The 121,896-nt window shown below is 39.3% G+C and overlaps 2 protein-coding genes across 6 annotated transcripts; both read left to right on the top strand.

Moving 5' to 3' along the window:
* The first annotated feature begins 20,964 nt into the window (after positions 1-20,964).
* ABCA5 (ATP binding cassette subfamily A member 5) lies at positions 20,965-85,201 on the top strand. 5 transcript variants are annotated; one of them, XM_036836936.1, is made up of 39 exons: positions 20,965-21,081; positions 32,151-32,270; positions 33,347-33,551; positions 35,344-35,505; positions 37,194-37,282; positions 38,818-39,047; positions 40,937-41,078; positions 42,412-42,600; positions 44,031-44,178; positions 46,195-46,363; positions 47,499-47,557; positions 48,764-48,874; positions 50,101-50,276; positions 50,794-50,913; positions 51,970-52,108; positions 53,302-53,392; positions 53,579-53,718; positions 54,679-54,798; positions 57,548-57,749; positions 59,916-60,085; positions 62,408-62,535; positions 62,929-63,066; positions 65,234-65,347; positions 66,699-66,869; positions 67,839-67,952; positions 68,343-68,477; positions 69,968-70,042; positions 71,138-71,229; positions 76,530-76,656; positions 76,959-77,076; positions 77,178-77,269; positions 78,056-78,231; positions 78,608-78,683; positions 79,283-79,377; positions 80,100-80,219; positions 81,315-81,464; positions 81,846-81,925; positions 83,211-83,266; positions 83,787-85,201. In XM_036836936.1, the coding sequence occupies exons 2-39, from the start codon at positions 32,169-32,171 to the stop codon at positions 83,892-83,894; spliced, it is 4,929 nt and encodes a 1,642-aa protein (XP_036692831.1). In that variant the 5' UTR covers positions 20,965-21,081; positions 32,151-32,168; the 3' UTR covers positions 83,895-85,201. The 5 variants fall into 5 exon arrangements, with proteins under 5 accessions (XP_036692831.1, XP_036692834.1, XP_036692833.1 ...); XM_036836937.1 differs by lacking the exon at positions 20,965-21,081 and adding an exon at positions 21,284-21,695; XM_036836939.1 differs by lacking the exon at positions 35,344-35,505.
* Positions 85,202-113,157: 27,956 nt separating this feature from the next.
* LOC118886251 (ATP-binding cassette sub-family A member 10-like) lies at positions 113,158-120,324 on the top strand. The gene is made up of 6 exons (XM_036835691.1): positions 113,158-113,496; positions 115,203-115,294; positions 116,001-116,118; positions 116,777-116,894; positions 118,959-119,075; positions 120,190-120,324. The coding sequence occupies exons 2-5, from the start codon at positions 115,251-115,253 to the stop codon at positions 119,072-119,074; spliced, it is 396 nt and encodes a 131-aa protein (XP_036691586.1). The 5' UTR covers positions 113,158-113,496; positions 115,203-115,250; the 3' UTR covers position 119,075; positions 120,190-120,324.
* Positions 120,325-121,896: the final 1,572 nt, after the last annotated feature.

The following is a 121,896-nucleotide window of genomic DNA, read 5'->3' as shown; positions in this document are numbered from 1 at the left end:
AGGAAATTGGGGGACTTGATTAAGATAGGATAATGGGTGCCTGAGAAACTATTTAACCAAAGTGACAGTATAACACTTAAAAATAAGCATAGATGGGAATTCCCTGCCAGTCCAGTGGTTAGGACTTGGCACTTCCACTGCAGGGGGCATGGGTTTAATCCCTGGTTGGGGAACTAAAATCCCACATGCCACACGGTGTGGCTGAACAAAAACAAAAATAAAAATAAAAATAAGCATAGAAAATAAATGTCCATCTATGAACCAGGAAGTGGTCCCTCACCAAACCCAGAATCTGCCAGCACTCTGAACATGGGCTTCAGATCCAAGTCCCCAGAACTGTGAGAAATGTGGTTTATTAAATAATTAAATTTTTTAAAAGCATAGAAATAGCATTATTGTACAGAACTTAGCTCTTTCATAAGCGAGGATCTTTGCTTTTCTTTTTCTTGAATAATCGAGTTCATAATAAAGTCAATATAAAATGAAGAAAATTATTTGTGACACGGACCCTCTGCTTTGTAGGCAGATTATACATCAGGTAAACAATAAACTTTGATATCATAGGTGAAGGCAATAATTGGTAAACCAAGGAAGACAGCCCATCAGAATTGAGAAAATTTTGTTATAATTTTTAACATTTCATAGCTTTTATTGAGACTCAGGTATAATAAATCAAAGCAGATAAATTCAGTTTCAGAGTTTTGTGCTTAATTATGCTCTTTCATATTCTGGAACAAACTGACATTTTAGGACAGTAGTTTCTTAGCGTATGATGTCAAAATAATACTAATATTAATACTAGGATGACATTAACGTAAATATGCAGTGTGTTCATTATTCTTATCTTCAGACCAATCAAATAACTTTTCAGTTTTTCAATTTCCAAAACATTAAGTCTTGATATTTATAACTCACATAGACAAAAGTTCTTTTGGATACTCAACAGGTCCTAAAAGTATAAAGTAACTCAGAGACTAAAAAGTCTAAAGATTGTTGCTTCAGAACAAAACTAGTGTTCCTTGAAAAGTGAAAGAACAGTGGTATTTCTCTGTCACTCTTTTTCTTGGTATAGTTTCAACCTCTTGTTTATAACATTTAATGAAAGTGATGAGCTTCTATCTCACAGAGAAAAGCAGGGAGTGGACAGTTGAGAACTATCAGACACAAGCCTTTTTTAGCAGACTAGCAGCACCCATGAATACACATAACTTTCTGCAGCTGTATTATTATGGACTGAATAGTTGTGTCCTGCCACCCCAATCCACATATTGAAATCCTAACCCCCAATGTGATGATATTAGGAGATGGTACCTTTGGGAGGTGATTAGGTCATGAGGGTGGAGCCCTCATGAATGGGATTAGTGCCCTTATAAAAGAGCTCCCAGAGAGCTGTCTCACCCCATCACCCATGTGAGGACATGTCACTCATGTGAGGACACAGAGAGAAAATGCCCATCTATGAGCCAGGAAGCAGGCTCTCTCCAGACACCAACTCTGCCAGCACCTTGATCCTAGGATTCCTAGTCTCCAAAACTGTGAGAAATAAATGTTGTGTAACCCATCGAGTCCATGGTATTTTTGTTATATCAGCCTGAACAGGCTAAGACACACATACATCTCTTACATGGTCTTAAAATGGCAAAAAAAAAGAATACATTGATTAATATGACCCAAAGCTATAGCTTCTCTGTAGCACAGAAAAATAAAAAGCCAAAGTATATAATGATCATCTGTTGTTTAACTCAATTTAATGTCAACCCAAGGCTGGATGGGAAATGTGAGCTGGAGGAAGACGGGTGGATAAGACATAACAATCAAAGACAGCTTGGAGGTTCTGAATTTGGGTGGCTCCAGGGGCAGGAATGCGATGAAGAGAGATAAAGATCTCAGGATGGTAAGCACCTTTCTCTGAAAGAGACGATTTCTGTTTGAGATGAAATGAGTTTGAGATGCCACAACAATCAGAGGGAAATGAGCATCAAGCATTTGGCCATTCATCACTAGATTCGCAAGATGTGTCAGGGCATTCGTTTGCGCTGGGTCTTCAGGGTAACAGATTTGTGAATTGTCTTCATTGAGGTCATGCAAATAGACGAAATAGCCAAAGAGAAATTTGTTTCAGAATTTAATTGTTACTCTGTGCCTAAGTATTACTTGTTTTGTTCCTGAAATAGTGTTGCTTATAACTGTTTTGAAAGTGCAAAAGCCAAAAGAGGTTACACCATAGCACGTTCAGGCTTGAGGTCACCAACACAATTAAAAAAAAAAAAGTTTTGATGAACACTTCAAGGAGACTCAGAGAATTATGCCAGTTTCACCTTCCTTTTCCCTACTTGGAACTTCCTTCTGCGTTGGTTTCCCTTTAATTTGTGACTTACTTGAATTTTTAGCTCATTAATTTCTTGTTGTGCCTGACTTGAATTTTGCAACACTGTTCTGGTTTACCTTGATGCCAACCTGGAAATCTAATGGGATTCTGCTTTTGCAACTAGCTCATGGTTTTTATTCAGGAGATGATACGCCCACCTTGCCTAGGTGCCCAGAGCACAAGTGCCTGGTTTTCAACTCATGGTAAATCTAGTACAGCTTGTGGCTCGGTCACCACTATCTTTTCAAAATGTTTCAGGAAATTTATAAACATTACAAAATTATGTTATGAAAACCAATTGTATTTCTACCTTTTGCAATGTACACATCAGTATTTAGGACAGTGCGTGGCACACAATAGGTGCTCAATAAATAAATGTTGAATAAATGGGTGGGGGTCTTGGATAGGTAGTTAGGTAAGTTTGAGTTATTTACTGAGGTGGTTCTCATCCCCTGTAAGTTGCACTGTGAAATTTGAACTACTTATTATGCTGGGGGTAGAGATGGAACCATAAAATGCGTGGCATTTGACCTTCGAAGATAAGCCCTTGAAACGCACATGAGAAAACATTCTTGGAACTCTAGACTTTTCATCTTCAGAGCTGGGTTTTGGAAAGACGATAGTGTTTTGAGTTTCAAACATATGGAGATTTAAAATTTAAGAATAATAAATGGGAGAGGGAGAGAATAGATAAAGAGCCAAGGTATGCTTGTCCCCATCTTCAACTTGACCACGTTTGCCCAAACTGTGGAAGGAGTCTCTTTGGGTTGGGGGAGGAGGAGGGTCTGGTTTGAGTGAACTCTAAGGTCCTTTACCCTGTCTCCTCGTAATTGGTCTCGGAGTAGGTTATGAATGGTGCAGTTCTGGGCTTGAACATCTGGGAGTAGAAAGGACCTATGTGTCCTGCTTCCCAAGAAAGCCCAAGGTTGTGGCAAGTCCATGAAAGAAGAATCTCCACCCAGCAAAGTTCAGTGGCAGTCAAGGAGGAGTGGTGTCGTGGCATCTCTGGATAGAGAAGGTCCAAGGTGGCTGCCTAAGTCTTACTTGACTCTGACATAGCCCAGGGGGCGTAGACTAAAACTTTCCATTCTCACTGAAGGTCATCAAAATGGCAAAGGGAAGAAAGGTCGTGGAGCTGTTTGGGATGAAGATAACATGGGATGAACTTCATGAACTTGAAGTCCGTAAGTGATGGGCCAGACTGTGTGATGAGGTGATAGCAGGGGTGCAGCCCAAATCGATGACCTGGACTGACAAATTGCCTCTCTGTAGAGGCCAGTGGAAGAGAGAGGGTGAGAGCAGACCCGAACTCTTCCCCTGCTGTAGGATCCCCGCTAGCCTGCCACGTCATTATACCCTGGGCCCTGAATCTGTGCTGGCGGTAAGATGTCACATCCTGAAGGGGCTGACGGTGTTAAACCTGAATGCAGGAATAAACGACTGAAGTCTTTGACTTTATTTAGCAGGTATTAGATTGCCTTCTCAGCCAGCAGACAAAATGGGGACTCTATAGGGATTAAGTATTCAGAAAAATAAATTATCATTACAAACACCTGCGTTTGGGGCTCTCTCCTCTGTGCTCTTCCTAATATGTGTATTTCTTTAAGAGTGAGCCCATGTACCTACTTGGTTACCAGACGACTTACAACTAAGTAACAAAGTAGCAAGACTTCTTAAATCTTATAAGGGTAAAACATAAAATGGTTTTGAGGTATGTGCATTTATCACTTAGAGATGCAAATACTTATAAATTTTTTTTTAAATTATTTTATTTATTTACTTTTGGCTGCGTTGGGTCTTCGTTGCTGCGCACGGGCTTTCTCTAGTTGTGGTGAGTGGGGGCCACTCTTCCTTGTGGTGCGCGGGCTTCTCATTGCGGTGGCTTCTCTTTGTTGCATGGTGCGTGGGCTTTAGTAGTTGTGGCACGTGGGCTTAGTAGTTGTGGCTCGCAGGCTCTAGAGCACAGGCTCAGCAGCTGCAGGCACGGGCTTAGTTGCTCCGCGGCATGTGGGATCCTCCCGGACCAGGGCTCGAACCCATGGACCCCTGAATTGGCAGGCGGATTCCCAACCACTATGCCACCAGGGAAGCCCTATAAATTGTTTTTGAATGTGCTCCTCTAGAAAGACTCGAGGAGGTTAAGGGCAAAGGCAACCAATCCACAAGAGCAAGAGTTGTATTTTCAGTGTCCGGCTGAAGTGTTTGTAATACTAATGAAAGTTTAATTTCGGAAGGGACCACATCCAACTGAAGGATAGGGAGCAGGAAAGAGCTTTCTTCAGTAGCGTAAGGTCAGACGCGTTTTTATTTCCACTGAAGCTTGAAATTCAACTGTGTTTAGAAAATTTCAGCATCCCAATGTTGGAAATAAGGCAAAGCATAAAGTGTTAGATGCAAAACAAAAAAATAAATGTTTGTGTGTTCCACTCAGCAGCCCCATCTGAGAGGAACATAAATTGGATTTACATACTGGAATTTAAATAGTCCAATATGAGGGAATACATCAGATAGAGAAGCAGTTCTCCGTTGTTTTCCTATCTGCAACATGTATACATGGGCAAAATGAGGAAGAAAATGCCCCTTTTGGGCTTACAAAAAAGGATAGACCAAAGAATAATAATACCCCAAGTTATTTACATAAGATTTCATTATAAAATTCTTTAATTACTCTTATTAAGATAGTTGGTGGGCTTCCTAGATAATACACATTTAGCTCTCCTGTCTTTGCTTTACCCTACATTTACATATCTGTTGACTTTGAAAGAAGATTGTTATATTATCAGCAGTAATATATGCTTATTGTAGAAAATTTGAAAAGAATAGGCATAATCTTGCTACCCAGACATAATAACTTTTAATGTTTTGTTATATATTCCTTAAGGATTTTCTCTATGCATCTATACATTTATTTCGTAGTTGATATCATAGTACCTAAATAATCTTTCATCCTGTACTTTGTAAATAGTATTTCCATGGTTAGGAAAAAACTTTAACCCTTCATTGATTGATTAATTTTCTGTCTTATGTTGTATCACAACATACTCAACTATTAATATTTTTTGAACAGTGTGTTTGTTTTCCTAGTCTAACATTATAAACAATACAAGGACTCTTTTTAAGTTTTCATATAGGGCTACATTCCAGTTACCGTTCCCTGATCCGCACCCTCACCTCACACGCAGGATAGGGTCCTGGAGTAAGTCTAACCCCACTGGACTATGGCTTTATAAGAAAAGAAAGTGAGAGAAATCTTTCTCTCTCTCCATCACGTGTGCACATAGGGAGAGAGGGCAGCTGTCTGTAGGCCAGGAAGAGAGCTCTTACCAGAAATGACCTGCTGTACCTTGATCTTGGACTTGTAATCTCTGGACTGTGAAATATAAGTTTCTGTTATTTAAGTCACCCGGACTATGGTATTTTGTTATGGCAGGCTGAGCAGACTAACACATTTTAAAAGTTATTGATACATACTGATAAATTACTTTCCAGAAAGTTGTTACCAATATACATTTCTCCAGCAGTATGTAAGGAGTCCTATTGCCCTGTACTCTCACTAGCACATTCAAAACATTTTTTAATTTTATTCTTTCAAGATGTATCTATGTATCAGTCATCTATCTCTCTTATCTATTCTTTTAAAGATTTTTTTTTTTTTTTTGGCCACGCCTCGGGGCTTGAGGGATCTTATTTTCCCAACCAGGGATCGTACCCGTGCCCTTGGCAGTGAAAGAGCGGAGTCCTAACCACTGGACCTCCAGGGAATTCCCTCTTGAAGTTTTTTGAAGCTTGTTCTTTTAAAGGTTTATTTCATCCAAATAGACTTAGCTTCTATGGCATTGCCCCATGGATGTACCACTATATTTTGAAGTTCTCAGTGTTAGTAGTATTTCATAGAGGTAAAAATGGCCACTCAGGAATCCTAAAGCAAACACATAAGAAAAAAAAAAAAAAACTTTTTTAAAATTTCCATTATTTCCTCATCTCCATTTTATATTCATGGAAAGGAAAAGCTAAGAACTAGGAACCTGAGATGGTTTCAAGGCAATTTGTTAATAGGATTGATAATCAAAGACCTGTGATATAGGCTTTCTTCAATATGAAGCCCTCATCTATTTTGCAATGAAAGATGTCATTTTTTTTTTCTTTTTGGCCGCGCCGTGGGGCATGTGCGATCTTAGTTCCCCGGCCAAGAGATCAAACCCTTGCCCCTGCAGTGGAAGCACAGAGTCCTAACCACTGGACCACCAGGGAAGTCCCCAAAGACGTCATTTTTGTTAGAAAACAGTAATGTAGAAAAATTGTCACATGCACAGAAACCATACTCTCCCTCAGTAGCTTTTTATCATGCTCTTAAATAAAGCCCTGGCTAGCAGAGCATTCTCCTTTCCTCACTATGCACCCTAGACTGTTTATGTTTCCTGAACGATAATTTTCTTTCCTTCGGCTTGCAATAGAAATCAGTAACTTAAGAGACAGCTTGGATCTGAGAACTAAATTCCACTTTTCGTCTCCTTTTATACTAAGAACATCGTACCGTGCTCTGTGCAGAATGCAGATGTTCATAGCATAAATTAGTTTACTATTAAACAGTAACAGAAATTTGCCAGTGATTGCCACTGACAGTTTATCCTGAGGATAAATTCACAATGGTGTGACTTGTGTCTGACTCACTTTTCCATTCTCCATTCTTAACTCACCTGTTCCATACAGTATTACTTTACAGTACACTGTGCACTGTTTTCCTAACTTTGCCCTGAGCTGGCACCAAGTGAGTGGAGATGAAAATATCTTTCACGTCAGTCTGTCTTGCCTCATAACATTCTCAAGCTGTTTTCCCCATTGTAGCGTTTCAAGGGCAGTTCTGCCCTACTGGGTCCTCTTACAGCAGTTTGGATTTCCATGGAAGGGCTGCCTGCAGAGTTGATAATGGCACAGAGAAGAGAGAAAATTAAATTCTCCTGGGTTGACCAAGTGGGCAAAAGAGAGCAATCCAAGGTCAAACAAAGGATATTTCAAGAGTCAATCTTAAGGGACTTTCATTTTATGGAAAACCCAGCCAGAAATGCCCTCAGCTCAGAAAGTTTTTCTTATGAGGTTTGAGTTTGCATCTTAATGTTATTTTTATAGCATCAGTACTGGTTTTCATCTACCATAAATAGAAACAACAACAACAATAACAACAAACCACTGAGTTGAGGAATTGAAATGATAATTTGCGCAGAGTGATGAATGGGTAGGGTATGGAGTAAAAATGCCAGTTCTTCATATAGAAAAATGTTCTATTTCAGGAAAAAAAAAAAAACTTGTGGTTCTTTAAAAAAGCCATTTCAGTGACGCTTGTTTTCTTCAATTTAGAAGTGCAGGTATAGCAATTCTAATTTCTTAAATGTCAAATGCTCTTTAAATTGAACAGAAAAGATGTAATTAAGTGTGTAATGTACTTGGAATGAAATTAGGCTCAAATTTATTTCTTCTTCTGTGCCCACTGTAGTGTGGAGAGTGCCAGTTTTTTAAACAGTCATATAGAAAAAGATGACTTTTTGTATTAGGATCTAATATAATTGAATGCATGCTGGAGAATACACTCACAATAGTTTCAATGGAGACTTTAGAAAAGACTTGGTGTCTAATTCAAAGAACATTTTGATTTTTGCAGAAGATCAGGTGGTGTTTCTCCTCTTTCTGTTGACCTGCATGCCTCTGAGAGGTGGGTGACCAGGAGAGCTCAGCAATCCCACATCACTACAGTTCAGTTAAGATCCAGAGTTTTAAGTGTATGGGTATTCCCCCAGAAAAGGGAACTTTCTCTCATAATATTCAAACGTGCCATAAAATAGTAACTCACGGCTTTATCAAGACTGCCCCAAAATGGTTATGTGGTCCTAGACAAATTTTAGACAAATTAGAAGTTATCAAGCCCTGATCTCAAAGAAAAAGAATAACAGTGTAGTGTGATTACTCTGTATGCTAAGTGTGTCACTTGTATTATATCATGTAATTCTCGTAACAGCCCTCTGAAATAGTTACTATTATTATTTCCAAGTAACAGATGAAGAAACTGAGACTGAGACATGTCAAACTTATTCCCCCAAGATCCCACAGACAGTACGTGCTGGACCTGTGATCAGAATCTACATTTTGAAAGTCACTTTACTCTGTTGCTCCTGATCCTACACAAAGTCTTTCTTTTAATTAATTAATTAATTAATTAAGTAATTAATTAATTTTTGGCTGCGTTGGGTCTTCGTTGCTGCACGCGGGCTTTCTCTAGTTGTGGCGAGCGCGGGCTACTCTTTGTTGCGGTGCATGGGCTTCTCACCGCGGTGGCTTCTCTTGTTGCGGAGCACGGGCTCTAGGCACACGGGCTTCAGTAGTTGCAGCACGTGGCTTCAGTAGTTGTGGCTCACGGGCTCTAGAGCACAGGCTCAGTAGTTGTGGCTCACAGGCTTAGCTGCTCCGTGGCATGTGGGATCTTCCTGGACCAGCGCTCGAACCCGTGTCCCCTGCATTGGCAGGCGGATTCTTAACCACTGCGCCACCAGGGAAGCCCCTGATCCTACATAAAGTCTTGTAGGCTACAGGCGGTATGCTTGGGATGGAGGATTTGGAATAAAATGTTTCTGCAACTACCATATTCTTAAAATGTTATGATAGTTTAAGAAGAAACTGGCTACAAATAAATTTTTAGCATTGCCTGTAAAGCAGCACAAAGTACACATTTGATATTTTGAAACCAGTACATGCTTAAGATTTTGCAATACTTGATTTTTTTAACTGGTAAGTGGTCTCATTTTCCCAAATGTAGCCCTGAATGGAAGGGCCCAGGGTCTCTCGTTGTCTTTGAGCTAGTTTACAACTCAAAGTTGGAGTAATGCAGATGAATTTTGTGCAGAGGAATACGAAGGATCATTGCCCTGTAGATACCGCCCAATTTTGTATCCATGAGTAAATTTACTTCAGCATTCCTAATTGTGTGTGTGACTCTGTGTGTGTGTTTGAATTCTTCCTTGAACCAGTTGTAACGTCTGACTGACTTCCCCCATAATTTAATGAGTTAAATAAAATCTTTGATGTATGTTCACGTCGTATTTGTATATGACTCATGACTTCACCGTTAAATTTTTTTTCTTTAACGCTTTATTTCTTCCTTCTATTTGAGCATCTATTACTGGGGCCAAATCTAACCCCAATCCTGTTTTTTTGTATAGCCTACTAGCCAAGAATGATGTTCATATTTTTAGCAATTTAAAAAAGAAAAAAGAAAAGTAATATTTCGGGGCATGGGAAGATTGTACACAGTTCAAATTTTAGCGTCCATAAATAAAGTTTGATTGGAGCACAGCCACGCTCATTAGTTTATATATTGTCTATGGTTGCCTCCCTGCTACAGCAGTTGCTCAGTTGCTACAGAGACATGATCTAACCTTCTTGCCCTCTACCACCTTCCTTCTCGTTGCTGTAGCTCATCACGGCATGTTCCTGGCCGCCACCCCCGCCCCTCCCCAACCAGACTCCCAGTGGCTGGAAGGATTCCGACGTCACCTTAGTTCTCTTAGTTCCGACGTCACCTTAGTTCTCTGAGTACCGTGGAACCCTTGAGAGCCCCTTTCAGGCTGCGGGTGTAGACGAGGCTCCCAGCGTCCGCTGCTGTCTGTTGCGTTCCCTTGCTCTCTCCTCCCCCAAAGAACTGTCTCTGCTTCACTGATCCTCTGCTGGCCAAACCTTTGCTGCCTACCCGCTGCTGCCTCCTAATCCAGCCTGTGGTATTACTAAAACATTGTGTTCAATTAGTATTCTTATATTTTGAATTCCATCAATTAAAAAATTGTGAAAATTTGTTTTCTCCCTGTTATAGAAGAGTCTATATAATATCCTAGATTTTGCCTCTTGGCCTGCAAAGCCTAAAATACATACCTCTAGCCCTTTAAAGAAGAAGTTTGCCTATCCCTGTTCTTTAATTGACAGGTACTATTCTAGCCCCTGGGGATATTGCGGGGACCAAGAAAGAAGTAGTTCGTGCCCCTGTGGGGCTCATATTCTTAGAAGAAAGACTGAAAGTCAGCAAATTAATATGTATGTATGTACAGGACACTGTCCTTGTTCCTAGGTAACACACACCATATTTAGGGGTAAAGGGGTTTGATGTATGCAACTTACTCTCAGATGGTTCGGATAATAACAACGATGTGTGTATCTACAGAGTTTTGAGGGGGAAAGAGTGCTACCCAAGAATTCTGTGCCCAGCTAAATTGTGATTCATGTGTTAAGGCAACAATATTGCATTGTAAGCATCAAACTTGCTAAGAGACTAGATCTTAATTATTCCCACCAGAAAAAAAGAAATGATAATTATGGGATGGGAGGCGAAGTGAAAGAGGTGCTAGCTAATGCTGCAATGGCAATTATACTGCAATATATAAATGTACCAAATCAACATGCTATGCACCTTAAACTTACACAGTATGTTAAATATATTTCGATTTAAAAAACAGGTTTTTGGATGACCATGATGCCAAGTTAGATTTAGTATCTACTGACATCATACTCTGTTTTTTGGGGTTTTAAAAGTTAATTAATTAATTTATTTATTTATGACTGTGTTGGGTCTTCATTTCTGTGTGAGGGCTTTCTCTAGTTGCGGCAAGTGGGGGCCACTCTTCATCGCGGTACGCGGGCCTCTCACTATCGCGGCCTCTCTTGTTGCGGAGCACAGGCTCCAGACGCACAGGCTCAGTAGTTGTGGCGCACGGGCCCAGTTGCTCCGCGGCATGTGGGATCTTCCCAGACCAGGGCTTGAGCCCGTGTCCCCTGCATTGGCAGGCAGATTCTCAACCACTGCGCCACCAGGGAAGCCCTCATACTCTGTTTTACAGTTGGTTCTGTGCATGGATTTCTCCTTCACTATAATTAAGCTTCTTGAGGGCAGGAACTATGCTTTGCTATAGTAGAGTGCCTTGCACATGTCAGAGTAAGAACTCAATGACCATTTGTAGAATTAAATCGAATAATGGCTGAAATCTCTTGCCAGGTATAAGCATATCATTGTACCTTCTTTCCTATGCTGTAGCACTATACATACATACATGTATATGTGTTACCTTATGATTTTGATGAGGTTGTGGATATTATAAATATTCATATTTAAGTTAATGGTATATAATTTCACTTTTCTCCTAGATAGGTACAAGAATTGAGTGTAAGAGCACCACCTGAAAAAAAAAACAACACTAAAAGAAAATATAATTGAGTTGTTGAAAGCCCTAGGAACTGGTGGTGATATTTTTAAGCTTCAAAAACCTGTACCAGGAAAGGCAAATATGTGCTCGTCATATTATTTCTTCTCGTTTCCAGTGCCTTTTAGCAGACTGCTAACAGATGAGGGTACTCTTTCTTCACTAAGAGGATTGGTTTTAGACTCCTTCTTAACCTGGTGTCCTCTTCAGCCACTACTGAGCCATGTGAGTCAGCATGTGATGAAAAACTGGTTGTCCATTCTTGAAATAGAGGAGAAGGTAATCAAATCTAATTTTATAAATATCATTTCTTAATTCCCTTTAGTCCTTTCTTGCCTTCTGTTTGAGTGATTTTTTTTCTTTCCCTTTTCCTCCCTTCTTTATTTATGAGTTATATGTTTATCTCTACTTCTTAGTGGTATGTCAGTGGGGAATTATTGTGATGCAATGGTAGCTTCCAAGGCCACTACCAAGGGGTTAACTTGGTAAGGCTCACAGAACAAATTAAGATGCTGAAATCACACGGTTTGTTGACAAGAGGCAAGGGAAAAGAGAGGGAGTAAGGTTAATCGTGTTCTTAGGAAAGGCTGCAGTTGAGATGGAAGGACCGAGTTACCTGAAGCCTGTAGAGGGAGATGTTCGTGTGTCCCGACCCCCATGTTTCTGCACCAGCCTTCCCCTCTGATGTTGTGGCTGTGAGGACCAGCATTGAGGGTGAACAGATGGAAGGTGTCTGGAGCCAGTTCATACTTTCTCTACCAGACTCAGGGACTGGGATGCCTGGCTAGAGCTGTAACTCCACCCTGGTAACTTGCTGAGCATCCGTGGATTTTATCTAACTGGCTTGAGCAGAGGGCACATGGGGCCAAAGTAAATCCTCATGAAGTTTTGGTGTCTTGTATGTCTCATGAATGTGCTAACCTGGTCCTCCCATCCCTTTCTGTCTGTATGTTCAGTATCCATATAGTCTACTTTCTTTATCTATAGCAACATATCTGTGTATCTGTTCATTGTTTCTTTCTTTCGTTTTCTATTACAGAATTGAATGTTCTTAAATGTTGCAGCAAACACACATGACAGGTGATTACAAATTTTTAACATGCATACTTGATTTTACGATGTCCGAAATTAATCAATGATTGATTGTAGCCTCCTCTCAGAAAAACCATAATTTAGGAACACAAAATGTTTCAACTGTAACCTCTCCTTCTTTCATGTTACGATGTTTTAATTTTCTTGGTTAGAATGCATTATTATTCCAACCAATACTCATTTAGTTTCCCCCAACATGTAAAATTGCACTCTCACAGACTAGGACTTTGAATTTCCATGGGAACCATTACCTTCCCTACTCAGCTGAGACTGCTGAGCAGAGGATAAGCTTGGCAACTTCCTGAGCCTTCAGAAAGTGAAAATCTCTTCAGGGTCCTAATTTACACAGGTATTTCAGTTCAGCTTCTCATTAAGTGGCTCTAGGGCCACATCTTCACTGGGTTAAAACCTCAATTCCTGGATCTTAGTACTGTGATTTTGAATTTCACCTTTATTTCTGCCATCTGAAGCTTTTGCTTTCTCTATTTTGAGATCAGTTTTATATTTTAAAATAGTTACACTGTACCTGTCATTTCTATAAATTTGGAGTCTCATGCCACGACCGTCATTTCTAGGTAGAAAGACGATTTGGTTCCACAGGTCTTGCTAAACAAACTTCATCCAATTTATTCAAGAGGCTATCACGAAGAATCATCATCTCACTTCTGATTCTCAGAGTTTTTGGCAACAACGTATGGATATTATTCAAATCAACTCAATAAATAATATTGTGCTAAATATTTCAGGAAACATAAAGATGACTAAGATAGTCTCTGCACTCAAGAGGCAAACATTATACAGTACAGAGATGAAGAAATGTTCATAAATAATCATAAGGCAGAAAATCTTTACGTGCTAGAGAGATGCATATCGCTTTGCAATAATGCATGCTACATTTATTATTAAACAAAATAGTAAGCTCGTTAAAAGAAGGAAAAGGGAATGGAAAGAAAGCATTTTCTTGCAGTAGTAACAGGAAGAGTTTCATGGGGGAGGTGCTAGTTGAAATGTGTCTTGAATAATGAGTGGGATTTCTAAAAGTATCAATAATAATGGAGGGGGAAGTATTGGAAGAGAGGAAGTGAGTCTTCCAGGTTGAGAGAAAAGCATCCGTTTAGATAAGGAGATGGGAGAGTGGAGGGCATAAATAAGGAACAGCAACTAGTGCAATTTGCCAGGTTAGGATGTTAGAAGACAGTATTATTAGAATGTCAAAATAAAAGAAATGGAAATAAAGCTTGGGTCAGGATGAGGTGGTACAAGATGGGCACTAATTATTTAATTTAAAGTTTCTTACTGTCCTATTTATCTAAAAGGAAAGGAAGATGTTGGTTTTACCTTTTAAGGATAAACTTAAGAACCAGGATCACTTAAAATTTCGTTTGAGTGGTTTCCTCTTCTCAATGTCCTGATAGCTTAGTTTCACTAGTTTCCGAGGTAAACTGAATCAGCATTTTGGTCTCTCAGGCATACAAGCTCCATCTAGTGGCCAAAGAAGGTAAGCACTGGAATGAAAATCGATATAGAAAACATTTATTTTTCACCTGTTTATATAATGATTAGCTAATAAAAGTGGGCCATACTCTAACTGGACAGGGAAATCAAGTAGTCTCAAACAACTTTTATCATTGATTTAAGAAAATATTGGATCAGATAAAAATGGATTATAGACCGAGGACTTCTTAAACATGAAACCTTTGAAAATTTCACATCAGGGACTTAACATCAAATTGTATTTTGGAATGAACCTTAAAGCAGGATCTAGTTGAGTTTCTAGAGAGAGTCAAGAAAAGGCAAGTCCACGTAAATGAGGAAGAGGCTGAAATACTGGAGTTAACGGTATTCGACCAGAATATTCTCTTCTCCCCCGTGCCTAACTCCTGCTTGCCTTCAGATTCTTAATTCAGATGTGACTGTCCTCTGGACGGTGTTCCTTGACTTCTCAGGTCTGGACTAGATGAATCACTTAATGTCCTCCTAGCGACCGCCATCTCCACGATGCCGTTACCACACTGCACTGTCACTTTCCCGTTTTTGGTCTGTAGACCTCATTACAGTTTAAACTCCTCAACAGCTGGTACCATGCTATTGGTGTTGACTTTTCTATATCCGTAATGCTTAGGGTATTACCTGTCATCTAACAGGCACCCCACATGCATTATTACAAAATTAAGGGACAGATAAATGAAGAGAATACTGTGATAGAATGTCCAAGGAACACATACTGAAAGTTAATATCAGTAAAGCTTAAACGAAAAAAGAAAATATTTTCAGGAAAATTACTAGTAGAAGAAAAACTTTTTTTCTTCATTGTATGTTGATTCTGCACATGAAGTCCATTTACTTGTCATCTCTGGTGCTTTATCATTTTCAGAGTCCTTAGCTACTCTCTACCTTGGTGGGGGAAAAATAGTTTTTAAGATACTACTTGAAATAGTAAATACTTAAGTATTTTAAAAATAATTAAGCACTAAATAGTTTTAAATAGAGGAAAATAGCTCCTGGTGTTACTGTAGAGATTAAATAAAAGGCTGCATATAAAGCCTGTGGACCAGTGTGTAGCACATCATGTGTGTTCTTTCACCACCTCATCTCATAAACTCCTTGAAGCCACCCAGAGAGTCAAAGGAGGCAGATATTTCAAAAGTCTTTTTTACAAATGAGAAAACTCATGATTATAGAGGCTAGCCATATTACAGAGTTACATCAGTTACTACGTTTTTGAATCCGCACTAAGTAATATTCATCGTCCCTTCGTTGTCACCATGTTGCTTACCTAGAGGGAGAGAAGAAAATAAAGGACGTTTGGATGCTACATAATCACAGGGCCACCTTGCAGAGGATGAAACTATAAGGGGTGTATTATTTTTTTATTGCTGCTCTAACAAATTGCACAAACTTAGTGACTTAGAACAACACAAATGTATTACGTTATAGTCCTTGTAGGTCAGCAGTCCAACACAAAGTTCACTCTGGGATAAAACCACGGTGTTGGCAAGGCTGCGATCCCTTCCGGAGGCTCTGGGGGAGAATCAGCGTCCTGACCTTTTCCATTCCTTCCTGCCGCTTCACAGCCAGCAGCGGTGGGCAGACCTCAGGGCACAACCTGCTGACGACCTCTTCGCCCTCCTCTTCTACTTTTAAGGGTCCTTGGGATTACTCTGGGCCCACCCGGATGATCCAGGAGAATCTCCCTGTCTTAAGGCCAGCTGAATAGCAAATGTAATCCTCTTTTTCCATGTAAAGTAACATATTCACAGGTTCCGGGGATCAGCTCGTGGATATCTTTGGGTGCACGGTGGCATTATTCTGCCTATTCCAGAGGAACAGTGAATTCTAAGGGGAATCCTGGCAAAGGGATCCCCAAAGGAAAGCAAGGGGTAGGTGCTTGTGGGCATAGTGTTTTCAAATGGAAGTGTTAGAGGTATGACCATCAACTACCTGAGTGGGCTAGTAACTCCTGTTGATCTGGGCAGACACTAAAACCTCTGGACGCTGTTTCCGTGGCTACCACCAGGACCTAGCCTATTCTGTATTTCTGCAGTTTTCTTTCCAACTTGAACACATGTAGGGGTTGTTATATATTTCTGTTAAATTGTATCTTTTAGGTCTTAGCTCAGAGTTCAAATTGTTAAAATGAATTTTGTTTCCTGGTTCTGTCTTCAGTCATATCTTCTATGCTATATAGGTTTTGTTTCATACTCTGATTTGACCAGAAAATGATTTCTATATCCTAACCTATGTAAGTTATGAAAGATTATCAACAAAAATTTGGCTACAGTTACCCAGCTTTGAGTTTACCTAATTATTATTATGTCAAGCCCTTATTTTAGAGTCTCATCCACAAACATCATGAAGGGCCAGATTAAATGCTTTGCTGAAATTAATTTCTATCATGACTATATAATTCCCATTTTTAATTCAAAGATTAAAAAAGAAGTATAGTATATAGCATGACATCCTTAGTTTAGTGATTCTGGTTCTTAGTGACCACCGACCTCTCTTCTAAACGTTCATAAAATATATGGAATGATGGACTCTGGAGTTTTACTTTTCTGTTCTAAAGTTTTCAGTGTCTTTTAACCATTTTTTTTAAAAAACAGGTGATCTATTATCTTTTTCATTTTTTACAGTTTCTCTGAACTTACCAGCAATGCAGTAGGTCTTAGGTTACCTGTAAACAGCTGTGGGATGTAATTTGTGCCCAGAAACATGAACTTATTTGAAATAGATAGGTGTTTGCGTACCGTCTTCTCAGCCATCTCGAGTTTCAGCTCTCTTCCTATGTTGTTTTGCCTTTACCACTTTCAAGTTCGTGTTCCTTAGTGAAGAAGGAAAGAACACACAGATTAAGTCGTCTCTTTTTTCAGCCTGTCTATTATTCTCTTAGGCAAATTGATAATCCTGTGTTTATAAAAACCCATGCAGGCTTATTTCTCTGTGCTCTCTGATACATTCTCCACTCTGGTTAAAGCACCCTCCCTGTCTTTCCCTCCTGAAGGTACCTGGTAACTCTAGACCTCAATGAATTCTCTGTGGTACTTTATAGTTTGCAGCGCATAGTTTAACAGTGGAACAGGTATTATCTTCCATTAGATGCTCTTTAATTATTATTATTATTTTGTGGTCTTAGAATAATTGTTGATTTCTTGACCTTTTTTTGGTTCCCCTGCACAGTGGGTCTTCTTGCTAAGCAAGACTACTAGGAACTCCATAGACATTTGTTGGTTGGTTGAGTTTTTAAATATCAAATTTGGCTAGACCTTCTTCAAATATTAATCTCCTTGAGTAATTTTTCCATTTGGGGAAACACAAAGAAAGAATATAATACTTGAAATTCTTTTTAGGGTAATGAAAACAGTAGTAATAATTAGTAGTAGTAGCAGCGTTAAACGCCAAACAAACTAAAAGTACCTTTGGAAGTCATTCCCTTCTCCAACCTTCCACCAATTATTAATCATTTCCCTAAGCCATGTATTAACAATCTCAGCCACATTTGAGGTGGTAGCTTGGAAATCTATCGTTAAAGACATGAGATTCTCTTTCAGCTTTGCCAGTCGAGGCTGCGTTGCTTGATTTGTCTTGCCTTATCCTGGAACAAGGTGCCAGTTGAGCTTCTTTGAAGTTACACCTCATTTAAACACTAAATTTAGGGACCACATCACTGTCTTGGCACATGTTTTCAGCTTGTAGAAATGGTAAATGCTGAAAAACAAATAATAATAAATAGTGTTTAATAGTTACAGATTTAAAAAGTGGTTTATGTAATTTTCAGTGTATTGATAATCATGCAAAATAATGTACTGATTGGCTGCAGAAAAACCATGCCCTAACAACTTAGCAATTTGCTCTTAATGTTGGATAAATAGCATCAGAAAGCCATGAAGTAAGGCTTTGGTCTCTAGGAAGTAAAAAAGCAACACAAATAGAATCCATTGTTGGCCAGCAGGAGGTTAGGATGTAGGTTGGCATTTAGAGTAGCAAGCAAGACAAATTCTCTTTCTCTACGTTAAATACTGTGAAAATTCTGGTGCGTCCTCGTTTATTTTGTTCGACTAGGCAACTTGTTACATCTCGATCTACGACTTCTATGGTCTGTGTGTTCCCATGTGATTTATTTGTCTAGAAATGTATTAATTGGATATGGGGATTTGGGTTGCCACCATGACAACCAAGCAGTATAGCTTGTTTACTTTTTCCTAGACACAGAAGCTTGGAAAGGAACATCTTTCCTGCAGCTGCTTATTTAGTACCGGGACCTGGTAACTATGGAAATTTAGATCGAGATTATGTGGCTAAATTGTTCACAAGGTACATGCAGTCTGCTAAGTAGCTGGCTCAAAGATACAGTAAAACAGTAAAACATGTCATGGCCAGTTCATCACTTTGCAGCAGTCTTTTTTATTAAAAAAGGTCTTATTACTTTCTGAATAATTATTTTTAGTGTTTGTGATGTGAATAATAAAGGCTCTCCTCAATTAAAATATTTAAAAAAAAGGTCTTATTTAGTATTCTCTCTGTTAATATGATTCCACAAACCATATTTTCATAACTTTGTCATCCATCCATAAGAAGAATTTAATATCTTCTTTTATTAGGTAGATTTTGTTCAGTGCATGGTGACCTTTGGGGGGATATATTGACAGTGTTTTGCATACTGCTGTACATGTGTTTTCTCATCAGCAGTGTTACCCACAGCATTTACTGTACACCATTATGATGCACAAGACCTGGAAATTTAAATTGGTATAAGAAAAAGCTCTTAATCTCAGACTACTTACAATATGATTGAAGAGAGTATATAAGTAAAATGACGTGAACAAGATGGTAGCATGTGTGCAGTTGAGAGGAAAGTGAGATCATTTTGTCTGGGGTGATGAGTTTTTTTTTGGTTTTGGTCATGTTATCCTGAAGCAAGAGCAGAAGTATAGGCAGACTGAATGACAGAGAACATTGCAAGGATAAGAAACTCAGGAAACAAATGTCTAGAATAGTGGTAGAAATGATGCATAGACTTCTGAAGTTAAAGCGGTTGAGGCAACTAGTGAGAAGTACAATCGGAGAATTGGGGTGAATGTATATTTCAGTAACACATTTTCACAAGTAGATTTATTTCTGACCTCCATTTATTTACGTGCCCACAAATCCTAGGCCATTAAGAATGCATTCTTCTGAACTTGTAACTAAAATGTCTTAGATATTCCAAAAGAGAAAAAAATACATCATGTATAGTTTTCACTACTTGCCTTCTTCAGTTTTCTGATGTAATTCCTAGAACATTGTCTCCCTTCCCCTGACTCTCACTGCCAGATTTTTTTTTTTTAATTTCTATTTATTTATTTATTTATGGCTGTGTTGGGTCTTCGTTTCTGAGCGAGGGCTTTCTCCAGTTGCGGCGAGCGGGGGCCGCTCTTCATCGCGGTGCGTGGGCCTCTCACTATCGCGGCCTCTCTTGTTGCGGAGCACAGGCTCCAGACGCGCAGGCTCAGTCATTGTGGCTCACGGGCCCAGTTGCTCCGCGGCATGTGGGATCTTCCCAGACCAGGGCTCGAACCCGTGTCCCATGCATTGGCAGGCAGATTCTCAACCACTGCGCCACCAGGGAAGCCCTCACTGCCAGATTTTTAATCATGGATTCCGCTAAAGCTCTTTGAATTTCCTGTTTAATCCATATTCAGTAGGAGAAATAACACGTTTCCTTGTTTTTTCTTTTTTTTGGTAGAACTTAGAGTGACTGTTGGAGAGATTTGGTTTAAATTTAAGAAGCAGAAAAACTAAGATAAGTGAAAAAAAATAAAAATACACAATGTATACAGGATCAACGGAATTTTTAAGGTCTTAAAATAGTTAAATTCCCCAAAAGTAAAAAAACTGTGCAAAGAAATGTGACCATACAGAAATCTGGAGAGTAAAAATCTGTTGTGAGCTTTTCTTCCTTTGCAATAACTCTGACCACCATTTAGGTCACTTTGGGCAGTAAAACTCAGAACACCAGTTTACATTTTTAGCAAAAATAAGTGCGGTATAGAATCTCCCACAGATGCGGTATGTCTCAGGCCATTTGGAAGATTCAGGAGCTGCCACATCCCAGACTCTCGGGAGGACATTTCGGAATCTAAAGCATCCTTCATGTCCACATGTCCTAGGTCAGGGTCTGATGGCACGAGGACACTGCACCCCACACGGGGCGGCGGGAAGGAGAAGGGGCTGCGGAATGCAGACCTGGGAGGGCACCGCTCAAAAGCCAAGAGGCAGAGAAGAAAGGATTCTTAGTGGGTATGACGCAGGAGGCAGATAAGGATGGGGCGGCGGACCAAGGTCACACGCCAGGATACTGCAGAGTTTGGACTCAAACCGGAGTCCCTGACTTCAAGCCCGTTGTTTCTGCCTGTGTCCCGGGGGGAGAAGGGCGAGGTCCCCACGAAGCAGGCAGATCCGAGGCGCCGGGTGCCCTGGGGCTGAGCCACGAGGCCGCGCTGCAGAGACCGGCGGCCAGGAGGACCCAGGGATCCCGCCCCTCGCAGCCCCGCCCCTCGCAGCCCCGCCCCCTCGCAGCCCCGCCCCCTCGCAGCCCCGCCCCCAGGGTCGCTCGCCGCGCCTGCGCCGGGATGCGCGGGGCCGAGCGGCGGGAGCGCGCCCGTCCGCGGACTGCGTCCTCGGGGAGCCCCGCCCTCAGGTGCGTCCTGCGCGGGGCGGAGCGCGGCTTCCGGCGCCGCGCCCTCCCCTCTCCGCCCCTCCCCTCTCCGCCCCTCCCCTCTCCGCCCCTCCCCTCGCGGTCCTGCGGCGTCGGGGGCGCGCGCGCGGCCGCCCTCTCGGATACTGTTCCGAGCTGTGGTCCCCGCAGACTCCGCGCGTCCCGGCCTGTCGGCGCTGCGGCCCGGCCCTGAGGTGACGCGGTCGCCCAGGGCTGCGGGGTGTGAGGCCCGCCGGGGTGGCTGTCACCCCTGGGAGGGGGTGAGGGGTCGAGGAGGGGCGGCCGGCGGGGGAGGGGCGGTGGGTGCGGCCGGGGGGTCTGGGGCGCGGAGTGCAGCGGGGCTCGGAGGGGGCCGAGCCGGCGGCTGGGGGGCAGGAGGGTCCCCGAGGTTGCGGCGCGTCCTGTGGAGGAGGATGCTGTTCGCCCCCGGGGTGTCGGGGTGCGGGTGCCGGGGTCGCCGCGGGACCCCCGCCTTGGGTTGGCCGGGGTGGTCTCCATGCTCAGGGCGCCGTTGCGGAGGGCGGAGATGCTGGGAAGGAAATTCCCTCTGAACTCCTGGCCCCGAGCGCGGGCTGCCTTGGGGGCTTCGGGCTGCCCCTCACTCTGCGCGTTAGGAGGAGTTCGGGAGAGATGCGCAGAGCTCGGGGCACGGTTTGGGGGGAGATGCCCTGATTCCTGAAACGCAAGGCTCCAGGCGTGGAAGTATTGATACTACAGCAGACGCGAAAGCTCGGGAGGCTGCCGGCGCTAATAGCCGCAGGAGGGTTGCTCCTGGGCTCCCAAGGCTTGGACAGACGTTTCTAAATTAGTAAGTCTGAAAGAATAAAGGCAATCACGTTTACTTTCCATCGAGGACGTTGTGCAGGAACAGAAGGGGAGAAAAGGAGCGTATGTTGGACTCCGAACCGTGAGCCAGGTTCAGTATTACCTCATTCAGTCTTGCCAGCATCCTTTGGAGGTCGGAGGGGTCTTATTCTATTGGGCAGATGTGGAAAACGCTTCCCAAGAAAGTTAAGTCACTTATTGCGGTCCCAACTAGCCAAAAGGGCTGAGATTCCAACCCACGGATGCCAGACTCGTCCTTGATGCACGATATTTTGCTTCCATCCAGAGAGCGATGTTACATATTTTTAGGGAAGACTCCGTGCAAGAGAACATTATTAGGGCAGTTAGGGCTCTTGGGGGTATTTGGGTTAAAAGCTAACTAGTAAGGCATTAATCCTGGAATATGTGCTGTTTAAGTGTACTTTCCTTCAAACAGGATTCAGTATAGGGAAATCTTGCATTCAGGGTCAAAGCAAGTTTATTAATACGTTACAGGTTTATCTGAGTGTCTTTTATATTCTAGATGCTAAGCTATGTGCCAAGAATGCCAAGATGAATACGATTTGTAATCTCTGCCCTTGAGCTTGAGAAGATGATTGCATAAAAGAATTTCGTAGTATTCTCATAAACTGGAATCTTTGCTAGTGTGTGAATTAATCGGACTAGAATAGTTTTAAGCACAAGTTTTTAGGAACCTGTTATATATAAGAAAAGGTATTGGATAACTTGTCATGTGGGTACCGTTGCATTATTTTCCCATTCAGCAAGAAATACTGTCATAAAATTTAGGTTAAATCATATTGACAGTTATTATTTTCTTTTATTATTATACTACCTTCAGTAAATTTTAAAACACTAGAGAAGAAGAGAACATTTATAATTTATCCCCTGTTAAGTTAAAAGGCTTGATTTCTTTTTTTGACTGTGCTGCACTGCTTGTGAGATCTTAGTTCCCCGACCAGGGATTGAACCTGGCCCTCAGCAGTGAGAGTGCTGAGTCCTAACCACTGGACCACCATGGAATTCCTGTAAAAGGCTTGATTTTAATAGTGCCTTTTTTTTTTTTAATTTATTTCTGGTTGTGCTGGGTCTTAGTTGAGGTAGGCAGGCTCCTTAGTTGCAGCTCACTAGCTCCTTTAGTTGTGGCACACATGCTCCTTAGTTGTGACATGCGAACTCTTAGTTGTGGCATGCATGTTGGATCTAGTTCCCTGACCAGGGATTGAACCCGCATCAGCTGTATTGGGAGGTGGATTCTTAACCACTGTGCCACCAGAGAAGTCCCAATAGTGCTTTTGTTTTATTAGTTGAGAAGCCAGTGATGTGTGTAGCTGGGCAGGAACTTCTTTCAAGTCATCTGCCAAAATGTTCTTAACCTCTTCTTCTAAAAAATAAATCTTAAAGGTATCGTTGATACCAGATTCCATTTAGCTTTTATCGCTCAGAGTTCTAGTGGAAACAAAATCTTCGGTTTAGGCCGAAATGGCACCTTGTTGAAATGTATAACATTACCTCTGATGCGGCTGTAGGTAGGTGGATAGAAGGGGTAGTGGAACGTTTTGGGAATTTCTCCTGATGGCTTCAGTTTCTCAGTGAAGTGGGGGTCAAGGTCATCATTTGAGGGTGATGCTGTGGGTGGAAGCTTTGGGGGTTTGGGGATTAGGAGAGTGAAAGGACTAGTGAAATACGGGATTGCCAGGCATTTAAACAATTATTCTTAGGTATGAAAAGTGCAGTCAAGGAAGTATGGGTACACAAAATAAAGATGTCTAGTCTAACTTTGCATACAAGGTATTTGACAACCTGTTTCCAGGGCCTGTCCTAACAGTGTCATCTAGAGGGTACACCTGCCCTTTTTGCCCCAGTTCACTTTGCCCGAGCCTCTGCCTCATTGCAGGTTTCCCTGTTCTTTACACAAGTCAAGCCCCTTTGGGGAGTCTAGTTCTTCCATTCTTTTTCCCTGTCTGGAATTTGCATTCCACTCTTTCCCAGACTCTTTCCCCCAGTTGCACTTATCACATTATATTAAATTTTATCTATCTGCAAAGTCAGTGACAGTGTCTAACTCCATTTTGTTTTTTTTAAAAAAAAGTTTGGTGCATAAATCCCTCAGTAAATGTTTAATGACTATGCCGCTTTTCTTCTTTCTTCCTCCTTTTGTCTGTAACGGTGGTCAGCAAGCTTTTCCTGTGAAGAGCCAGATAGTAAATGTTTTAGATTTTGTGGACCACATGGTCTCTGTCTTGATTACTGAACTCTGCCGTTGTAGCACAAAGCAGTCACAGGCAGCACAGAAACAACTGAGCATGGCTCTGCTCCAAGAACACTTTACTTCTGGTCTCGAGATTTGAGCTTCCTATAATTTTTACATGTCACAAAATATTGTTATTCTTTGAGTTTTTCCCCCCCATTTAAAAATGTGAAAAACATTCCTAACTACTGGGCTGTACAAAACAGGCTGTGGGCTGGATTTAAGCCCCTCGGCCTCCGTTACAGAACTTTGATCTATAAAGACACTCAGCAAATCTGGATAAAGGAACTTGCGGTAAGATGATACTGGTTTTAGTATTACCATGGGTGGTAGAGAAGCAAAGATAAAGAAGGCAGTCTTTTTTGTCACGGATTTCATGGTCAAGTTCAAGATGAAGATGTAAACAAATCGTGATGGCACAGTATGGTAACTGCAATTACAGTTTATTTATTGGAACAAAGGAGTAATAATCAGCTCTGCTTGAGTGGATCAGAGGTCACCTCTAATAGTCCTCTGTTGGGGACACTTTCAGCTAAGATCCTTTCCAAGAATCTTTTCGAACTTGCTAAGGTGGCTGACCACATCTTTTGCCAGGATGGCTGTGAACATTCAGATGGCTCAATTCCTTTGTTTTACAGGATATAATCTTAATCTGTTCCTCTCAGAACTAAAATTAATACATTCTAGATAATTTTTTCTGACAGTTATTTCTAAAGGTCATACACATTTTTACTGCTTTGAGAAAGGTGAAATATATTTCGTAGCACATATAATATAGTAATCAATGTTTCTTTAATACAGTAGTGAATTTCTGATACTGAATTTTGGGTTATGTAAATTTAGTCTTTAAGTCAACTATTAATGCATTAGAAAAGGAAGATGGGCTTTAGTGGGCTTTCCGTTTTCTTGCAATTTATTAGACTTAATGTGAATTATTTTTATCTAGGAAGAGTATGGATATATGGCTGTTAGCATCACTGACGCCAACTTGGGCTCTTAGAGTTTATCCTGTCCTTTCACCCACCCTACCCAGGACTGAACTGTGCAGTAAGTCACTTCTCTGTTGTCAAGGCTTTGCAGTTAATAGAAACTGTTTTAATAATCATTAGGATCAGGTGGCCTCTATGCTCCGTTAGTCCCCAAACAATGATGATGTATATTCCCGGCGCCCACGAGACTCGTGACCCATTCATGAATTTTGACTTAGGAGTGCACGTCCCGTTTCCAAGCACCTGCCTGCATACTCTAGGTTAGCTATAAAGTCGTCCCAGTGGCCCCCGCCGGTGTGGGGTGCAGCTGCTGACGCGTGCAGGTCGTTGTCGCCGATCCCGAGCCCACCCTGTGAGTTACCCTGTGATAAACTGATCCATTGACTACGTGGGGCTGCCTGCCTCGATTTGTTTTTCGGTCGCAAGGTGCTTTCTCAGTTCAGTGAGCGCTTTTCGTTCCCTCCTTCCTCCAACAGAAAGTTAAATATTTAATTAAACCTTCAGTGATACTAGGTGTATAAAACTAATTATTATTTAAAGCTCTATAACAAACTTAACGCATTCCCCAGATATGCTGTGGAGCAATGGAAAGAAACTTTAAAGATTCTTAAAAATAACTTTGTACCCTTATTTCTATGTCTTTGTCATAGTTCTTGAGCAGTTAAGAATTGGCTTTGTTAATGAGTTTTAAAGGTACTGCCTTGGTGAGACTTTGGAACTGTATCAAGTATTATAAGTTTTCCAAAAAGTACGATTTGTTAAAAATATGCCATTAGAAGTTTTATTGTACTTAAGTTGTTAACTTGTGCTTTCAAGGGTCAGTCTTCTAATATACATTGCAAAAGAGAAGGTCGTACATGTGTTGTCTGCTCAAAAAGCTGCTTTGTTACGGTTGTCTGGTCGTCTCTATTTACAACGCCCTGGGCTTGTGTGAACTCTGTTACTTGTGAGTAAACTCCCCCTGGATGTTGACTGTATGATTCTCTTCCCACTTGCAGACAATGTTAAATGCGGGGCAGGCCAAGCATCCTTTACTGCCTTTTCCTTTTGTCCTTTTGAATCTCGCCACATAAGGCTATAACGTTTGGGATAATTAAGGGGAATTATAGTGTAGAAGGAGGAAATTTAGAGCTTTATGCTAAATATGGGTTTTCTTTTGGTCCAGGAAAAGGCACAGGACAAGTTAAACTTTTTACAGATGTCCCCTTGCTGGCCATGCCTCGTTTCTAACTTTTCAGCCCTGTTTTCAGCTGTGCACTTGAGTCAGAAGAGCCACTTTCATGTCACCTCTGCGGGGTGGATTTCCACCTTTCTTTCAGGAAACCTCACTGCCCCGCCCATAGGGCTTGGTTTCAGCTCAGACACCGTCTCTTTATCTTCGGCAGAGGTCTTCAGTATAGAAAGCACTGCCTTCCCATATCCTTCCTCCATCCCAAATCCCCCCTCCCTACCCTGCAAAGCAGTGTGGGGCGGGGGGAGCAGAGGGGACTTTATGATCACCCCACCAGTGGGAGGTGTAGGCTCCCCTCTTTTCTTTTTCCTTCTGTCTTCTCCCAAAGGACAACCATTAATTCTCAGAGACACTGTGGTCTCAACACTTGAAGAAGCAGCACAATATTTCCCTCAGCACCTGTGGTTTGCAAGGAGCCTTTTACAGTAGTTAGTGCTTCACATCATGATGCACAGCCCTCCTCGCCTGATTTATTCCCCACGGCCCTTTTCAAATTGCACCTGCTTAGACTCCGTGGGTTGTGGGTGCCCAGGTGGGCAAATAGGTTCATTGTTGTCAGTTTATAAAAACCTGTCTACAGCTTTGAAGTTACTGGTTAGACGAACATTAAACTAAAAGTTAATGAAGAATCGATGTTAAGAATGTTTCATTTTAGTTTTCAAACACCCAAACCAGGTGTTTACTTTCTTGAAGAAAACAAGCAATTGATTTTTCTTCTTTAAGATGTTTTGTTTTAATAATTTGAGTAGATAGAAGTTCAAGGTTATTGTAATTTAACATTTTTCACATGATTAGACTGGAGCTTATGAATATAAGAAACATCAGTTTGTTCAGGTGACTCATAGCACTGATTCATCTATATACTTCACAACAGAGTTCATACTTTCTGGTCATCATTTTCTTCCGTTTGTCCTTTGGCCATCCATTCTGGGGGAATTTCCTTGACTCAGTCTTCATTCTAACTCACCGATTTGGCATTCACCCCAGCTAGCAAGAATTTTATTTCTATCTGTCTGTTCCATTTCCAAATTCTCTAGCAGCTTTCTCTTAATTGCTTTGTCCTTGTTTCATGAGTATGATATCCCTTGAGGATATTAGTTATACTACTTTTATAGACAGTAGTGATCAACATGTGTAATTACTTGCCATGTTCCAGGCACCATTTTCAGCTTTACGTGTATTTATTCTTTTGGTCATTCTGACAGGGACAGAGTAGGGAGACAAAGTAGGTAATTAAATAGTTAATCCCACTAGGGGATCATAAATAAAGAAAAAGTATGGGAGACCCTGTAAGTTAACAATCACTCAAGAGAGCAGGTTTGCTTAACAACAGAACCAAGCAGCAGAAGCACGAGACATGCCCCCAAACAATAAAACAATGGTGGCATGAGACCCACATCCTGCCCAGTGAAGTCGGCAAGTTAATGATCCTCGAGAAGGGGCTTACACGTCTGCATGCACTAAGAGCAGAGATATCGGGGAAAGGTGACATTATACCAAAACCTGAAATAATTTACAGTATCATAGTATGTGTAACAGTACCGCCGTTTTGCTCATTTCCATAGCGCCGTGACAATCCTGGTTGGGCCATATGGGGTCAAAAACTCCCCCGCCACCATGTAGGAGGAGTTAATAGTGGAAGACTTGAAGAATGAAAAAGAAGGTGGTCTTTTACCCCCTCCCCACTTTTCCTTTGCTTATAAAAATGTAGCCTGCTGAGTTCTCGGGGCGGCACTCCCTTGCCTGTGGGCTTGTATCTCTCACAAGCGTCCTGTACTGACAAACTCTTCCTTCCCTCTCTCTCTGCCTCTCCCTGAATTCTTTTTGCGCTGAGACAGAAGACATTCTGGCTGAGGAAAAATGATGAGGAAGAAAAATCTACCTAGAATAGAGCTCAGGGGCAAAAGGAAAACAGCATGAAAACTCCTTTTGCTTCAGAAGGGATTTTGTGCTTTGGAAGAAAGGACAAAACTGAGGCTGAATGGACACTGAAGTGACTCCTTTGATTAGTCATTGTATGTCATCTTCTGCAGAGACATTTCCCTGTTAATATGACTTTAAAGCTACTTTAAAAACTACATCAGTGGTTCTCCACTTTTTATCGGGCCCTGCACGCTCACTCCCATTAGCGTCAGTGGAATTGTACACTTAGTAGGCAGGGAGGCATGTGGGTCTTTAACATATCCCTTTGTTCCTGACACACTTCACTTTGAAAACCGCTGTTATCCTTCGGAGTTTTCTAACCATGGAGTTAAGAACACATTATACTGTTACACTGGTTGAGTCCTTTGATGTGAGAAATAGAAACTGATCTAGCCAGCTTAAGTGAAAATAAAATATACTGGGTAGATAATAGGGCATTTCACATAGTCCAAGGAAGAAGAATCAGGTTTTGGGCACAGTAGGTATCAAACCTTAGGGGAAAGCCTAGTACGGAGAATGTATGAACTTTCTTAAATGTTTCTATTAATCTGTTTCCATGACTCCCAGTCTCTGGGTCTCTTAGTTAAAAATTCCACTCTGCCCGGAGAAAACTTAAGTGCTACCACTCAGAAGTAGTCGTGGTGATGGTAGTCGTGGTGTGTCTGTTGGGATGGCGGGGTGGGTGCACAGGTTCATGGGCTTCAGGCAAGGCCGTTAAAGACTCAACCCTGAGTTCAGGGAGCAGTTCTCAAAAGAAGGAAGAATACTGTGAGTCCATCAGCTGCTTTAGGAGGGGCCTTTTTTCTAAAAATGAAGCATCAAGCGTGCAGTGTTCAATCTGAATGAATAATTCAGTGGCTCCCGGTAAATCAATGTGTTTTGGCAGATAACTTGAGAATGTTCTTGCTGTTAAATTGGTTAGTGTTTCTCTGTTTCGTAGTAAATCATCCTCGAATGAGAGTGATCCGTCTGCGTCTCTCCCTTCCACCCTCCCTCCTTCCTTCCTTCCTTTCTTCCTTTCTTTCATCGGCCTAGAGATGATCACCTACTCATTGCAGGATCTGATATAACAGGAATGAGGCTGTTGGAAGAATTTATTTTGAGTGTATCCTCCTTTCTTGGCTGCTGCAATTTTGCTCTTTTTAATTTACTCATCTAATATTTTTACAGTATGTCTAATTGTGCAATTACTTTTTTCCCCACCATATAAGGAACACATATTGATGGGAAAATTGAGAAAATAGAAAAAAGCGCAAAGGGAATGGAAGTTGTCTAAATCTCATCATTAAATTTAAGAAAAAGCTCTCTTCTGTACATATAGAGAGGATGTTTATTTGATCCAAACTTTAATTATGTATATTGCCTTTTGGGGGGTAAGACAAGCTGCCTCTAAAAAGTTGCCTGCTTTTTCATCCAGGTGGAGACGGTCAGCCAGCTTGGAACAGACTGTTCTTGTTGTAGAGGGGGCCACACCAGTGGCTGCCACCAAATAGGTTTATATAAAACAAGGAACAAATACCTCTCTGAAGAAGGCTTAGCGGGACTTTTTCGGCGTCCCCTCCAAGCTGCCCTCTCGATACCTTTTCAGGTGACGGGGCCGAGCCGGTTGGAGCAGGGACCACGGAGGGTGCACTCGGGAGCCCGGCCAGGCTGGCTTCTGCTTGCATGTCACCTCCTTGAAGAACTGAGACGTGGCTCCAGCAGAGGTCCACTCGCAGAAGGGGCCCCAGGCGCCTCCAGAGGGTCAGCTTAGCCTGGAAGAGAGCTACTGGGCCTGAGATGCAGTGATTTAGGTCGTACAGCTCAAAAAGTATACTGAGGTGAAATTTGTTTCCGTCACTCCAAAGTGAGACCCTGTCCTCGTTAAGCACTTTCTCCCCTTCTCCTCCGGCAGCTACCAGTCTGCATTCCACTTCTGTGGATTTGTGTGTTCTGGAAATTTCATATAAATGGAACCCTATTTGACCCTTTGCGTCTGGCGTCTTCCACGTGACGTGATGCTTTGGAGGTTCATCCACGTTGTGGCGTGCGTCAGTACTGCGTTCCTCTTTACGGTAAATAGTCAGTCATTGGGCGTATACACCGCAATTTGTCTTTCCCTTCGTCTGTTGGTAGACATTTGGGCTGTTTCTGCGTCTTGGCAGTTGTGACCCTGCGTGAACGTGCACTTGTTTGAGTCCCCATGGAATAGTGGGATCATGTGGGAACTCTTTAACTTTTGGGGAACTGCCAAACTGTTTTCCTCAGCAGCTAAACCACTTTGCAGTCCCGCCAGCCGTGTATGAGTACCCAGGTTAGCCACGGAGTTTCTTATGAGAAATTTGCTCTCATTCAAAGCAGTATTCCTGTAGGTGATGCAGTGGTTATTCTCTGGCTGCTTTCAAGATTTTTCACTGTCTTTAATTTTTAGCAGTTTAATCACGATGTGTTTGAGTGTGGCTTTCCTTCGATTTATCCTGTTTGGGTTTCATCAAGCTTCTTGAAACTCTTAGGTGTTTCATCTCTGGCCAAATCTGGGAAGTTTTCAGCCGGTAATTCTGTAAATATGTTTTGCAGCACTAACACACTTCTGTCTTCCTGGGTCTCTGATTGTTTGGATGTTAGACCGTTTGTTACCGTCTCACAGTTCTCTGAGGTACTGTTAATTGTTAACAACAACAACAATAAAACCTTTTTTCTCTCTTTTGTTCAGATTGAGTAGCTTCTCTTGATCTATCAAGTTTACTGACTGTTTTTCTGTTGTCTCCATTCTGTTTTTGAACCCATTCTATGGATTTTGTTTATTTGTTGCTGTGTTTTTCTGTTCTAAAATTACTGTTTGGTGCTGCTTGATGTCTTGTTTCTTTGCTGACACTTTCATTGTTTTCAAGAATGAAATGAATGTTTTCTTGCCATTGTTTGCTGGAGCACTTTTTAAATAGCTGCTTTAAAGTTTTCGTCAGATAATTTCAAAATCTGTGTCCTCTTGGCAGTGGCACCTGTGGGTAGAGTTGACATTTTTCACATGCTTCGTTACCGGAGTCATTTTGGGTTGTGTGAGACTGCGGGTTTTGTTTCCATCCCGTAGAGAGTACTGATGTCTTCTTTTAGCGTGCTGTCCACCTGGTTAGGTTCAGGTCTTCAGTTTCTGCCCACATTCTCTGAACTGTGGTTCTAATTTCGGTTTAGTTTTCGGAAGCCTTTGCAGTGCAGATTGGATCTGTCCGTGTGTACCGCCCAGTGACCCATCTGGATCTGGGCAGTGGTCCGTCTGTGAATTCAGTTCCTCAAGTGTTTGGTGCACAGAGCAGGATTAGATCCACGTTTACCCAGAGTGGGGGTTAGTCCGGGAGCTCATAAACAACTTCACTGCGTTGCTCCCCTGAGCTCCTCTTTTCATTTGCTCTCCCTGCTGCTTTTGGATTCCCTGTGGCTCCTCTTGTCCATCTTCCAGCCGCCAAGCTAGGGTTTTCCTGCCCCACTGGGCCACGCACTTCGGCGACTGCATGTGCCGCATGCAGGGCCCCGTGGCTGGAAGGCGACAGAGTGGAAAGCGGCGGGGTTTGTCCCCCGACCCTTGTGGAAGAAGCTCCACTCAGAGGAGAGAGTTTGGCTGGGTTCACCTTTTCATCACTGCAGTCTGACACTGCTGTAAACGGGGTTGCTTGGGGACAAGGGCACAGGAGAATGTAGAAAAGGATAAAAGACTGGGTGTTTCCCCGTTCTCCGTGAGCAGAAGACTTCCGTTTCCTATCGAGCCAGAACTAGAGAGCTTTCTCCGGAGCTTTCTGTGTGTCCCAGTGCCCGCTTCCAGTGCGTCCAGTTTAGAGGACACTGGAAGAGAAAAAGTGGAATTCCGGTTCCCCCTTGTTTCACATGCTACTGTTTACTTTTCAGAATCTTCACATTGCTGTTCCATGCGTTCCGTCCGGGTAGGAGAGACAGTGTGGGGTATGCTTAACTGTCTAGCCTGGGGCTGAAACATCTGTCTGTCTCTGACATTAGAAATGGCATATACTTGACTGTGTGGTTCCAATTTCTTTTTTTCCAATCTCCTTTCTTTAGTAAACTAATCCAGAAAACATGGCTACTGCAATTAGGGAAGTTGGAGTTTGGAGACAGACCAGAACACTCCTACTGAAGAATTACCTAGTTAAATGCAGGACTAAAAAAAGTAGCGTTCAGGTAAGTTATATGACCATTATGTCTTATTGCAGTTTATTTTGCATTAATATGTTCCATCTTTAAAAGATGATTTGTTTTGCTGGATACCTTTTTATTATAATTTTATATTCTTAGGTCCCTTTAATTTGCTTGTAAAAACTTGTTGTGTTGGCCTCAGAAAAATACCTAAATTATCCCATGTTTTCTGAATGTCAAAAATTTTAATAACGGTGTCTAAATTTAGTTAATTTCTAATATCAGTGCTTGATTTTGAACCTTGAGGCATGCATTTCCCGTTTCATGGAATGAAAAATAAATTCTGCAGATAACTTCATGGAACATTATTCCACAGTTTATTCCTTATGGCTGCCCATCTTTTGGACTCTGGATTGAACTGCCCATAATTACTAAAACTATGTCACATATTTGTTCCCACAAGCATACATTACTTTATTATTTATTTATTTAGCATACATTACTTTAAAAGGTGGAAGAAAGTAAGAACTCTGGCTAACCAGTTAATAGTGATTTTAAAGGATGGAATGGTATTGTTGATCTTCTCCCGAAGCCAGCAGAACAATTAAACAGCAAGATGAAACAATAAAGAGTTCATCCCTATTAAAGTTGACTATTATTGAATACAATTGAGTATAGTTTTAGTAGTAGAAACTTAGCTGTAATTAAAGCATGAGTTTTAATTCAGACTTGAATAAAGACATTTTTATGGTGATCCCTATTACAGATGTTTGGTAAGTTACTTTAAATAAAGTCATGTATGAGTAAATTTATTATTATATTTTATATTAGTAATCTAAGATGTTTAAATGTTAGCTTTTATGTCATTCAAATGTATTATGGTGACGAATTTTAAAATATTTTAGTAAAATTGAATGTAAAGGAAAAATTCATATGCTGTTGTGTTAGGTTCAGCACAGTATTTCTTTTAGGATAGAATTGCTTTTAGTTTTTGTACTTAAGAAAGGAGACCCAAGTTCCTCATGTTTTTTGTTAGTATTAGTTATATTCATAGAAATCTTGATGATTTTTGCTGCCACTGTTATATTTTGTAATCATTTTGTTTGTTTCCTTTATTATAGGAAATTCTTTTTCCACTATTTTTTTTATTTTGGTTAATATTAATTAGCATGATGCATCCAAATAAGAAATATGAAGAAGTGCCTGACATGGAACTTAACCCCATGGACAAATCTATCCTCTCTAACTTAATTCTTGGATTTACACCAGTGACTAATATTACAAGAGACGTCATGCAGAAGGTTTCTACTGATCACCTTCCTAACGGTATTGTGAGCTTACATGTGTATTCTGTCTCTTACAGAAAGCGTCTTCAGTATTTTGCTGTTTGCTTTATTGAGTAAATGCCATTCCTAACATTTAGATATATGTCCTTTCACCAAAACATAGTTTTATAGAAATCCTAACATCATTTAATTCTGCTGCCTTATGATTCTTGTGAAACTTTAATTTGTAGTCTTGGTAATAGGAAGCATATTTTATGTTTTAATATTTTATATTTAATTCATAGACCATTTATAAAATAAACATATTTGTATAGTATAAAAGATTTGAAGGAATATTTCATTTTGATTCTGACTCACGTAACTATTAAGAAACTAGAAATACATGGTAAAGACAGTAATGCTGATGCCAGGATGATTGATTTAATGAAATGCTGAATTGTAGAAAATAACCTGTTATCTTCCATCATATAGGATTGTTAGTTGTAATTGACTTCTAGTGTGTGTCACACATTATTGGATAATGTGTCACTGAATAGAAGATGTTTATACAACCATGAGCCAAATAGCTTTTTCCCCAGTGATTTCTTTCTGGCGTATTACTATTTAATATTTTTATCTTACTAGTATAGAATATATTTGTTGGTTTATCATATTAAGCATAAGCAGCATGATAGCCATAAGAATTTAGCATGTCAGCTAAGAAGAACTCATCAGAAATGTTGAGAATGAAATTCATTGGTAATTCTGAGTAGGACAAAAGTATATACGCTAAAGAAATCCAAGTCAGTGTGTATTAACTTAGATGCCAGAATAATAGAAATGTATGTAGATTTTTTTTTTTAAAGTTCTCTCTTTTTAATGGCAGAACTCTGAACGTGAGATTGTACATACATACATGGTAACTTAACTGGTAGGATGTTGAATTAACACCCTCTTTCTTCAGATCAATCCTGGAGCTCCATGTACACCTTCAAGGTCTGGAAAATCATGAGAATTCACATTTAAGTAATACTGTATAATTTACAAAGCATTTTCATGTCTGTAACTACATTTGGTCTTAACAGCCCCTTGGGATCAGCTAGGTATTGTGGGTGAGGATACTAAAGTTCCGGGAGTTAAATTGCTTACCTGTTCTCACACAGCTAATAAGTAGTAAAGTTAAGTACTGAGCCTACGGTTTTTTTCCCATTTCATGACATGTTCTGAACCTCCTGTAGTGAAGACTGCTTGCTTGTAAATAAAACTTCAAGAAAATGTTTAAAAATTAAGATTATTGATGTGAAAAGAGCTGAATGATGATTACAGCATTTTTTCATGTATCTTCTAAGAAAGGAAGAAGCAGTATTGGGTTTAAATGGCAATTTTTATTCAAAGAAGAATGTGTCATAGTTACTAAAATACATATTTAGTTTCTGAGGAAGGATTATGGAATTTTCTTCATAAGAAGGAATATTTGAAAATAAAATACCCACTCATTTATCAAGGAGTTATTTGTATGGTTTTACTTTGAGATAGATAAGTGAACTACATATATTGCATATAAAGTATATGATCCATTTTATTATGTTAATAACTTATGTGTTACATGACACATACATAATTTATGTAATCAAATGACAGCTAAGGAATAGTGTCTGTAAAATTGCACTATTTTAATATTCATTATTTAGGTTTTTTTTAGAAGAGCTGTATTCATTTTCTAAGAAGTTAGAGCATCAAACAAGTGCTTATAAAATATTACATTCATCAAATATAATGTTAAATTTGGTGTATTGTATTACAATAAACTATTCAAATTTGTGAGCTAACTAAATTGTTATAATATTTTATAGTCATAATTACCGAAGAATATACAAGTGAAAAAGAATTGCTAGCATCCAGTCTTTCTAAGTCCAGCAACTTTGTAGGTGTGGTTTTCAAAGACTTCATGTCCTATGAACTCCGTTTTTTTCCTGATATGATTCCAGTATCTTCTGTTTATATGGATTCAAGAGGTAAATGGCCCTAAATAATCAATGAAAATGAATTAAATTCCCATTTTTGCTGCTCTTAGTTCATATGCAAAATTTGATGGTGTCCACCATTGGCATTTTAAATAATAGTTATTCAGATAAGAAGACTGTCAACTGTAGCATAAAAATATGTGTATATTTATCTATCTACTTCTATATATATAATATGAAGTATAATTTATGTAACATCCACTTTAATTTTAATACATTTATATTGTTTACAGTAACAAAACAAAATTTTATCTTGAATTATATGACATTCTAAGTCTGTTCTTTTCTCCATGTAATTGTTTTCATATGTGGTATGGCACACACCTTTAAAATCTCAAGGTCTTCCACCTAAACTTTATTAGTTTTATGTTGGAAACATGGAAAACAGCCTTCAATGCCTAAACCTCTGAAAAGATAATTATCAACCACAAACATTTATTGACTAATGTTAAAGTCACTGTTAAGTACTGTATTTGTGACTTGATTCTGCAAAGCCCTTATAGAATTTTTCTTTTTTTCTGTGCTGTTCACCTGGACTTGCCCTTGCATCTGGAAGGTCTTTAAAGCTGATAAGTCATTGTACAATGGCTTGCCTTAAAACAGAAAACTGATTTATTTTATTTTATTTTATTTTATTTTTTTTTTTCTATAGCTATAATTTTTTTTTTTTTTTTTTTTTTATACACACACACACTGTATTTTATTTTTACAAGACATAAATAGACTGACACCAAGCATTGTACATGGATGACCACAACAAAAGCAACAATGATTGCAATTACCAAACATGAAACACACTCATACTATGTCATAATATTGACATTCAGTCCAGTAATCCTCCACTGTAACAGCTCCTTTACTTTGCAGTGAAAATTGATTTGTATATTCTTTGCCTCTGAGTCCTTGTGGGATTTTTTTTTTTTTTTTAAATTCAGACAGAAAGTCACAAAAATTATACTCATCCTCATCAGTTCACTCAGTCCCATGTAATTAATTTTTTTTTCATCTTGATCTTTTGTTAGCACTTTTATGAGTTCATCAGTTTTTCATTAGAGTTCTGAAAATGCTTATTCATTCAGTTCAGCAGTACAGTCAGTTACCAGAAACCTGTACTTGTCAGAGTCTTTTCCATGAATTTCTTGAAGATGAAACCCTTTTATAGGAACATATTTGCAAAATCATCAGAGTACACCCAGGACTGTCTGTAAATGACAAAAGACTTAAAAATGACCACGGTTAAAGATTTGATGAAAGTTCATAATAATGCAGTTGACAAGAAAATTAGTTATTTCTGAGATATACATTTTAAAGTAATAACTAGGATTATTACTTATAACATTATACCAGAACATATAAGATTTTTAGAAATTTCATGTAATGTCTGAAACATTTATATTAACATATTTTAAATAACTATGTTTGCCATTAATTTCTTTCTTTCCATTTGTATTCATTTACGATTCAGTGTCCTAACACATGTAACTCTTTAATTTCAGAAATTTGAAGTAAACAATAAGGAACGTGATAGATTTTGTTTGCCTTTGGAGGGCCATTGCTTATTTTCTTTGGTCCTGTAGAGATTGATTAATTATATTACTTTGGTAACCCCATATGTGCTGACTTTAAAGAAGACACTTGTATATTGCAGAATCTTATGTCTCACATTTTTTTCTCCATAGCTGGCTGTTCAAAATCATGTGAGGCTGTTCAGTACTGGTCCTCAGGGTTCACGGTTTTACAGGCCTCGATAGATGCTGCCATTATACAGGTAAATATGAAAAAGGAAGAAAAATAGAGTCAAACTGTATTTTACCAATCATCCCCTAAGTCTTTACCACAGGATTTCATTTGACTGCTGTCAAATGTACAAAATACATAACTTAATACAACTCCTTTATGGAAAAAGATAAGGGAGAAGTCATATTTTCTGACTTAATTTTTTTGAAACCCACCTTATTTGATGGTTTCTAAGCATGTGATTCAGCATTCTGTATACCAGTATTATCATATCTGTGTTGACTGTAAATAATATTTATGAAGGGTCTACATTTGCAGACTTTTTCCCTTGAATAAGAATAACTTAGTTTAAAGAAGGTGAGTATCTTTATCTTAATCACAGTGGTAGATTTTATTTCTTATTTAACAAACATTTATCACTTGTTTGCCAAACATTATTTCTAAGTTATGTACTAAGATCAACCCATTTAATCTTTAACACCCCTATGTTAAAGGGTGCTGTTACTGTCTGCATTTTATATGTGCACCTGAAGCACAGGAAGGTTATAAGTGACTTTCCAAAACTCAGTTAATTAGTGGCAAAGCTAATTCAGACTATCGCTTTTGGGCTCCCAGTTCTGTATTTTAATACTGTACTGCCACTAAGATTGTGTATAAATGTTGCATTTACGTTCTAAAGACATGCTTAGACCTGATCCAGTGTTTCACATTTTAGCAGTAATGAACAGGAGACCTTGAATAGGAGACCTGTCTCTGTTAGTTGTTAGACTGCTATGTAGTAAAATGACTACAAAAATAATGCTTTACTTGACTGCGTTGTTGTTAGAACCATATGAGATGATATATAGAGAATTGTCATATAAACTTTCACAACATGGTATAAATGTATTGTAGGTGCAGTATTCAGTAACACAGAAGATTAAGGTAATGACAGTGAAATATAGGGCATATCACACTGACAGTGTTAAAGTACTTATTTGTGTTTTGGCCAAAGACCTTAGCCGTCCACAACCTAGACCGTACTGGATGAACAGGTAGAGCAGATCTCATTTTAGCCATTCATTTGAAGGTTAAGTAGAAGTATATCGTATGGCATAACTAGTTTTATTATTCTGTCTATATGCGTGCTGCATATATAGATTTTAAAACAATAGAAGGACTTACTATGTAAAAGAACATTTTAAAAAGTCATTCTTTCATAGTACTAGTAATCATTCCTTAATTCTTCAATTTTATAAATGCATGGTTTTATTAAGATGCATATAGTTGTCAGCTAAAGATGATAATTGTGCAGTTTTATTTTCTTTGACAAATTATTTAATAAAAATTTATATACTTCCCAACTTCAGACTTCAAACTTTATGACTTGCTTCCAGAATGAGTAAAAGCAGGTTTCTATACGTATCGTGATGCTGGGGTCAATCACTTTATTTCTGGTGTGTAGCTTTTTGAGGATGGTATTTGTACGAGGTTATTGATTAAATTTGGGGGTATAACTGTCACATTATTTTAGGGGCTACTATCAGAACTAAATTAATTGAATGTATTTACATTTTCTAATTACAGTTGAAGACCAATGTTTCTTTTTGGAAGGAGCTGGAGCCAACTAAGGCTGTCCTTATGGGAGAAACTGCTGTTGTGGAAATAGATACCTTTCCCCGAGGAGTAATTTTAATATACCTAGTTATAGCATTTTCACCTTTCGGATACTTTTTGGCAATTCATATCGTAGCAGAAAAAGAGAAGAAGTTAAAAGAGTTTTTAAAGATAATGGGACTGCATGACACTGCCTTTTGGTGTGTTATTAAAACTTTGTTATTCAGTGTAATTAATAATCGTATAAGTATACAAATCTTCAGAATTGTAATTTCGTTATTCACCTGACTTGATGAGGTCTGATCCTGTTTCCTCACAGTTATTGCCTTTGTCTTGGAGTTTGAGACCAATCAAAATGCTTCAGCAATTGATTGGCTTGTTTTAACATAAGGGAGGTGAGCTTTGGAAAGCTCATGTGGATATTATATACTTAAATTTTATTTCATATTTTGTTTGAACTGATGAGGCGTGCTCCATGTATTTCAGTGTCTATTTCAGTGTATAGAAAATAGGAGATTTTGGAAAGTTAGAAATTAATTGCCTGTTTCACTCCTCCTCAGGTATCATAGCATATACATGTTATTAAAATGTAATCAAAATGACAGAAGTTTGTGTATGTAGTATATGGGCTTTCTTTCCCCTGGAAAAAGTTATTTTTGTGAATTTTTTAAGATAATATGCAAATAATTTCTAGAGAAACAAATGAAAAAAGTTCACAAATGAGCACATTAGCATTTTTATACAATGATAATTTTATAGAGGCATGCATTTTTTTTTAAGTTTGTTTATTTATTTATTTTTGGCTGTGTTGGGTCTTCGTTTCCGTGCGAGGGCTTTCTCTAGCTGTGGCAAGCGGGGGCCACTCTTCATCGCGATGCGCGGGCCTCTCACTATTGCGGCCTCTCTTGTTGCGGAGCACAGGCTCCAGACGTGCAGGCTCAGTAGTTGTGGTTCACGGGCCCACCTGCTCCGTGGCATGTGGGATCCTCCCAGACCAGGGCTCGAACCCGTGTCGCCTGCATTGGCAAGCAGACTCTCAACCACTGCGCCACCAGGGAAGCCCGAGGCATGCATTTTTATAAATAATTCTAAGTGTATTTTTCTTACTTTTTCCACCATGTAATACCAACATTATTTTGACCTCATTCTGGGGGGGAAAGTTAATACTGTTGCATGTGAGTTGTTATTGTAGACCATTTTATTCCATTTAGCTCAATGCAACAGTTAAAACACTTTACATAATGGGGTCATTCTGTATGACATAGCATCTTTGCTCATTTTTTTTTCTCCTGTCCTTTTACTAGTGATTGGCTTTTGAGATGCATTGGTTATTAAAGTATTTTGTGAGGAAACAGTAGCTGGGAGAATGTAGGCAAATCAGTTTCTCAGTGCCTCAGTTTTGCCTCTGTAAAATAATGGTTTTAGTTTTGGTAGTTCAGATATCTTTTAGCCCTATTTTGGTGATTTTATGATAGCATACATTAAATTATCTGCTAACTTGAAAAATGGAAATAATACTAAATACTGTGGTGATTTCACTGAGCTCTGATTTTGAGGAGAAATTTTGAGTCCTGTAGTGAATCCATTGTTGATCTTCCTGATCTCACATTGTGTTCCTGTAGTAATTATGTTGTCGATTAGCAAGGTAACCTCTACTGTCTAAAGTACCAAAAGCCATCAGTTTGTCGCATGTACCATAAAGAAAATTGTCAGTCATTAAACTCTTTCGTATTTTAAGAAAATCAGAAGTATTGTGCATTGTTGAACTTTTGAGAGTTTTAGATTTAAATTAATCATGAATTGATATAAATCTGTACAGTTTTTTTTTTGACTCTTGGAAAGATAGTCACCATTTTATCTCTGTGTCAGATGATACTTTTACCGACAACTTTAACAATACTGTATTTTTAATTACGTATAAGAGCTTTAATTTTCAATAGATGAGCATACAAAGAAATGAAGAGATTGGCTTAATTTTAAGAATAAAATGGCTAAAATAAAGCTGAAGTTTTGTTTCAAATGTTTTTTTTTTGTTTAATTGTTAAAGCCTATGTCTTTAGCCATAAATGTATCTGTGTTCCCATTGCAGGCTCTCCTGGGTCCTTCTGTATACAAGTTTGATTTTTCTCATGTCCCTTCTCATGGCAGTCATTGCAACAGCTTCTTCCTTATTCCCTCAAAGTAGCTGCTTTGTGATATTTCTACTTTTTTTCCTGTATGGCGTATCATCTGTAAGTACTTTCATTTGAAATGGGAATAAAGAACTGTCAAAATATTTGATTAATGAAGTCTTGCTGTTTGGTTTACTTACAGTCGATTTCCCATGAAAGACAAGATTGTTACTAGGCTACTGATACATGAGTTGTATTATTGTGCCTCCATATTTTTAGAAAAGTTACAGAATATTCTCAAGTTTAAATTTAACTTGTTTTCATATGATGTATTCCACATACAGTTCCTCTGTGTCTGTCTTTCACTATCTTCATTTAATTGTGCTTATTATACACCATTAAGATTGTCTGGTACTAGACTTTTTATTCCTTTGTTTTTATGAGATCCTGACTGTTTCAAGTTAATTTATGTTACAGGATGATGTCGTGTGAAGATATATGTTTGTAAGTGTAGCTCTTTGACAGTGTTGATTTCCATTCGGTAGTTTGGTTGAATGTTGGATGTTCGTGACAAGCTTTTGTTTTAAGTGGTCCCAGTTTCCATTCTGATTGGCGTATGTGCCCATGCTGTATCCGTTGTTAAATATTTTGACTATCACCCCTGCTCTTTTTTTTTAACATTTATTTATTTATTTATTTTTGGCTGCATTGGGTCTTCGTTGCTGTGTGCGGGCTTTCTGTAGTTGCGGCGAGCGGGGGCTACTCTTCCTTGCTGTGCGCTGGCTTCTCATTGTGGTTGCTTCTCTTGTTGCAGAGCACGGGCTCTAGGTGTACGGGCTTCAGTAGCTGTGGTGTGTGGGCTCTGGAGCACAGGCTCAGTAGTTGTGGCGCACGGGCTTAGCTGTTCTGTGGCATGTGGGAACTTCCTGGACCAGGGCTCGAACCCATGTCCCCTGCATTGGCAGGTGGATTCTTAACCACTGTGCCACCAGGGAAGTCCCATTCCTGCTCTTTAACATGATAACTTACAAATAACTGATATGCTGCTCTGTATAATTGCCTGGTTTTTAACTGGCTCTGTTTCTTGTCAACACGTGAAGTTGAAAAGATGGGCTCTGTGTAAAACCTTGTTGACATACAGTTTTGATCATATTTGTCCATATCTAACTGCAGAAACACACGGTGATTTATGGTTTCTACAGTGCTGAGGTGATCATGTTTGCCTATTACATAGATAAAATGCAGTTTTTAATATTTGTCGGTTTAAATTTTTAATGTAGAGCACTATTTGTATGAAATTTAAATATCTCACCATGGCCTTTAGAAATTAATTGTATTTTAATGAATGTATTTTCTAATGAAAATAACTTGTTCTTTCACAAGGAAAATTTAATTTTGTTTTCATACCAGTGTATATGAACAATGCTTTAACCTTAATATTTATATCTTACAGGTATTTTTTGCTTTAATGCTGACGCCTCTTTTTAAAAAATCAAAACATGTGGGAATAGTTGAATTTTTAGTTACTGTGGCTTTTGGATTTGTTGGCCTTTTGATAGTCCTCATGGAAAGTTTTCCCAAATCTTTAGTGTGGCTTTTAAGTCCCTTCTGTCAGTGTACTTTTTTGATTGGTATTGCACAGGTAGGTAATATACATATCTTGCTTTCACTAAATATTTTCTTTTCTCTCCACTTCCATGCAGCATATTATACTACCATGAATACTGCCCTTAGTTTGCAAAAAAAATTATTTAAAATTTTCAACGTGAAAAAGGAATGATATTTGAATATTGGAGTACATTTTATATTAGTTTCATTTATATTTTCTCCATTTTTAAAGTTTTTTTATTTATATAACCTGTTTATAAATAAGTTCTCCACTTTTCACTTTAGTGTATCTCAATAATCTGTTTCACTGCAGTAACTCAGTTTGTTAGAAGTCATTGGTTTATGCGTCAGGTAATCTAGATTGCTCTGTGGCCTGGTTTTATTGCTCCCTATTGTAAATTTATCTCACATGTGCGCCTGGGAGAAAATTGTGTGTGAAGCAGAACAAATTTTTCTTGACTGTAGTAGTGAAAGTAGTACCTTGTGGATTTTATAGGTCCAGCATTCATGAGATTATCTTTACCTAAATAGTATTTAGATTTATAAATTTGATTTTTATTAGTCTTTATGGGGCACCCAGGTTCTAAGGGGAAAATTCTTATAAGAAGCTGCTTTATGTATTAGAACACAAAATTGGTTAATGGGTAAAGAAAAAATGTAATTACTTAATACAAGAGATTATTCATGTTGGCTGGATAGACTTCTGATTTGTGAGACTTTGCTTGTTTATGAATATTGAGTTAAATGAATTTTAATTATTTGAGACCCAAGAGCTGTTATTACATGTTTTGAGAGTCCACTGAGTCTCCTTAGGAAGGGAGAATTATAGATTCATAGTTTTTTGTTTTGGGAGGGACTTTGAATGTCATTTAATTCACCTTCATTTCACAGATGAGGAGACTGAAATCCAGAATAGCATAATTAAAGTTTATTTACTTAATGGCAGGGCTGAGACCTAAACGAGGCCTCCATCTCTATTGCTTTCCGTCTGCTCTGTCACATATATCTACTATGAATAATTTAATAGCTGTGTTAATTAATTATAGTACCTTCTCCCTTTTCAGTGTTGAAAGGTGCTGACCATAAGTTTATCCTCTAATACTTAATTTGTCTGACTTCTCTGTGGACCATAACCCTTTTGTTTGCATTAGTTTTTATTTCATTTGATAATCATAGCATTAGAATTATTGTACATGCCCCAAGAATAGATGTATACTAGTTTTAGAAGCACAGCATTGAAAACATGGTTGAAAGGGGTTGCTGTAATAAACTCATGGTTTGGTCAAGTTTATTGTTTTCTTTATAAATTCATGTTACTAATTTGGTAGACTGTTTAATCTGTTAAAAGGCCCAGTTTACTGACTCTGGATATTATGAGAAACTCTAAATAGTGTTAGCTATTTTATAAAATGATAAAATATTTTATCATTTTTATATAATAAAGTTGGTGTTTCTGTTTTTCAGGTCATGCATTTAGAAGATTTTAATGAAGGTGCTTTATTTTCCAATTTGACTGAAGGGCCATATCCTCTAATTATTACTATTATCATGCTGGCCCTTAACAGCATATTCTATGTCCTTCTGGCTGTCTATCTTGATCAAGTCATTCCAGGTATGCAGGTACTTATTGGATTTTACGGTAAAGATATTTAGTTTTCTTTGCCCACATAAGGTTAACTTAATTAAAAATTTTTTTTCTAACTAAGTCGTTTTCACTGTTACAGCTTTTAATTTAATTTTAAATAAGTATATTTTGTACCTTATGCATTCACTGCTAGTGAATGTAAGGAGATTGTGGGTGAAAAGAGATCAGTTTGCTTTGAAAGCCTTAAGTCCCTAATTGAACTTAACTCAGTCCTTCCCCACGTCCATCTTTTTGGCTAAAGTGTTTTGTTATTTTACCGTATAAGGTCCGACACCATGGAGTAATCTGGTAACTCCTCCCATTCCCCGCATCCCTTATGCTGCACCTATAGCAAACTTGTGCAGATTCAAAATATTACTAAATAACCAACACCCCCTTTCCTTTTTCCCCTGAGTTCCTCATTCATTTTGTCTGTGTGCTAGACCTGCAGTCTTATATGGAAAGACGCGTGTGGCTTTTAAAACTTGGATTACTTAGAGCTAAATAAACTAACAGTTCCTTCTCAGTAGCGCAGGCCACATGCCAAGGGCTCGGTAGCCGCGCCTGGCTGTTAGTCAGCACGCTGCGGGGCACAGGTGGGGACGTTTCTGTCGTTGCAGGAAGGCACGGTGGGCTCTGCTAGGCTAGACCGTGTGGCAGCTTCCCTCTAGCTGCCCCCCTCGCGGCTGTCTAAGAACCTCGCCGTTCCCTCTAGTCAGGCTAGCCACCTGCTCAGACACCTTGCCGGCTGGGCACAGCCTGGTGAACCGAGGAGAGGCGTGTTATATGTTGATTTCCTCCACACCTGCTTTCATGTATGCAGTCGCTTCTTAACCACTGTCCCCCTCTGTACTGTATTTTATGTCCATCCACACGGTCCTATTTATCTATTTAAACACATCTGCAGTGTATCCGTTACATTATTTTTAGCTACCCATAACAGAGAACCTCTTTAATTGTCTTAAACAAGAAGGAAATCAAGCGTTTTATTTAAAGTCCAAAGACAGGATGGACTCCAGGTCAGCTGGACTTGCTCAGCTGTGTCATTAGGGCCCACTTCCTCCGTGTTCTTGCCTCTTTGTCTCAATCTGGCAGGTTGGCTCTCCTCATGGCTGCACGGGGTTGTGCTTCTTTGTTCCTGTCCAGAGGGAGAGGGGGAGGGAGAGGGAGAGGGGGAGGGGGAGGGGAGGGGGAGGGGAGGGGAGGGGCTGGGGAGGGGGAGGGGAGGGGCAGGGGAGGGGGGAGGGGGGAGGGGGAGGGGGAGGGAGCCTTTCCCCCAGTAAACCCTTTGCTCCTGTCTGGTTGGCACCTGCTTGTGGCTGGAGTGGTAGCAGTCACCAGAGCCTGCCAGGGGCTCATTAGGTCCACTGAGATCTCTCTGTAGTTGGGATCAGATCCCTTTGAAACATGCGGTCATCTGGAGGAGGAGTGGATGTTAGAAAGGACGGGGAGTGTCGGTTCCTTGCGGAGAAAGGGAGAAAATACATGCATGCTGTGTGGGCAGTCAGATCTAAGTCTCCTATGTCGGTCCTGGTGGCTGTGTTATTCTCCTAGTTCTAAAAAGTCTTCTTTATGAACAATATCAACTTTTCTGAATACTGTCTGTTTTCAAAGACTAAGATGATACTCATTCAAGCCTTCAGACTATCCAGATGTAAACTTTTCCTCTTCTGAACTCTCATTAGCACTGTGCGTGGCATGCCTCATGCTGTACGTTGTTTTAGCCGTTTAGTATGTACATGTACTCATAATGATGTAAGTTTCTGTAGGGCAGAAAATGTACTCTGCTTATATTTACGTTCCCTAGACTCTCAGCAACTCTGAAACTATTTATGGACAAGAGTTATTTGTCAGTAAAACTTATTTTTCACACACTATTGATTTAGTATTTTATGTCTAAACTTTAGATCTAGATTGTCTTAGGTTTCACAGACTGCCTTTATGATTTAATAACTAGTTTTCAGAAATAATTTGTTAGGATAACTCAGTTTTTTTTTTTTTCAGGAGAATTTGGTTTACGGAGATCATCGTTTTATTTTTTGAAGCCATCATATTGGTCAAAGAGCAAAAGAAATTATAAGGAGTTATCAGAGGGCAGTGTTAGTGGGAATATTAGTTTTAGTGAAATTGTTGAACCTGTTTCTTCAGAATTTATAGGAAAAGAAGCCATAAGGTATGATTTAATCTTTGGCAGTTTAGGTCTAAGAACTGCTCATGGGACATGCCACATTTAAATCCTATCTTTTAAATAATGCATGTAAGTATGGTATCTTTGGAGATTTGGTGCACATTTCATGATTTTTTAAAAAACAGTATTAAGGGCTAATTCTCTTTTAAGTTTTTATTTTCTTTGCAGCCATTTAGAATAAGGTTGCTGCTAGGTTTGAAATTTTATGTTTGAATAGAAATTTTTGAAAGTAATAAAACCTAGTATTTATAAAATTAAGCTATTTTAAAGTTTCCTCATTATGTAGATTAAAACAGAATAAACATTAACTTTCTATTTTTATTCAGGCTACATTGTCTGAGATATACAGCACACTAAATTGTGCTCTGTTAATTTCATAGACCCTTAGAAATTATGACATAATTAACTTGTCACATCAACTTAATTTCTGAGAATGCAAGAAATTCATTACTGTTCCTTGCTAGTTCAGTCAAAACCAAATTAAAAAAATAATGAGACCGAGAAAAGAAATAAAAGTGAAAGAAAAAGTGGAGGATAATTTGTGTTTTTTAAATTTAAGAAAAATGTATAAAAGCAAGGGAGGGTTAGATATTTAAGATGCAGTCAGTGGGCTGGCGGTCTGCCTTCTTAAGAGTAAAATTTAAACTGGTGAACAAGACCATTCATTCCTTCAAAAATTATGTAAAACATTTAAAGTGGAAGGAGAGAATCACTTCACATTTATAGACAAGTGCTGATGTGAAATAGCACTTGGTTTTTAATCTCCCTTAACTGATAAACAAGTATTGATTAATTACCAACAGAAAAGAATCAAATGTGAAATAAGAAATATATAAATTGCTTGAGTCAAATGTTTCCGTTTCTTTTTAGAAGTTGGCTTATCATGAAAAATGAATGAATAACACTTAAAATGGAGAGGAATACTTTACTTTTCTCTTGTAGTTTCTTTAAAATACTTTTATTATTATTGTCAGATTTCCTTGGTTTATTGTTTTAGTAGGAAGATACTTTATGATTATTCCCATTAAATATGACAGCTTTGATTAAAAATATTATACATGGAAACACGTACTTATAGATTGCTTTAAATACTTATAAAGTAGAAAATGGTGTTTTTCAGAATCAGTGCTATTCAGAAGACATACAGAAAGAAAGGTGAAAATGTGGAGGCTTTGAGAAGTAAGTAGCTTTCCTAGTGTTCAGTCCATAGTATTAAAGTACAAATGGAAAAACAACGTACGTAGTTTGTGGGAAATTTAAATTCTTTACCACGATTTTCTCTCTTTCCTTTAGGGATACTTCCATTTATTTATGTGATTAATGGTCATAATAAAACTAACATCAAAGTAGTAAAAGAAAAAAGTAATATCTATCAAAATGAAAAATAGTCAACTCTTTGAACAAATCTGTGTCCTTTTTCATTTTATTATTAGCATGTGTATACATGTTAGTTCCTTTTTTTTTTTTTTTTTTTCCTTTTGCCCTAACACAGGGTTTCTTAGCCTTGGCACTATTGACATTTTGGGCCTGATAGTTCTTTGTCGTGGGGAGCTGTCCTGACAGTTGTGGCATGTTTAGCAGTGTGTCCGTCAGGTTTCTTCAGAATCGTTAGAATATATATACACACATATACACAGAGAGTGAGAACACTGAGGGGAGGGGCGGGCGGGAAGGGGGGAGATTATTTTTGAGGAATTGGTTCACACGACTGTGGGGCTTGACAAGTCTGAAATCTGTAGGGCGGGCTGGCAGGCTGGACGCTCAGGCAGGAGTTGAAGCTGCGTCTGGCCTGCAGGTCTTGGGATGCTATCAGCCGGAGATCACCTTCATCAGATCAGGGGTTAGAGTTCTTTGAAGCTGGGTTTTCAGCCCCCTTTCTGCTGTCTCCTTTCAAACACTGACACATCCATCCGGTGATATTCATTCTACTTTACTCCTGTTTAAATTGAACTTTTAAAGCATTTAGCCTTTTCCAAGCTATTGGTTAATTTCTAGTTTTTTGCCAGTAGATTTAACATGCCTCTAAATACCCTTGGGAACAAATTTTTGTTTGTCCTTTTGTTTTAATTCCCTTGGAAGTTCCCCAAAGGGGGTACACAGAAATCCCCCCCGCCATGTTTTGTGCCCCCTCTAAATCTGTTAGTGTATTAAAAAAAGAAAAAGCTTATTTTGTATCATTTTTCTTATTGTTCATACCATTGACTATAACAGAATTATTATTGTGTTATAATATTAAATATTATGTTATTAAATATGCTGGTAACTTTAAATCTGTCTTTAAATTTGTTGACTTCTTTCTAGGTTGCTCAAGTATTGTGTATTATCTTACATGGCTCAACAGAAATAAAAATCACATTTGAGACTTCTCCTTTTTCCCTGAACTAGGTTTATCCTTTGACATATATGAGGGTCAGATTACTGCGTTACTTGGCCACAGTGGAACAGGAAAGAGTACCTTGATGAATATTCTTTGTGGACTGTGCCCACCTTCGGATGGTGAGTTTTTTGACTTAAAGAGAAAAATCCCTCACTTTGTTTTATTAGGGTTATTAAAACTAAGGTACCATGGTAATTATTTATCCTTGTGATATGTACCGATTGATTTTTGTCACTGATTTGGGATCAACTTCTGTGTCTGTAAAGATATTTTTCTTTTTTTTTTTGATTACACACATTTGTTTTTTCTTCAATAGAAAATAAAAGTGATTCAGTCATATTTAATAAAGAGGATCTAATTTGGTACCTATTTTATCAGATATTTTACTTGTGTTTTTGTTTACTGTTCATTTTCAAGGAAGGATAAATCAGTAATTAATTGGAAATTAAATGAGGCCCATAGACATTTTGGTTGAGAAAATAAAGACTTCTAAGTATCCAACAGTAGTTCAAAAGGAAAGAATGACGAGTGTCAGTACAATCTTCTAAAATAGATTTGTAAGAGCAATACCTCAAACGTATAATTGTTACATGTGACTGCCCTGTAGGTGAGAATTCAGTACAGCAGCTCCATTTATCCACAGTAACCAAATAGAGTGGCAGAACAATAAATATTTTAATTTAAGAAAGGGCCAAACTTCCGTGTATTGATTCTGCATCTTTTTAGATGTAGTTTAACTTCTAAAATTAGTTTGATTTTGTTGCTTATCTCTGTGTCACTCTTTGATGGTAATTATAATAACTTTCATTCATATAAGGATTTATTATTTTTGTTACGATTCTCCATACATTAGCACATTGGTTTAATAGTTCTTAAGTAGAGGGGGATATATTAGTATTCAGTTTATAGTAGAGAAAAGCTTAAATTTAGATTAAGTGATTTTCTCAAGGCCACACAGCTGGTTAGGGGTAAATTTTAAGTTCTTTGTTCTCTGTACTGTTGCATAATGCCTGGAAATGAGGGAAAATTGTTCCTGGAATATTAGTTAATGCACCAATAGATAATTTTGTTTAGTATTAAACTTATGGTTCTTTGCTCTTTCCACTCTGTAATATGCCCTGAAAATGAAGGAAAATGAGATTGGAATATACGTGGCAGCAAATCACCAGTATGATGGTGATTTCCACCAGTATGGAAATAAGGGTGCGTTGTGTCCTCCAAATCTATATTGACTCTTCTTTTATGTCTATTACATACAAATAACTAAATTATTAGTATATACTAAAACATATATACTTTTTGATACTTAATATATTTAATGTAAATACATATATTTTGCTTTTAGGGTTTGCATCTGTATATGGACACAGAGTCTCAGAAATAGATGAAATGTTTGAAGCAAGAAAAATGATTGGCATTTGTCCACAGTTAGATATACACTTTGATGTTTTGACAGTAGAAGAAAATTTATCCATTTTGGCTTCAATCAAAGGAATACCAGCCAATAACGTAATACAAGAAGTATGTTATTAAATAGAAATCTTTACTTTTATTTGCTGTAAATTAGTAACCTTGTGCAATAACTTCTGTAATAAAAATATGCTTGAAAATCTAAATATAAAACCTGTTCTGAGCCAGTAAACAGAAAGTCATTATAAAGAATTAGAACTTGGAGCAAAAGTTTTAGCACATAGAAAATAGTCCTTGTTTCATCTGGAGGATTCTGGTCTCTCAATACAGATGTTTCTTTCTTTTCTTTTCGCCTCCACCCCCTTCCCCTGCCACACAGACACACACGGAGCCTTTGCACTGATCCCTTCCCACCACCCAGGGGTCACAAAAGTACAGTAGACCTTCCCATCAGGAATCCTTTTAGCTGTTATTTCAAAATTATACATGGATATATGTCAAAATTAAGTTCTGGACTAAAAGAACATTTTAAAAGTTGATATTAAAATTGGAACACTTAAAAACTAATATTGATAATTATGTAAATGATGTGATTTAAGAAACGTTTATTGACACTTTACTTCCATAGGTGCAGAAGGTTTTACTGGATTTAGACATGCAGGCTATCAAAGATAATCAGGCTAAAAAGTTAAGTGGTGGTCAGAAAAGAAAACTGTCTGTAGGAATCGCTGTTCTTGGGAATCCAAAGGTAAGCAGATATTAGTGTCATTGATGAGATAATTTTAAATTATGTTGAATAAAAAAGTGGTTGTAGAAAGATATACATACACACGTATAAATTTTAAACATACATAAAATACTGTACGTTATTATGGTTGTAATTATAGTAATAAGGTTTTAAAACTGAAGTCAGAAAGATATACAGCATCTTTAATTTAGTGGTCATCTCTCAGAAGGGGAATGGATAGGACTGACTTTCTTTATATCTGCAGTGTTTTATTTCTTTGAAAGAAGATCTGAAGTAAAATAACATTTGTTAAAGTTCAGTGGTGGCTATAAAAGTATTGTTATATTTATTATTCTCTTCAGTTTTCTATACATTTGTAATGGTTATAATAAAAATTTCAAAATAAGAACAAAATCAAACGAATAGTTCCGTTTTTCACTGTTCTGCTGATTTGATTTTTTTGTCTGTTTTGTGCTCTTCTCTGTCCGGCAGAAACAGAGAACCAGCTGGTCACTGCTTTGCACAGTGTTAGAAAGCTGCCAGGTGCACACCTGCAGCCAGGAGCCCCCTGGGTCCCCACCATCCTGCCACACGCCCTGCTGCTGTAGCTTGGGGAGGACTGTGGTTCAGGCTTTGTGTTAATTTATCTTCCTCCCAATCCCCACCACCATACTTTCAAAATTAAAAATAGTCTTAAAACAAATTTCTTTGCCTGAGCTAATACAGAACATAATTCTCTAACAAGCAGTTGTTACATCTACAAAATTTAATTGTTCAGGTAAAAGCAAAATACTCAGTGTTTTGTTTTTTAGTTAGTCTATCTGATTGTTATTATACTTATGTCTTATACATTACAGACATTAGTATTTTAAAATTAAACCAAAGAAGGTATTCATATGCCAAACCGATAGTTTTTTAAATTTATGCTAACTCACGTATGAGTGGAAAACTCAGACCTAATACATTTCTGATTGGATAGGGTAACTTTAAGTGGGGAAGGTTTGCAGGGTCTGCATGAATTTTATATATTTTAGTTTTCCTGAGGATTCCCTGCCTTGCCCACCCCTTTGCACACAGGTACTGTTGCTGGACGAACCGACAGCTGGAATGGACCCTTGTTCTCGTCATATTGTTTGGAATCTTCTTAAATACAGAAAAGCTAATCGGGTGACAGTGTTTAGTACTCATTTCATGGATGAAGCTGACATTCTTGCTGGTGAGATTTTTACTTTATTTTTAAAGGTTAAGGTCATGGGGCCAAGTGGAAGATTAGACATAGAAATGCTAAATTCTGAGGAATAAATAAGGAAGCTGTGCGTTCTTCACAGAAAAAGGTATTAGAGTTTTTTAAACTTACATGTTTTTGTGTTGTGTTGGGCGGTCCCCCTGACCACCCCAGGTCCAATGATCTGCCACGAAAGCTCACAGGACTCCGCACAGCCACACCCCTGGGTGTGAGTTATGACAGTGAAACGGAAGGGGTTCAGGGCAGAGTCAGCAAAGGGCAAAGGCACATGGGACGAAGTCTGGGAGAAACAGGCAAGCTTCCAAGAGTCCCATCCGCACAGAGTCAGCCAGGGTGCGCTCCGTCTATCCAGCAGCGAGTTGTCCTCTCGCCCAGGGTTGTCTTTTTTGTTCTTGGGGCTGGCCGTGTGGTACCCTCTGCCTCACACGGGCCACCTGCCGGCTGCCCAGCAGGAAGCAGGTGTCAGCCATGACCTGCGTTGCCAGTGCAGCGCAGGTGCGGGGGGCCAGCCTTACCTGCTCAAAGCCGGGTCTCCAGACACGGGTCAGGAGCCAGCCTCGTACGAGGCCTTCCTAAGCTTAATGGCCTCAGGCCAGTGCTAAACACATTCACACACAGAAGAATCCAGGTTGAAACCAGCACATGACTTGAGTAGCTGTGACAAGGTCCAAGGCTCTGAGGTTCCCGAGCAACCTCTTTCTGTTCATAATACAATCTAATAAATTGGGCATGTCATTCATTTTTGCAGTAGTATCTTTGTTTAAAAAAAACCTAACGTTTTGTTTCTGTTGCTTTTTTGTCGTTTTTACATTTGGCTATTAAGGAAGTTGTGAAAGCGCTTCTGTTAGTAACCTTATAGGGAGAGTCCGAGACATTTGGAGCATATTAGGAAAGTAGACTGTAGACTTACACTGCCTGGGTGGAACCCCTGGCTTTGTCACTTAATAGCCACGTGAAACGTGGGCAAACTGTACACGTTCTTATTGCCTTCCTGTTCTCATCGAAAAAGCAGGTGATGATAATCTATACCTTCCTCATAAGGCTGTTGTGATAATTTAATGAGCTCATACACTGGTGTCTCATAGGATAATCCAGAAAATATAAATGCCAATTATTAATGCTGTTACTAACTCTGAAATTGAAATGCATATCTCTTTTTGCAGATAGGAAAGCTGTCATATCACAAGGAATGTTAAAATGTGTTGGTTCTTCAATTTTTCTCAAAAGTAAATGGGGGATTGGCTACCGCCTGAGGTATCACTCGTTCTTTATTGACTTGTTCCTTATTATATTCTTGACCTATTGTTACTATGTTTAAGGTTTGCCATGATGTGCTTTGGCCATTTTTTTATGGCACTAACTTTAACTTAAAGCATTAGAATTTACTTTTGGATGTTGACTGAGTAATCATAAAAAATTATGGTTTTTGGTTTTCTCTAGCATGTACATTGACAGATGCTGTGCCACGGAATCTCTTTCTTCTCTGGTTAAACAACATATACCTGCAGCTACTTTATTACAACAGAATGACCAGCAGCTTGTGTATAGCTTGCCTTTCAAGGACATGGACAAATTTTCAGGTATTCCTTACTTTCCGTTTCTTGACTGCTGAACCAGGTTCTTGCATTGGGGACGAGTTTTCTTAATTTACTTGGTTTATTTTTCTATATAATATTTACGTGCTTGCAGGTCGCCAGAGTTAATATTCCGCTTCTGCTTTATTTTGCTTTTGAAAATCAGAAATGCTGTAAGCTAACATTTCTTTTTTTTATAAACGGCATGCAAGAAACTCCAACTAGTGTGTTAACTTACGTAAATAATTGTTTGTTTTATTGTCAAGAAAGAAAGAAATGGTTCCCTTTTTTTGTTCTGGGAATAAGAATATAAATATACATATACACAACATATATACATATGTACACACACAAATGTGTATACACACACACACAGTTGTTTGTATAAGTCCTAAGCTCTTTTCCAGTTTCATGATTTCATAATGAATTACATTTTTATACGGTAAACCCTTGAATTATTTTATTTGTGACTTTAGTTTTCTGCTTTTTGATGAGGAACTCAAACTCAGTGTCCTTTATCTGTTGACGGATGACTTAATAAACAAAAGGATATTTCTTACTGTTGAAGATATGTTATGCAGAATTCCCATAGCATTCCTATAATTAGATAGAAATTTTCTATGCGGTTTTCTGTGGTTTCCTTTTGAGAATAAGGAATCATTTATTAACTGAATTGAAGTACATGTGTCAACATAATGTACTCTGCCCATCATTCTGTCTATAAAATATTTCTTAGTTTTAATTTATATTATGATGCATGTCTAATAGATATATATCTCTCTAAACAAACATTCCTTGGGGTCCTTAGCAATTTCTAAGAATGTTGAAGGGGTCCTGAGACCAAACAGTTTGAGAACACTGTGCCAGCACAGTAAATTCAGTCATATACTATTTTAAAAGGACATTTTAGAATAATTCATGATAGTGTGCTTAATGACACAACGCTCTTTCATTTTTCTCCTTTAGGTTTATTTGCTGCTCTAGACACTCATTCAGGTTTGGGTGTTATTTCTTATGGTGTTTCCATGACGACTTTGGAAGATGTATTCTTAAAGCTAGAAGTTGAAGCGGAAATTGACCAAGCAGGTAAAAACAAAACTAACGGCACATTTTAGGCAATGAGCCAGACAGATAGTGATCAAGACAAATAATTGTAGAAGCATAAGTGGAATTTATATTTTGGGAAAGAAAGGGTAGAAATAAACAGGTAAATAGATATTTACAGAGAGTGATAGGAGTTATGAAGGAATTAGTGGGGCAGTCTCAGGAGGCAGATAGCTTAGATGGCATCTCGGGGGGACTGGGTTGGGATGATATTTAAAGTGAGGCCTGAATGGCAAGAAAAGTGAGATTTCATTGCAGAGCCTTCCAGATAAAGGGACTCGCTACTGCAGAGGTGTTGGTTGAGGGATGGGTTGGATGTTTCTGATGACAAAGAAAGGCCACCGTGGAGAGCCAAGGAGAGGATAGCACGTAGTGAGCTCAGAGCTGGAGGCTAGGGGCCACATCATATTTAGTCTTTGAATGTGTTTAGTCTGGAAAAACATTTTGTTTGTTTTCTTAGTGTGATATGAAGCTACCAGAGAGTTTGAAAGCAAAGGGGTAACGTGATCTGATTTGCATTTTTAAAAACTGCATTCTGGTTGTTGAATGACGAGTGGATTTAAGGGAAGTTTGGAAGCAGGAAGAGCAGTTAGGAAGCTATTGCAGTTCATCTTAGTTTGAACTAGGATGGCTGTGCAAATAGGGAAACATGAAGAGCTCGGGGTTCTCCTAGAGGCGCTGGTGGTGACTTGCTGATGGGCTAGCGTTAGGGGTTGAGGAAAGGGAGGGGTCAAGAATAGCGTCTTAAGCTTTTGGCCTGAGAACTGGAAATGGAATTGCCCTTTCCTGAGAAAGGGGGAGCAGCAGGTTTGTGGAAAGAAGGGCTCCAGGTGTGAATTTTGGTTACGCTGTTGAGAGGTTTAGTAGACATCCCAGTGGAGATGTTGCCTCTGGGCTGTTTGATTCACACACTTGGAGCTAAAGGAGGGCGTTGGGCTCAAGATACAAACGCTGGATCCGCCTGTGTTCCGATGGCCCCGTGGGACTGGATGAGGTGCTTCGGTGGCGAGCGCAGACGCAGTGGAGGGAAGCCCCGAGGGTGAGCAGTGAAGGGCCAGGGAGGGCTGACCGGGAAGGCACCAGTAGCGCTCCTTCTGTCTTCACGAAAGGAGATGCGGGAGCTGGGGCAGCGTGGTGTTTGAGGGCAGTTCTCTGCTGACTGCTGTGAAGAGGAAGATGGCGGCAGAAAAGGGGGGTTTGGTAGCTTAGAAGACAGGGAATGTGGAAGGGTGGGAGCCAGTCATGACCTTGACACGAGTGATTTCAGTGGTGCAGTCGAGATCCGTGTGGTTTAAGCTGAGAATAGGTTGAAGGGTAGCGAGACTGGTGTGGTGCTGGGTCCTGAGATTGAAGGAAAAGGGACGTTTCTCTCAAACGTGGAGGAAGAAAGGCGAGTTTACGATGAGGACGTAGGGGGCGGATTGCAGCTAGAGAAGGAAAGTTCACGTGAAAATGTTGGATCAGTTGGAGCGATAGCAAGATCTTAAATTTGGGCATCCGTCAGTTTGATGAAACTGAGTAGAGACAAAGGTATGGGAATGGAAGAAGTAAAGGGAGCTAGAGGTCAGGATGTAGAATGCGTTAACAGTGAGTATGTCTGTCATACTGAGGATGGCGGAGAGAAGTGGGCGGAGAAGACGCTTGTGTGCATGGTGCTCAGTACTTTCAGGCATACGAAGTAGTTTCTAGAAACGTCTGGGAAGTGGGAATAAGAGCGAGAAGGGCGAGCTCTGTTCAGGTATTATTCACTTTTCTCTACAGTACCTTTAAGCCCATTATGCAAAATAAATTTACCTCTAACATCAGCTTGCTTTCAGTTTGGTCGATTTTAATTGTTTTATTTTTTAAAGATTAGTATATATCAGATTCTGTAGAAGGCCAGTTGGAGCTCACTGAGTACTATGATTGTGATATGCAGTATTTCAGGACCTGCTTTTAGTTTGATTAGTCGCTGTGTCAGGGGAAGACAGGGACTGGACTTGACCATCTACTGAGTCATCCGTTCAGACTGTTGAGCTGGTAAGATGCCAAGACAGCCAGGTTGACCTTAAATATTATTTCATACATTATTCTGCTCCACTCTTAAAATTTTTAATGTTTACTCATTTCTTAAACTTAGCCTAAGTCCTTCTTCATACCGAAACCAGTTTTCGTCTCTTTTTATTATTTTTCATCTCTTTTAAGTTGAATCACTGTTGTGAAAATAACATATCTTGATTTCTATCCCCATCCAGTAGTTTTGTCAGGTTTTGGTCTAATGGAATCAATCATATAGCATGTCTCTTTTGCTTATGTTTATTCTGGTTTCTTTTACTTAATGTAATGTTTGTAAGATCAAGCTACTATGGTTATACAATAGTTTGTTCACGTTCATTGTTTTACACTATTCTATTATAGGAATATTTCATGACTTATTTATTCTTTCACCTGTTGATAGACATTGGGTTCTTTCCAGCATGTGGCTATTGGATAGGGTACTAGCTAAGGATATTCTTGTACATGTGTGAACCTCTGTACATAATTCTGTTGGATTTATACTTGAGAGAGAATGTCCTGGGTCATAAGCTGTGCACATGTTCAGTTTTAATAATATTGCCAAAGTATATGACTGTCCCCTTTGTCCTGTATCACTGCCAGGTGTGTGCTGCTTTGAAATTTACATGCTTCAGAAAGGTTTTCATCTTTTTAAGGAATATAACGTAAGTTTCTATCGTTTTGTTTTGGCAAATAGATTATAGTGTATTTACTCAGCAGCCACCAGAGGAAGAATTGTATTCAAAACCCTTTGATGAAATGGAGCAGAGCTTGCTTATTCTTTCTGAAACCAAGGCTTCTCTGGTGAGCACCATGAGTGTTTGGAAACAGCAGGTGTTTAAAATCGCAAAGTTTCACTTCCTTACCTTGAAACGTGAAAGCAAATCAGTGAGATCAGTGTAAGTATAATCGCTCTTCCGTCTATGAGTTGTTTTTTTAAGGATACAAACTGGATTTACCATCTTAGTCTTTAAAATGTAGACATATGTAAATAATATGTGTAGTTTTGAAAGATTAAAACGGTAATTTCACAATGTTGGAGAAAGAAATTATACCTCTAGTAATTTCATTGACTATCATGAGAGCCTTAACTCTTTTTTAAAACCAGCATTTTTTTTGTCTCATCTATAAAATGAGGGAGTGACAAATAATTTTCTCTAATTGTGTAATTTTTGAATTACTGTCATTGTATTTAAATTTTATTTTGCATTTACATTTTTCACAATTGTTTTGCCTCTATTACTAATATTTATGACCATTTTTTTGGTAAACAGCAGGAAGAATAAGTTTTATCCTTATTTATCAGGTGAAGAAACGGAAATATAAAAAAGGGCTTATAGCTGGTAGAACTGGGATCAAAATGACGTCTTTTCCACTTAGCCGTGTCTCTGTCACTTAGGTTCCCACGGGCTGCTAGACGTTGAATTACTTAGAAGTAATGTTAAGTACTTTTATACACCACGCTGTCTTGTTGGATCCAAAATGGCGGTAGAAATAAAACTTAATAATCAAGAATAATAGTTTTGTTATATGTTTGAAATATGCTGAATTCATTTGCTTTTTGCCCAGACTTATTCAATATCAAAGAAATGTCAATCACATATCTGATTTATTCCTGTGTCAGCATTAGTGAGAGAAAAACCTTTGTTTAAATCAGCATGTGTCCGTTTATTTAATTGAATATTACTCTCATAAAATACTCCCTGAAAAACAGTAAAAGAATCTCGGCTCCGGCTGCCATAACAAAGTGACAAAGACTGGGTGGCTTGAACGGCAGAAGTTTATTTTCCCACAGTTCTCGAGACTGGGAGTGAGGTCAGGGTCCACATGGTCGGGTTCTGTTGAGGACTTTTCCTGGCTTGCAGCTGGGCACCCCCCTCGCTGTGTGTGCACACAGGGAAAGAGCCAGAGAGCAAGCTCTCTGGTGCCTCTTCTTCTAAGGGCACCAATCCCGGCATGAGGCCATGCCCTCGTGACCCCGTCTGACCCTGATGACCTCCCGGAGGACTCATCTTCAGATGCCATCGCCTTGGGGGTTAGGGCTTCTGCGTATAAATTTGGGAGGAGGGTGACAGACATTCAGCCTACTACAAGAAGTGTTCCGTGGTCAAATCTGTATTGACCATGCATGTAGAAAATATTGTAACTTACATTTCCTCTCTTAAAGATTTGTCCATTAGCATATAAAAACACATGAGCCGCTCTATGGTAAAGAAATTATTTCAACTTTGTTTAACTTGGAGTTTCCAAATATTTTTTAATCATGAATTTTGTTTTTAACCTAAAACACCCATTAACTTATCATGGAACTAGAGTTCAGTGCAGTATAGGTCTGCTTACAATTTAAGAATGACTTAAAATTATAGGGTTTCTGAAAATTATAAAATGCTGATGTGTGATAACCTAAGCTCTCTCTACCCACTGTTGTGACACCTGTCACACACACTGTAGAGATATTTTGCAGGCTGAGACGAAAAGTTACCTGTCTCTCAGGTGGAAGGGCATTTTGAGTGGGTAGTAGAATTATGTGCTGGGCCAGCGGCACACGATGGTCCTTATCACTCACTGTAGAGGAGAAATGGAAATTGATGTGGTTAGGATGACATTTCAAAGATACGAGTCATCCTCAGTTTTCACTGTATTTTTATTTTCTTCACTGCATCTAAAATATTTTTGTATCAGATATTTTCTAAAATATTTGGAGAGTACATAGGATAGAGGTAGGGCAGGGAATAGTTCCTTCAGGAGAATAGAGATATAAATGTGACACAATGTCTATTTTGTTTTTAAGTTACAGCTACAGGTTTACATGCCCTATAACAATTTCAGGGTGGCTCTGATCTAAAACATACTTTTATAACTTTTAATTTTATCATTGGATATTGGCTTTCTTTCCAATATTGTCATGAGACCATTTTGGAGAGTAGAATTTCTATCCCAAGTGCGAATTTTTCAAGCTTTTTTTTTTTTTTAAATGAGTACCTTTTAACTGTCATGTGAAGGAAGATTGTTTTGTAGATTTACATATTAATGTGCCTTGAACTGTGTATTTTTTTTCCTTTCAGGTTGCTTCTGCTTTTAATTTTTTTCTCAGTTCAGATTTTTATGTTTTTGGTGCATCACTCTTTTAAAAATGCTGTTGTTCCTATCAAACTTGCTCCAGACTTATACTTCCTAAAACCTGGAGATAAACCTGATAAATACAGAACAAGTCTGCTTCTTCAAAATTCTACCGGTGAGAGTATGTGCAGGTTTGTGAATGTGTGTTGCTGGGGCCTGGGGTGAGGGGTAGATATAGGTCAGAGATTTGGATTTTAGAAATATATATATGGGAAAGGCGTGGTCTGCGTGCATGAACCTAAATTAAGTAAAACTCCTCACTGATGCTGAGTAATATATTACAGAAATGAAATTTTGGTTTAAGTGTAGATGACAGTTTTAAAAATGTTCTGATTTATACTGTTTATAATCATAAAATTTCCTTTTTTAAGAGTAGCGACATTATTCTCAGAGCAGCATGTTTCATCTCAAAGTTTATGATGTGCAAAATAAACTTCAGAAGTTGAAAAACCCTCTTTAGAAAGAGTTACGGCATGTAATATTTATGCAGTTATATATCTAAATAGAAGTGTTTAAACAATTTTTAAGGACTATCTGAAAAACTAGAACTAAGGACGATTGTCTTAGAAATCTCTATGATCACATACATTAAATTTGTAATGGATATTTTTGGACTTGCTATTGATTCTTTTTATTACATAATTACATCAAATATGAAAGAAATTTTAAGACCTACGGCTTTGCGCAAACCTCAGAATAAATTTTTAAAAACCTGATATAGGACTTTGATTTTCAAAATATTAAAACCTAATTCAGAATTTGACGTGAATTAGATGTTTCTACACCATCTCCCATCTGTGTGGATAGTTTATAGTCCCAAGGTTCTTGAAGAGGAAAGTGAGCTAACTCTGTAGTTTACAGTAAAACAGAAGCAGCTTCATTTGCTTATCTTGCTGAAATATGTTGGAAAGTTGCATTTCGTTTACCCTTTCTACACGCACAAATTCTTTGGAGTTTAACATTTCCCAGCACTTCACCTGTATTCTAGTATCTTTCCTTTTTGATTCACTATTAACTGAAAAGCTTTGCCCGGTGTTAAAATAATAGTCATAGTTAGGGACAGTTACAGATGGCCGTTACAATCATCACTCTTCAATTCTAGCTCTCTGTTTGTGATGTAACCTTTATTCTTTTGGAGGAAGAAGGTATTTAGTGATAGAAAGCACTCTTGAATAGAAAATGTTATGTTTCTCAATTTATTGCTCCCATTAGAATTCTTATTTTGGTTTTAATATACATTTCACATTGCTGAAAGACAGTACTACGTGGAGCCTTACACTCTGATATTGTGACTTTTTTTGTGTGTTTGGGGAATTGTACATTATCTCAAGTATTTCTGCTTGGCGTTCACTCTCACCGATCTGCAGAAATTATAGTATTTTCAAAGTTTTGTCCCATCTGTTAATTTTAAGTGTTTCTAGAGTTGCTTACATCCGTCTGTCTTTCTATCTATCTATCTCACATTTTCCTAGACCTTGTTGTTGGTCCTAAAGGCACATTTCCTTTAGGGTTCACTGGTCTCTGTGTGTATATATTGGTTGGTGTCTTATCCTCCTGGCAAAGCTTTCTGTTATCACAGGTGATACAGTTCCTTCAGTTATAATAGAGCCCTCTTCTCGAGAGGACAGAGCCTCTCTGGCATCTGGAAGTGAGAGATCAGTTAAGGCACTAGGTTGGGAGTAGATGTCTTATCACTAAAAGCACCGTTCTCTCTGACATTCACGTTTGTTGCTGAGTCTGAGCCACCGGCCATGCTACTCAGTTACTGCCAGTGTTTTCCTTTGTTTGGTTTTGATTTCTCTCAAAGCCACCCTTGTCCGTCCTTGAATCCTGGCTTTTGTGATGACGGACCGAGAACTGTTTCCACTCATCAGGCACGTTGGTATAGATTTAGACCTCGGACAGGATTCAGAATCTCTCCCTTGGCTCCAGGCTATTTAGAGATTATAGATGGAGACCTGGTTATGGGTTTTACTATTTTAAAGTAGTAACGCAGTTGACATTTATGCAATTTGTCTGTTCAGAGCATGCAGCAGTCCTCCAGGGAGTGATGCCACCTAACTCCACACCTTGGCTCCTCCCTCTCTGAGCGTGGCAGGTTACCTTGTTGCATAAAACTGCCAGGTAGGTTTTTACTCTCACCGTTGAACCAGATTGCACATATTATAGGTAAACTCTGAATGTGGGTAGTATCAGTAGCAGCAGCGGCAGCTGAAATGGCGCAGTTGCTGTGTGTCAGGCTCTGTTCTGAGGTCTGCGCGTCTGGACCTGGATTTGAATCCGTGCTGACTGGTCCCAGAGCCAATGTTCTTAATCATGTCTTAGCTAATGGAGAGAAAATACTTCTTCAAAAACAGAGCTCTAAGTGTTACTAAAAGCCTGTGTCTGTTTCTCATTTAAACTGATTCTTTGTTATTTGCTTATCTTCTAATACCAGACTCAGATATCAGTGATCTTCTTAGCTTTTTCACCAACCAGAACATAATGGTGACAATGTTTAATGACAGTGACTACGTGTCTGCCGCTCCGCACAGCGCAGCTTTAAATGTGATGCAGTCAGAAAAGGTAAGAGTAGTGTGTGGGATTAAGATATTTCCTCTAAAATCAGTCGTTTGCTGATTTGACCTTATTAGTTGGAAATTAAAATTTACGTTTGGAAATAGCTGGCTGTGTTTACTTAGGATATATTTTATGCCCTGATGGAGGACCAGTAAATAAAGCTCTGAAGAATTTAATTATTTTTATGTTATTTTTTTGTTTAAAATATCAAAATATCTAGATTCTAAACCAGGTTATTTTTATCTATCATTGAGTATTGTTTCTATGATTTGTTGAACCAGTTTTCAGTACAGTTAGTGAGAGTTAACTTAGCTGGTGAGAAAAGCTTGGTATGTAGCAATCATATATTCATTTATATTTATGTATACTATATAATAACTCTATTTTTTTGAATTGTAGGACTATGTTTTTACTGCTGTTTTCAACAGTACTATGGTTTATTCTTTACCTGTATTGATGAATATCATTAGTAACTACTATCTTTATCATTCAAATGTGACTGAAAGCATCCAGGTCTGGAATACCCCATTCGTTCAAGTAAGCAAACTTAAAAATATTTATGCTTGTGTGCGTGTGTACATAAAATAACTATTAAAAGCCAAGTGATAATAACAGATGAAATCTGTAGAAGTTCATCTTGTGACATCTCCTAGTCTTAAAACTTGACCTGGGGATGGTTCACATCCTGGGTTTAGTAGTCTCTAGTATGAGTTTGCTTCATGGTTAAGGAGGTTCTGTCTTGGTACTGATATTTTTGTAAAGCATGAGTAGTTTTTATATTAGTCAGAGAAGAAAAATTCAGATAATTAAAAATGAATATTGTTCATCTGAAATCTAGATGCTGGGTATTGAACCTTGAGAAGTCACCCAGTCATTTTTCCTCTAGGCCAGACAGTTGGATTATAGATATGAAAAGCCACTTAAGTCTCCAGGAAAATAGTCAACATTTTTCTCTGAATACTAGTATTGTTTTTCATATGTTGAAAAATAAATGGACAAATATCTTTCTGTAATAGCATTTTCTGCTTTCTGTTGCCATACTGTTTTTCAAAAGCTTTATTGAGATGTACTTCAAACACCATCTGATTCACCCATATGAATGTACAATTCAGTGGTTTTTATTATGTTCATAGAGTTTTGCAACCTTATGTTAAAAAACATGACATACTCTATCACTCTTGCTTTTGTGAGGCATTGTATTTCTTACATTTTGGGGGTAAAGCGGTACATAGTAGTAGTATCATTCACCAATTTTGAGAATATAGGCAGAAGAGAGATTTTGGCTTTGTTTTGGTGGAATGGAGATACTGATTTCAGCTTTGAGCCTGTGGAGGGATTGGTTATCCTGGTGGCATTTGAAGGTATGAATCTGGAGAGATTTCTGGGCAGGAAATAAATATTTGTGAGTCAGCAGTGCATAGGTGATATAGAAATCATCATCGAAGTTATAGATCATCCCTGTGATTTTTGTTGCTGTTGTTGTGGAATATTTCAATCCTACAGAAAATAAACAACTGTGTATCTAGTAGCCACATATTTCAAATGTTAGTATCTTATTTTTTCTTATTTATTAAAACGTTAAAGACACAGGTGAAACCTCCAGTGCGTCCCTCCCCAGTCTTGTCTTCTTTCCTCCTTCTTTCCTCCACAGTTCAAAATGTTTAATTCCCGTACACGTCCTTATGATGTTACCACATTTGGGTGTATCTGTAACTATTAGAAAAGATCTTGCTTCTTAACATTTTCCATCAAACACTGACATACAACCATACCATTGTTTAAAACCAGAGGGAAAGAGTGAGACTTTTTAAAGTTCCCTATTCACAGATATAATCTTGTTCACGTTCCACATTTTTTCCCCTTCGATGATGAGATTCTGTGTAATTGAGTCCAACTGTCATCTCATTAATCTCCACTTCTTGTGCTACTCAGCTTACACATTGGTTGGTTCTGTCTGGGTCTTCCCCTGTAAGGTACCGGAGTTTGGGACAAATTCTGCAACGTCACGTGGCATGAATTAAGGAACTGGCTTTATTGCTAGAAACTCGGGAGGCCGGGGCCGACAGGACGCAGCCTCTCTCCACATCATCCCGTGGCACTGAGCGTGGTTCTGGGTAGCTTGCATCTGGGGCACCAGCGGTTTACGAGGTTGTCTGGAGACGTTTGCTGTGTCCGCACCTGGAGCCACAGGCTATCGGAGTCACAGTTCTCCCTGCGGGGAGTAAGAAGCTCCTGGTTCCATAGGAAGCTGAGCTGGGGTGTGACTTCTCCCAGGGGAGGAAAGGAGGGTTCCCGGGCCCCAGCTGGCTCATAGCGCAGTCCAGGCACCGGGGACGGCATCACGGTCATCCTGAGGGGGTCACGTTCGTTGCGTAGAACCGCTGGTAGACAGGTTAACTGCGCTTCACTACAGTATTGTTTTTAACTAAATGGTGAACCTTAATTACTGTGCTGTATTGTTCTGTGTACTTCCGTACGAAAATGGAAGGACAATAATTTGCTCAGGATCCTATAGCTGTTTAATGTGTCAAATTGGTACTATAGCCCGCTGTGTTAACTCTGCCGCCTGTTGCTTCATGTAGACTGTTGTCTAGGGTAGGTATCCTAACATGTTTCTTCGGAGGTTTTGATAGTCTTTTAGAAAGTAGTAACGTGATATAAAGCGATTCTCAGTTCTATTTCTTATTCTGTGGTTGTCTTTCAGGAAATTACAGACATAGTTTTTAAAATTGAGCTGTATTTTCAAGCAGCTTTACTTGGGGTTATTGTTACCGCGATGCCACCTTACTTTGCCATGGAGAATGCAGAGAATCATAAGGTAATGAATGACTCAGTTAAAAAATTACAGGTGCAGTTGACTAATAAGAAATCTTAGACAAAAAATTAACCTACCTTGTGTGAGTGCAAGACTTCTGTGCAATTATTATTTCAAGAATAAGTAAATGGAGTATAAATACATTTATTACGGTAAGAGTAATAACCCTCACTTATTATTTGAGTGCTCGTCATGTGCTTTAAAAGTTTTATTGCTGGGTCGTATTCCATGGTGTGGAGCTGGATTGTTTCCAGTTTTAACTATTATGAATTAAGATGCTATTCACATTTTGTGTGAATGTAAGTTTTCATTTCTCTGGGATAAATGCCCGAGAGTATACTTGCTGTGTCGTATGGTGATCGCATGTTTAGTTTTATAAGAAATTGTTGATCTGTTTTTCAGGGTGGGTAAACCATTTTGCTTTCCTACCAGCAATGTGTGAATGACAAAAGCATGGATTATCCAAAATCATTTCATTTGACATGGTCTATGTTTTTATACTTATATTGAAATTTATATTTTCCTTCTTCTAATTCATTGAACACGAAAGTTGTCCATTTTTTAAATCATTTCTCTTCTTTGTCTTAACTAATATTTATAGCCCACTCTTCTCTTACCTTCTCTATGGCTAGCTCTTTCTTATAACACATTCAATTATTATGAACAGATGTTTCATAGATGACAAAAATCAACTGAATAAGATTGTTAGGTATTTGGATTTATGAAAGATTCTTAAAATTTCAAATTAAATAACGAGAGGGTTAGGAAAACAATGATCATTTAAGTTTACTGTTTGTACACTTGCAAATGCTATTCCCTTGTGGTAATAAGAAACAGCTAACATTTTTTATACACAGGAGTGTGTAAAAGGCTTTCAAATGCATCACCAGTGCTTAAGCTGAAAGCCCTGTGTAAATCAGCGGGTACTTGGCCATTTATTAGTGTTTTCATGAAAGGTCAGTATTTAAAAGTGAGAATCCTTTTTCTTAAACCTGTTTTTCTGTCTATTTCCACAGAATTTCAAAAGCAGTTATGTTTTGGCTGCTTACTGTTTGCACAGCTAGCTATAACCCCCATGACACCTTTTACTTTATTTTAGTTTTGTGTTTCTTAGCTGCACTGCTGTATCCTGATGCTGAAAAATTTTGTTGAAATGTTTACACCTCAGAAATAATGAGCCAGATTACAGGCTAGATGGAATTTATATTTAGCTATAGGAGGGCTTTTATTACCTATTGACAGAATGTGACCTTTTTCGTTGATGTAAAATTAAGAGTTCTACAACCATTTGCTAGAGTTTTTCGTTTGCAAGATGTTTAAAATTACAATCGATTTTTGCTTTTTTTTTTTTTAGATCAAAGCTTACACTCAACTTAAACTTTCGGGTCTTCTGCCTTCTGCCTACTGGATTGGACAGGCTCTTGTTGACGTCCCCTTATTCTCTGTGGTTCTTACTTTGATGTTAGGCAGTTTATTTTCATTTCATTATGGATTATATTTTTATGCTGTCAAGTTCCTTTCTGTGGTAAGTTGACATCAGTTGTATTCATGCTATTTATAAATAAAATGTTATTTTAAAAAGCTAGATCTTTATAAATGTGGTAATTGTCTGATTGAGTAATTGTGATGTTCCAGAAAACAGAACCGACATCTATCTAATTTTTGTATACGATACCTATAATCAATGCAGTTTATATTGCCCTAAGTGATTTTTAAAAACAATAACTTTACCATTACGAAATAATTCCTTGAAACTGAGGTGGTCTTTCATGTAGACTGCCTACTTGTATGTAATCAGGAATACTTAAACAGTCCTTCCTTTAAATGTCTTCTTTGTCTCTGTGCCTGAAAATAATTTCACAAAGAAGAAGCTCTTTTATTCCATAATTTAAAGTATGGCTTAAAATACTAAGGAAGAGTGTGATTTGCATTCATATTCGTATGTCGATGACTGACACTAGATCCTTTCCTATGAATTATATTAGAAAAAAGCGAAAACAGAGCTTGGTAGGTTGGGGTTGCTGAAAGTCAGCTTAGGAGCTTTGCCAGAGGCCATCCTGACCTTACAGATTAATTTCCACCTTATAACTTAATAAATGTTTTTCTTAAAAATTTACAAAGTACATTAAGTGCTGTACAGTAAAATAGAAGCTAATAGTTGATGGAGATTGATAAAGCCGTAACCAGCTATGCTTGCTTTTCATAATAAAATGGTAAGAGACAGTATTTTACTTGGCATAAAAAAAGAGCTTCAAATAGTATTTAGTTTAAATGGCTTATTCAAGATTGTGTTAGCAGTTAAAAACATGAGTTTTATTGATTTAGGAGTAACTCCTCAAGGAACTACAGTTTCCGTGTTTTTGGAGCGATCTGTTGAGCAATAAAACTTGAAGAATAATTATTCCCTAATGATTTAGTGTGACTGGTATTTTACATCATATGGACGGTTAGCTACTCATATTTTTACATAAAAACACACATTTCTGTCTTGCAGGTTTTTTGCCTTATTGGATATGTTCCATCAGTTATTCTGTTTACCTATATTACTTCTTTCACTTTTAAAAAAATTGTAAATACCAAAGAATTTTGGTCATTTATCTATTCTGTGGTAAGTCACATTTTATATCATTTCGTCTCAGCTTTTCCTAGCCCGTTATTTGCAAGTCATGGACTCTTTTCATGATTATACTGAAAGGGTTGCTGTGTCGTTTCCGAGTGCAGAGCTTAGCTGGCTAGCAGCATCTCTTAGCGTGTGTGCGCGTCTTCAGCCCCGCCCACTCCACGAAGGGATGATACTTTGTTGCATTTAACAACTAGCATGACAAGGATGCCAGCTACGAAAAACTGGTGTCGGCGCTCTGACACTTTCTGACTAAGTATCTGCTGTGGTTCCAGGTTTTATTAGAAGATTAAAGACATAGTTAATGCTGAGGCACCCAGTAAGTTTGTATGAAATTGCTAAACATCTTTTCACTTGTTTTCTCATTTTTTTCTTTAGACAGCATTGGCTTGCATTGCAGTCACCGAAATAACTTATTTTATGGGGTATACAGTTACAGTTATTCTTCATTATGCCTTGTGCATAGCCATTCCAATCTATCCGCTTCTGGGTTGCCTGATTTGTTTCATAAAGGTAGGTCTGTTAGGTGTTCTGATATTTTTTAAAAAGGGTAAATAATGACTGCCTAATCTTTGGGATCTTAGCTCTTGTACTGAAGTAGTAAAAAAAAAAAAAAAACTCAGGTTGGCTGCTAGTACTTGATTTAAATACTATTAATGTAGCAGTAAATGTAAAATTACTGTGGAATCTTTTCAAGCATGTTTCTAAACTGCAGATTCTCAAAGGAGAAGGACTGTGTTCATTACATGGTCTTTCATGCCCAAAACAATGTACACAAATTAGAAGTATGATCTGACTGCAGTCCATATGTGTTGGACTGGGGAGTTTTGGGGGAGTTTTTCAAGTGTATTGTACTATACAGGGATGAGGAAAAAATAAAGTTTGAGCGATTTTTTTTCAAGAAAAAAATAGAGGAACAAATTAATTTTATTAAGCCTGGTTAATTGAAAACAATTTCTGTGGTTAGAAAAAAAATTAAGTGATGAATTATTAATTTAGGACGATTTCTGATTAATTCTACTGACACACCTCCTTACCTCTCTCCCCTCCCTTTTTTTGGCTTAAGTTTATAATTTAATTTATACCTGCTCTGATAGGCATATTTTGGTGTGAGGAAGATTTTAATCTAACTACAAAACATGGCTATAAATATGAACAGCTAGCTAATTTGTAGAGAAGACGTGTTTGCTGTTAAATGCATTTTTTTCATTTTAATCTGAACGTTTCTACATGTTGCAGCTAAAAGAAAATTGGTTCCTCTGCGCACAGCGCTTCCGACACCGAACGTGTGGGTTTTCCCTGACATTCAGCAGTTCTGACACTGACCAGAGTTAGTGCAGACCCCATGGGTTCAGGGGTCAGTCCCGCAGGCGGCCCCCCGCTTCAGATTCCAGTCACAGGTCGTGGGTCCCCAGGCCACCCTCGTTCTGTCTGACTTGGACCCCTTCTCGGGGGTCAGTACTTTGCTCTAGAACTGGCTCCCAGAACTCGGGGAAGCACTTGGTTTACTCTTCCCGGCGTATTGTGACGGATGCACAAATAAACAGCCAGGTGGAGAGGGCCGCAGGGCAGGGTCCAGAAGGGTCCCAAGGGCAGAGCTCCTGAAGGAAGTGAGCCGTCCTCCTGCGTGAGCATGCTCTCTGAGCCCCGTGTTAGAGGCTTTGTGGAGGTCCCATGACTTGGGCAAGATGAGCTAACCAGTCTCCGCGCTCTTCTCCCCTCCCTGGTGGTGGCACCTGGGGCGGGAAGTTCCAGCTCTCTAGTCCAGCTGGTCCTCTGTCAGTCAGCCTCCATCCTCCCCTGAGAGTCCCCTCGTTAGCGTAGACTCAGCTGAGGTTGAGAGGGGCTTGTTTTATACAGCGCGAGACACTCCTATCCCCTCTGTCACTCAGGAAATTCCAAGGGTTTTAGAAGTTCTGGGCCAGGAACTGTGGTCAAAGACCACATTTCATTATATCACAGTATCACAGCCACATATAAATTTTCAAAAATTTTTGCCTTAGATTTCTTGGAAGAATATTCAAAAAGAAGAGGACACCTACAACCCGTGGGATAGTCTTTTGGTGGCCGTTATATCGGTAAGAAATAACTGTGTTAGCATGTGACCTTATGAGTGCTTTGGTCATGTGATTTTAACTCTCTTTTTAGTTTTTATCCCGTTGCATAAAAATGAAGGTGCATAAGAAGTCAAGTGTGTTAGTCAGTGCTAGCTAATGTGTATTTCACTTACTGAATACATCCACTTTAATGTACTTGTTTTTTTCATGTCATTAATACTATTTAATGATAATTCTGGCTTCCATAGAAACAAAAACAAAGCTGTTTTAAAATTATAATATATGGGGCTTCCTTGGTGGCGCAGTGGTTGAGAATCTGCCTGCTAATGCAGGGGGCACGGGTTCGAGCCCTGGTCTGGGAAGATCCCACATGCCACGGAGCGGCTGGGCCCGTGAGCCACAACTGCTGAGCCTGCGCGTCTGGAGCCTGTGCTCCGCAGCGGGAGGGGCCGCGATAGTGAGAGGCCCGCGCACCGCGATGAAGAGTGGCCCCCGCTTGCCGCAACTGGAGAGGGCCCTAGCACAGAAACGAAGACCCAACATAGCAATCAATCAGCTAATCAATAAATAAATCTTTAAAAAAAAAAAAAAAAATTATAATATATGAAGCTGACAACAGATGAACTTTACAGAGGTAGAAAAGTATGTGAAGGATCATTTTACTAAAAATCTACCTTGGTTTGTATTAACATTTATTCTTTTTTTTTTTTTCAACATCTTTATTGGAGTATAATTGCTTTACAATGTCTAGTTAGTTTCTGCTGTATAACAGAATGAATCAGCTATATGTATACATATATCCCCATATCTCCTCCCTCTTGCGTCTCCCTCCCACCCTCCCTATCCCACCCCTCTAGGTGGTCACAAAGCACCGAGCTGATCTCCCTGTGCTATGCGGCTGCTTCCCACTAGCTATCTATTTTACATTTGGTAGTGTATATATGTCCATTAACATTTATTCTTAACTCATTGTATGACATGCAAAAAAAAATTGTGATGAATTTTTTCGGTGATGGTAAGGAACCTGATGTATGTGGTTTTGGTTCTGTTGGTACACGGGGAAAAAAAAAAACCCCAAATGATTCAGTCACGAGCTGTAACCTGTTTTTCTTTTAGCCTTACCTGCAGTGTGTGCTGTGGATTTTCCTCTTACAGTACTATGAGAAAAAATATGGAGGCAGATCATTAAGAAAGGATCCCTTTTTCAGGTCAGTTTTTTAATTTCAGGTTTAATTTTTTAAAATTTTAATGTTTTTTTTTTTAATATATTGACAGAGTTGTGCAGCCATCACCATAATCTGATTGTAGGTCATTTCCATCACCCCCAAAAAGAAACGTTGTGTCCGCTGGTCACATCCTTCCCGCCTCAGCTGGCCCCCAGCCCTATGTAACCACTAATCTACCTTCTGTCTCCATAGATCTGCATATTTTACACATTCATTTAAATGGAATTATGCAAGATGGGGTCTTTTCTTGTCTGGCTTCTTTTACTTGGGCATAATGTTCTGGAAGTTCATCCACGTTGTAACATGTAGCAGTACCTCATTACCTTTTTGTTTGTTTGTTTTTGCAGAGTAATATTACATGGTATGGATATACCACACTTGATCTATTTATCGGTTGATTGGCATTTGAGCTGTTGCCACTTTTTGGCTATTGTGAGTCATGCTACGATGCACATTTGAGTGCAAGTATTTGTGTGGACGTACATTTTCATTTCTCTTGGGAGGATACCTAGGAGTGGAATTGATGAGTCATTGTGGTAGCTTTATGTTTAACCTTTTCAAGAACTGCCAGACTGTTTTCCACAGTGACTGCACCATTTTACTCCTGGGAGTGGATGAGGGTTCTGTTGTTTCCCATATGTGTTATTGTCTTTTTGATTTTAGCTATTCTCGTGGGTGCACGTTAGTGTCTCATTGTGGTTCTTATTTGCACTTCCCTGATGATTCATGATGTGGAGTGTCTTTTCATGTGCTTATTGTTCATTTTTATATCTACTTTGGAGACATGTCAGTCTGAATCCTTTGCCCATTTAAAAAATTGGGTTGTCTTTATATTATTGAATTTTGAGTTTTTTTAATATATTCTGGATACAAATCTCTTATCAGATATATTTTAAAATATTTTCTCCAAGTCTGTGCATTTTTTTTCAAAGGATGTTTTAAATTTGAAGAAGAGTTATTTCTTGATATATGGCCATTGGTACTAAATTGGTTCTGAATTTCTTTTTTATATTTCTCACATATTTGTTTATTTGCTGAATATTCACATTCTGGAGAAAACTGGAAAGTATTGGTAAATGTGTAGTGGTTATTCACTAGCCACTGGACCCATCTCTCATCCATTGAGGCAGAGTTTCTGGCTCTCCTTCTGCGTCTTTGCCTTTATTCCTGCTCTCGTTTTGGGGGAGATACCAGCATCCACACGGATAACCCTTCCAACACCATAACCCCTCAGCTTCTGATTTTCTCCAAGCCAGTGACTTTCGTCTCTGTTCCACTTCACGCTCTGTTTGCATCAGAGCCACTGATGATGCCACATACTCATCCCGTAGACACTCAGCTCTGTTGTAACGCTGTTTGGCAACCCTACGCCTTTACCTACTCAGCACCTTCCTATCTTTTTCGTTTCCGTAGTTCTCGCAGGCCTTCTTTCTATCCCTCAGATTCTCAGAGTCACCTCAGCTCACCTCACTTCTTACTTCTCAGTGGATGATCTTGCCATCTGTCTCAGGAAACAGAAGCACCTGATTATAAATTATAAAATGTGTACACACTTGTCCACATCTTTCGTCACTCTTGCTTTTTCCCAGCCCCAGAGGAAGGTGTCCGCCTTGTTATCCAAGTCTTCCTGTGTTCTGTCTGCTTAAAGATGTTGCTCAGTCAGCTCTCTTTTTCTGTGTCTTTCCCTTTTGGATCTTATTGGGTATATTTCCCTTTGGGAGGAGGTCGCCTTCCTCCCATATAAAACAAAGTAATACATGTCAGAACTCATCAATCACATTGAAACCTGAATCCCTCTCTAGCTCTTATCCCTTCTTTCCTTTTTTTTTTTTTTTGATCATACGTATATTTTTTATTTTTTTAACGTTTTTATTGGAGTATAATTGCTTTACAATGGTGTGTTAGTTTCTGCTTTATAACAAAGTGAATCAGTTATACATACACATATATCCCCATATCTCTTCCCTCTTGCGTCTCCCTCCCTCCCTCCCTCCCTATCCCACCCTTCTAACTGGTCACAAAGCACCGAGCTGATCTCCCTGTGCTATGTGACTGCTTCCCACTAGCTATCTATTTTACATTTGGTAGTGTATATATGTCCATATATACACTACCACTCTCTCACTTTGTGCCAGCTTACCCTTCCCCCTCCCCGTGTCCTCAAGTCCATTCTCTAGTAGGTCTGTGTCTTTATTCCCGTCTTGCCCCTAGGTTCTTCATGACTTTTTTTTTTAGATTCCATATATATGTGGTAGCATATGGTATTTGTTTTTCTCTTTCTGACTTACTCCACTCTGTATGACAGACTCTAGGTCCATCCACCTCTCTACAAATAACTGAATTTCGTTTCTTTTTATGGCTGAGTAATATTCCATTGTATATATGTGCCACATCTTCTTTATCCATTCTTCTGTCGATGGACACTTAGGTTGCTTCCATGTCCTGGCTATTGTAAATAGAGCTGCAATGAACATTGTGGTACATGACTCTCTTTGCATTATGGTCTTCTCAGGGTATATGCCCTGTAGTGGGATTGCTGGGTCGTATGATAGTTCTATTTTTAGTTTTTTATGGTACCTCCATGCTGTTCTCCATAGTGGCTGTATCAATTTACATTCCCACCAACAGTGTATGAGGGTTCCCTTTTCTCCACACCCTCTCCAGCATTTGTTGTTTGTAGATTTTTTGATGATGGCCATTCTGACCCGTGTGAGATGATATTGCATTGTAGTTTTGATTTGCATTTCTCTAACGATTAATGATGTTGAGCATTCTTTCATGTGTTTGTTGGCAATCTGTGTATCTTCTTTGGAGAAATGTCTGTTTAGGTCTTCTGCCCATTTTTGGATTTGGTTGTTTGTTTTTTTGATATTGAGCTGCATGAGCTGCTTGTAAATTTTGGAGATTAATCCTTTGTCAGTTGCTTCATTTGCAAATAATCTCTCCCATTCTGAGGGTTGTCTTTTCATCTTGTTTATAGTTTCCTTTGCTGTGCAAAAGCTTTTAAGTTTCATTAGGTTCCATTTGTTTATTTTTGTTTTTATTTCCCTTTCTCTAGGAGGTGGGTCAAAAAGGATCTTGCTGTGATTTAGGTCATAGACTGTTCTGCCGATGTTTTTCTCTAAGAGTTTGATAGTGTCTGGCCTTATATTTAGGTTTTTAATCCATTTTGAGTTTATTTTTGTGTATGATGTTAGGGAGTGTTCTAATTTCATTCTTTTACATGTAGCTGTCCAGTTTTCCCAGGACCACTTACTGAAGAGGCTGTCTTTACTCCATTGTATATGGGAAGAACACTGCCAAACTCATTCTACGAGGCCACCATCACCCTGATACCAAAACCAGACAAAGATGTCACAAAAAAAGAAAACTACAGACCAATATCACTGATGAACATAGATGCAAAAATCCTCAACAAAATACTAACAAACAGAATCCAACAGCACATTAAAAGGATCATACACCATGATCAAGTGGGGTTTTATCCCAGGAATGCAAGGATTATTCAATATACGCAAATCAATCAATGTGATACACCGTATTAACAAATTGAAGGAGAAAAACCATATCATCATCTCGATAGATGCAGAGAAAGCTTTCGACAAAATTCAACACCCATTTATGATAAAAACCCTCCAGAAAGTAGGCATAGAGGGAACTTACCTCAACATAATAAAGGCCATATATGACAAACCCACAACCAACATCATCCTCAATGGTGAAAAACTGAAACCATTTCCACTAAGATCAGGAACAAGACAAGGTTGCCCACTCTCACCACTATTATTCAACATAGTTTTGGAAGTTTTAGCCACAGCAATCAGAGAAGAAAAAGAAATAAAAGGAATCCAAATCGAAAAGAAGAAGTTAAGCTGTCACTCTTTGCAGATGACATGATACTATACATAGAGAATCCTAAAGACGCTACCAGAAAACTACTAGAGCTAATCAATGAATTTGGTAAAGTAGCAGGATACAAAATTAATGCACAGAAATCTCTTGCATTCCTATACACTAATGATGAGAAATTTGAAAGTGAAATTAAGAAAACACTCCCATTTACCATTGCAACAAAAAGAATAAAAGACCTAGGAATAAACCTACCTAAGGAGACAAAAGACCTGTATGCAGAAAATCATAAGACACTGATGAAAGAAATTAAAGATGATACAAATAGATGGAGAGATATACCATGTTCTTGGATTGGAAGAATCAACATTGTGCAAATGACTGTACTACCCAAAGCAATCTACAGATTCAATGCAATCCCTATCAAACTACCACTGACATTTTTCACAGAACTAGAACAAAAAATTTCACAATTTGTATGGAGACACAAAAGACCCTGAATAGCCAAAGCAATCTTGAGAAAGAAAAACGGAGCTGGAGGAATCAGTTTCCTGGACTTCAGACTATACTACAAAGCTACAGTAATCAAGACAGTATGGTACTGGCACAAAAACAGAAATATAGATCAATGGAACAGGATAGAAAGCCCAGAGATAAACCCACGCACATATGGTCACCTTATCTTTGATAAAGGAGGCAAGAATATACAATGGGGAAAAGACAGTCTCTTTCCTCTTATAGCCAGAAAGCTTCCACCTCCAGTTTGTCACCTCCTTTCTCACATCCCATTCACTCCCTAACTCCTGCCATCTGGCTCCTGCCCTCACCTCTTGACTGCTCCTGTTTGCGGTAAGGTAACTAATGGCTCCTCTCTGTCTGGTAAAGTAGGCTCACCCTCTTTACCTGATCTACAGCCTTAAATGTGACTGACTTCTTCCCTTAAACTTTTCTCCTCTTTCTTTCTTTTTTTTTTTCCCATAATGTCAACTTCTATTTGCCTCTTTATCTCTCTTAATAGTACTTCAGAGTTTCCTTTGGAAGCACTCTTTCCTCTGCCCACCTTTATGGTGTTGCTACAGATGCTGACTTCAGCCTCTCCGTCCATGCTGCCTGGGTCATCTCATGTACACCCAAGATGTAAATTCTTTGAGAGCAGGGTCTGTGTTGTTTTTTTTTCAATCTTTTTTATCTTTCTGTGAACTAGTGCTTGACATATACTGGTTATAAATAATTGTTGAATAAATGAATGAATTTAGATAATATCATCCAGATGATGTCAGTGAGTGAAAAATAGCTCTGTAATTTCTACCTTTAAGAGATAACTGATCTCCGATAACAGAGCACATGTTGCTATATTTTTTTCAGTCTTTTCTCTATGTAGTGCTTCAATTTCTTACCATTTTAATTATTTGAAAATCTATTTATACTTTCAGGACCCTTACAACAAAGTCCAAAAGTAGGAAGTTTCCGGAACCACCAAACAATGAGGATGAAGATGAAGATGTCAGAGCTGAAAGGGTGAAGGTCAAAGAATTGCTGAGCTGCCAGCGCCACGAGGAGGTAACTCAGTCTCTCTTGCTGAGCCGCGTGCGGTGAGCAGTGAGCAGCCCCTCTGCACAGGGTTAGCCTCGAAAATTGTCCCCTTATATGAATCGATCGCCAAGAAGCCTGTCTTTGAAAAAATATGTCCACTTTCTTTTGAACAAGCCATTATTCCCGTCATAAATGGACAGTTATCTATGCAGTACCCCTTATTAGCAAATATAGTTCTTACGATATGGCCATGAGCTGTGTACGGCCTGTCATTGAACAATGGATATCTGATTTATAACTCTTTTTTAAAATCCTGTTTCCCTTATTAGAAGCCAGCCATTATGGTCAACAATTTGCATAAAGAATATGAAGACAAGAAAGATTTTTTTCTTACAAGAAAAATAAAGAAAGTGGCAAATAAATATGTCTCCTTCTGTGTGAAAAAAGGCTGGTATTTAATTATTTTTTCTTGAATAACTTTTCTGGAAGAGTAATTTTCATTTTTTAGTTTGATTTACATATGACAGTTTTTCTTTTAATTCCTTTAGGAGAGATCTTGGGACTATTGGGTCCAAATGGTGCAGGCAAAAGCACGATTATTAATATTCTGGTTGGTGATATAGAACCAACTTCAGGCCAGGTATGGTATAATGGTGTGTGATATATTGAATATGATTTATATTTTTAATTAAAATAAATTTCTTAGTGACAAATGGGATGTTGATGCTCAAATTTCATGTTTCTGGTATTAATTTTTTAGGATAGCTTGATCAAATTATGATCTTTTTGCTTATCTGTGAGAATAATGTACATAGTCAAATTTGCATACACACATGCAGAACACACACAGGTACAGTATTTCTGCTTTTATGCTGATTACAAGCATGGGTGATTTGTCCACTGACTTAATAGAAGCCCGTTGTATTAACTTCAGGAAATAGAGGAGCTAATCTTGACCTTGCCGTCAGCTAGCCTTTGATCACAGGAAGCTGCTTCCTTCACGCCAGCCACGCTGGCTCATTGCTTTGCTGGAAAATGCCAGGCACACTTTACTCTTTTCCTTTTACCTTAGGTATCCCTTATGTCGGCTATTCCTTACCCATAGAAAACCAGATGATCAAATTCACTTGTTCCCTTGGCTCAAAAATCACCTTTCCGTGGGGCCCCCTGATCTTCCTGGTTAAAATGGACCTTGCCTTCCCACCCAACCCTGCATCCGTGGTCACCTTTTCTGGCCATGTCACTCATCTCTGACGCAGCCATGTGTGTTGTTTCTTCATCAGAAAGGGGTGAGAATCTGACCTGCTGTGACCCTGACTTTAGGAAGTCAGGAGTTTGGAAGGAGTTTGAATTAACCCACTTGCCACTTCCTTTACGATGTAAGTTAAGCAAAAATAGTCATTACACTCGGTTTATATTTCTGCAGGTATTTCTAGGAGACTATTCTTCAGACCCAGCTGGAGATGATGATTCCGTAAAGTGTATGGGCTACTGTCCTCAGATAAACCCACTGTGGCCAGAGATTACACTGCAGGAACATTTTGAAATTTATGGAGCTGTGAAAGGAATGAGTGCCAGTGACATGAACGAGGTCATAATTCGGTAAAATAATTGTCTCTAGAACCTTTTTGTTACCTGGAGAAAGGTTTACATGCCACGGCTTTAAAATTTCATAACAGGCATTTCCGTGAATCATAATTTTCATAGAAGAAGACCATTAATTTTTCATATATTCTTTACCAAATTATAACAGCCATGAAAATGAAAAGGAAACATTTTTATTTATAAATACAGAATGAATGTACCTATAAATGTCATGAAACCTATTTTAAAGTGAACCTTTTAATCAAGATATTAATTTATTTAAAGTGAGCTTCAACAGAGTAATTGTTCTAGGAAAAAAACAGTGTCAGTGATCACTTTATATTTGTATTTATGTGCATCATGGTGCACTCATTTTGTATTGTGTATTTTGCAGAATAACAAATGCACTTGATTTAAAAGAACATCTCCAGAAAACAGTAAAGAAACTACCTGCAGGAATCAAGCGAAAGGTACTTTTATTAAACGACAAGTGTGTGTATAGCCTGGTGCCTGGTAGTTTCTTTTTTTTTTTTTTTTTTTTCTTTTTTTTACATTCTGTGTTTTTTTTTTTTTTACATCTGTATTGGGGTATAATTGCTTTACATTGTTGTGTTAGTTGCGGCTGTATAACAAAGTGAATCAGCTATTCGTATACATATATCCCCATATCCCCTCCCTCTTGCGTCTCCCTCCCACCCTCCTTATCCCACCCCTCTAGGTGGTCACAAAGCACTGAGCTGATCTCCCTGTGCTATGCGGCTGCTTCCCACTAGCTATCCATTTTACATTTGGTAGTGTATATATGTCCATGCCACTCTCTCACTTCGTCCCAGCTTACCCTTCCCCCTCCCCGTGTCCTCAAGTCCATTCTCTACACCTGCATCTTTATTCCTCTCCTGCCCCTACATTCTTCAGAACCTTTTTTTTTTTTTTTAGATTCTGTATATATGTGTTAGCATACGGTATTTGTTTTTCTCTTTCTGACTTACTTCACTCTGTATGACAGTCTCTAGGTCCACCTGATAGAGTTTCTTATAGCTTCCCCGCACTCCGTTTTCTTTCCATCCAGCTGTGTTTTGCTCTGAGTATGCTGGGGAACCCTCCCGTTACTCTGCTAGACGAACCATCCACAGGTATGGACCCTAAAGCCAAACAGCACATGTGGTAAGTATGACGTCAGGGACGCTTGAGACCCATTGTGCTGTAGCATCATCACGGGTGGTTTCGTGTTAGTTACATACACGTATCGATTAAAAATCCTGCACAAAAGGAAAAATCGTAATTAAAAATTTCTCGAGATCCCCTTAAACTTTTTAAACCTGGTCATATTTTTCATCAGCTGTTAACAGTATATTATGTGTGCCAGGACAAAAATGAGAGTACTGTTGTCTGAATAGTTTTTTAAAGGTTTTTTTCCTGTATAAAGTAACATATGTAAGTAAACATCTCATAACAGTATTGTCTTAAATGTCCATTGGAACTCTCTTTCTAGGTACTCATAATTGTTTGACCAACTCTATGAGCCTAGATTTCCACGTCTATAAAATGTGAGGTTTGGTTCAGATGCATGTTAAGGTTTCCCTGTGATTCTGTGGCTATTTTTGTTATAACATGAAAAGCCATCGGTTTCTGTAATCGGTTGGTTAGCATACTTTTAACCCATAGAAACGCTTGAAATCGTGAACTTTCTTTCCATTTGACAAGCTTTCAAAAATAAGGTAAAATGAGTTGGGATAGAAGAATCACAGTTGGGCAGAATATACTAATTATAGCAATGATATTTGATAAATTTAAGTTACCAAGTAGTTGGATTTTTAAAACTCAGGTATTTTCATGAACGTTCAGGTGCCACCTTCCCTTCTTTTCATTTTATTTATATCTTGTAGGAGCGCAATTAGAGCTGCGTTTAACAACAAAACGCGGGCAGCTATCCTGGCCACTCATTGCATGGAGGAGGTGGAGGCCGTCTGTGACCGAGTGGCTATCCTGGTGTCTGGGCGGCTAAGGTGGCTGTTTGCCGCGGAGGGGGTAGGGGCGCAGGGCGGGGCACGCGTCTGGATTTTGAACGCCGTCATTTCAGAAACTTATAATAATACACATTAGCTTAAATGTTAAAAAATGCTGCCTTGTTTTGTCAGCTTTCTCTAGAATCACTTGGAAATATGTTAATTTTTTCCAAAAATTGGCCAGCCACTCTGCTTTGGAATTGGCTTAATTATTCAACAACTGAGAGTGTTATTTTCAGGCATGATATTTGCTATTTTTAAAAATTGGTAGGCATTGTATGGGATTGTAACCCAGCGTATAAAATAAATATACGAGTTCATACTCATATAGGTAAGCGATGGAGTAAGTAAATAAATGTGGGAGTAGAGACACATCTCTTTACAGAAAGATGCCAGATTGTGTAGTATCTCCCAAGTATCATCTAGACTTAGCCAGTCTGTATCCTAAAGTATGGGAAGGGGTGGATAGTAACTTTACAGCAGAGAAATGGGACACATACCCCCCTAACCAGGCAGGGCCACGTGGTCACCACATGCCCCCTGAGACGTGATGAGAAAGTACTGCAGCTCTGTGTTCTTGGCTCCAAAAACCCACACCCCAGTCTAATCATGAGAAAAACATCCTACCCCAAATTGAGGGACAGTCTACAAAAACAGTTCTCAAAACTGCTGGTCCAAGTCATGACCAAGACCAAGAAGGATAGAATAAGAAACTGTCCCCGAGCAGTGGAGACTGAGGAGGTGTGACCACACAGCACAGTGGGATCCTGGGTGGATCCTGGGCCAGGAGGAAGACATTAGTGGAGAAACCGGTGAAGTCCAAGTAAAGGCAATAAACTCAGTAATAATATACCAGTGTTGGTTTCTTAATTTTGACAAATGTGTCATGGTAATACAAGATGACAGTATTAGGGAAACTGAAATTGGGGGAGGGGTATATGAAGACTCTATATTATCTCTTATATTTGCAACTTTTATATAAATTGACAAGTATTCCAACGTAGGAATTTTATTTAAATCATTCTTAAGTGAGAAATTATCTTCAAAACTTTCAGGTTATCTTATATCTGTACTTCCTTTTAAAAATTACTACAGATGTATTGGGACAGTCCAACATCTGAAGAGTAAATTTGGAAAAGGATACTTTTTGGAAATCAAATTAAAGGAGTGGATAGAAAACCTAGAAGTAGACCGTCTTCAAAGAGAAATTCAGCATATTTTCCCAAATGCAAGCCGTCAGGAAAGGTAAAGATTTTAAAAATTTAGTTACATTTCTTTGTACAGCAATAATCGTAAAAATTGGTTATTGTATTAAGGATTAATGAAAAAACGTAGTATAACCAATATTGAACTAATGTAGTTTGATGAATGGAGTTTTATGAAGCTAGCTTATTTTTAATGTTAGATCTTTCAACATGTAATAGTATTTAAAGTTTTTAAAGTTCTTATCCAGGAGTAATGAGAGAGTTATTTTATTGTGCATGGAAATATTTTAAGATTTAAAATACTTTTTATCTAAATAAGTATCAAAATAAGTTATATTTTGAACTTTCAAAATGTTGAACTTTAGCTTCAGAATGCATAGTCGTGATTTTGAATTTACCTGTATTTTATCTTTGCTTTCAGTTTTTCTTCTATTTTGGCTTATAAAATTCCTAAGGAAGATGTTCAGTCCCTTTCACAGTCTTTTTCTAAGCTGGAAGAAGGTAAGTAATATTTGAAAAACATTGTGAGGTAGCTTTCGAATTATTAAAGAATTTTATTAAAAAGTTTAGAAGTTGGGACTCAAGTTTACTGTAGAAACTATGGTAAGTAAGAAGATGACCTTTTACTAATTTAATCTAAACTGTAGGTAAATATTCATACGCTAGGGATTTTGTAGATTAACTGTATTGTAGTGTAAACCTTTCACTGGACATCACTGCGGTTTTTCACGTTGCATCTCTGAGAAAGTTCATCCTAATTAGCCCTCACTAGTTCAGTCCAGAAGTGGGAGCACTGAATTTCGTGAATCCTTACTTTGTATTAGACCAGAGAGGTAGCAATGGTAGCAAGACTCCAGTGGCAGGCAGAGAAGGGAGAGGAGAATTCATAGTGCAAGAGGGTAGGCATTCCTAAATCTAAACTTTAAAGAAGTTTATTGAATCTTGGCATTTTAAAAATAAATGTTAGATGGGATAAAGATACCTCACCAGCAGAGAGAGGCAGTCTCCTGGATGGGGCACGTATTCATGTACAGGTTATTTTACGGCATTTGTAAACTATGAAACTTCCTGGTGCTTTCTTTTTAAAAGAAAAAAAAAGTGTTCCTTCATTAAATATACTTTTTTTGTTTTTTTGGCTGCGCCTCGCGGCTTGTGGGATCTTAGTTCCCCGACCAGGGATTGAACCCGTGCCCTCCACAGTGAGAGCACAGAGTCCTAACCACTGGACCACCAGGGAATTCCCTCCTAGTGTTTTCTTCATGATTAAAGAGAACATTTGAAGTAATTAGGGAGAATTAAAGGAATGAATAGAAAACCAGAAATTTGATATTGGAACAGAATGCAAACGGACCTAAAATAAATATAGAAAAGCATATGGACACATGACCAATAATATCCAGAATCTAGTGTAAGAAGTCCAGAATGGACTGTACTGGGACTGGGGGATGGGAGAGAGAGAGCAGGAGCAAAAGAAACATGAAAACAGGAGTAAATGAGGAAGAAGAAGAAAGGAGGGAAAGAGGAGCTGCTTGGAACAGGTGCATAAGGCAAGGCCGTCGCATGAGATACGTTGCGCTTAGGGCCGTAGAGAATCGGGCGGCTGGGAGAGAAAGGAAGCGGATAGAGGAAAGTGACCTGTATTGGCAGCTTTACATTGAAGTGAGTTGATTATAGAGATTAAAACAACAATAACAACAAAAAACAGATTGTTAGCCACTCAGAAGTTATTGCCATTTTATTACTTAAAAATATTAAGACGTGGAATATTATTTTTATATGTTAACAGCTAAACATACTTTTGCCATTGAAGAATACAGCTTTTCTCAAGCGACATTGGAACAGGTACTATAAAGTTAAATTTAAAAAGTTCTTCTGTAGAAGAAGGTGTCCAGTATCTAATTGTTTAGGTATATATTGGACAGGGAAGGAGATTGTGAGCCAGAGACCAATCGCTATAGAATATTCCTAAACTTTGTAAATTTTAAACAACTTGAGGTTCTCCATCTGCTTATTTTGAATAGCTCAGTATTTTTTCTTCAGTTTGAAGAAAATGAGTCATGATGGGTGGTATTTCAGATTAGCACATCTGAAATTACATTGCTTAAATATTTATAAATATTTTTTATGATGCTACTTTAATATATTAATCAAAAAACAAATAATCTATTAATCCTCTAAAGTAACATTCATCTTTTTGCGGGATTAGTGGAGATTATTCTGTTTAAATAATGGCAGTATATCTCTTGATACTTGAATGGTTAATGTAATTAGGTATAGCCTTATGCCATTGCTGATTTAGTTAAAATTTTTGTAAGGTAATTTCACAACAGAATTTTGTATTCATTTATTTATTTTCATTTAGGTTTTTGTAGAACTCACTAAAGAACAAGAGGAAGAAGATAACACTTGTGGTACTCCGAACAGCACACTTTGGTGGGAGAGAACACAGGAAGACAGAGTAGTATTTTGAATTTGTGTTGCTCAGTCTGCTTACTGCATTTCTTTCTTTTTCACTTTATTTTAACTTTGGTTTAAACGTTTATTGCTTGAACGGTAATTGGAGAACCATGAAAGCACGTGGGATTTTCCTGACTTCGTTAATTGAAATGCTGTTGGTTGTGTGTTTTGCTTTTCTTCAAATAAGACTTGTGCATAATGCAGTGAAACTGCACGTTTGTATCTGAAGTATACTGCACTGTAGTCTGTATGTGAAGTTGAATATGTACTTTTTCACTTTTCAGAAACAGTGCTTGTGATTTTATGATGTGAAGAAATAGTGATAGAATCATTTTATTTTGAACAGTTATCTTTTAAGTTTATACCATCTTGTTACATAAGTATGTAATACCCCAGTCTAAATAAAAAACGAATACATAAATAACACATAGAACAGAGACATAAAGCAAAAGTTTGCTTCTCCTTTTTAATTTCTAAAAGAAACAATGGAAGTTGGTGTCCTAAAACCTGAACACTGGACAGTCTCAGTGCACTTAGAGGTCTGCAGGAAGTGACATTCACTGGGTGGCACTCATCAGCCAGAATAACTGAAACGAGACCTTGTTCTGTTAGGTGATTTTAGACATAAGTAACTCAGGTACAGTGCTCTTGTTACAGTTCTTTTGCTTACGGTAAAATTCAGAGGTGTTTCCATTATTGTGGAAGACCATGTGTAGAATCTTATTATGTAATAGTCTGATTCTTTGACTGTTTGTGGCTAGAATGACAGACATCTAGAGCTACAAGAATTAAGCCATACCTTCTCCTCCACCCCTTGTGGAAGATAGAAATTTTTTTGTCATCTTCCTTCCAAAGGACACATTTTCTTTTATTCTAGAAATAAACTGTATTATTTGAGTATCTCTCTCCTTTATAGAGTTTTAACTGTATCACCGTGTAGACTTATTTAGTTACTCATCTCAGATTCACTTTGGAACGTGGTGGAATGTAAATAAGCTTTTGGGCGTTAAATTAAGGATAAGTAAACTATACATAATTCTCTTTAATAAGAAACCAGAATTTCACTCTCTGACAGAGTTGAAGTAAGATTACAGTTAAGATAGTCTTAGAAATATTTCCTTGTAGATCCCACGTGTGGACTATAGGTATACTATAATATAAATCCTACTAGTGGACATTATATTTCAACCAGACGAGTGAAAGTTATTAACTTTGTGAAAACAAATATATTAGGCATGTGTTTATTGCGTTACGAAGAGTCTTAAAGAACAGCAGCCACAGCAGAAGGTTTTGGCGCTGAGCTCCTCTAAAGATCCACACCCTTTTTTTTTTTTTTTTTTAACTTGAGATCGTTTTTATTATGGTAGCAGAGAAAACATAATATTTCTGTTGGTTTTTAATATAAATTGATATTTTTCTGGGGCAGTACAAACTTTTTTTTAAACATCTTTATTGGAGTATAATTGCTTTACAATGGTGTGTTAGTTTCTGCTGTATAACAAAGTGAATCAGCTACACGTATACATATGTTCCCATATCTCCTCCCTCTTGCTCCTACACCCTTTAATGAAGCTACTAACTAACGCAGGTGAAACTTCAGTTGTCGCCGTCCCGTGTAATCAGACAGCTGTGCTTTTAGGCTGTAGCAGCTGACGTACAATAGTGCACCTTTCTCAGCCTCGGTACAAAGTCAACGTACATGACTGGCATCTTCCTCTGTCGCTTTGGCCACATTGCTAACGGTGCAGGCACGTTACCCGCCGTCTCAGAGGTCTGTCTTCTAACTAATCTAAATGAGCTGTTTTACAGCCTCTGGTCGGATTCCACAACCCACAGCGAAGTTACTTCCTCTCGTAGGATTCAGCTGGCCTAGTATGTTTAATCTTTTATTATCAAGGCACTTGCCTCATGATACCTACCTTTTGGTTCTTCACCTGAGAATCTCGCTTTTCCATCTTTAGTAAAAGTTGTAACTTTTAAACTATAGTACTACACGATGAAGACAAGTCAGGAAACCTTGGAAAGAAAATCTTTACCTTTGCAGATAAATTAGTAAATAGCACATTGTATTTTCTAAGCAAGTCATTGCTAACCAGTGCCGTGAAGAGATATCTTTTAGTGTCTAATATTCATGTAAATACCCAGGGTTTCTCTTTGGGGGGGGGGGTTTGTAGCTCTGCTGACCAGTCATAATCATGTTTCCTATCTATTAAGTTCATTCAGTTACTTTACTATTATTGTGCTCTTGTAAGCATTTTTTTTAAAAAAGGACTTTTTAAAAAAAGTTTTTACATACTTAGAGTGAATATATTTTGGTCATGAATTAAATTATTTTAATTTAATTAAAATTAAAATGTAGGACTGTTCTGTTCCCATTTTTTCACAGTAAGAGAATTTTTTCTATTCAGAAGTATAATTTAACTACTACTTAGGAAAACAAGGGTAAGTGGGGTGGGAAGAAAAGGACACAGCAGGTCAAATATGAAATTTATCTTTATTGACAGTATACAGTTCAAAATGTCTTAAATTATAATCTCAAAACTTTTTTTCTGTACCAATACAAATAAATATAAATACATATATTAGGAAAAATTAGAAAAAGCCGCATCACCTGCCTTATATTTTCCACCCACAATCGAATCTTAAAAGTGAACACCTGGACTTCACGGAGCGACCGTGGTTCGTGACTTATAATAATGCGAACATCTGTCTGCAGCGTTAGGAACGAGGCCTGAAAAACACGATGATGAGCGTCCTTTACATTTCTCTTTGTGAGCTCTTAATCTTTCTTCCAGTTTGTTCTCAGTAAAAGGCTGTGGGTTTTCTTTTAAGCCTTTTTTTCCTTTAAATTGGCCCAAACTATCTAAAACCAATATTTTTATCATTAAAATGTTTTTAGAGTAATTTTATTCAACAGACATCTTAGTGATCAAGTTTCAAGCAATGGGTTCTTTGGATAGAAAATAACTATCCACTTTGACCGTGTAAGATCTTACAGTCTAGTAGGAGGAGGTTACATACTTATGTACTTTAATATCATATAATATGACAGATGCTTTGTTAGTGGTTGTAACACTATTTTATTGGGGCACAATTCTATTTAGGGTAAGTGTTGTCATGCTTTTATTGTTCTGTTGGTCACACAACATTTTCTTCTAAATGTGCTCTGAATTTGAGGAAAAATCATGCTGTATTTTTATGTAACATAAATACACATTAATTTTTTAAAAATAGAAATGCTTACCCCTCATGTATTTTTTAATATTGCTAACATTGATTTTTCATTTTCTTTCCTGAAAGAACATGTTACATAAAATGAAAGAATCTATTCTCAGGTGAAAAATTTTTAATCAGCTATTCTTATAAGGTAAAAGTTTACTTATTTTTCATTCATAATGTGTTATATGTAAGTAATTCTCTATGCTACCATTTAAGAAAAATAAATATGATTATGTTATTAGTAATAAGCTTTAAGAACTGAAAACTTAAGACAACCCTTCATTTTGTATGAAATGGATTCTTTGTTATTTAGTGTCGATAAACGAATAATGAGTGTCTCATATTAAAAATGAAGAAAAAACCTGGCACTAGAATTGTTAGTAATTTATTTTTAGTATCTGTCGGGTGTTTACAAGAATGTTCAAGGAGGAACATTGACAGTTACTTGTGTTTTAATTCACATTCATATTTTAATCTTAAACTAGATATTCTTGTAGATCTTTTTATTTCAAATCTATTTTGTGAAAATATAAAGCAATCATTTTTACTTACATTTTATTACATTTAACATATTAACTTATTCCCAAATATTTAATACATATTTATCATTTTCCTTAGAATGTTTGAATAAATTGATTCTCTTAACACTTAGATAAGATTTTAAATTTAATGAACCAATTTTTCTCAAGTACCTAAAGCAGCTCTTCAAATCTAATTCATCAGATTAAGCAAATTAATAATTTTAAGCACCTTAAAAATAGCATACACAAAACTACATGATTAGAAAGCTTGCTACCACACTTGCATAAATACAGAATTCCAAAAAAAAATCAGTAATTTAAAGTAATTTTATTTTTTATTGGAGTATAATTGCTTTACAATGTTGTGTTAGTTTCTGCTGTACAACCATATGAATCAGGTATATGTATACATATATCCCCTCCCTCTTGGACCTCCCTCCCCCCTCCCAATCCCACCCATCTAGGTCGTCACAGAGCACCGAGCTGAGCTCCCTGTGCTCTACAGCAGGTTCCCACTCGCTATCTGTTTTACACATGGTAGTGTATATATGTCAATCCCAATCTCCCAATTCATCCCATGTCTACACACCGACCTTCCCAGGGTCACAACAGTTGCCAATAAAAGGGCCATCTCAGGTCACCGAAGTTCACCTCTTGATAACTTGAGACTAAGAGGTGGGTGATGCTGGTGAGGTTGCCCAGGTAAAGCCTGGAACTGCTCAAGGGCGTAATTACGGTAAATGCCAACATAAGCATAAAACCTGGATCTGCCCTCAAAGGGTAAGCTGGCAGCTGTTCAGGTGACTGCTTTTTTGTGTTCAAGCTTTGACTTCTTGAGCTTCCAGCTGTGACTTAACAGTTTCAGGTTTTTGCAACCCAGTGCTTTTTCCTAAGACAAGATATCACTTAAGTTTCATTGTCAGGTTGCATCTAAATTCGTGGTGATAGGATTTTCCAAGTTCTGTGTTGTAACTATAGTGTAACCTTCTTAGTTGAAGACTGGCTAAGTGAATCCCTCACCTGGGTTGCAATTTTATTTCCCTTTTTATTTGTAATTCTTCTATGTCTCATTAACCACAATACTGTAGTCATTTTATTAACAGTGTGATATCATTATTGTTCTGCCTCACATTATCTAATTCTTATTGTCACATAGTTGTAGGAAAAGATATTGAATGCTAATTCTCTTGTTTATGTATTGGCTCGTAATTTCTTTGGCCACATTATACTACTGACATTATTAAGTAATTATTATGTAATTGATACTTGTTTTCCGTTGACTACATCCAAACACATCAAAAGTATGTGAAATCAAGTCTGTGACTGAATGAGATCAAAAGTGTTCTTGGTCCAGCTTTACAAACTGATAAACCCTTAATTCTAATGTCAACTATAGTTCTTAATGTTTAAAGGCATTTTTGCTTTAATTTTTTTGTTTGTTTATAAATTTATTTATTTTTGGCTGCGTTGGGTCTTCATTGCTGCGTGCAGGCTTTTCTCTAATTGCGGCGAGCAGGGGCTACTCTTCGTTGCGGTGCGTGGGCTTCTCATTGCAGTGGCTTCTCTTGTTGCGGAGCACGGGCTCTAGGCGCGCAGGCTTCAGTAGTCGTGGCACGTGGGGTCAGTAGTTGTGGCTCGCGGGCTCTGGAGCGCAGGCTCAGTAGTTGTGGCGCACGGGCTTAGTTGCTCTGCGGCATGTGGGATCTTCCCGGACCAGGGCTCAAACCCGTGTCCCCTGCATCGGCAGGTGGATTCTTAACCACTGCGCCACCAGGGAAGCCCTGCTTTAATTTTTAATGAATAGGCAATATACACAACATGGTTCAAAATTTAAAAGTAAGAAGTAAAGACTAAAAAAGTTAAGTCATCCTTGCTCTTTTGCTCTTTAAGGAAAGAATAAATCTTCCTACAAACTAAAAAATGGAAGTTCTGGTCTTCAAATATATGCAAGTCTAGCTTTTATTTGGCTGGTTAAAGAAATACAACTTTAAAAGGGTGGTTGTAACCACCAAGTATGCATGCTTCAGAATTTACCTTCCCCAGACCAAGGCATTAGGTAGTCCTTGAGAACTGTAACAGTGTCCAAAATCTTTAAGGTTTAAGCGAAGATTGCTTTTCGTGTATCATTCGTGTATTCACAGATATTTTATTGCATGCCTCTTTTGACTTAGCACTTACAAACACTGGGGATACATAACTGAAATAAAAAATCTCTGCCCTCACAGAACTTTCAATATAGCAGAATGAGACAAGCTACTAAAAAATATATATGTATATAATGCATTAGATGCTGAAAAGAGAAGCTAAGGAGTGTTGGAGTGGAGTGAATGTTGCAGGTGAGTGATGGTAACACCACACTGAGACGGTGAGCTGGTGAGCGAGCAGTGTAGACAGAGGGACGGCAAGTGCCAAGGCTCCGAGGCAGAGCGTGTGGCGTGTGTGAGAGCAACAGGACTTGTGAGGCTTGAGTGGACCGATCAAGCTGGGGGCACTAGTAAAAGATGGGCGCAGAGAGAGACCCCAGGGGCTGTGATGGACATTGTGTGGACTTTGTGTGGGGCCAGAAGTCCCGGGAGGGTTTTGAGTAGAGGAGGGACATCATCTGATATATTTGAACAGGAGCAACTTAGCTGCTGTGTTGAACGTAAAAGGGATGCAGTAGTGGGGAAGGGAAGGGGGAGAAAGAAAGACCTGGTAGGAGGCAACTACATCTGATTAGGCAAGAGTTAAGATGAGTTGAATCAGGAAGTGGTAAGAAATGGTTGGATTCTCAACGTTTTGAAGGTAGAGCTAGGATGGGGCTGTAGGAAAGAGAGTCACCAGCCCCAAGTTTTTTTTTGTCTGAGCTACCGGAAGGGTGGAATTGTCCTCAGTTATTATCTCTTTGACCTCATCTTCTATTAACATCAGATGGGATGAAGAGCATGAAAGTTCAGGTTTAAGGATGTGGGGGAAAGATTGGGAATAAGTTTTAAAGTTTGAGATCCTCATTAGACGTCTGAGTGGAGATGTCCAGTAGGTAAAGGAAATAAACATCTGAAGCAGTGTTGGTTTCGGCACCGGCTCCTAAGCTGAGAATCACAGTGGCGTAAAAAGTGCAGGATGTCTTAGCAGTAGTAAAATGGATAACATTCAGGTATGATGCCGGAAGCCAAGGATCCCATCCAGAGAAAGGAAATTCTGAGAACACATTTGAGACCCAGTGTTCTCATGTCTGCGATGTTCTGGGCTTTCTGTCTGCAGTCCCTGAATTTATGATCAGAATAGACACACTTGAGAGTTGGCATAACCTGCTTTGTCAGATGTCCCCTCGGGAGAAAATATCCCTCTTTGAGAACACCAATTTAATGCATAGATTTGAGTTGAAAATAGATTCATTTACCCAAAGGTTTCCGCGGAAAAGTTATCTTTAACACATTTCTGTGGGTTTTGCATACACAGGTAACGTTCCATATTCTGCTCGAGGGCGGTGGGTTCCTGGTTCTGGTCCACTCGGATCGAGGTAGAAGACACATCTTTTAAATTCTGATTTTTAAAATATAGATGTTGTATCAGAGTTTGATAGAATCCGTCTGCAAACTTATTCTGAAGGTCTTTGTGTGCACATTGGAAGGCTTCTCTTAGTGCTGTTTTGAGTTAATCTTGGATTATCTTTTGGTTATTTTGTGACCTATCTTCTTCTTATGTGTCAAGTTATTTATCTGCTCCTCTTAAGCCATTTCTTAATGAGGTTCCCAATTTGCGACTGTTCGTTTTGGGGCGGGGATCACTATTTACAAGCCTTCATTCTGAATATTAGAAATGTGTGCGTGAGATAAACATAACTGTCTACACAGAGCCACACATCTGTATATCTTTGCTTACATCTTGAAGTTCAAGGTAAGAACCTTAAAAAAATCCTACTGGCTCTATTTGACTTGGCAGTCATTTAAATCAACACATATATTGTTACTGCAAGATGCAAACCCCAGGATCTTGTCTTGGGCTTCCTGGATGTTCTCGTGCAGTAGGAGATGCAAAGCCTATCCAGCAGACTGCTGAGCAAATAAAATTGAGGACTGAATTATATTAAAAAGCCACTGCAAGTTTCTCGGTCATTTTAGTGTAATTGAAAGTCAAAAGAAATGAGAACGACAGCTTACAGTTTAAATTCAGAGCTGGAGGAGAATGAATCTCACACTGGAAATGTGGCAATGCCAGGGAGTTTTTTTATTCAAAAACGTTTTATCTCAAACTTCATAATTAAGGTCCAGTCTTCCCCGCCCACCACCGCAGAGATGGTTAGACACACAGTTTCCAATCCTGCCAGAAACTGTACAGGCTGCCAAGTGCCTCGTGAAGACACGGCAAGAGGGGAAGCCTCTGGCCACCAGATGGCAGCAGAGGGCTGTGCTGCGGGGCCGTCCCCATCCAGAAGGGGGTGGGTGGAGGCAGCAAGTCAGCCTGGGAAGCCGGAGCCTAAACTCCCCGGGGCAGAAGTGTCATCCTTGTGCTAGTTCATCTGGGAAACAGGAGACAGCAGCGTTCAGAAAGTCAGAACAAAGAACACGTGATGAGGAGCCAGCCAGAGAAGGCCCCGCAGGACAGCCAGAGGTTAGAAAGGACTGGAGTTGTGTGTAGCAAGAGCTTGAGGCTGGGTTTTAAAGCAGCAGTGTTAAATCTCTCCTTCGGTCCCTTTAAGGAGCCACAAACGGTAAACCTTTCAGGGACTCTCGAAAAGACAGGCAAGGAATCCTCTGTTATCTCTTATCCCGAAAGTAGATGTTGTTGATAACCGGGATGATCTGGAGGTGGATGGGCAGAGATGGTAACACAAAACCTCCAGGAAGTAAGTTCTCAGGGTGTTACTGGCAATAAAGATATAATCACAGTCTGATTTTTACTGCTCCCCCTATTTCTATTTGCTTCAAATAGAAAAACTAGTGATACCCACACATTTGAGAAAACTCAGTTTATCTTTTTCCCATATAAATGAGGACTTAAGAATGTCCATGATAATTTTCAGGCGGGAGAAAGCATCAGGATGAGTCAAAAGTGTCATTTTATTGGAATATTTTAAAAGCAGACTCGATGTATAACAACTAAGATTTAGAAAGAGTCATTGCTGACATTTATCGAGGACTCACTCTGTGCAGGGCATTGTTCCATTGTTCTATGCACTTCTGTGGGCTCGTGATTCCCTGCCAGACGCATCAGAATCAGCTGGGGATCTGTTAGACGTGTGAATTCTCAGATCCTCCCCAGATCTACGGAATCAGAAACTCCCGGAGTGGGATCCAGCCATCTGTGTTTTAACAAACCGTCCGGGTGATCCTGATGCGGCTCAAGTCTGAGAACCACTGGTGTTGACTATCACATTTAATCCTTACGTCAACCCTGAGAAAGAAGGACGTTTATTTTCACCTTCCACTTTACAGCTGGAAACTCTGAGGCCAGAGAAGTTAAGTGATTTACCCAGTGACCCTGAGTTCCTGAGTGGCTGAGCTGGGATTTGAACCCGGGCAGTGTGACTTCAGGGCTTATATTCTCCATCCCTTCCTTCCATAAAGTGACCCTTAGCCCTGTCATGGCATCTGGCTTCTGTCTTGCGATACTTGCAGAATACTGAACTCACTCGTGGGAGCCCCATGCGTGATAGGCAGACCTCTCAGGGGTGTCCACGCACTCACTCCCACACACAGGCGGGGTGCACGTCGCCAGAGGTGGCCAGTGGTGGCTGAAGTCCCACCATTTGTCCTATCTTCCTGCCAAGTCAGCTAAAGATAATCAGTCAGCAGTGGTCGGCTGTGAAATGCACAGTAAAATAAGAATCAGCATTAGCTAAAGCAGCGATTTTCAGACTTGAATGTATCCAAATTGCCTGCTTTGAGAAGATCCTGATTCAAGGGAAACCAGAGGGGTCTGGACAAAAGTTGTGAAAGTCCTGAAGAAGGAAACCGTCCTCTGGAGTTTTTGGCAGCTTTCCCTGGGAGGCTCCTGAAAATTAACTCTACCTGACTTAAATGCCGTTTGGTCACTTCGATGATATAAGCCACATTTGTGAAGAATCCATAATTAGAAGATTCTTTTACCGTGGTAAAGAAGTCTTACATCACTCTGAGGTGTTTGAGTGCCTGGGGTATAGTGAACAGCCCCCAGGCTGGACTGAAATTCAGTCACAAGCTTTGTAGTGGGTCAGTCTGTCAATGATTAAATTCGTTTTCTTTTGTTCTTAAATTCCTACATTGGGCCAGACGCTAGGTTAGGAGCTGGGGAAACGGAGGTTAACGATACAGAGTCTTGACTTCACAGGGCTTAGAGTGTTTTGGGAGTTACACAGAAGTAACTGGGGTATTCCTTATCCATTTTTGCATAACAAATCATCCCCAAATGTAGCATCTTAAAACAACGTACATTAATCAACTCACAGTTTCTCTAGGTCAGAAATCTGAGCACAGATTAGCTGTGTGCTTTTAAAATTAATGAGCAAACAGGGAGAAAAAAAGGCAATTTGGAGGAAGCGGAGACTGTAGAAGGAAATACCAACTACGAAAGATACAATTAATACAGCATCGTGAAAAGAAACCGGATATTATAAAAGAGTCAGAGGGTGAGACTGCATCAGGAACAATGGGATTTATCCCGGGAATTCAACTTAAGAGAATCGTGAGAATTGTTAGAAAACAGAAATCGTAAAACTGTCAATCTATGCAGATTAACGGATGGTTTAGAAAATTCATGTTTTCCAATCAAAATGAACAAGAGAGCTCCGCAGAGTTCAAAACTAACCTGCAAAATGAACCCTGTTCTCCAGGCAAGCAACAATTAATTAGAAAATGTTAAAAGATCCTATCACGTTAGTAACGGAAACTCTGTGCTACGTAGGAACGCATCTTGCAAAAGACACGGAAGACTTGGAGGGCAAAACATGTGACTTTTCTTGAAAGACGTAAAAGTGACCCAAATAAACGAGTTCCATCACGCTGCGGGGAGGGCGGGATTCACGGTGATACAGAAGCGAATTCTCTTAAACTTCAGCTGTGAGAGCGCACAGCCGCTAGGGTCGGGGCGAGGTCACGGGGAGGGCGTGACCTCTGGTTGACCCGCGAGCCGCCCCGCCCCTCCCCCACCCTAGAGGGCGTCTTGTGCCCGCGGGCCCCGCCCGGCGGGACTCCCAGGGGCGCGGCGCTGCCAGCGAGCAGCACGCGTGGTGTGTCGTTGAGGCCCCTCGGGGAGGCCGGCACCTCCCGGGACCCCCGCCCCTTGCCCCCTCCCCGTCCCGCTCCCGAGGGGCTGCCTCTTTCTTGGCCTCTGCCCGCCCTCCAGGTTCGGCCCGGTTCCGATTCCACCCAGGAGCTCGGGAGCTGGCGAACCGAGGGCGACTCCCTCGCCCGCAGCCCTCGCTTCCCTGGCTTCGCAGACACGGCCTTGTTGACAAGCCGAGGTCGGAAGCCGCGCGCCACGGTCCCCGCCCCACGCTCTGGTGATTCTCGAATATTCCAGACCCTCGACCAGCAAAAGGTTACGACTTCCCCCCCAGAGGCTCAGCGGCTGGCTGGCACGTTTCAGCAATCAAGTGATTTCTGCTGAGATTGGGCCTCTGACTCGGGGGAGGATGGACGGGCCGACGGTCTCTGGAAGTTTCCATGAAGCCAAGACGGAGGGTGCTGAGCTGCCCCTCCCCCCGGGGGCTTGGGTTTGCAGGGGAGACCGTGGATGCACCTGGTAGATGCACCTGCCGGGAGCAATGGGGCAGACCTCGGGCCCAGGACCCAGAGGGAGGAAGCAGGCTAAGGAGACGATTGAGAAAAGAGAACTGGGAAAGGGGGCCTCCTGCACGGTCGGTGGGGATGCAGACGGGTGCAGCCGCTGTGGAGACCAGCGTGGAGGCCCCTAAAAACCAAAGACAGAGCCGCCATGGGATCGTGCAGCGCCACTCCCGGGCGTACCTCTGGAGAAGACTCTTAACTCGGAAAGGTGCGCGCACCCCAGTGTTCATGGCGCGCGGTGCTGTTCGCAGTAGCCGAGACGGGGACGCCGCCTCCGTGTCCATCGACAGAGGACTGGGCCAAGAAGGTGCGGCGCATACATGCGGCGGAATGCCGCTCCGCCGTAAAGAAGAATGAAATATTGCCATCTGCAGCAGCATGGGTGGACCTGGAGAATATTACACCTAGTGAAGTAAGTCAGAGAAAGACAGATATTACATGATGTCACTTATATGTGGAATCCAAAAATTAATACAAATGAATCTATATACAAAACAGAAACAGACTCCCAGGCGTAGAAAACAAACTTATGATTACCAAAGGGAGAAGGCGGGGGAGAGGGATAAATTAGGAGTGTGAGTTGTTTGTTTGTTTGCTTTTTTTTGGATGAGTGGTTTGTGGGATCTTAGTTCCCCAGCCAGGATCGAACCCAGGCCCTCGGCAGTGAAAGTGCCAAGTCCTAACCACTGGACCACCAGGGAATTCCCAGCAGTATGGGATTAACAGATACACATTACTATTTGTAAAATAGATAAGCAACAAGAATTTACTGTAGAGCACAGGGAACTATATTCAATATCTTGTAATAACCTATAATGGAAAAGAATCAGAAAAATATGCATATATAAAACAGAATCATTTTGCTATACATCTGAAACTGACACAATACTGTAAATCAACTATACTTCAACTAAAAAAAGAAATATAAAAATATTAGCTATCTGAGACGTGTACCGAGGGGGCTGGGTTAACGTCACGTAGCGTGGTCATCCGTAAGTGCAAGTTTGGAGGGTGTAAGCATTGTGACCCTGTAGCAGTGCCTCACCGTCATCAATGCACAGAGGCCTGGAACCGAAAAGGTTGGCTCCTGTTATACACGTGGAACAGAGGCCTGTGCATTTTTTGTCACCTGTCCAAGGCACATAGCCGGTGAGCGACAGCTTGGCATATAGGCCTCAGACTCCTAACCCTGTAAGCGCTTCACTGCACCATACTGGAGATTACAATCCTTAAAGTTACGGAAATAGAAAAATTATCCTTTCGGTTTAGTTACTAAGAAAGTGTGTGTGTATTATGATATAATTTCAGTTGTTTTTTCCACCCGTTAAATATTGTCAATAATGTCTGGGATTGGAGCTAGGTTAAATATTTGGTGTTTTCCTGTTCATGGACTTTTACTTCAAGCAACGAGTGGGAGAACAAGACAAGAAATGTGACTCACAACAGGGAGGGAATGCAATTGAAGTCAAAGGAAACATTTATTTCCATATTCTTAATGAAAACGGTGATCGCCTGAATAGTCTCCGAGTGCGTCACCCTCTCTCTGTCCTTCACTTTCATGAGTGGTTATTAACTTGTGTACACATCCCAAGAAATGTATTGATTACAGTTAAAATCGTGTAAGGAGATTTTCAGGGTTGATAAACAGGGGTTATTTAAATTCTGAGAACGTCCAGCATTTGTAGCTAAAAAAAAAATATTCTGCGCATCTAGTCTAAACTATTAAGCTATTTAAATGAATGTTAGATCTCGTTGTTTTTATTAGCATAATTTTCACAGTGGTAGTTAAGAGTGAATGGATTTGGAGTCCAGACACTGTTCTGGACTCACGTATTGGCTCTGCCTTTATTTGAGCATCTACAAATTACTTCGCCTTTCAGTCTCGCATTTCGAATCTGTAAACTGTGTACAAATATAGTACCAACTTCACAGGTTTGCTTTGAGGGTAAATAAACTAATTCATTTTAAACCCTTAGCATACCTTCTAGCACATAGGAATCAGCCAGTACAAAGAACCACTTAACTGAAGTGCAGTGAAGTCTTCGGTAAAGTTTTCTCATGTAAATTACTCTGATTTCTGAGATCCTCAGTTTCTTTCTCTGTTCAACTTCCTTTCTTTTGAATCTGCTCGCTCTTGGCATGGCTGTTGAATTTTTAATCATTCAAAGTTGATATGGACTTACTCAGAACTGGGGGTTTTGTTTCTCCCTTTTTGAATCTGATCACTTTTTTGCATATGCCAGAAAGATAGAGTAATAAACACATACCACGTGACACACACTTAGGGACCAATCCACAGCTGCATCCTTCCTGGGGCACAATTGGACTAGAAGAAAGACCTGGGAAAAAAACAACTTATCAAGTAAAGAATGTGTTTGGCAGGCTTTTTGCACACAGACCATGGCCTGTTTTCAGAAGCCAAACTGAATGAAAACAGCTTTAAAAGAGGCAAACATTTGTGAAAAAGTCCTTGAAGGATTCTTAACTGTTCTTCTGGACAAAAAGAAACCAGTGAATCAAAGGTGCTTCTCAGTTCCTCACTCCTGTTTTCCTGACAGTAAGTCAAACTTGTTGTTTTTACCTTTTACTCTGTATAAGGTAATTAAGGCACAAAGGACATAGCCAATGCCAAGCATCTTGACTGACATTGTTAAATTATTATATTGTTCTGATATTTCTAAATTATTCTGTATTTTATATTGTAGACCTAATGAGTGATTTAATTTTTTAAACTCAGTAAAATAGTATTTTAACATGATAGTAAAATGGAAGATAGACTCAGAAGTGTGTGTAAATATAATTAATATTGTTGAGTGTCAGACTTACACTTCTCAGGTTAGCCATCTGAGAATTTGCAAAGTTTAACTTCTTGGGAATGTGTATGCGTTAGGACAAGTTGCTTCTCCCTGTGGTTTCCTTTTTCATGAAGATGGGTGTTTTCCCTTAGACACTTTCTCAAGTTAGAATTTAGAGATGATTTTGGTATTTGGTAGCTTCACCTTTTCTTTTTATCAAAAAAAAGGAAATCCAGCAAGTTCTCTAAACATTGTAATTTGTATATAGCATCAACATTTATTCGAATGCGTTTAAGTCACCAGAGCTGTGATACCAAATGATCATCTCCGGAATTTTAAACTGAAAACACAGAAGGATCCCTGTTACCCATCATGATGATCTGTACACACGTCATATACTCCAATCATACTAGCTAACCAATGTTTCTGGTTTTCATCTGTGTGCATCTGACATACTTACTTCTTAAAGGGAGACCCATGAGTTTAAAGAGGAGAAATGAGCTCTTTGCGATTCTAGGAATGACTATAAAGTGATTCAGCTTTCCTTTACTCAGTGGTTTCCTAGATGTCATCAAATAAGCACGCAAAAGCGACCCTTTCGAAGTGCAGACTGCTGCTTGCGGGCAAATCTCTGACGGACAGAAAACTGGAGACGGTTTTATTTCTGTTATACCTTTTTTAAAAAAAACTAAGTCAAGGGCAAAGTGTGTTTTGGATTCTAAACGTTACTAATGTCTTATTCTCTGATTTACTTTATCTTTATTTATTTATTTAAAAATTTTTACTGGAGTATAGTTGATTTACGATGTTGTGTTAGTTATTTACTCCAGGTTGTTGTAATGTCAAGATGCGGCAGAAAACTTTACTTTTGAGACAAGACACACTCATCTGGCTCATAAGCAAAGCCTGGAGAGAAAGGCCCACAGGCAGGATATTTTACATTCATTAATATTTTATACTCTTTAAAAACTAGTGAATGTGTGTTACTGTAATGTCAAATAAGGCATGCAACGAGGGCATCTGGGAGTATGTCTTCAAAGTGTTCAGAAGCTTTTTTTGGTAACTGGACTTTTTTTTTTTTTTCTGTTTTGCTCTTTTTCTCGCCTGGTTGTTGCTGTGTGATATTTACTGTCTCTTCTCTCGATGAACAGGACAAAATGATTAAAAAAGAGAGGCACGTGTGTCAACAAACTCAGGCCCTTCGGTCTAAGAATTTTCTTAAAAAATGGAGAATGAAAAAAGAGAGCTTCTTGGTATGGTTCACAATATATATTTCACCATATTTAGTGAATGAAAATCCATCGTTTCATATTATGCCACTTTTATTGCTTTTTGATGTTCACACATTCTATGGGCTAGTTGATTTGGGGTTGTAAACATAATATTTTGCAAACGTTGCAGAATAGGATAATATTTATGTCAAAAGGTGAAATTAACTAATGGGCTCATATGTCAGTTCCTGAAAAACAAAGTAAGTAACATTTTATTGAATAGAGCTAGCCGTTCTCCAAATAAGTAATCCACCTGAATCTGCGGAGTGATTCGGCTTCACCCCGGGCCGACTTCAGCAGGAGGAAAAAAAGAAATTTAAAAAAGCCAGGCAAAATGAAATAGATTTTAATGGTTGAATCATAACACTCTACTGACGACATTTTGATAAGATTCTGTTCATTGGTAGGGCTGGGGGAAAAAATTATGAGCAACAATTAGGGAACGTGGGGGGATTTGTTGTGAAGACTGTGCTTTTAGAACCATAAGAGTGGTTTCAGGGTCCAGATCACTGACTGTCAGCATCTTTGCACTCTCTTTAGTTTCTAGGACAAGGACATATGCGCATCAGGACAAAGAGGTTTGCTCTATGTTCCCATGAGGTCTATCTGGGGCCACCTTGGCCACAAAGAGGCTGTGTTCTGTTGAAAAAGAGCCAATAACATTTCTTTTTTCTATTAAAAAATTTTTTTTAAATTTTTTTTAAAAGTTTTAAATTTTATACTGAAGTATAGTTGATTTACACTGTTGTGTCCGTTTCAGGTGTACAGCAAAGTGACTCAGTTATACGTAGACACATATCTATTCTTTTTCAAATTCTCTTCCCATTTAGGTTGCCAGTAACATTTGGATGGGAGCTAGCAGAGCGCACGTCATCCTTAGCTCCTAAAGCAATTCAATTCTAATCTTTTAGTGGCTATGTTGATAAAGGGTACACTTACAGTGATCACCCAACGTAACCTTTAAAAGAACTTATTAATAATGTTTAAAATCTCAAAATGCAGAAACGCTGGTCCAATGAACTCACATCCTATGCTGTTCACCCACCTGCTAACATCCTGCCATGTTGGCTTCCTCTCCCCATCTCCCCTCAACTCCCCTCTTAAAATATAGGACACTGGACTGCTAAAGGCTTCAGCTGGCACCTACAAAAATTAAGGGCATATTCTCCTCGTGACGGCTAGGACACCTTATAAAGTTAGCAATAATTGCATAACATCATCGGATTCCGTGTCCAAATTCAATGTCCTAGAATTGCCCCCAAATGCCTCTTAAAGTTGGTTTGTTCAAGCCAGGCACCAACCAGACCAAAACTGTTCTCTTGTTGAATACCCACCTTCTGTATTTACCTGATTGCTTCTGCATTCTGTGATTTAACTCATTCCTTTCCCATCTACGTTTCTTTTTTATTTTTTTAATTTATTTTTTATTAAAACAATTTTTTTTAAATTGAGGTATAGTTGATTTACAACCACCTACGTTTCTTGCAAACAGAATTTAGATCAAAAAATTGGATTTTGACTTCAGGTTAAACCCTTTGGATAAGAATATCTCCTATGGGATGCTCTGTAATTATATTACATCAATATGAGGGTATATAACCAGCAGTGGTTCTACTATTAGGGGTGCTGTATTTCTAGGTTAAGATCAATAGACATTTTTGGTATTATCTCAAAGTTGTATGTTTCTTAAAATGGTGTTGTTTTTAAAGGATAGATAGTAACTGGGAAAGGAAGACAGTTGGAGGGTGAAATGACACCGTGCTCAGTGACAACACTTTCTGTCTTAAAGTGTGTTTGACTGTTTCCCACTGTTCTGGACCACATGAGAACTTGGCTCACTTTTCTTCTTTTGTGTGCTGGAGGAGTGGACCACAGCGTCACTTCTGGGGCTCTCTTGGTGCTTCTTTTCGGCGCTCTTCAGAGCTACTCGTTTTCATGAACAGCCGCCTCAAGTCCTGGGGCGTGGGGATGAGTTTAATGCCTTTGATCTGGTGATGGTGGCCTACACCGAGGATAATGGATAAGATGGCTTTGGCTTCCTTTATGAAAGGCGTGTTGTTCAGTGACCCGCGTTTCACTCTCATGCAACGTATTCATGTTTAAATTGAAGTTTGTTTTGCAGATTGAGTTTATTTACCCAGCCTGTGGGTTAGTGGTTTTCAGCTGGGGCAGGATCCTCATTTCATATGTGGTGGAGGGGTTGCTGTGGACCTCCAAGTAAGGGCGCCTCTCGAAGGGAAATAGATTTAACGGGGGGCTTTTTAAAGAGCATCCACACCTTGCACCCTCTCGTCCTGGAAATCTGTGGTGTTGTGAGTCATTATTATTGTGCGTATGTTGCATGCTCCAAAAAGTAAGGTTGGAGCAGGAAAACAAGGTTGGACCCCATGCTAGATGACTGCACACTTTACCCCTGGCCACTTGGCACCGTTCTTTTTTTCTTCATTGCAGCTTCTGGAACTCTGACTTCTGCACGCCTCGCTTACCCACGCTGGGCACGGGCTCTCCTGCCCAGACCTGGCGCTCCGTGCATTCTCCGTGTGGTCCCTGACCTCATCTCTTTGTAACTCCGGAAGCATTTACACGAGCCTCGGGAACTGGTCTCTGCTGCACGCAGCAAGCCGTCTGCTGCTTCCAGCCCTGCGTCTCAGGGCTCATCGGATTCTCTCCTTTTCTTATAGAAACACCCAATGCCAGCTACCAGCCCAGCCCCGCCTGGTCACAGCGCCTCTTTCACCGTCTCGTTCTGTATTCTTCTAACTCTTGCTGTTCTGACCTTGACAGCATTTGTATAACCTCTAGAGAAAAATCAGTGAAATTTGCATTGTCCTCCTAAAAGTTTCACGGCCTTACTCTATGTTGGGAAGGATGAGTAGTTTTGAAAGATGTAGCCACCCTGTGAAAATGAGTATCTTTTTCTTCTTCATGTAGACATCACCCTGCGTGAGATTTAAACACTGTGCTAAAGGAATAAAAATGTTAGGACATAAAACATGCAAATATAAAAAAGTATTAAAAAGGAGGCCATAAATTGGACTTCGTAAATTATTAGCGGACTTGTTAACCACCTGTTGGGCGGATTGCTTCTGCATATTGTAAACCCGTTCATTATAAACGTTGTGTGAGCTTATTCTTAAGTTAGTGTCCTTGACTCCAAAAAAATCTCTGTGGGTTCTAACTTGACTTCTGATTTTTGTACTCTGGTTCTTTGCATGCAATTTATTTCTACTGGCATACTATTTTCACATGATAGAAATCAGTTTCTAATCTTGGCAGGGAAAAACCCCACCAAATTCTCAAGTATTTTTATTGGTTATTTAACATACTTTTTCTTTCTAATTTTAAAATTATTTTAGTTACCAAAGTAATAGCCAGCCTAAAAAAGTTAAGCAATATAAACTTGTATGAAGCAAAAAATGAGAGCTTTTACCTTCACCCTAGCCGCCATTTCCTTCCCTATGAACTTGTGTGTATCTTTTTTGGATAGTATGCGCACAAACGTACACATGGTCACATATATAGACATATATTACTCTATGCACATAGGCACACAAACTCAGTTTTTATCTACTTAAGTGGGGATTACGATTACGCTAAAAAATGTGCTACCAGTTGGTTCTTTAAAAACAATACAGTTGACCCTTGAACAACAGGGGGTTTAGGAGAGCCCACCCTCCAGGAAGTCGAAAATCCAAGCAATTTATAGTCGGCCCCCAGTATCTGTGTTTCCTCAGCATCTGAGGTTTCTCCACCCACCGTTCTGCCTCCTCAGATGCAACCGATTCCTGGGTAGTGTAGTAATGCAGTTACTTTTGAAAAAAATGCACGTATAAGGGGACCCGCGCAGTTGAAACCTCCACTGTTGCGGGTCAGTGGTGTATCATTCACATCTCACGTATTCACACTGAACTTAAAACAATAGTCATTCACATCTTCTCACGTATTCACACTGAACTTAAAACAATAGGAAGGACTTTCAGCCCTTCACTTAGAGGCACCTCTTTGGGATAGTATATAACACCAATAATTTTATGGGAAACCTAAACAATTGCAACTTGGTTTTGTGTCCTCTAGTAATAAGTTTATATGATTAATTATATTTTTTTACACATGGCGGGAAGAACAATCGTTGGGGCTCCTGATGAAGAAACCATGGACATAGTACTTGCAAGAAACTACTCTGAAATGGTGGGAATTGTGTTCAATGATACTTACTCATATTGGCCGAAGTTTAGTTGGGGACATAGGATCCCAGTTATGAGAGAACACTTTGAATACTCAGGTAACTACATGAGAATTGATCCAGTCTTTTTTGCTACTTCATCGAATTCCCTATTGGGAATGACTGATAGAAACATTAATAAAATCAAGAAAAGAAGTAATATACTTTTTGTTCCTGAACTTCATGGTAAGTTTTTATTACAGAATGAGTCTCACTACTGTGGCAGCCATTTACTAATATTCTTCTTTCTTCCAGTTTTGCAGCACGCTTTAGGAATGCTCTAGGTTGTGTAACCGTGGACTTTGAGCAGACATTCAGATGTTTCACTTTACAGCCGAAGTTAATGTTTTAATTCCATTAATTGATTCCACTGCATAATGCTGGGAATGTTTTTCTTCCTCTTGAAAGAACATTGTTGGGCTATGCATGATGAAATTTTTTGTTCATTGACAACATACTGGCAAAGAGGGTTTGTGGCTTTTCAAACCGCAATTAATGCTGCAATTATAGAAGTAACTGCCTATTTTAAATCTTCTGTATCCTTTGCCTCACTTGTAGTCTCTCCCTCCTCTTGCACCCTACCCCTACACTCTTAGGAGATGACGCTTTGCCTCTCATTCTCAGAGGAAATAGAACCTGTAGTGTAGGAACACTCCCGAACTTCCCAACACAAACCCTGACAAGCTATGGACGTACTCTCTACACCCACCCTTTTCCTCAGTTCAGAGGCTGGAAACATTATCCCTTCAACATTATCAGGAAAGTTGCACAACGGATTTTCCCTTCTGTGTCATCTTTCTTCAATTTCCCCCTTTCAACTAGATACTTCTCTTCAGTATTTAAAATTACCAGTTTCTTGCCTTATTATCAAAACCTTCTCTCATCCATGTTTCCTCCTCAAGCAAATGCTCTCCTTCCCTGTAACATCTCCACTTCTTGAAAGGGTTGCTTTCACTTAAGGCTCGACTCAGCTCATTATAATTTCTATTCCCACCATACCACCAAAGTGAATTTTTCTGAGGTCAGTAACAACTCTCATGTCAATCAACAAGTGACATTTTCCTTCCTTGTCTTACCTGATCTTTTAACTAAATATCAGCATTCACCTGGCTTTCTTTCACTTTTCTAGCCATTCCTTCTCAGTCTTCTTGCAATCTTATCCATCGTTACACTCCCACCTCTTTCAATCTGCAGTTCCACAAGGTTCTATCCAAGGCAGATTTCTCCACCCTATATACTTTCTCTACACAATGTCATCCATTTACATAAATTTAATTACAGTTTACATGCTGGTAACTCCAAGAACCCTGCTTCAACTTGTTTACCAACAAACTTTTCCTGTAAAGGACCAGATAGCAAATATTCTAGGCTCTGGGCGCCAGACGGTCTCTGTTGCAAATACTCAGCTCTGCTGTTGTAATGTGAAAGCAGACATAAACCAATGTGTGTGACTGGTTCCAATAAAACTTTATCTGCAAACACGGGTGGTGGACGAGGTTTGTTCTACTGTAGTCCTAAGTAGCTGACTGTTTACTTTGATGCCCCATAAGCAATTCAAACTAGTCTGTTCCAAACTGAATGTGGGTGTTTTTCTCTAAATGTGACTGAGTCTTTAAAATTTTTTTCTCTATCTCAGTGAATGCCAAAGCCATGCACTTAACTGGGGAATTATCAGAGATCACTTCCTCTGCTTCACCCATCACATCCCGTCTCTCATCCAGCCCTGTTAATTCTAAGCTCAAATCTACGTACTTCTCTTCAACTCTGCCACCAGCACTTGTCCAAGACATTAGCATCTCTTGCCTGAACTGTGAGAGTAGTTTATTCCTCCGGCCTCATCCATCTATCTATCTATCTATCTATCTATCTATCTATCTATCTATCTATCTATCATCTATCTATCATCTATCTATCTAACACACCATATTTAAATATTTTTTTAAACATTTTAAATTAATTTTTTATTGGAGTCTAGTTACTTTACAATGTTGTGTTACTTTCTGCTATACAGCAAAGTGAATCAGCTATACGTATACATATATCCCCTCTTTTTTGGATTTCCTTCCCATTTAGGTCACCACAGAGCACTGAGTAGAGCTCCCTGTGCTATACAGTAGGTTCTCGTTAGTTATCTATTTTATATATAGTAGTGGATATATTTCAATCCCAACCTCCCAATTTGTCCCACCTCTCCTTCCCCCCTTGGTAACCATAAGTTTGTTCTCTACGTCTGTGACTCTATTTCTGCTTTGCAAATAAGTTCATCTGTACCATTTTTCTAGACTCCACATGTAAGCAATATTATATGATATTTGTTTTTCTCTTTCTGACTTACTTCACTGTGTATGACTATCTCTAGGTCCATCCACATCTCTGCAAATGTCACCATTTCATTCCTTTTTATGAATCTCACCATATTTTTAAAAAGCTGATAGAAATATGTAAATGCTTCTATATGAAAATGGAAAGAAACAAAATATGGTTTTCTTGTGTATTTCTTCTATAGTTAACATAATGCATTTGTTTGTTAACATCCCAATTTAGGTCACAACAAATCATTCTGTGATGGAAGAGTTGACATCAGTCATTGGAATAAATATGAGGACACCCCCTTTCATTTCTAAGGAAGAAACTGTAAATGAATGGTTTATTTTTATGTGTGTAGTTTATTTCTCCCCTTTTGTATACATCATTAAACATTACAAAGGAATGAAAAAAATTTAAGACGACAGTGATGGGTCTCCCAGAGTCGGCCTTCTGGTAAGTTACCTGTGTATTATACATTAATACATTGGGAAACTCATTGGGTTATAAAGAAATGAGATGCATTCACGAGTTGTTTTTGCATGCGTTCAATTTAATGACCTCACTTGTTTAAGATTTTATTTCATTTTTTAAAAATTTATTTATTTATTTGTTTATTTTGGCTGCACCACGTGGCACGTGGGATCTTAGCTCCCTGACCAGGGATCGAACCTGTGCCCCCTGCAGTGGAGGCGTGGAGTCTTAACCACTGGACTACCATGGAAGTCCCTGTATTAGATTTTAATAGCAGTAGAAAGTAAGTAAGGATTGTGCTTATGCTTCCCTGAGTTGAAGAGAAAGAAAATGTGATGCGTGTATCAGTTAGCAGCAGAAAGTCTTCCTGATGCAGAACTGTCCAAGGTAGCAGGGTTTGCACTGGCTAGAGATTTTAAAAATTCAGTTAATATTGCATTAGTTACTGGGGACGCTGTTTGCGTAAATATGCTCTTTACCCCTCTTTCTCTTCAAAGACAAGAAATAGAGATTTTAAAAATAAGCAATATGCATAAAAAGTGTGGCTTTGACAATTTAACTTCCAAGAGAACCCCATTACCAGATGCAGGCATCCTAGGTATTAAGGTAAAACTGATATATTTCTTTCTTTTGTGTGTGTGTGTGTGTGTGTGTATATATATATATATATATATATATATATATATATATATATATATATATATATATATTTATTTATTTATTTATTTACTTACTTACTTATTTTTGGTTGCGTTGGGTCTTTGTTGCTGTGCACAGGCTTTCTCTAGTTGCGGCGAGCGGGGGCTACTCTTCGTTGTGGTGCGTGGGCTTCTCATTACGGTGGCTTCTCTTGTTGTAGAGCACAGGCTCTAGGTGCGTGGGCTCAGTAGTTGTGGCTCACGGGCTCTAGAGTGCAGGCTCAGTAGTTGTGGCGCACAGGCTTAGTTGCTCCACGGCATGTGGGATCTTCCTGGACCAGGGCTCGAACCCGTGTCCGCTGCGTTGGCAGGCGGATTCTTATCCACTGCACCACCAGGGAAGTCCCGTGATATATTTCTTATAAAATTCTTATACGTTTTACCTTCTTCCACATTCTTCCTGATCAGGCATAAATTTTGCTATAATATATTTAACCCAAAGAATGCAGTACTCCCAAAGAAACTTGAGAGTAATTTCTTGTATAAAACATTGTGAATAGATCATGAAAATTATTTATAATAATCCCTTTCCAGCTGTACATTTCTCTTATATGAAATTGTAGTACTTTCAGTTCTATGAACCTTAACAATTGAGAGAATTTGGTTTGAATATACATGAATTAAGATTAGCTCCTATTGGGGCTAATATTTTTTAAAAGAGGGTGGAATAGGGAAAAAAATGATAAAGCAAGGGTTAAAATCAAATTTTTTGCTCCATTTTTCCCTGTATTAGTTTTTAAGATAATTAACTGTTTCCCTAAAATCCTTGGAAGATGAACAAGTTTTAAACATTAGGTTTCAATCCACTGTAATTATTCTTATTGAAACTCCAGTTGTTCCATCTTTGGCCAAAGGGAGCTACTTCAGGTTGGTTTCTGAGTTTTTTTGTTTGTTTGTTTGGTTGGTTTATTTGTTTTATTTTGATAGGTTCCTTGCTATTTTGTGTGACAAGATGCCCCAGCTTCTTATAGTTGGAAAATATTTCAAGACCATTGTGTGAATGAAATATTCTTTGCTGTGAGACTGGTCATTGTTTCTAGGCTTCTCAGCAGACAGACAGAGACTAACTGTGTATTCTAAATTTTATATATAGAATAACACACACACATTAAAGATGTCTTATGAATTCATACTGACACAGTTCAAACATAGTACTATAGGGCTGTTACTTCACCTCCTCCATATTAGAAATGTGCATTAATTTTGTATCCTGCTACTTTACCAAATTCATTGATTAGTAGTTTTCTGGTGGCATCTTTAGGATTTTCTATGTATAGTATCATGTCATCTGCAAACAGTTAACCTTGGCTTTAAAGGCAATTATACGAGATGAAAATGTGCTACTTTTTGACTGTGTGTAGTTATTCCACAATTCCAAAGGGAATTTGTATTTTTTAGTATGAAGTATAAGATATATCACATTTCCAAACTTTTAACTATGCTTTTGTAAATTGGGTTTTAAAAACTTATGATATAGTCATTTTAATCTATCTACACCAAAGGGTAAATCAGCTTTTACAAACAGGTCAGACTTTTCCTATTAAGCCAATGGCCATACCTTCCCATATTGGACATTAGATTCTTTGCAGGATGGTATTTTCTGGTCACAGAGACACTATTTTCTTCGGGATAGAATTAGTGTCTTAGTTTCCTGTGGCCTGCTTCCTAAACCCAGGCTAGAAAATTACTGAAGGTCGGATTCACTATATAAAATAACATAGACTAAAAAAAAGTAGCTGCTGCTACAGTTACTGTTTCTAAAATTTACTAAAAATTAATATTTTCATGGAAACAAAATACCTTTTCTGCCCAAGATTTCAACCTCTTCTGTATCCCTTCTGTTTCTTTATCAGCAAAAAGCTCAGTCTCAGTTATGGATTTCAGGCCTCTCTCCTTCAGCCTACTGGTGTGGACAGGCTCTGGGAGACATTCCATTTTATTTCGGGATTCTTCTTTTGATACGTTTAATTTACTGCTTCATGTTTTCTGAATTCACAGTTTCATTAGGACTCATGTTTGCTCTGGTAAGTGATAATTTTCCCTCCAGGCCAAATATAATAATAAAAGTTCATTTTCATTAACATTTTGTCCTTAACACAAGGCATATGCAAGAAAATTGCCTTTGACAGCTTTATGACCTGACTCTCTCCTTGCCCTGCCCCATACATGACCCACCGTCTCTAATCTTGCTGTTAATCCTATTGTTTTCAGGTGGTTTGCATAGCTGGCTGTGCAGCTTGTCTTATGCTCCTCACATATGTGATTTCATTTCTCTTTCCCACGGGGAGAAAAAATAATGGTTTTTGGTCTCTTGGCTTTCTTATTTTAAGTATCTGGATGTGTACACAAATGCATACTTATATTAAATTTTCTTAAAGTTCCTTCCTAAAAATGCAAAGTTAAGTGTAAATACTTTACCTAGAAGAGAATGGAACTACTTCTTTTGCACTTCTGTTATTGTTGGACTGTGTTCATGGTTTCAGGTTTTTGTTCATTGTCTTTTTCCTATTTTCCATCTGTTCTTTGAGGTTTCTGTTTTACACTTCTGTTTCTTTGGAAAGAGGCAAAATATCTGTAGGAATCCTGACATGTCCTAGCTGAAAGACTAGATCGTTTGGATCAATTCCCTCATTTTTACAGAGTGGGAAAAACTTAAAAGGATTAGACCTGAGCCCAAGCTTCTCAACTCAGTGAGGTTTCCTCCTGAATAATTCTCTTTATTTAAAAAAAATCGTGATAGGTGGCCACATTGACTAATAACATAAGCAAACAAATAAACATGGAAACGTTTTATTAAGAAATAAATTATTTATTACTTTAGGCACAGTGTGCTGTATCCCCTTCTCCAAGCTTTGTTGACATCTTGAGCAGATTACCACAGCTTTCTGACCATTTCGGATGTTAAACTAGTCTCGTTTTGTTACTTAAGATTTGCTTTAAGCACTAAAAAAAGTCCAGTCAAGTCCAAAACGTAACTTTAATCTCATAAACAATGAAACTCTCTCTCTCCAGCTCCACTTCAGGCATGGCCTTAGTTTGAGCACGAACGGTGAGAAGGGGAGCAAGTTCTACCCTTTTACTCTTTCTTCTGGACTTTCCTTTCTCCTGTATGTTATGGGGACAGGTTGGAGGGATTAGGGTCAAGAGACCAAGGTCTTACTTCTTTAAGGCTAATAGAGTCACACTGGCTGGTCATTGTGGGTACTATTCGAAGGTTGGATTTAGTGTGGATAGAAATGTCACAGATACAACCCGTTGGAGAATTGAGTATGGCAGTAGACATCCTAAAGGCTATTAAGCTGCTTCTTACCTTCTAAGCCTCATCCCTGTATTCCCAATCGTATCATTTTGAGCCAATGTTATTGGCGGTTGTGATACAATGGTTAAATGTCACAAGGTAATGTCTCCTTCACCATTGGAATTAGTCCTTGACCTAATTGGGTTTTTTTTCCTCATACATCCCAATATAAAGGTAGAATTGTCAGTTTCACCCTTTAATTAATTTTGCTTTATATATTTTGAGACTGTGTTATTGGGTGTGTTTAAGTCTGGAAACTTTACATAGTGATCCTATTTATTCTAATAATGGCTTTATGACCAAAAGCCATTCAGCTGTGTCTAAATTATCTTTAATCTTTGGCTGATTTTAAAAACCTTGATTTTGTTTTCCAAAGTTCTATTTGGTTCTGTTTCAAATATGCCGACCTGTTCCTCACAGCCTTTTGTTACTAGCTTGTGTTCTTTAATTCCACATTTAATTTACTTATACATTTAATTGAAAATAATATTTGTTATTTGACAATTCTAATATCTAAAGTCTTCAAATAGTTTTAATCTGTTGTTTTTCCCCTTCCTGATTCACAGTTACTGTGGATTGTTACCTTATATGTTTGATAATTTTTTTTAAACATCTTTATTGGAGTATAATTGCTTTACTATGGTGTGTTAGTTTCTGCTTTATAACAAAGTGAATCAGTTATACATATACATATGTTCCCATATCTCTTCCCTTTTGCGTCTCCCTCCCTCCCACCCTCCCTATCCCACCCCTCTAGGTGGTCACAAAGCACCGAGCTGATCTCCCTGTGCTATGCGGCTGCTTCCCACTAGCTATCTATTTTACGTTTGGTAGTGTATATATGTTCATGCCACTCTCTCACTTTGTCACAGGTTACCCTTCCCCTCCCCTTGTCCTCAAGTCCATTCTCTAGTAGGTCTGTGTCTTTATTCCTGTCTTGCCCCTAGGTTCTTCATGACCTTTTTTTTTTTTTCTTAGATTCCATATATATGTGTTAGCATACGGTATTTGTTTTTCTCTTTCTGACTTACTTCACTCTGTATGACAGACTCTAGGTCCATCCACCTCACTACAAATAACTCAATTTCGTTTCTTTTTATGGCTGAGTAATATTCCATTGTATATATGTGCCACATCTTTATCCATTCATCTGTTGATGGACACTTAGGTTGCTTCCATGTCCTGGCTATTTCAGAGCTGCAATGAACATTTTGGTACATGACTCTTTTTGAATTATGGTTTTCTCAGGGTATATGCCCAGTACTGGGATTGCTGGGTTGTATGGTAGCTCTATTTTTAGTTTTTTAAGGAACCTCCATACTGTTCTCCATAGTGGCTGTATCAATTTACATTCCCACCAACAGTGCAAGAGGGTTCCCTTTTCTCCACACCCTCTCCAGCATTTATTGTTTGTAGATTTTTTGATGATGGCCATTCTGACTGGTGTGAGATGATGTCTCATTGTAGTTTTGATTTGCATTTCTCTAATGATTAATGATGTTGAGCATTCTTTCACGTGTTTGTGGTGTTTGTATATTGAATGTGTGTTCTTCCTATTTTGTCAATATATGCAAAGACGTTCCATATGTCGTCATTTTTTACTGACCATTAACAAATGCTAAAGTTATACAGTTGTTTGATTGGGACAGATATTCATTAAAATGTAAAACTCTGGCTAACACAACAGACAAACTCCTTGCTGTTCATGATTGTGTGATTTCCATTATTCTATCTTCCAGATCATTTATTCTTTCTCTGTGTCATTTAGTTGGCTATTCATTGCTTCTAGATTGCTTTTTGTCTCAGAAATTGAATTATCTATTTTTTGATTGCGTCATCCTTATAGTTTCTAGTTCCTGGTTACAGAGGTTTCTGTTTCTATAGAGAATCTTTCTTAATCCAGTTAGCATTTTTATTACCACCTTCTCGAACCCAGCGTCTGGCAGACTGGGGAGCTCCGTTTCATCATGTGTTCTTTCAGGCGACTTCTCTTGCTCTTTTGATTGGGAGTAGTTCCTCTGCCTTCCTGTGTCTCTATGAATTTAGGGGAGCCCCTGGCCTGTTGGGGTCCTGAAGGGCTGTTTCGCCGTGGGAGCGTCCCTGTGTAGGCCGCGTGCCCGGCGCCTCTGGTGCGAGGGCTGTTTTCGCTCTGGACACGAGCCGCGTCTTCCTGGGGTGTCCGGGCCTCTGCCACCTTCGCGGGGGCTGTGCTTGGAGTCAGGGGCTCCGCCGGTGCAGGACGTGAGGCGGGACCTCCTCTGCTCGGCGGCTCTTGCCCCGCTGCCCGGGGAGGGGTCTGTCCGCGGCCGCGGCGGCTGCAGGCCTGAGGGTGGGCTCAGGCGGGCCCCGCTCCCCTTCGGCGCGCCCCCTGCCCCGGAGCCGGGCCCGCCGCGGCAGGTGAGGCTCCCGCGCTCGCGGAGGGCTGGTGGGCGGCGGCGCTGCTCGGAGGCGGCCCGGGGCTGCGTCCTCCCCCCGCACCCCGCACCCCGCACCCCGCACCCCGGTCCGGGGCCAGGCTGGGCCGTGGAGCGGCTGGGCCCGGGGCGTCCCTGGGCTGCGGCTGCCGGGTCCGCGCCTCTTCTCCCGGGTCCGCGCCTGCCCGCCGGAGTGCGCGCTGCTGCGCCGCCCGGGCGCCCGGCTGGCTGTGCGCCGGCAGCCGCGGGGCGGTCCGAGGGCCCGGCTGGCCGAGCTGGGGTGAGGAGCGCCGGGGGCCGCGGGAGTGAGGGCGGCGGGGAGGCGGCGGCTGCCGGCGCGAAGCCCCCTCGGCCCCGGTGTGCGCAGGCCCGCGCGGCGCTCCTCGGGAGCGGAGCCAGGCGTCCCCGCGCCTCCGTCCGTGCCTGCGGTTCCCCCAGCAGCCGAGGGGCCTGTCTCCTCTGCGGAGGACCCCCGCCTGGGGCTTGCCCCGCCCGCCCCCCCGGGCCACGGGCCCCGGTGCGAAGCTTCTCCGCATACCTCGCCCTCCGGGGCGGAGGTGCCGACCCTACGCCTGTCCTCGGTCCCGCTCCGCTGTGTGGACGTCCTCCCTGCAGCTCTGGTTGTACGCGAGTTCCTCTTCCGGTTTCCAGGTGGTTTTGCGTGAGAGTCGCTCCCCAGGTAGATGCGTTTGTGATGCGTTTGTGCGGCGGGGGAGCTCCGCATGCTCATGCTCTGCCGCTGTGAACTCACGTTTTCTTCACGAGTCTGGCTAGAGAGTTCTCAAGTTCATCTGTCTGTTCTAAGAACCAGCTCTTACTCTCACTGAGCTTTTTCTATTTTTAGCAGTCTCTGTTTCATTTATGTCTACTCTGATCTTTATCATTTGTCTCCTTCTACTAATTTTGGGTTTTGTTTGTGCTTTCTGTAGCTCCTTTTGGTGTATGACTAAGTTTTTTATTTGAGAGTTTTCTTGTTCCCTTAGGTAAGCTTGTATCCCTATCACCTTACCTCCTAGAACTGGTTTTGCTGTGTCCCATAGATTTTGGATCGTTGTGTTTTTGTTTTCGTTGTTTTGATTTTCTCCAGGTATTTTTTCATCTTGTCTTCGATTTCTTCAGTGACCCATTGGTTATTTACTAGCATTTTGTTTAGCCTCCACGTGTTTGTGCTTTTTGCAATTTTTTTCTTATAGCTGATTTCTAGTCTCATAGAGTTGTGGCTGGAAAAGATGCTTGATAACGATTTTCTTAAATTTACCAAGGCTTAGTTTTTTGGCCTGACATGAGCTCTATTCTGAGAATGTTCCATGTGCACTTGAAAAGAATGTATTCTGCTGCTTTAGGATGGAATTTTTTTACACATATCTATTAAGTCCATCTGGTCTAATATGTCATTTAAAACCAGTGTTTCCTTATTGATTTTCTGCCTGGATGATCTGTCCATTGATATAAGTGTGACATTAAATTCCCCTACTATTATTTTTATTTATTTTTTAATTAATTAATTTATTTATTTATTTTTGGCTGTGTTGGGTCTTCATTGCTGCGCGCAGGCTCTCCCTAGTTGCAGCGAGCGGGCTTTCCCTAGTTGCAGCGAGCGTGGTCTACTCTTCGTTGCGGTGTGTGGGCTTCTCATTGCAGTGGCTTCTCTTGTTGCGGAGCACGGGCTAGGCACATGGGCTTCAGTAGTTGTAGCACTTGGGCTCAATAGTTGTGGCTCGCGGGCTCTAGAACTCAAGCTCAGTAGTTGTGGTGCACGGGCTTAGTTGCTCCGCGGCATGTGGGATCTTCCCGGACCAGGGCTCGAACCCGTGTCCCCTGCATTGGCAGACGGAGTCTTAACCACTGTGCCACCAGGGAAGTCTCCCCCCCCCCCCAACTATTATTGTATCACTGTCAATTTCTCCTTTTATGTCTGTTAATATTTACTTTATGTATTGAGGTGCTCCTATGTTGGGTGCATATATATTTACAATTGTTATATCTTCTTATTGGATCAGTCGTTTATCATGATGTAATGTCCTTCTTTGTCTCCTATTACAGTCTTTGTTTTAAAGTCTATTTTGTCTGATATAAGTAGTACTACCCCAGCTTCCTTTTCATTTCCATTTGCATGGAATACCTTTTTCCATCCTCTTACTTACGGTCTGTGTGTGTCTTTAGATCTGAAGTGAGTCTCTTGTAGGCAGCACATATATGGGTTGGTTTGAATAAATGTCTCCGTGTGAGAAGTATTTTATAAGATTTGTATCAAATTTATAAGAAAATGATAAAATCTTCTATGGCAGAAGGCATATATTACCCATGGAGTTTGAGTCCCATAACGACGCTAATTCTATTTTTTTCTTTGCCTTTAGCCATACCTTCAGAGTATCAGTTTCCTTTTTGTTATAAGGTGTCTGGAAATGAAGTATGGAAAAGAAACAATGAGGAAAGATCCAGTTTTCAGGCTGGGAGAACATTAACATCTGAATATAATTTAAATATTTAATGTTTACAGCAGTACATTTAACATCATTTTATTAGGATGGATTTACTATCCACCTCTTGGCTAAGCCCACTGGACAGTGTTATTCTGAAAAAACAAAACAAAAATAAAAACAAAAAAGTGAGGGTTACACTGAATGCAGTGATACATAGTTTCTAAGTCTTGGATCTTAACTGGTTTTAGGCAAGTTGCGTATTTATCTTGTGAACTGTATATGCAGTGGTTAAGCATCAAAGCTTGTTTTTCTCCTGCTTGTGGCAAGTATGGGTCTCTGAGTAGAAGACACAATAATGAAAAATGAGTTTGTTGTGAAATGTTTTGAAAAGGCAAGAGAAGCCAGTTATGGTGATCATTTATGATGTAGTGTGATGATGATCTGGATGGAAACAGACTAAAAAGACTGGTAAGTCTGTATTTGAGAGAATTTAGAGAGCTGGTTGACCAATGGGATAAAAGGTTTTAAAGAGAATAAATGGTCAAAGAGTATTTCATGGGACTTGGCTACTTGAGTGGGTTATTACTGTCAAGGGGAATCTTGTAGGCAATAAATTAATCATTTGTATTCTCTTAAAACAAAGAATAATGATGTAATAATTGAAGCAACATTCTCTTGGTAGTTGCTGTACAGACAGAATTTCATTTTAATGTTATTTGATTTTCTCTGTAGAATCTCTCCAAGAAGAAGCGAAAATTATCCAAATCCAGAAGAGCCAGAAGAAGATGAAGATGTGCAAACTGAACGAGTGAAAACTGCAAATGGACTCACTACTTCCAGCTTGCATGAGGTGAAAACAAGTGACTCAACCCCTGATGAAGTAATGGGATAGTTAGCTTGTCCTGTAGAGTGGATAAACTGTTGGTTTTTAGTGTGAAAACTTGCTTTTGTTTCTGTAATACTTCCATGTGTAGGTCATATTCAAATCATTATCTTTTGGAGTACTTATCCTGTCATCACTCTTTTAATTTTCTCTTCTTCCATTACTTTGTGGGTTTTAATCCTCATTCATCAGTACAATTCAAGAATTCTGATTTTTTTAAATCAACTTTTAACAAAATCCCACATCTTTTTCAAGAGTTTCAATTTCATTTTGCAATATATTGAAATTGTAATGTCAACAACTCTAAATAGTATATGAAAAAGAACAAGTGAATTTACACTGTATGAAAATCAATAAGAAATGGGCTAGACATGGAATTAATGCAAAAGGAAAGGTTAGCATAACAAAAAGGGAATATATTTGATTAGGAATTACTTTTAGAAGGAGTTGACAAAGAAGTTCTCGTTCGTAAACATACACTTGGGTTTTTATTTGAAAAAAGAGGCTGAATTACTATTAGCACAAAATCTGGTTAAATTCATAGCCTAGGAAATGAAAGGTAAAACATGAGTGCACAAAATATGTGACATTTAACAGGAAAATCATGCTTTCTCATGTTTTTCAGAAACCAGTAATAATGGCAAGCTGTTTACACAAGGAATATAAAGAGAAAAAGAAAAGTTGCTTTTCAACAAGAAAGAAGAAAAGAGCCGTTTGGAATGTTTCCTTCTGTGTTGACAAAGGTTTAGATAACGCTTCCTCTATTAGAATGTTCTTTATTCTCTTTATTTAGGACTATGAAGGAAATAATTTTCCATTCTTTGAGTCTGTTCATATATCTTGGTTAACATGTGATTAGAAAACCACTTGACATGTCAGCAGAGAAACGTTTTTACTTCCAAATCCTGTCTCAAATCAAATGGCAAGAAAACCAACCGATTTTGGATCCAGAAGACCAAATTCTTCTGGTGTAAATCCAAAGTCTTTCCATTAATGTTGTAATATAGAAAATGACGAAGGTGCAGTTTGAAATGTTATTTTGTTTCAAAATGTTCCTGAGCTAAGTGATTTTAGGTTAGTTGACCTCTACAGTACAAATAGTGATGGGGAACCTTTCCCCACGTGAAGCGTTGGGCTTGCTGGCACACAGTGGAGCTGGGAAAAGTACATCTATTGAAATGATAACTGGAGACACAAAGCCAACCGCGGGAGTGGTACGTGGCATGGGAGGGGGCCAAGCTCATGGCCAGGGGAGATGTCCTCTTAGATATCAGTGTTCCTATCAGTCAATCAAATGATTTTCTTTTACTGAAGTATAGTTGATGTACAATGTTGTGCCGGTCTCTGCTGTACAGCAGTGACTCAGTTTTACACATACAGGCGTTCTTTTTTAAATATTCTTCTCCATTATGGTTTGTCCCAGGAGATTGGATATAGTTCCCTGTGCTCTACAGTAGGACCTTGTTGTTTATCCATCCTAAATGTAATAGTTTGCATCTACCAACCCCAAACTCCCAGCCCACCCCGCTCCATGCCCCGCTCCCCCTTGGCAGCTACATGTCTGTTCTCTATGTCTATGAGTCTGTTTCTATTTTGTAGATAAGTTCATTTGTAGCCTTTTTGTAGATTCCACATATAAGCAGTATCATATGATATTTGTCTTTCTCTGTCTGACTGCACTCAGTATGAGAATCTCTAGGTCCATCCATGTTGCTGCAGATAGCATTATTTCGTTCTTTTTATGGCTGAGTAATATTCCTTTGTATAAATATACCACACCTTCTTTATCCCTTCATCTGTCAATGGACATTTAGGCTGCTTCCATGACCTGGCTATTGTAAATAGTGCTGCAGTGAACACTGGGATACATGTATCTTTTTGAATTAGAGTCTTCTCCAGATATACGCCCAGGAGTGGGATTGCTGGATCATATGGGAGTTCTATTTTTAGTTTTCTGAGGAACCTCCGAACTGTTTTCCACAGTGGCTGCACCAACTTGCATCCCCACAAACAGTGCGGGAGGGTTCCCTTTTCTCCACACCCTCTCCAGCATCAAATGATTTTTTTTTTTAAATAAGAAGAATAAACAGATGAAAGAATTTATAAAATATCTCTTGCATGCTCAAAAAAGATTGCAGCCGAATGGCCATTTTTATCTCCTTTAGAAGGAGGAGGAGGATTGGAGTGAAAGCCAGATGTGAATCTGGCATTCAGTGTTCGATGTAGGTGGTTTTCAATGGCAGCAGAACACCTCGGAAGCAACAGGAAGATGATGTCGTCAGGTGTTTGGGGTGCTGTCCCCAGGAGAACTCCTTGTGGCCCCACCTTACGGTCAAAGAACACCAGGAGTTGTATTCGGCAGTGAAAGGACTGGGCGAGAGGATGCTGCTCTTAGTATTTCAAGGCGCAGAGCGGAGCCTCCTTCACGCTATTTGTAGCTGGAGGAAGGGAGGATATAGCACTCGCTCGTTAAATGTGGAAAGGAGCTGATGAACAGTGTCTTTATTTTTCATGCAAATAAAGTGGTTGAAAATCTGAATAAGAACCAAATCATAAGATTTATTATTTGGGACAATGTGAATGGGGCTTAGTGTACTCGTTTCAGATTGAAAATGCTAGGGTTACGTACAGTGTTTTAGGTAGGGACGTATCAGTGTTTCCTGCAGGTTGGTGGACGCACTGAAGCGGCAGGGCTAGCTGAAGCTCCCCGCAAGGCTTTCCGAGGGAGTGAAGAGACAGGTGGGGCGGGGCTCGGGGTCCTCTCCACACCCCCAGGACGGTGCCAGACGCGGTTCCTCTCGTTGCAGCTGTGCTTCGCGCTGAGCGTCCTGGGGAGCCCAGCGGTGGTGCTTCAGGACGAGCCATCCACAGGGAAGGACCCCGAGGGGCCGCTGCACGTGTGGTGAAGTGTCCAAGTCAATAGCGTAAGTCTACAGTGATGGCTCCTTTAGTTTTTACTCTTGCCCCGTTAACCTCTGAGGCCCACACCCTCTATTACTCGATTCAGTGAAAGTTGATACTGTATTCAGAATTCCTCAGGGGAGGAAAAGTAGACATTTCAAGAATCACACGGACTCTTGAATGTATTCGATTGAATTTTCTTTCTCTTGCTGCGCTTCCCCCTGCCTCTTTCTTCTTCTGCTTTACTTTTCAGTTATTGAAAATCCTACAATGTGGTGTTTCTCTGTACTTCAACTTTTTTTTTTAACAAACACTATTTTACTCAATTTTCAGGCATCTACTTTTCATTCCGTGAAGCCTATTGATGATGAAGTTGACACAGGAGTTAGATGGAAACTCCTCCTGCAGGAAGAGCCTTAAGACCCTGAATCTCCTAATACTAGATTTTAGGTCTTACTACATTCTTAGTTCCCATAATTCTAGAAAAATCTTTCGTTATTACTGCAATGAACAAAACATTCAGTTGTTTAAACATCCCATAGTGATTAAGGTTTTAAGTGGTTTTTTAAATTTTAGAATGGAGGGAAGAGGCAAAGATAGGAAAAGGTAGCAGACAAAATTAACATAACTAGACATTATATTAATCACTAATATAGGCCTATTTTGTGCTTAACATTCATTCAAAAATCGCATAATGTTAGACAAGTTTTTTTGTTATCATCAGTAAGACTGACCGCCGAGCACATTTTACAAATAAAACACTGTAGGCTTTTTTAAACCTCAACTTTAAGTATGTCATCTTTTTAAAGCATGATTTGCTTAAAGACCAACTTAATGTGACATGGACTGTCACAGAATATCGAATGAGCGGATAGATGAAATTACACAGTGTAACCTTTAGATACAATTATTCTGTATTCTGATGGTAAAACAAATCTTTGCTAATTTCAGGATATATAGAAATTATGTGGATGAAGATAGCAGTAATCTGTAGTAAAACACCACAGTAAATATTTTGGCTGACCTATATTCAACGTGCTTTTTGTGAGTACTTTTTCAAAGTTGACATCAGTGAGCACAGTAGTTTTTTACACTTTTTCACTTAATAGTTCATGAACATTTCCCTTGTCATTACAGCCCTTTGGTGTTCTGTAGCGGCTCCATGGCATTCCTCTGATGTACTACTGTGGCTTTTGCTTCACCTTTTTACTGTTGCCTGACACTTGGTTACATGCACATTTATCTCTTATAAACAAAGCGGTGATGAGCCTCTCCGATGTCTTCTTTGTTATAGTCTTAGGGTAAGTAGCTCGGATATCAACTATTGGCTCGCTGCTCTATGAAGTTTTGCTAACTTTGTTCTCTGACCCATAGAAAAATTCAGTGTCCATCCGAAGCTTCTCAATCCCCCCAGGAACTTTTCATCTCAGGCTCGTTCTTGACTCTGACTTTGCTCATCAGCTGAACTCTGTTATCTGCTCTGTGGTCAGTTCCTTTACCTCCACCTTGGCATTGATTTAAAGGTAAGACTTGGCCCCTTACCTTGATTCTTACAAATGACTCTTTCCACAGGCATCAGGGAGAGGGTTTGTTTCATAGTTGTGATGGATTATCACCGTCAGTCAAAAAGAGGAGCTCAGTGAAAAGTAACACCTTCCACTTGTCTTTTTTAATACTTTATTATTTATTTATTTGTTTGTTTGTTTTTGGCTGTGTTGGGTCTTTGCTGCTGTGCGTGGGCTTTCTCTGGTTGTGGCGAGCAGGGGCTACTCTTCGTTGAGGTGCCAGCTTTTCATTGCGGTGGCTTCTCTTGTTGCAGAGCACGGGCTCTAGGCACACAGGCTTCAGTAGTTGTGGCACATGGGCTCAGTCGTTGTGGCTCACGGGCTCAGTAGTTGTGGCTCGCGGGCTCTAGAGCGCAGGCTCAGTAGTTGCGGCGCACGGGCTTAGTTGCTCCGCAGCATGTGGGATCTTCCCGGACCAGGGCTCAAACCCGTGTCCCCTGCATTGGCAGGCGGATTCTTAACCACTCCTCTACCAGGGAAGTCCCAACACCTTCCACGTTAAAAACGCAAGTCCTCCTAATTTGTAAGAATGCTTAAAATGTGCATAAAAATTTGACTTATATTTCAAACCACATATTATTTCATATACATTGTATGTTTTCTCATGGATAGACTATGTCCTTGAAGATACAAAGAGCGAAGACATTGTCCTTAGTAGCCCTTGAAATACGGGACAAAGTCATATACCGAGAACATCAATGAACAGAAATGAAAATAAAACATTTAGCATTTACAATTAACTCCACATTAACACAGATTAATGTGGATGGGGGCAGAGGTGGGTGGGAGGACACTAGGGGGAGGATTTGCTTCATACTTGTGATGGATTCTCGTAAGTGGTTAAAATGAGGAGCTCAGTGAAAAGTAACACCTTCCACTCTCCGCAAATGTTCTCATTCCATTTCAAACAGGAAATGGCCAAGAAAGGTGCAGCAGGTTTCGTGATTTCTTCTGATGGCAGCTATTTGCCAGTGAACACCGTCGGCTGCCGGATAAAAGCACTTCCTTTAACAGATTCCTTTAGCTGCTTTGAGTGGGGCACCCTGGACTTTAACTTTGTAAATTTCCCACTGCTGTAGATGAAAAGGACGTAACTCTGCTCGGCTTCTTTCCTTACACCCTTAAAATTGTCGCTTTGCAGCTTTTGCCCATGGCCACAAAGAAGTCATGGTATGACTACCAAGAAGACACAGTTTTGGAATAGGTAGAACATTCTCAGTGCTTTCAGCCATTATGTCTTAACTAATGACAAAATCTCCACATTCTTGGTGATTTCATA

The sequence above is a fragment of the Balaenoptera musculus genome, chromosome 20 (assembly GCF_009873245.2).
Source record: "Balaenoptera musculus isolate JJ_BM4_2016_0621 chromosome 20, mBalMus1.pri.v3, whole genome shotgun sequence".
In the NCBI taxonomy this organism is placed as follows: Eukaryota; Metazoa; Chordata; class Mammalia; order Artiodactyla; family Balaenopteridae; genus Balaenoptera; species Balaenoptera musculus.
The sequence above is the reverse complement of the archived record's forward strand: the minus strand, read 5'-3'. Positions and strand labels throughout refer to the sequence as shown.

What these genes read in the sequence shown, in the direction of transcription:
- LOC118886251 (XM_036835691.1), top strand. Translation starts at nt 115,251, where the DNA reads ATGAAGTATGGAAAAGAAACAATGAGGAAAGATCCAGTTTTCAG. An exon ending in CTACTTCCAGCTTGCATGAG is followed by an intron (nt 116,119 to 116,776) that starts GTGAAAACAAGT and finishes CATGTTTTTCAG; the next exon opens with AAACCAGTAATAATGGCAAG. An exon ending in TTCCTTCTGTGTTGACAAAG is followed by an intron (nt 116,895 to 118,958) that starts GTTTAGATAACG and finishes CTCTCGTTGCAG; the next exon opens with CTGTGCTTCGCGCTGAGCGT.
- ABCA5 (XM_036836936.1), top strand. Translation starts at nt 32,169, where the DNA reads ATGGCTACTGCAATTAGGGAAGTTGGAGTTTGGAGACAGACCAGAACA. An exon ending in TAGATGCTGCCATTATACAG is followed by an intron (nt 37,283 to 38,817) that starts GTAAATATGAAA and finishes TTCTAATTACAG; the next exon opens with TTGAAGACCAATGTTTCTTT. An exon ending in AGCGGAAATTGACCAAGCAG is followed by an intron (nt 54,799 to 57,547) that starts GTAAAAACAAAA and finishes TTTGGCAAATAG; the next exon opens with ATTATAGTGTATTTACTCAG.